Genomic DNA, 144179 nt, shown 5'->3' on the forward strand with positions numbered 1-144179 from the left:
ACTGCGTAGTTTCGCTCGCGGGGGAATAGTTTCCGGCTGAGATATATTACTGGATGGTCCCCCCCCTCTGCTTCTTGAGACAGGACCACCCCTACGCCGGTCTCCGACGCGTCCGTCTGTAGGATAAACGGTTTGTCAAAGTCCGGGCTGTACAAAACCGGTTCCTGGCACAGGCGGTCCTTAAGGGTCTGGAAGGCCATCTCGCACTCGGCCGTCCAGCGTACTTGCCGGGGGCTATTTTTCGTGAGGAGTTCGGTTAGGGGTGCGGCAATTGAGGCGAATTGCGGAATAAACCGCCGATAATACCCGGCAAGGCCTAGGAACTGCCGCACTTGGCGTTTCGTCGTGGGTGTGGGACAGTCCGCAAGGACTTGTACCTTGCCCACCAGGGGTCTTATTTGTCCTCCACCCACCGTGTAGCCAAGATAGGTGGTCTCCTTCCAGGCGATCCTACATTTCTTCGGGTTGGCGGTCAACCCTGCCTCTCTCAAGGTTCGTAGGACCGCGGCGACCCGGTTGAGATGATCTTCCCAGCAGCGGCTGTAAATTACCACGTCATCCAAGTAGGCGGCCGCATACTCCTGGTGGGGCCGCAAGAGGTGGTCCATCAGCCGCTGGAAGGTCGCGGGGGCACCATGGAGGCCGAAAGGCATTCGATTGAATTGATAAAGGCCTGAGGGGTAGCAAAGGCCGTTTTCTCTTTGGACGCCTCGTCGAGTGGGATCTGCCAATATCCTTTGCTCAGGTCCAGGGTGGTGATAAATTGGGCTTCCCCAAGCGGCCCAGGAGTTCGTCCACCCTGGGCATTGGATAGGCATCAAAACGCGAGATGGAGTTTACCCGACGGAAGTCTATGCAAAATCAGCGGGTGCCGTCCGGTTTGGGGACCAGCACCACCGGACTGCGCCATTCACTGCGGAAAGGCTCGATGACCCCCAAGGCCAACATGGCTCGGACCTCTTCTTCTACCTCCTGCCGCATCTGGCATGGCAAAGGCCGGGTGGTTTCCCTGATCGTTTTCCCTGGCTCGGTCAGAATTGTGTGACAGGCCAGGGTCGTATACCCTGGGACTGCCGTGAAGGTTTTTTGGAAAGCCTGCAGGAGACACTTAGTCTGCTTACGCTGCTCTGCCGTGAGCGAGGGGCCTATCGGGGGTTCCTCCACACCCCTCGTCTTGGCCACGTCCGGGCCCAGTTCTGGCTCAGGCGGGCAAGGGTCGATCAGTAGGCCCTCTCGGTCACACCATGGCTTTAGCAGGTTGACGTGGTAGACCTGGAGCTTCTTCCGTCGGTCGGGTTGGCGGATTTCGTAGGTCACGGGTCCCACTTGCCGCACCACCTCATAGGGCCCCTGCCAGCGGGCCAACAGCTTTGACTCGCTGGATGGAAGAAGCAGGAGGACCCGGTCCCCGGGAGCAAACCCCCGGGCCCGTGCCTCTCGGTTATAGTTCCGTCCCTGCTTCGCCTGAGCTACCCGCAAATTCTCCCGGGCCAATGTCCCGGCTTGAGTTAAGTACTCCCGTAGTTGGAGGACGTACTGGAGGAGGCCCTGGGTTGGGGAGGCCGACTCCTCCCATGTTTCCCGCATCAAATCCAGAAATCCGCGGGGTCTTCGCCCGTACAACAGTTCAAAGGGGGAGAACTTGGTCGACGCCTGGGGAACCTCCCGGATGGCCAGCAGCAGAGGCGGTAGGAACTGGTCCCAGTGCCGCAGTTCCCCGGGGGGGAATTTCTTTAGCATGTCCTTAAGGGTGCGGTTAAACCGCTCTACCAGCCCGTCGGTCTGCGGGTGGTATACAGACGTGTGAAGCTGTTTCACCCCCAGGAGTTTGCAGACCTGTTGGAGCAGCCGGGACGTGAAATTAGTGCCCTGATCCGTTAGGATCTCCCTAGGCAATCCTACTTGGGCAAAAATCTTCATCAGTTCCCCCGCAATGGTCCGGGCGGTGATGCTCCGCAGGGGGACGGCCTCGAGGAAGCGGGAGGCATAGTCCACGAGGACGAGGACATATTGGAACCCGGCCGCGCTTCGGGGAAGCGGGCCTATCAGGTCCATGGTGACCCGTTCAAAGGAGGTCTCGACCACCGGCATAGGGACTAAAGGTGCCTTGGGTACCTGCGGCGGGGCGGCCAGTTGACACTCGGGGCAGGAGGTACAATATTGCTTTACCTCTTGGTGGATACCGGGCCAAAAAAACCACGCCAGGAATCGGGCGAGGGTCTTTTCTTGCCCCAGATGCCCGGCGGCGGGCACATCATGGGCCAACTGCATCACGGCCCTCCGATGGCAACGGGGTATCAGCAACTGCGTCAAGGGTTCCGGGGTGCGCGGGTCTCGGTCGATGCGGTAGAGCCGATCCCGATGCAGCTCAAAATGGGGCCACGGCGTGGCCCGATGAGGATCCACTACGGAGCCGTCAACGGCCGCAAGTTGCTCGTAGGCCCGGCTAAGCGTCGGGTCCGAACGCTGGTCGCGGCAAAAGTCCATGTCGAAGCGAGGTTCTGTGGGAGTTGGCCCTGGCGACCCCTTATCTTCTTGGTCCCCTCCTTCGCTCTCCTCACCAGCCTGCTCCGCCTCTGGTGGAGTTCCCCGGGGTTCGGCAGCCAACCCTGGCACTGACCGGAGGATCTCTTCGAAGGTGGGCCAATCTCGTCCCAGAATCACGGCGTAGGCCAGGCTGGGCGCCAGGCCTACTACTACCCGCCGGGTAATGCCCCCCACCGTTAGCCGGGCCCAGGCACTTGGGTAGGGTCGGACATCTCCATGGATGCACTGTAATTGTATTGGCTTAAAACGAGGGTCGGCCGGTGGCCCCAGAGTCTGGCGGACCAGGGTCTGGCCGCACCCTGAGTCAATCAGGGCCCGGGTGGTCTGGTTCTCAACCGTCACCGGGATTGTTAGTTTGGGGGCCTCCGCCTGGCGGGCCCGGCCGTCCCCTGTGTAAACCTGCCCGAAACTGCAATCCATTTTGGGACAGTCCCGTTGTACATGTCCCGCTCTCCCACATCAAAAGCAGGGGCCGAACTCGGGGTGTCCAGTCCGGGGGAGGCTTGTTCTGGTACTTCGTGGGGGACTCCGACGGACCTTGGGCGCTCCCTGGGTGAAGGCCGGGGTAGTCAGCCGGGGAGCTGCTTCCCAGCGTGGAGTCGGGGTTCCCTGTCGGGGTTCGGGCCCGTGGCCTGGGCCTCGTGGGTGGGGCAGGTTCAACGTCTTCTTCTTGTCCCGGGGTCATTCGGGCCCCGAGGTAGGTGGCCGGAAGGTGGGCCCTATAGAGGCTTCAGCAGCCAGGAAGCCTTCCATGAGCGCGACGGCGTCCGCTAAGGTCGTCAGTCGGTGGCGGAGTACCCAGGCCCTGCCCTTGGCCGGCAGGGTGTGAACAAACTGCTCCAACACCACCTGCTCGGTGACCTCCTCCGCCGTCCTGACGTCTGGCTGCCACCACCGGCGGCAGGCCTCCTTCAGGGTCTGGGCCACCATCCGAGGACGGGCTCCCGCCGGGTAGTTATGTCACCTGAATCGCTGCCTAAACGTCTTCGGGCTAATGTCCAAAGCGTCTAGGACTGCAGCCTTCACGCGGTCATAGTCCCGGGCTTCTTCGGTCGCCAGCCCCCGGTAGGCTGTTTGGTCAAATAGGGGGCCAACAAGGTGGCCCACTGGTCTCTTGCCCACCCCGCCACGAGGGCCACCCGTTCAAAAGTGACCAAGAAGGCCTCTGGGTCGTCATCTGGGCCCATCTTGGTCAGGCGCAGGGGGGTCGCCAGACGCGGACCCCCCCCAGTGCCCTCCCCCGCGGGCCATTCGGCGGGGTGGGGGGCGGGCCCGAGGAGGTGCTGCAGCTGGGTCCCAAGCTGCTGCACCAGCTGCTATTGCTGCTCTAGCTGAGCTACCTGCTGCTGCTGCTGGAGCTGGGCCGCGTCACGCTGCCGCTGCTGTTCCAGCTGGGCGGCATGCTGTTGCTGCTGCTGTAGGAGCTGAGCCGTCTGTTGCCGCTCCTGGCTTTCCACCAGCAGCTGGAACAGCCGGTTAGTCTCCATCTTCCTGGCTAAGAGGGGTGGTCCGCCGCCCTCTCACCGGCCCCTTCTCACAGGGGCAAGGGATCGAGTCCCTGGTCAGGTGCCACTTGTAACAGGTGGGTCCGGGGCTCAACCCTCTGAGGGGAGGAGGGGAGCCACACCGGCCCGCTGGTCTCACGGGGGCTCTGTCCTGTCCCTTTAAGGCTAGGTGACAAAGACAGAGTCAGTTGGGGCTCAGGCCTTTTGCTGCAAGGCTGAGCTGCAAATAGTACCAGCAGTCTAGGAAAGGCCCAGGCCCTCGGGTGCAGGGGCTGGGCGGCAAACAGTCTAGGTAAGGAGAGCTCAGGCCTCTTGCAGCAGGCTGAGCAGCAAACAGTACAGGGGCTCAGGCCTCTTGCAGCAGGCTAAGCAGCAAACAGTACAGGGGCTCAGGCCTCTTGCAGCAGGCTAAGCAGCAAACAGTACAGGGGCTCAGGCCTCTTGCAGCAGGCTGAGCAGCAAACAGTACAGGGGCATAGGCGGCAGGTTTGTATAATTTTTGGTGGGGCCCAAAATGGTGGTGCCCCCCCGCTCCCGCCCTGTAAGCCGATATAAAATGAAGCTACAACGCGTCAGTGCCACAAAATTACAAGGGTCAATTAAAAGTGGAAAGTCAGAAGCAGCACTTGCCTACTTCAATATACAGTATTATATTTTGTTGCATCTGTTGTGATGAAGTGGGAATGTTCTTAATATTTTCTCTGAATACTGTGTGGGTGCCTCAGTTTCCCCTGCAAGATGCCAACTGAAGGTGTTGGGGACAAAGATCAGGTGGCCTCCTTGTCCAGAAGAGACACAGAGGCCAGAGGAGGGAGTGTCAGTTTGGAGCTGGCTGGGGAAATTGGGAGAGACCCAGAACTTGGTTCTGGGCTCACAACCCATATAGTTGGACCTGACTGAGTGGTTCTGTTTTCTGTACCAACAAGCTCTGTTTAAACTGTGTTCCCGTCATCTAATAAACCTTCTGTTTTACTGTCTGGCTGAGAGTCACATCTGACTGCAGAGTTGGGGTGCAGCGACCTCTGGTTGCCCCAGGACCAGCCTGGGCAGACTCACTTTGGAAAGTGCATGACGTGGAAGGGCATGCTGAATGCTCCGAGGTCAGACCCAGGAAGGTGTAAGCTTCTTGTCCTGGAGACAGTATGCTGAGAGAGGAGGCTCCCAGAGTCCTGACTGGCTTTGTATGGAGATGTTCCAAAGCATCACAGCATCCCCTTCCACACCGCACTTCCCAGAAGTCCGCACAGGCACTGACACTCCCTCCTCCGGCCTTTGTCTATTTTCCAGGCATTAGGAGGCCACCTGATCTCTCTGTTCTCCAACACCTTCAGTTGGCACCTTGCAGGGGAAACTGATTTGGGAGAAATGAAGTAAAGCTGCCCAAACCGAGCTTGAGCACTCCTGAATTTTGAGGTGTTCAAATCTGGAAGGCAGGTGCTGGGGTGGAGAGGTCTGTGGGCTCCATGGGGGAGCATGGCAGCAACTGTCTGGAGCTGCATGGAGCCAGATACGCTGGTCTGAGTGGCACAGTAAGCAGTTTGGGGGTTGGAGAAGAGGTAGGGAGTTCCGGGGGGCAGTCTAGGGACAAAGAGCAGGGGAGTTGGATGGGGCAGAGGTTCAAGGGGCAGTCAGGGGACAGGCAGCAATTGGATAGGCATGGGAGTCTAAGAGGTTTATCAGGGGACAGGTAGGGGGTGCGGTCCTGGGGGGGGAAGTTGGGTGGGGTCTCAGGAGGGGGCAGTTGGGGACAAGGAGAAGGGAGGCTTAGATAGGGGCTGAGGTCCCAAGGGGCAGTTAGGGGCAGGGGTCTCGGGAGGGGGTAATTGGGGAACAAGGACCAGTGGGGCTTAGATAGGGGGTGGAGGTTCTGGGGGGCAGTTGGGGCAGGGGTCTGGGGAGGGGGCAATCAGCGGACAGAGGCTGGGATTCAAAGGGCTCTGGGCTGCTGGCAGCCGCGGGGATCCCAGAGCCCTTTAAATCCCAGCCCCGGCTGGGAGTCAGAGGACTCTGGGCTGCCTGCAACCGCAGGGAGCCCAGAGCCTTTTAAATCCCAGCCGGGGCCGGGAATCAGAGGGCTCTGGGCTCCCCGCCGCAGCAGGCAGCCCAGAGCCCTCTGAATCCCGGCCGCGGCTGGGATTTTCTGGGCTCTGGGCGGCCTGCAACCGCGGGGAGCGCAGAGCCTTTTAAATCCCAGCCGCAGCCGGGAATCAGAGGGCTCTGGGCTTCCCGCTGCGGCGGGGAGCCCAGAGCCCTTTAAATCCCAGCCGCGGCCGGGAATCAGAGGGCTCTGGGCTGTCTGCTGCGGCGGGCAGCCCAGAGCCTTTTAAATCCCAGCCGCAGCCGGGAATCAGAGGGCTCTGGGCTTCCAGCTGCAGCAGGCAGCCCAGAGCCCTCTGATTCCCGGCCGCGGCTGGGATTTAAAGGGCTCTGGGCTGCCTGCAAACGCGGGGAGCCCAGAGCCTTTTAAATCCCAGCCGCGGCCGGGAATCAGAGGGCTCTGGGCTTCCCGCTGCAGCAGGCAGCCCAGAGCCCACTGATTCCCTGCCGCTGGGATTTAAAGGCTCTGGGCTGCCTGCAATCGCGGGAGCCCAGAGCCTTTAAATCCCAGCCGCAGCCGGGAATCAGAGGGCTCTGGGCTTCCGCTGCAGCAGGCAGCCCAGAGCCCTCTGATTCCCGGCCGCGGCTGGGATTTAAAGGGCTCTGGGCTGCCTGCAACGCGGGAGCCCAGAGCCTTTTAAATCCCAGCCGCAGCCGGGAATCAGAGGGCGCTGGGCTTCCCGCTGCAGCAGGCAGCCCAGAGCCCTCTGATTCCCGGCTGCGGCGGGGATTTAAAGGGCTCTGGGCAGCCCTGGCGGCGGCGGGGGGCGCTCTAAGCAGGGGAGAAAAAACATTGGTGGGGCAGACCCCTGCTTGGGATTTATTCATGGGGCTAAAGCCCCAGAGCCCCATATAAGTCGGCGCCTATGTACAGGGGCTCAGGCCTCTTGCAGCAGGCTAAGCAGCAAACAGTACAGGGGCTCAGGCCTCTTGCAGCAGGCTAAGCAGCAAACAGTACAGGGGCTCAGGCCTCTTGCAGCAGGCTAAGCAGCAAACAGTACAGGGGCTCAGGCCTCTTGCAGCAGGCTAAGCAGCAAACAGTACAGGGGCTCAGGCCTCTTGCAGCAGGCTGAGCAGTCTGGTGAGGGGGATAACTGCCACCCATGAGTGGGGTGGCAGGGGGGACACAGGCCCACCCACTCCACTGTGTCCCGGCCCGGGGCCCTAGGCAGCGGTCGTTGCCGTTGACGGTCAGTGGGGATCCTGACCGCAAGACACTGACATGGGCTCTATCTGGTCAGCAGCCTGACTGAGGTCGGCTGCCCCCGGGCCACTTCCAATATCCCCCTCTGGTCCTACCTGGTCCACGGCGTCTGGTCCCGGGAAGTCCCACTGCATGGGTTCCTCAACCCCCGGACTGGGGGGTAGATCTGGTAGGTCCTCGGGGAAGTCCGGCCAACTCTGCTTAGGGGGTTCCTCAGGGTAGCAGCACGGTGGTGGGGAGGTTCCTAGTGGCTCCTCGTCATAGGTGGCGCGGGGAAGCTCCGGCAGGTCTTCCCAGTAGCGGGTCAGGGGTATCTCCGGCCAGTCCGGGCAAGGGCTCTGGGCTCCAGTGGCTTCCCTGTCAGGAGCTCCCTCAGGCAGGTCTGCTCCCCGTGGTGGCTGGGGCCTGACTGAGCTGGATGGGCTGGCTTTTATCCTTCCGGGTCGCCGCCTGACCCTTTGAGAGGTGGGCTTACCACTCTGTAACCCCGCCTCTTCCTGTGTCCGGGGCTCAACCCTCTCCGGGGAGGAGGGGAGCCACACCGGCCCGCTACAGGGCAGGTGGGGCCATCAGCCTTGTAGCGGTCCTGAGTCAAACAGACAAGGCTGCATAAATCAGCAAGGAAGCCCTGCTGGTGCAGGTCTGTCCCGCAATATTCTTGACTGTACATAGCTGGCAGGAGGACAGCACTGCTGCAGATACCAAAGTCAATTAACAATGGATCCTGATGAGCAGTTTCTGTAGCAGGGAGTGATGGACCAGGTTTTCCTCCACTGGGGGATACTAAAAGCTGATTTCCTCTTGATCATCTGGACAAGAAGCTTATCATTCTTCGGCACATGGCAACGAGAAATGTTTGCATTGCTAAGGGACTCCTATATTGCCTTTCCATCAGCCAGGACCTGACAAGCTCCGGAGAGACTGTTTTAATGCTCAACATCGCCCCTGCTGGCCCAGGCAGGTATAGTTCTCAACTCTATTGTAGACATCCAGTCCCATTAAGCTCAGTCTGGTCTCTGTTAATCACTCAAACCAGGGTACTTACTTCCATTCCAATTTTGCAGGCCTCTTGTTGACAGAATTTCAGGTTGAGTACCTTAAAACCACTTCTAACCTTAGCATCCCTGCCAATCTCTGCTCTATCTTTCTAAGAGGACACTTATTAGTGGCCTCGCGTATCTCTTAATCACTTTTTAACCTTTGGCAGGTCTTTAGTTCTCACCAAAAATAGACTAGTTTGGCTTTTTTGTCATTAACATGATTCTATTTAGAATTCTGAGTTTTCCCACACATTAAATCAGAGGTGAATTAGTATCTATTTCACCCCCAAAATCTCAACTACCTTTTTGGATTATGCTGATTTCTGTTCCAGAAAAAATCATGCTATTGTCCAGATCTTAATCCCCGGAGGCTGGAGTGTATTAAAGAAGTGGAAATTCTGACAGTTTGCACACATGCTTGTTTATACAAAGAGTTGAGTCATGGCCAAACATTCATGTATTAAAGTAATGACTTTATCTGAAAAAAAACAATCTGTACCTTTTCCTAAAAGGTGTAGCAGGAAAGCTCTCTGCCGTCTGAATTTACAACATTGGTAATTGCTTCCTTCTGATTACTTTTTGAAACACTAGAATGCATTTTGTAACGTATGCGAGCTGGTCATTGGTATGCAGTACACCTTAGATAAATAGTTACAGAAACACTGAACAGTTCTTATTATGTTTGAAGATTCAGAATTTAGGATATCTGCTTTTTGCAGAACCTTTTAAAAATATGGAAACAGAAAGTTACCTGTTCTCAGTATTATGTTACTGTCCAGGACAGCTTCAGAGCGGAGCGTAGGCCCCACCTGCTGGTGCCATGGTAACCCCTAACTAAGGTGTCCCACTTTTGGAAAATGTGCTGAGGGGAAGCGGCTGCTTCCCCTGCACCCCACTAGCTATGCTACTGACTGTCCTTGAAGCTTTCATTCCAGTCACTCCAGGTTATCATCATATTGTGTTCTAGGGATCCATGATCTGTGCTTTTCCAACAGCTGTCTTCTGCATAACAAAGTGGAATGGGAACCCGCAAGCTATACTTCATGTCAACTCACTAACAAAGACAAGCCCTTTGGTTATTTAGATTGTATTTCTGGCTCTGTCAGTGACTTGTTTTGTGACAAATAGAAAATCACTGCACCTCCTGGCCTCAGTTTCCCCAATTCAAAAATGAAGTGGCATCCCTGTGAAGTAGGTATTGCATAATGAATCCTGGCTGAGTGCTTTGAGACTTGGGGTAGAATTGTTAAATATTGTTGTGATTTATAAAACTAAGTAATTTAGAACTCTTCCGTTGCTTTGAGAAGTCATTGCACAAGAAACTTGCTAGGTAGATAACATACAGAGTAAACATTTTCTTTCACAAGAATAACTAAAACTTTTTTCTTGTTTCAGTTTATTTCCCCCCCTTGCAGTCCTCAAAGCAATTGATTTTTTTTTAATCTGAAAGATCAGCTATTCAAAAGTACTCAGCATTTAGCAGCTCTGATTAACAATTGGACTTTTACTGGCTGACAGGGCACTCCCAAGGTTGGAGATGTATTTGGGATATATTAAATTTGTCCTTGCAGTGCAAAAGCATATTAATATTTATCCACCAGGATACAGAATCTAAAGCTTGCCTTATATTTGGTCAACATAAATGGCTCTTGTGGTAGGGGGTGACAGTATCCAGACACTCCCCAGCCTCTGGACAGTAATCAGAATTGGAATCTGTAACCAAAACAATGAGCACAAAACGCCTTCTGTTCCATCTGGGTTGCCTGAACCTATTTCAGGTTCTTGACTTGGATGCTAGAAAAAGCCACTTTTCTGGTGCTGTAAGTACTTATTCATTTCCAAGTTCAATTGAACTTTTTGTTTATTATATTATTGAAGATCGCCCCATCCAGGGGGCAGAAAAGAACTGCCCTGGCTTTGGTCACACCCCCCCCCAACAACCGAGAGTGAAATTAACAAGGATGCCAGAAATAGCCCTGAATCCAGTGGTTCAGACTGTGGAGTGAACAGTTACCTTTAAACTGTTCTTATGCAGGCAGCAGGCTACCTGGGGAGGCTTCTCCCTCAGCCAGTCCCCCTGCTCCCTGCTACAAGCTAGAGGGGAGTCCCTTCAGCCCCTGCTGAGTGCGGGGGTTGGGGGAATGTGGAGCCTAGCGTGTTGGGCAGCCTGGCTGGAGGAGGAGAAGGGAGGACAAGGAGAAAAATGTGACAGTGAGTTTTCAGTTTTTCAGGCTTATTCCAATAGTAAAGTTTTATTACAGACAGTACTGGTAGTAGTAATAGTAGCTTTATTTTCTATATCTGAGGGTACGTCCATACTACCCGCCCGGATCGGCGGGTACCAATCGACTTCTCGGAGTTCGATAGACCGCGTCTCATCTAGATGCGATCTATCGAACTCCGAACGTGCTCCCGTCGACTCCGGAACTCCACCACCGCGAACGGCGGTGGCGGAGTCAACGGGGGAGCCGCGGACGTCTATTCCACGCCGTGAGGATGGGTAAGTAGTTCGAACTAAGGTAGTTCGACTTCAGCTACGCTATTCGCATAGCTGAAGTTGCGTACCTTAGTTCGACCCCCCCGCCCCCAGTGTAGACCAGGCCTAAGTCATGCAATGGGAGGGATCCATGAAGTATGTAGGAGAGGTTGGTTGCTTGTGTTTGGACTGTACGGGTAAGAAATGTAACTTACTTCCACCCTGGCCCTGCCCCTTCTGGGGGGGTGGAGGCAGAGTGGGACCCGTACCAGTAAGAGCTGTATTTTACTTTCACCCCTATTTAGACCATCACTGACAGGTGTTCATGACTGGAGATTTTTAAGAATATGTTAGATAGATTCCACAACCTCCCTAGGTAATTTGTTCCAGTGCATAATTACCCTTATGGTTCATAAGTTTTTCCTCATGTTTAACCTAAATCTCCCTTGTTGCAATTTAAGCCCATTATTTCTTGTCCTATCCTCAGTGGTTAAGGAGAACAATTTATCACCCTCCTCTTTATAACAATCTTTGACATACTTGAAGATTGGTATCATGTCCCTCCTCAGTCTTCTCTTCTCCAGATTAAACAAACCCAATTTTTTCAATCTTTCCTGAGAGATCATATTTTCTAGACTTTTAATCATTTTTGTTGCTATCCTCTGGAGTTTCTCCAATTTGTCCACCTCTTTCCCAGAACTGGACACAATACTCCAGCTGAGGCCTTATCCGTGCAGAGTAGAGTGGAAGAATTACTTCTTGTGTCTTGCTTACAATACTCCTGCTAAGACAGCCCAGAATGATATTCACTTTTTTTATGGTGATATTACATTATTTGACTCATTTAGTTTGTGATTCACTATAACCCCCAGATCCTTTTCTGCAATACTCCCTCCTAGACAGTCATTTTTCATTTTGTATTTGTGCAACTGATTGTTCCTTCTTAAGCACAGTAGTTTGCATTTGCCTTTATTGAATTTCATCCTATATATTTCAGACCATTTCTCCAGTTGGTCAAGATCATTTTGAATTCTAACCCTGTCCTCAGAAGCACTTGCAACCCCTCCCAGCTTGGTATTGTCTGCAAACTTTGTAAGTGTACTTTCTATGCCATTATCCAAATCATTGATGAAGATATTGAATAGAACCGGACCCAGGACAGATCCCTGTGGTACCCCACTGAATATGGCCTTCCATCTTGATTGCGAACCATTGATAACTACTCTCTGAGTACACTTTTTCAACTAGTTGTGCAGCCACCTTCTAGTAGGTTTGTCTCTATATTTCTCTAATTTGTTTATAAGAAGTTCATGTGAAACAATATCAAAAACCTTACTAAAGTCGAGATATATCACATCTGCTGCTTCCCCCCATCCACAAGGCTTGTTAGCCTGTGAAAGGCAGATATTAGGTTGGGTTGACATGATTTGTGCTTGACAAATCCATGTTGACTGTTACTTATCACCTCAGTCTGTAAGCACCAAGAAGGAAATGATCGTTTCATTATTTGCTCTCTTATCTGTCTGAGTACCAAAGTTAAACTGACTGGTCTATAATTCCCTGGGTCTTCCTTACCTCCCTTCTTATAGATGGGCAAATATAACACCTTTTTCCAGGCCCCTGGGGTCTCTCCCATGCTCCACGAGTTCTCAAAGAGAGCCACTAATGGCTCAGAGATCTCTTTGGCCAGTTCCTTAAGTATTCCAGGCTGAATTTCATCAGGTCCTGCCTACTTGAAGACATCTAGCTTGTCTACGTAGTGCTTAACTTGTTTATTTCCTGTTTGAGCCTTAGATCCTACCCCACTTACACTCATGTTCATATGGTAGATGTCTGGCCATCACCCCAACTCTTTTGGTGAAGACTGAAACAAAGAAGGCATTTAATAAAGGCTAAGATTTTATCACGGTTATTTTCAATAAAAATCATGGACAGGTCAATGGTAAGGCTGTGAGTCTGTCATGGAGGACACAGATTCCATGACTTTCTGGGACCACTGTGACTTCTGCAGCTGGCAGGTGCGATTGATCCCAGGGCCGCCTGAGCTGTTCGGGCAGCCCTGGGCCAGTTGCACTGCCTACCCCCCAACAGTGGCAGTCCCAAGCTTCCCTCCACCAGCAGCAGTGCAGTGGTCCTGGGCCGGTGGGGCCACCCCCTGCCAGCAGCAGTAGCGACAGTCCCATGTCGCCCCCTACAAGTAGGAGCAGCGACAATCCCATGTTGCCCCCTGCCAGCAGCAACAGAGATGGTCCCATGCTTCCCCCCCACCAGCAGCAGCAGTCCCTGCCGCCCCCCAACCAGCAGCAGCAGGTCCCATGCCGCCCCCCTGCCAGCAGCAGCAGCAGGTCCCATGCTGCCCCCTGCCAGCAGCAGCAGCAGGTCCCATGCCGCCCCCCCACTAGCAGCAGCAGCAACAGTCCCATGCCGCCCCCCCAGCAGCAGCAACGGTCCCATGCCGCCCCCCCCCAGCAGCAGCAGCAGCAACGGTCCCATGCCACCCCACCCTCCCCCGCCAGCAGCAGCAGGTCCCATGCCACCCCCTGCCAGCAGCAGCAGTACATATACCACCACCTAGCTGTGAAGGCAGAGTGGAGAGCAGCAGCTACTGGCCAAGCACCCAGCTCTGAAAGCAGCCCCACAACAGCAGCAGCACAGACGTAAGGGTGGCAAAGTGATATTGTAAATATCATTGTTCACAGCAGACTTAGCGCCCTGTTGCCACCCTAGAAAAACAAGGCCAACAGAGAGATGATCTCTTAGCAAACAGTCATCCAATTTACTCTTCAAATTTATTTAAAGTTTCATGTGTCATATTTCAAAAAGTATTATGTAAAAGATCAAGCATGTTAATATTGTCTTTCATGGGCAACTCTGGTTTCTCTTTTCAGGGAAATGCAACTGTCTGTGTCATACAGGAGGGTTGAGGCTCAGCAGTTACACCAAGGAAAAATGCAAATTGCATTTACTTATGCTTATTGATCATCAAATTCTTTAGTACCCAATGTGTTTATCACACTTCCAGTGTTTCTCAAGGAGTCAGGATGCACTTGTTTTTAAGATACGTTCAAGAGGCTAGTCCTGACTCCCTGCTATTTGAATGGATTGATCCAAAAGAGACAAGTTTAGAATATCAAAAGCAGGTGCTTAAAGTGATAGTTCAAACCTCTTAGGCTACATCTGCCCTTGGAGCTGGGGCAGTCATTCCCAGCTCACCTAGACATACTTGCGCTAGTTCACATTAAGCGAGCATGCGAAAACTAGTAGTGTAGCTCACAGGCTCCACCCCCGCTCCACCCTGAGGCCCCGCCCTCACTCTGCCCCTTCCCCCAAAGCCCCGCCTTCACTCCACCACTTCGTGCCCCGCCCCATCCCCTAGGCCCCACCCTAATTCCATCCCCTCCCCTGAGGCTCCACCCTTGCCCCGCTTCTTCCTGCCCCCATTCTGCCCAGATCAGCTGATCGGCCCAATCAGCTGTGTCTGCTGGGGCTGAGCACTCACTATTTTTTTTCCCCCTGGGTGCTCCAGCCCCAGACGGAGTTGGCGCCTACTGTATAGCTGCTGCACCACAGGAAGTGGTGAGCCAACAGCTTGGGCCTAGCCACCCTGAAGCTATGTCTACACTACCACTTATGTCGGTATCACTTCTGTAGCTCAGGGATGTAAGTAAATTACACCAAGCTAAGTGCCAGTGTGGACAGTGCCAACATAGCTACTGCTGCTCATTAGGGGTGGATTAATCACATTGATGGGAGAGCAGCTGCACCACTGTAAGCTCTCTAGTGTAGCCATAACCTCAGTACAAACCTGCCCGGACCCCCTGGGGACGCACGCAGGGTGACCACCTTGTGCTGCTTCTCACCGCGGCTCCACTAGTATTGCTAGCATGCTTGCTCAATGAGAGCTAGCGCAAGAATGCCTACTCAAGCTGGGATTCACACATCCAGCTCCTAGCGTAGACATGGGCCAAGGCCAATTTGCTTGGGCTTATAAAGGAGAGCATGCATATAGCATTAGTTAAAACCTAAAATATGGTGACTTGATGGCTCACCAGAGAGTGTAGGCACAGGAAGATCGCCACCACTTATTGTGTTGAAGAACACAAGGGGAAATACAAGCTTTGAAATGGAATCTCACCACTTCTTATCCTGTTAACGGTGCAATGGGGGAAGGGTCCTTTCCACATGGCTGGTCAGGGCAGCCGTCACGCTGGGGATTCTGCACCTTCTTCTTGGGTTTAGTCAACTCTTGGCCTTGTGACCCTGGATGAGGGGAAAGTCTTTCCTATGCAGGGGTTCAGTAAGATCTGGGATCCCACATGATGACCTCAGTTTTATATGCCCTGATTTCAGAGCTTGCGGGGAGAGGTGGGGAAAGAGAGGAAGAGACATGGTCTGATTTCTATTGGCTATTTGCCAGCTGAGCGCTCAGATTTCAGTTCTGTTTCTCTGCTGCTTCTGTCACTTTCCAAGAGATGATGCTGGTGTAGAACAAATTTCTTCACTCGTTTTGGTATTGGAGGATTTTTATGTTTGGTTCATTTCAGGGACTGTATTTCACCATTAGCTCACATTAGTAATTGGAATTTCCCCCTTTTAAAGCAATTTCTTTTAATAATGCATCATTATGCTCTTGGTTATATTTTGCAACATTCCTTCTGCCAGACAATTCCTATTACTTCTAAAGTGCAGCAAGTATTCACAGTGAAGACCAACAAATCCCTTATAATCTTCTAAATCTAATGGCCATGCTTCATCCATTCTTTGATTGTACATAAGCATTTCACATTATTTAGGCCTTGCAAAAGAACAAGAGACACTCTCCATATAGAGAGAGATGTAGATCAGACCTCACAAGGCAAACAAATGTATAGTTTTCTATAGGTTAGCATTTCTTGGGACAACAGGCAGTTTACCTTATTTGACCTTCAATCTCACAAGTTGTATCTTGTTGATTTGACTCACAGCTTCCCTGCCCATCACTTGATCCACTCACAGTGTGTAATGCGCCGCTTTGCGTAGGAAAACAGGGCATAACCTGGCTTGGTAACTTTTTGGACTGCCTGTTGGCTAGATTGGGAAGGAGAAAGAGGTTTTATCCATATGCAAATTATGAGATTCTTGCTTAGATGATTAACAATACTCACATTTAGTCATTTTCGTTTCTATTCTTGGGGGTGGAATTCTTGACTGTAGCGGATCTGTGGATCCTTAGACAAAATGTCTCACATGATATGAAATATTTCCTACTTGTCTTTACTTTCTAGGTGGAGCCTATTTTGTAATCAACAGAGGCATCCGCTTTTCTGATTTTTGAGGGCCAGGAGGAGTGAATAGTTATTAATCATTCAAAGCGTATCTGTTCCCCATACCTCTCCCAGAAGGTAAACAGGTCTGCAAACCCCTGAGGTGAAGTCTTGGAGCTGAACAAGTCCAAACAGTATTAACCATGTACTCACAGTGCGCCCTTCTGATCACAAACCTTAAATATTTCCTCTAGCCTGGAGGTCCAGCTGTGTGAAAATAAGCATTCTACAAATCAAGGGCAGAACACCTGTCTCCAAGTTCCAGGAAAGGGAAAACAGAAGAAAGGGAACAATCCTGAATTTCAGTTTCTTGAGGAACTTGAACAAGTTCCTCAAGTCCAGAACCCACCTCTTTCTAGAGAATCAGGAACTAACAAAAATAAAATCATTTCCCTCTGTGTTAAGAACTTCTTCTGTAGCTCCCAAGTCTGGAAGAGACAGCACCTTCTGAAGTAAAGCAGCCTTGTGAGTTAGGTCCCTGAATAGGGACAGCGAAGGTGGTGAGAGTAAGTAAGGGAATTGAACTGGATGATATATCCACCTTTCATAGTGCTGAGCACCCATTTATCTGATGTTATATTGGCCCAAGCACTGTGAAAAAGGGACAGACAATTCCCAAAAGGGGGTATTGTGTCTTGAAGAATTGTCATGGCTGGTACGCTGTCCTTGATAAAAACCTCAGCATGACTGCTTCGTTGATGTAGGTGTTTGGTGAGAGGATTCCACAGCCAATGCAGCTGAAGACCAGTGTCTCAGGGGTTTACACCTATGCTTACAAGAGTCCTGGAGTCTAGGCTGATAGTATGAAGATCTGAATTGTGACTAAGGTTTGAACTGCTTTCTCTTTGGTGTGGGAGTATAAACCCCCCCAGAGTCTTCCGATGTGTGCATAGCATTGTGCGTCTTTTCAGATGGCAATTTTAATCCTCCAGAAGGCAAGTTCTCAATCATGCTTTGCAGCTCTTTTGGGATCTCCAAGGCCTGATGCCATGAGGAGGAACTCACAGATATTACTGTGGCTGATTAACATGAAGCAGTGTCTGAGAAGTCTATGGCTGCTTGAAGAGTTGTTCTTGTAGAAAGATGACCCTCAGCCACTACAGCCATACATTGATCTTTGTACTCCTCTGACAGCTTATCTGCCAACAGAAATGCATGCCCCATTAATAAATATATTAATATTGATAATCTGTGACCCTCATTTGTAGGCTCCCAATAGTGTAAGCCTTCCTGCCTTATAGGTCAAGTCTCTTATGGGACTTGTCTTTTGGGGTAGACTGGGACTGAGATTGTCTTGACTGCCTTTTAGCTTCTGTGACTTTCTGAAGAGGATGAGTAAAACAAAAACAAAACCCTGCATTCCTGCTGAAGCACTTGATAGCACCTCTCAGCATGCTTAGCTATAGGAGGTATGGATACTGAGGTCTACCAGAGTGGTCAAGAAGAGGTCAAGAAGGGGTTCATTAATTGGAAGAGTGACTTTTCCTGGAGATGGAGCCTGTGAAATATTCAAACATTTATGCAGATTGTGTGGAATGACTTCTACCTTGATACTTAAAGATACAGCCACTCTCTGCACTAAATCTTGGAAAACCTTCAAATTCTCAGCTAGGTGAGGTGAGGAGGACTCAGGGTAATAGCTTCATCTGGGGAAGATATGGCTATACAAGGAGGTTGCTCCATGACATCCTTCCTTCTATCCTGTCATTCAGTGACCTCTACAAGTGGCAATGGATCTTGAGGCAGATGGAGTGGCTCTTTCCTGATGAAGCGGTGATAGGCAATGGAGATTTGTTCCTTGAGTGAGAGGCTGATGGAGATCTAGTGCTTCTAGAACCAGCCCAGAGGGCCCAATATGGCCAAGATGAGTAGTCGGATCTCTGCACTGTCCATGGTGGTAGACACCAAAATGGAATGTCCTTAGGCAATATTCCTGCCTAACACCACGGGTCCTTGCAGCATGTCATATCTTCAATGAATAACAGACTGAACAAAATGATCTGCTAGTGAAGATGGTCTGCTATCCCCCAAGTTCAAAGAAATGTAACTTTCCTCAGGGCAGGGTGGAGCAGTTCAGGGCCACCTGCGGGGCACAAGAAGTAATTTGCCCAAGCCCCCCCATTTGAGAGGAACCCCAAATGGAGTGGATTTGCAATCTGGCAGTTGGGGTCGCAGCAGCACTCAGGTATGGCCTGGCTGCCCCTCCATCTATGGAGGGGTGGACAGGCCAAACCGAAGTGACACTTGCATCCCGCTTTAGCCCCTTGTAATGTCATGGCTGTCTGCAAGGGAACCCATCAGCCTTGCAAGGCCTGTGAGTTCAGCCAGGCTTTTCACTGGTGTCTGTCTCTGATATGGGATAGGTTGCGTGGAAGTTTTAGGCCAGGGGAAGGATGAGAAGGTTTTTCACTCCTTGGGAGTACTTGCCATCCGACTATACTCAGCGAACGAATCATTGTCACCATACACAGAACTAATTAAGGATGGACCTCATTTTAATCCAGAGATGGCTCTAACTCGAAAACAAGCTGTTGGGCTGGATGCAGAACTGTGTGGGTGGGATGCTGTAGCCTGGGTTATGCAGGAGGCCAGACTAGATCATAACAGCCCTTTTGGTTTTAACATCTATGAATCACTGAAACACTGTCATAAGAATGGCCGTACTGAGTCAGACCAAAGGTCCATCCAGCCCAGTATCCTGTCTGCTGACAGTGGTCAATGCCAGGTGCCCCAGAGGGAGTGAACCTAACAGGTAATGATCAAGTGATCTCTCTCCTGCCATCCATCACCACCCTCTGACAAACAGAGGCTAGGGACACCATTCCTTACCCATCCTGGCTAATAGCCATTAATGGACTTAACCTCCATGAATTTATCTAGTTCTCTTTTAAACCTTGTTATAGTCCTAGCCTTCACAACCTCCTCAGGCAAGGACTTCCACAAGTTGACTATGCGCTGTGTGACGAAGAACTTCCTTTTATTTGTTTTAAACCTGCTGTCCATTAATTTCATTTGGTGACCCCTAGTTCTTATATTATGGGAACAAGTAAATAACTTTTCCTTATTCACTTTCTCCACACCACTCATGATTTTATATACCGCTATCATATCCCACCCTTTGTCTCCTCTTTTCCAAGATGAAGAGTCCTAGCCTCTTTAATCTCTCCTCATATGGGACCTGTTCCAAACCCCTAATCATTTTAGTAGCCCTTTTCTGAACCTTTTCTAATGCCTGTATATCTTTTTTGAGATGAGACCAGTCATGAATTAAATCAAATTCTAGCATGAAATTTAGAATTAAGATTCCACCAGCCTCTTAATTCTTTCTCTTCTGCCTGCCTGTTGGCCACCTCTAGGCCAGCAACACGTTACTCAAACTCAACCTTCATGGGTTACAGAGTCCACTGTTCCCTCTTCAATCCACATACTAATCCCACTCCCCAGCCATAAAACCAGCTGTATCAATATCTCATGCCTTGCACTCCACATAGCAGCTGGAATCCTGACTCCTCCCCACAGCCCATGCTGCTCTGGCCTAGAGATCAGAACATTTCACATCATGCTCTCCACATAGGCTCACACTCTCCTCCTTGTCACCCCAGAGGTAGCTGCACTTCAGCTGTGAGTGACATGCTTTGAGCCGCACTCTGCGCTCTTCCGGCCAATGGGGCTAAAGAGACGTGAGCTGATTATTTAACTAATATGATTTCTTGGACGCAGGCCTGTGGGGCTTGGGCCAGCGCTACAGTTGTTGACTGAGTTTCTGCCTGCATTCTACGGAACTGAGGCTGGCTGATAGAGGGAATCGACTGGACATGGTGAAGATAACACCTGCCTTCTCCAGTCAGGGGTTTTGCCCACCTTCACTGAAGCAAGTTCATAACGTCGAGCTCTTATGAGACCTTTGACTACTCCTGGACGTCCAGGTCACTTGCAGCAGCAGCTGTTCAACAGCTAGGAAGCCTGCTCCTCTCTGATATGGGGAGCTCACCAATAATCCAGGTCTTTTTCTCTTCCAGATTAAATCCAGGCAACATGCTCTCTCTCAGGCTACACTTGAAGACCACCCTTCAGCTGACATAGGTAGGGCCCTACCAAATTCATGGCCATGAAAAATGTATTACAGACCATGAAGTCTGATATCCACCGTGGAATCTGGCTAGTGTAGGGGAGGGGCAGGGCTGGGGGCTCTGTGTGCTGGGCTCCAGATACTAGTCCCGGATAGGTTGGGGAGGGATGTCCTGGACAGGCTGCAGGAAACTCCATGGCTGCTGGCTGGAAGCCCAGCTCTGAAGGCAGCTCTGCTGCCAGCAGCAGCAGAGAAGTGGGGGTGGTAATACCTTGACCCCCCCTACAATAGCTTTGCAACCCTCCCATGGCCCCCTTTTGGGTTGGGATCCCCACAGTTACAACACTGTGAAGTTTCAGATTTAAATATCTGAAATAATGAAATTTACTATTTTTAAGATCCTACGACCATGAAATTGACCAATGTGGATCCTGAATTTGGTAGGACCCTACACTTAGGAAGTGGTTGCCTGCTCCTGCTAATCTGTAGCAGCCATTTCAATGGCTTCTCTCACATGCTGGGCCTTCTACTGCTGGTATTATGTGGTATCTCACTGATGAGCAGCGTTATCCCTCAGTAAAACTTATTAGGAATGGAAACTATGTCCAAAAATATGGTAACAGAACTCCCTGCTACTCTCTGGCTGAAGCCTGCGCCTGCCCTATGTTGGGCTCCTTTGTTTCTGCTCCCCAGCTGGCAGCAGGTCCCAGGAACCAAAGTCTGCCTGCAGTGTGAGCACAAGGTGTGGTATCTCTAATGCTACCCTCCACCACAATTGAGTTCCTGAAGACAGTCATCCTCCCTCTCATCTGGCCAGCACAAGGACAAAGGCAAAGCAGCTCTGACCTCCTGTCATAAACAGATAGTTAAGGGTTAAGGTCTCTTTTACCTGTAAAGGGTTAACAAGCTCAGTAACCTGACGGACACCTGACCAGAGGACCAATCAAGGGACAAGATAATTTCAAATCTCTGTGGAGGGAAGTCTTTGTCTGTGTTCTTTGTTTGGGTGTTGTTCTCTCTTTGGATCTAAGAGGGGCCAGACGTATATCCAGGCTCTCCAAGTTCCCTGAAGTATTTTCTTCTATTCAGTATAGTGAGTATTAGAAAGGCAGATTAGTCTTATAATTAATTTCTGTATTTGCAAATGTGTGTTTGCTGGAGAAATCTCTTTATTTCTGTTTGCTGTTACTTTGATTATTCTGAGAAAGGACGGGGGGGAGTCCCTCTTGGTTTATAAGTTAGACCCTGTAATATTTTTCATTCTGGTGTTACAGAGATAGTGTACTTTCTTTCTTTCTTTTAATAAAATCTTTTCTTTTTAGAACCTGATTGATTTCTTCCCTTGTTTGGAATCTCAGGGGAAGAGGAGGAGGGAAAGGGAATCCCTCTTTGTTTGATTCAAGGAATTTGAATCAAGGTGATCTCTCCCAACGGCTAAGGGAGGGGGAGGTGGGGGAATGGGCTATTTCCCTTCGTGTTAAGATCCAAGGAGTTTGAATCTGTGTTCCCCAGGGAAAGTTTTGGGGGAACAGGGAGTGTGCTAGACACTGGAATTTCTAGCTGGTGGCAGCGTACCAGATCTAAACTAGGATTTAAGTTTAGAGGAGTCCATGCAGGTCCCCATCTTGTGGACGCTAAAGTTCAAAGTGGGGAATAAACCTATGACATGGTAGGCAGCGGTGGGAGATTTTTTTTTAGAAACCAAAGCAAGAGAGATTTTGTTTTCCTTTTTGGCTGTTTGGAAAAAGAGCTTGGGGCAGAGGTATTAGGTTTTTCTAACAAAGCTTTGTTAGAAAGAGATTCCCACTGAGAGAGCATTAGCAAGTTTGAGAGAGACAGGACAAACCAGTTTTTCTGGTCCTTTCTCAGCCAGCAACCACAGCAAAAAAAAAAAAACATTTGCAAATGAAAAGTTTTCTTTTCTTTTTATTCAGTCGGGAATAGAAAGGTTAGGAAACTGTAAACCAAGCAACCTGAGCTAAAGCAACACAGTCAATTCACTGACTGCAGAGGGGTGTGGCCAGCACCAGAAAGCACAAACATGAGTACCAGTGAAACACTTGACAAACTCAAACTGGCTAGGCTGGAAGCCACAGAGAAAGACAAAGACCATCAGAGACTGATGGAACTAATTAATGCAGAAATGGCCAGGGAAGAAGCTGCCCACAAGAGGGAGATGGAGAAACAACAAGCCGGAGAGGCTGACCACAAGAGAGAAATGGAGAAGCAAGAGGCCGAACACAGGAGACAAATAGAGATAAAAGACAAAGAGCTGGAAATACAGAAGCAGGCTCTGGAATTAGAAAAGGCTAAGCAGAATGTTCCAACCAACCCTAACAACCCTTCTCCAGGCACTGTTTCCCATCCCAGGAAATTTCCCACCTACAAGGCAAGTGATGACACTGAGGTCTTCTTGGAAAATTTTGAAAGGACCTGCCATGGGTATAGCATCCCTGAAGACCAGTACATGATAGAGCTGAGGCCACAGCTCAGTGGACCCTTAGCAGAGGTGGCAGCTGAAATGCCTAAGGAAAACATGAACAATTATAAACTGTTTCAAACAAAGGCCAGAATCAGAATGGGGCTAACACCTGAGCATGCCCGTCAGCAGTTCAGAGCCCTAAAGTGGAAACCAGATGTGTCATTCCCCAGACACGCCTACTACATTAGAAAGAATTGGGATGCATGGATATCAGGACTAACGATTCAATCTCTAGAAGACCTGGCCCACCTGATGCAAATGGAACAGTTCTTAGATGGGGTTCCTGAGGAAATAGAACGGTACATCCTAGATGGAAAGCCCAAAGATGTAACAAAGGCAGGGGAAATTGGAGGCAGATGGATGGAAATAGCAGAAAAGAAAAAAGCTACTATCAAGGGGAGTGAATATAACAAGGGGCCACCCAAGACCCCAACTACAACCCAAGGAAAGCCCCAGACTACCTACAGTCCCACCTCACCAGTCTCCAGCAACCCACCTCGGCCCAGTGACCCGTCAGCTGGGCGATGTTTTAAATGTAATGAACTAGGGCATATAAAGGCCAACTGCCCCAAGAACCCCAATCGAGTACAGTCCATTACACCACAATCACGCCAAGGATCCCCAGGCCCAGATATCTCTCAAATACCCCCGGAGCACAGGGAAACCTTGAGAGTGGGTGGGAAGAAGGTTACCGTGTGGAGACACACCGGGGCACACGTTTCAGTTATCCACCAGTCCTTAGTGGACCCAAAATTCATCAACCCAGAGGTCCAAATCACAATTTCCCCATTCATATCAAAATCTGTAACCTTGCCTACAGCTGAATTGCCTGTCCAGTACAAGGGCTGGTCAGGAAGGTGGACTTTTGCTGTCTATGACAATTATCCCATCCCCATGCTACTGGGGCAAGACTTGGCCAACCATGTGAAGCTGGCCAAGAGGTGGGGAGTGGTCACCCGCAGCCAGGCCAAGCAAGCTTCCACTCCCAGCCCTGTTCCTGAGCCGTCCACCAGGGCCCCGTCTGTGTTACCAGAGTCCCAGACAGAGGTGGTGGAACCGGACCCCATACCAACAACTGAAACAGCCATAGTACATCCAGTCCCAGAACCGGAACTGGAAACGCAACCAGCAGCAGAACCATTGCCAGCACTGATGCCAGCGCTTGCAAACCCGTTTCCAACCCCATCGCCAGAGGGCACCAGCGGGCCTGAACTGGCAGAAGCAGCAGACAACCCTACCCAAGAGGCCCAACCAGAGCCTGAAATATCACCTAGTGCACCAGTGGAGAGCGGTTCACAGTCAACGGAAACAACCTCATCACCTACATCGCTTCCAGAGGGACCAAACCCAAGTCCACAGTTTATGGAGGAACTAGTGTCTCCAGCCTCAAGGGAACAGTTCCAGACTGAGCAGGAAGCAGATGACAGCCTTAAGAAAGCTTGGGCGGTGGCACAGAGCACCCCACTGCCTCTCAGCTCTTCTAACCGGTCCCAGTTTGTTGTAGAACAAGGACTTTTATACAAGGAGATTCTTTCTGGTGGACACCAGGAAGGCTGGCATCCTCAAAAACAGTTGGTAGTTCCAACTAAGTACCGGGAAAAGCTCTTAAGCTTGGCCCATGATCATCCCAGTGGTCATTCTGGGGTGAACAGAACCAAAGACAGGTTGGGGAAGTCTTTCCACTGGGAGGGGATGGGCAAGGACATTGCCAATTATGTCCGGTCTTGTGAGGTACGCCAAAAGGTAGGAAAGCCCCAAGACCAGGTCAAGGCCCCTCTCCAGCCACTCCCCATAATTGAGGTCCCATTTCAGCAAGTAGCTGTGGATATTATGGGTCCTTTCCCAAAGAAGACCCCCCAGAGGAAAGCAGTACATACTGACTTTCGTGGACTTTGCTACCAGGTGGCCGGAAGCAGTGGCTCTAGGCAACACCAGGGTTACCACTGTGTGCCAGGCCTTAACAGACATTTTTGCCAGGGTAGGTTGGCCCTCTGACATTCTTACAGATTCGGGAACAAATTTCCTGTTAGGGACCATGAAAAACCTGTGGGAAGCTCATGGGGTGAATCACTTGGTTGCCACCCCGTACCACCACCAAACCAATGGCCTGGTGGAGAGGTTTAATGGAACTTTGGGGGCCATGATATGTAAATTTGTGAATGAACACTCCAATGATTGGGATCTAGTGTTGCAGCAGTTGCTGTTTGCCTACAGGGCTGTACCACATCCCAGTTTAGGGTTCTCACCATTCAAGCTTGTGTATGGCCACGAGATTAAGGGGCCATTACAGTTGGTGAAGCAGCAATGGGAGGGGTTTATGCCTTCTCCAGGAACTAACATTCTGGACTTTGTAAGCAACCTGCAAAGCACCCTCCGACACTCTTTAGCCCTTGCTAAAGAAAACCTAAAGGATGTTCAAACAGAGCAAAAGGCCTGGTATGGTAGACATACCAGAGAGCGTTCCTTCAAGGTAGGAGATCAGGTTATGGTCTTGAAGGCGCAACAGGCCCATAAGATGGAAGTGTCATGGGAAGGGCCATTCACGGTCCAAGAGCGCCTGGGAGCTGTTAACTACCTCATAGCATTTCCTAATTCCTCCTTAAAGCCTAAGGTGTACCATGTTAACTCTCTAAAGCCCTTTTATTCCAGAGACTTACAGGTTTGTCAGTTTACAGCCCAGGGAGGAGATGACGCTGAGTGGCCTGAAGGTGTCTACTACGAAGGAAAAAGTAATGGTGGTGTGAAAGAGGTGAACCTCTCCACAACCCTGGAACGTCTACAGTGGCAACAGATCAAGGAGCTGTGCGCTCGCTTCACCCCCTTGTTCTCAGCCACCCCAGGACGGACTGAACGAGCATACCACTCCATTGACACAGGTAATGCTCACCCAATTAGAACACCACCCTACCGGGTGTCTCCTCATGCCCAAGTTGCTATAAAACGGGAGATCCAAAACATGCTAGAGATGGGTATAATCCGCCCTTCTACCAGTGCATGGGCATCTCCAGTGGTTCTAGTTCCCAAACCAGATGGGGAAATACGCTTTTGCGTGGACTACTGTAAGCTGAATGCTGTAACTCGTCCCGACAACTATCCAATGCCACGCACCGATGAGCTATTGGAGAAATTGGGACGTGCCCAGTTCATCTCTACAATAGATTTAACCAAGGGGTACTGGCAAGTACCACTAGATGAACCCGCTAAAAAAAGTCAGCCTTCATCACCCATGCAGGGGTGCATGAATTTAATGTGCTTCCGTTCAGACTGCGAAATGCACCCGCCACCTTCCAAAGGCTGGTAGATGGTAGATGATCTACTAGCAGGATTGGGAGAATATGCAGTTGCCTACCTCGATGATGTGGCCATTTTTTCTGATTCATGGCCCGAACACCTAGAACACCTGGAAACTGTCTTTGAGCACATCAGGCAGGCAGGACTAACTGTTAAGGCCAAAAAGTGTCAAATAGGCCAAAACAGAGTGACTTACCTAGGACACCAGGTGGGTCGAGGAACCATAAACCCCCTACAGGCCAAGGTGGAGGCTATCCAAAAGTGGCCTGTCCCAAGGTCAAAGAAACAGGTCCAATCCTTCTTAGGCTTGGCCGGGTATTACAGGCGATTTGTACCACACTACAGCCAAATCGCTGCCCCACTAACTGACTTAACCAAAAAGACCCAGCCGAATGCAGTTAAGTGGACTGATGAGTGTCAGAAAGCCTTCACCCAGCTTAAGGCGACGCTCATGTCTGACCCTGTGCTAAGGGCTCCGGACTTTGACAAACCCTTCCTAGTAACCACCGATGCATCTGAGCGTGGTGTAGGAGCAGTTCTAATGCAGGAAGGACCGGATCACAACTTCCATCCTGTCGTGTTTCTCAGCAAGAAACTGTCTGAGAGGGAAAGCCACTGGTCCATCAGTGAAAAAGAATGCTACGCCATTGTGTATGCCCTGGAAAAGCTACGCCCATACGTTTGGGGACGGCGGTTCCAGCTACAAACCGACCATGCTGCGCTAAAGTGGCTCCATACTGCCAAGGGAAACAACAAAAAACTGCTTCGATTATGACACCTCCTCTATGCTGGAGTAGGTGGGGGCCCCCGGAGCCTGCTACAGCAGCTTTGAGGAGTGCAGTGTCTGGTGCCCCTGTTGTGATGGGCCATAGCAACAGCACAGAATCCTGAGGCATAAGAATACCCTGGCCAATCCTGTGCCCATCCTGAAACATCTAATGGGGTTGGCTGCAAGGAAGAAAGTGTGGGGCAGAGCAGGCAGAACTGAGCCTGTGGCTCCCATAGAGGGTCTCTTGTACCAAGAGAATTCTCAGATAGGGCCTTCCGGCCCTTTTGTACTGGTAGCATGGGGTGAATTTCTGGGTAACTTCAGGGAAGGAGTCAGCAGGCAGCCCTGCTTGGTGGCTGGTGCTTCTCTCAGCCCTGCCCATTCTCCAGCGGAAAGACCCTACAATAAACATCACCCATGGAGCAGAAACACTTCCATTAAACCTTGCCAAAAAATGTTTTTCAAACATCCCAGGCCAGGTCTTCCCAATCCCCGGAGCAGAGATGGGAAGTGTTTGCTGCTGCTGCATTCCTGCCCAAACATTCCCCGACACCATCTCTTTGATGGCATTCTCGTTACTATTTTATGACACTACCTTAATTATTACACATATTTCAGTAACTGGTTTATTAGCATTAGAGGGGTTATTACTTATTGTATCTGTTTTGACAATCATTGGTTAAAATTCTTAGCTATTTATGACTATTTTCCCCATGTTTTTATTATTCATTCCAAGAGCAGCAATTGAGAGAGACTGACCCAAGTTAGCCAGCAGGGGTTAAGGCACTCACGTGGCACGTGGGAGAAGGAGTGTCTTGCACTCATGTTTTGAGCAGAAATTGCATGCTGGACTGTGGTAGTTTTGTCAGAACAGATATAGTCCTAGGAATGGGTTCGCTTTCGACAAATTGGCATTTTCAGCTAAACAGGTTTTTTTCTGGAAAATTCCTGACTAGAGTTAGTAAGCCGGACTCAAGCAAACACTATGAGTTTCAATATGGTCAGACGTAAACATGTACATCATGCAACAAGGACTGCAGGCCTTGCTTACAGAACGGGTGGAGGGTCTCTACTCAGCAACTCTGGAAAGGACTGGGGGGTGCCACAGATCCAGTCATTGCTACAGGCGCCTCCTCCTGGACACTGTGGGATTAACTCCTTCCAGGTGCTGCACCCTCCTTTGGCAGTCTTTCCACCAGTCATCCTCGCTCTCACCCTGCAGCCCCTCTCACGCCAAGAGCTGCAGCTTCCTCTTCATGACTCGGCCCTCCAGCCAGAGTACTATGGTCCTCCTTTTCCCAGCTATCAAAGTCTTTCAGGGCAAACTGTCCCAGGCTCTCTTCTGCCTGGTCTCTGCCACTTCTCCCCGGCTGGTAGGGGAGCCCAGGCCTGTCCTCTGCTCTGGGGTCCAGCTCAGGGACCGTCTGATCAGCAGCCACTATCCTATGCCTTACTGCTTTTCCCCGAGCCTGTCATGCCCACCCCCCGGCTTTACCAGCCCAGACTCACCCGTCCCAGCGAATAACTGTCCACTACCCTTCATAGTCCCAGCACATTCACCCGGGAGTGACAGCCAGCTACTTCCCTGCAGCCCCTGGCTGCTCTCACTCCTGGGCTATGTACAGGTCCCTCCTGGTCCCATCCAGTTGAGCCTTCATCTCTAATTAGCCCTTGCTCCCTGGCTTCTCCTCCAGGTGCAGCCTAGATGCTTAATTGGTCCACCTGGCCACCTTAACCCTTAAGGCCCTGTGTGGGGTGGACACCCATCACAGAGATCCTGGGGGTGATCAGTTGAACATGAGCTCCCAGTGTGACGCTGAGTTAGAAAGACCTGAAGGGTGGTTGGGGCCACTCCCTTTTTCATGACCTTGGGACCCTGCAGAACCTGGTGGGGCAGAGAGTGGCTCTGGTGCATGCTGCTCTCCAGAAGCTCGGGGTGGGGGAGGGGAGAATGGCTCCACTGGACCCTGCCCTGTGGAGGTTTTCAGAAGCTCGCGAGGGTGGCCTCATGGGGTGCAGCAGTGGTAGGTATGTCTGGGGGGGTAACAGGAGCAGCAGGTCAGAATAGTTGCTGCAGCAGATGAGTGTCAGCTTCCTGCAGCTCAGGACCACTGCAGAGTCCTCCTGAACCAGGGAGGAGCAGCAGCTGAGGAAGGGAGAGTCTCCTCCAGGCTGGCCATTGAGGGATCCGAGAGCTCAGCACAGTTTCAGTCCAACACTTGTGTTCGGTCTGGGTGTTAGGCTGCGCCCCTTCCTGGGGTATTGGGGCATAAGGGTGTCATGTGTGCATGCAATTTCCATTGTGGGTGGAGCTTGTATTGCAGGTGGAGCCTGGGAGAACCTCACCACCTTTTTTTTTTTTTTTTTTTGTAATTAGACCCTTGCTCCCAGCCCTCTGCTCAGTTCACTAGTCCTATGCCCCTCCCCAAAGCACAGCAGGGGCAGGAGCTCTGGGGAACTCACATGACCCTGCAGTGGGCTGCTTAAGGCCCATAAAATCCAGATCAGATTCCAGGACTGTACGGAGTCTGCACTATGATCCAGCTGCATCAGCGGGTTTTAATAATTACATAATCTGTCCGTCCCACCCCCATCCCCCGCCCCTACACACACATCCACAAACTAGCAATCCTGGCTGAGGCCAACAGAACAAAACAAAAATGAGGAGGATCCATTTCAAGCCATTTTGGAGCAATGATGAGCCAAAGCACAGACAGGAAACTTCAAAACATGAACATTTTGTGAATCCTAAATTCCATCCAGGACTTTGTCCAATTGGCCTTAAACTTTCCAACAAAATTCTACCCTAGCATTAGCTCCTGCGTGTGAACCGCCCAATGGCCAGGTTAGTTTTGATGAAGTTAGAGTGGTGGCTGTCCAAACAGGGTTCATAATAGCAAGCAACTTACCTCCTTAGCTATGGGGAGACTAGCATTCCTCCAGAGTAAAGTTTGGAAAGTACTAGCTCTGCCAGACGTGCTGGGGCCTGCCAAATCTAGCTGATGTCCAGTTGAAACGTGAACGTGATGGTACCGCATCAAGGCTCTTCCCAAAACAGCTCTTCCTCTCATGAGTATCCCCTTTCCTAGCATTGTTTTGGAGGTGACCCCATTCTGCTAAGCATATGCGCAATGTGCATCATGACCAGGATTCATCACCAATTAGCTTCCTCAGCCCACGCCAGGTACGAACACTGAGCCATACCCCCTGGTGACCTCACTGAACTGACAGATCCAGCCCTTTTGCTCCTGCCACGTGCTTGCCTCAGATACCCAGCATTAGAGATAGTGCTGACAAAGCAGTGCTAAAAACCAAATGAGTTAAATCGCCATACAGCCAACGCCTGCAGGGAAGGACGTCATGAAGCTCTGAAGGTTACCGGCTCCTGAGTGACCGGAGTGAGTGAGGAGGTGGCAGTTTGGGTGGTCGGGGTCAGTGGCATGTGCTGCTCGGTGAACAGACTAAGAACAGCGACCTAAGTGCTTAGCTCACCTGAGTTACCTCCCTGTGTGCCTGGCTGCTGCTCTGGATCTTTAAACCCCTCAGAATGATGCTGAGCCTTTCTAACAGCACAGTATAATCTCCTATAGAAAGAATTCCTAACCCTCCAATCCCAGCTCCCTTTGTGCGGCAGCCCCCTGCTAGGATGAGAGTTACAGCATGTGGAGATCAGGTTAGCCCACAATCGGAAGAGGTCTGGAGGTGCCACTTGCACAGATCTCCCCTACCCTATGTGGAGCTGGTGAATGGGGTTGGCTACCTCCATAGCAGCTCTCTCTTATAAGTGTGATGTTCTCATTATAATCGTGCATAAGGCCATAACTGACCTGCTGGCCATAGAGTAGGGGCAGCTGTGAACTCTGCACTCTTCTCCACTGGCTTCAGTCATCATTTGCTGGATCACTATGTTTAAGGATAAGAAGATAACAAAGGCTCATCCTAGGAAAAGTGCCAAGACTCTCAGTTATCCAATACTGACAACTGGGCAGTTGGGCTTGTGATATGGACTAAAATCTGCAACCCCCTTTTAGCTCCTTTGGGCACACCCAACGGAGGCACTCCCTAGGCCAATGGGGCATGCCCAACTACTGAGATGGGGAATGGGATTGCACAGGGATACAGCTGGCCCAAACCTTCCTTAGGAAGGAGTGCGGGATGGGACGAGAACATGGTCCCCAGCCACAAATCCCATCAGGAACCACCACCAAGTACTCTGAGAAACATACAGCAGGCAGTGAGACAGGACCATTTCCATCATTTATTGTGAAAGCTCAGTACTGGTCCAAGAAACAGACCTCAGGCCATTAGGCAGATTTCTTGCTAACAGAATAAAAACAACTGGAAACACGAAGTAGGAGATGGAAATAACAGGCCGTTTTGCTATTTGCGACGCAGTGATCTTGTACCCCACAGCACAAATCATTGCCCTGTGCTTGTGATATGGATTAAAATCTGTAACCCCCTTTTAGCTCCTTTGGGCACACCCAACGGAGGCACTCCCTAGGCAAATGGGGCATGCCCAGCTCTGACAGAAGCAATTGCAGTGGCACAAATCCAAGCTGCTGAACATCCAATCACAAGCTGAGCTCCTACCATTGAACATATCCCATCTTTTCCTGTGTTACTCAGAATTTAAGAACAAAACATTTTTCATGAATTATTATTTCATCAAAGTGGCTAAACCCCTCTAGTGACTGGCCTCTGCCCCTACCCCAGGCAGATCAGCCCAGCCCCTGGCTTAAAGCTTTCCATTCTCATTGTGCAAGGACAGTATGCATGGGGCTGGTGCAGTGGATGGGTAAGCATTGCAGACTTCACCTCTTCAGTACAACCTCCTGTGCTAAAAGACCCCCAATAAACCCATGGAAACTCTTGCGAAGCCACCTTTCCCTCCCCAATGCTCACTTTTTCACTGGGAGAAAAGGGGGCTGCCCAACCCATCTTTGTATCCTGTGTTGCAAAATCTGGATCTGTAATTCTCCACTGGTGCAGATCCACTAGTGCTAGCAGCAGCAGAAGCTGTAAGTGTAGACTTTTTGCACTACCATGGAACCTAATCCTGCTGGTGGTAAGAATGTCCAAGAGTGTCTGCTCTGCAGCCTCCACATTCCTCCCACAGGTGGAGATGTCTAGGTGGAGAAAGATGGAGTAGCCATGGCCATGGTGATGGAGTAGCCATGGCTGGTTTCTCTTGCAAGTGCTTTGTGACTGCTGGAGCCTGAACGGCGTGTGTCTTGTTAAATGCTCAAACCACTGAGCTATACCTCTGCCCCTCCCCCCAAAATAAAAAAAATCATAGAATATCAGGCTTGGAAGGGACCTCAGGAGGTCATCTAGTCCAACCCCCTGCTCAAAGGAGGACAAATCCCCAGGCAGATTTTTTTTACCACATTTTGCCAAGTGACCCCCTCAAGGATTGAACTCACAACCCTAGGTTTAGCAGGCCATTGCTCAAACCACTGAGCTAGCCCACCTCCCTTTTTACAACATGAATGTCAAAGAACATCCCACAAAGATGAAATGCCCAGACTTCATTCCACATTTGTAAAGTCCTGACAGACAGAGTATTCAAGTATTAGTATTCCATAACTCTGCTATGCCGGGGATTGTACACAGGTCTGACCACACCGAACAGGCCCAACACCCGCTTAGAACAAATCTTGGCCCAGGATAGTATTGTCTCAGCCTTGAATAGAGGCCCAGACAAACTATTCTGCACAATTTTCATTGCCATTAACAGGAGTCAAGTGTGTGAGACTCTCATTCAGTGCTTCAGCATGTACAAATCCCGGCTGTGACATAGGGTGGTTCTTCAATGCAAGTGGGCAGGGTGAAGCCCTTTGTCTGATACACAACTAGAGAGATCCCCGGTTTTCAGAATGTCTAGTCTATTTTTTTTTTTTAATAATTGGAGATATACCAATCTCCTAGAACTGGAAGGGACCTTGAAAGGTCATTGAGTCCAGCCCCCTGCCTTCACTAGCAGGACCAATTTTTGCCCCAGATCCCTAAGTGGCCTCCTCAAGGATTGAACTCACAACCCTAGGTTTAGCAGGCCAATGCTCAAACCACTGAGCTATCCCTCCCCCCTATTAGAGAAGAGGTGAATACCAACAGGTCCTCTCCAGGAGAAAAGTTCTCCTCTCAGGATCCTCAGTGAGCTGCATTCGTAGGGGAAGAAGACTGAGCCAAGATCTCCTGTACGGATCTGAGGGGAGGATTCTGGTCCAAATTTGGTTCCCAAATAGTGGTTCCCCGTTTAAGCAGCTATAAGGCTGTAAATATCCTTAACCAATAATCCCTTTTCCTTCAATGCACTGTCTGCACAACAGGTGACCGTAACTTTATTCCCCAAACACTATATACTACTTATAAACTTATCATTACAGTTCCCATCTCTCTAGCGAGCTCATTCTTCATCTTTAAGCCAGGCAGTATAATAGGGGAGGAGTGCAGTGCCATGCTTCAGGGATTCTGGTCACTGGGGTCACACTTCAGCATAACTTTCACCCCCAAGCCCTTCTTGGTTGTCTCAAAGGCCTCCAGCGCTTTTTCCAAAGGGAAGCGGTGTGTAACCAAAGGCTTGATGTCCACTTTCTTGGATGCAAGCATAGCAATCGCCATGGGCCACCTGGAAGGGAACACAAACAGCAAAAGATAAGGGTAGCCCTCTAGGTCTACGGAATTTGTATATTGACCAGCAGATCTGCGTAATTGCACAAGAACCATCCAGACATGAGGCAGCATTCTTACAACACTCAGAAACAGGACATGACAGGTCTGCAGGGGCCTTCCTCAGTTATTGCTAAACAGGCGAGAAGCGATTTCTTTAGAGCCCAGTTCCACATGTCACTCCCATAAAATCATGCAAAAGGCTTCAGGACAGAGCTCTCAAGCAGAGTGCAAAGCCTGCTCCTGATTAGCAGGGACTGTATGGGCCAGGGCAGGTCCATGGCTCTGTCCCTGTCCCCACCTTCCACATTGGCAGGCAGAGCAGGCCAGGCTCAGAAGGTAGCACACACACTGCACCTGTTCAGGGGTGGAGCAGGGAGAACTCCAGGAGCTCCATGAAGCACAGTGCCTCTCGGAGCTCCTGCTGGAGCAAGGGACCTCAACTGAGCCTTCTGCTTGCAGCTCTTTTACATCCTATGATTCTCTGCCTGCTATAAACCACCACCATAGTCTTTCTGTTTGGAAGCACTGAACTTGCATTGGCCAAGGGTTTATGAGGTTTTGTGTATAAGGTAATGACTCCAAAGTGAGTATAGTAATACCAAGCCAACGGTTATGCACGCTGTTCACATGGGACAGCCAGCTGTGGTCTGCTCCAGCAGAATAAGTGACGAGCATTGGGAGGTACTGTGTATTCAAATCATAGCAAAATGAAGTTTGAAAAAAATATCAGTGCTGCGCTCTGCTCCTTTATCGCTCTGCCTCCTTGGTTACGCATGTTGGTTACTAGGTAAAATCGAGACCTCTGGCATCTCTATTGTGTTTTTAGCTCAAATGGTTCACTTAGAGTTCAATGCATTTAAGGAGCCAGTGGTGTGTATCCACAGATAACTGCTTGTGTGCGTGCCAATACTGCCCCCTTTAGGGGTAAGAGGAGCACAGAAATTCAGAGCAGCTTCCACAGGTTGTATTGCACTTGTATTGGCTTACAGTTCAATCTCCGCCTGGGCAAAAGCTAGAATTCGACAGAGAGATGATGGGAGCTAACAAAACCAACACAGAAACAAACCTTCCAATTAAACAGCTCCCCAGGGAAGCCTGGCTGTAGCTAAGAATAAAGAATAGGAAAATCTCTGGAGATCAGTCCCTACTAAAGAAAAGGATGGACTTGAAGAGACAAATTGCCGCACAAAACTAAACCCAGCTCTGCCACACCAGTGAGACCAAAGTTATAGCCTGCTCCAGAGACAGGGTAAAGCACAGCTCAGTCCCATCTGCGCTGTGAGACTGACCTACATCCATCAACATGGCTGTTTCTACAGCATAGACCAGGGGTGGGCAAACTTTTTGGCATAAGGGCCACCATTGGGGTTGCACAACTGCATGGAGGGCTGGGTAGGAAAGGCTGTGCCTCCCCAAACGGCCTGGCCCCCTTCCACTTCCTGCCCCCTGACTGCCCTCCTCAGAACCCCCAACCCATCCAACCCCTGCTGCTCCTTGTCCCCTGACCATCCCCTCCCTGGACCCCCGCCCTCATCCAACCTCCCTGTTCCCTGTCCCCTGATTGCCCCAACCCCTATCCACACTCCTGCCCCCTGGCAGCCCCCCCAGGACTCCCAGCCCCTATCCAACCGCCCTCTGCTCCTCGTCCCCTGACCACCCCCTCGCGGGACCCACCGACCCTAACTGCCCCCTGGGATCCCACGTCCTTATCCAACCCCCCCTGCTCCCTGTCCCCTGTCTGCCCTCCCGACCCCTATCCACATCTCTGCCCCCTGACAGGCCCCCTGAGACTCCCACTCCCAGCCCTCCCTGTTCCCCATCCCCTGACCACCACCCCGCGCAGAACCTCCGCCCCATCCAGCTGCCCCCTCCTCCCTGACTGCCTCCCAGGATCCCCCGCTCCCTTACCCAACCCACTCACCGCCCCCGCTCCCTGCCCCTTTACCAGCAGCAGGAGCTTGCAGCTGTGACACCCAACCAGAGCCAGCTGCACTCCCCATGCTGCCCAGCAGGAGCGGCGGGCCAGAGCACGGCCCACATGGTGGCATGGCTGCGGGCAAGGGGGAACAGCGGGGGAGGGGCTGGGGACTAGGTTCCCCGGCCAGGAGCTCAGGGGCCAGGCAGGACGGGTCCTGCGGACTGGATGTGGCCCATGGGCCATAGTTTGCCCACATCTGGCATAGACAGAACGTAAAACTGCATAGATGAGGTCTAAATCTGTGTCTTTATTCAGCCATTCTTTCAGAATTAAATTGCCATAAATCACATGACAATTCCATGAACAAACCCCTCGAGATCAGAGCTGGGAAACTACAGCCTAGACTAAGTGCAAAATCACCAAACTAGCAAGACTGGATCAAGCTTGTTATAGGTAAGGGCCTACCAAATTCACCGCCATGAAAAATGCATCATGGACCATGAAAGCTGATCTCCCTGGTGAAATCTGGCTATTGTAGGGGAGATCAGATTTCACACAGCTGGGCGGCCAGGGAGCAGTAGCTGCTGACCGGGAGCTGAGCTCTGAAGGCAGTGTCACCCCCAGCAGCAGTGCAGAAATGGGGTGTGTGTGTGTCAGGACTGGCCTTACACATGGGTGAGTGGGCAACCACCCAAGGCCTTGTGGTCAGGGGAGTGCCATGGTCAGGGGGGTGCCATGGTCACCCCCTCCCACACACACACGGAGTCAGTCCAAGGCCCCTTTAACTCCCAAGCACTGGGTGTGGAGCCAGGAAGGGACAAGCCTGAGGGCACCCCAGTTGGGGGCTCTTACTGTCTGCTGGGCTCCAGCTGCTAGTCCCGGATAGGTTGGGGATGGACAGGACTTCCTTTTCCTCTGCACGGGCTGCTCCTGAGGCCATGTCAGACCCATCTGTGGGAACGTCCCCTGGCTACAGGAAGCTCCACATCTGCTGTCTGGTAGTCCAGCTCTGAAGGCAGGGTGACATGTATGGTATTGCCACCCTTACTTCTGCACTGCTGCTGGTGGTGGTGCTGCCTTCAGAGCTGGGCACCTGGCCAGCAGCTGCCCTCCAGCTGCCCAGCTCTGAAGACAGTGGCACAGAAGTAAGGGTGGCAATATCATGATCTCCCAGCAATAGCCTTGCAAGCCCCCTCCCCACCACCTCTTTTTGGGTTAGGACCCCCAGGGTTACAATATCGTGAAATTTCTGATTTAAATATCTGAAACCATGAAATTTATTATTTTTAAAATCCTATGACTGTGAAATTAACCAAAATGGACCACGAATTTGGTAAGGCCCTAGTTATAGGACACAAACAAGTAGGATCTTATTTTCACCCTCTAGATCTGCAGGATTGGTTGTTAAATCCAGGTTCATAACTCACTGCCACAAGAGGTCAAAACACACGTATGACAGGATTTTCAGAGGGTTTGATAATTTTGCAGCCAATAATGAGATTTGTGTCTATCTGTGTGAAGGCAGAGCTCTCAAACTTCTTCCCAGCACAGACCATATCTCATTACAGAGATTGTCTCATGGACACCTCCCACCCATCCTCCATTGCCCACGCCCCATTTCCTCACCACCACTCCATCTCCCCACCTACTCACCCAACTTCTGGCCATCATCTACTCACCCCCATATGCTCACTCATCCCCTATCTCCCAGTGCTCAGTTCCCCACCCATCCCCTATCCATCCCGCATTGCCCACCTCCCCACGGATCCCTTGGCCACCACCTCCTCACTGATTCTCTATCGCCCAGCTCCTACTCCTCATGCATTGGCCACTTCCTCATCCATCTCCCAGCCCCAACCTCGCCACACAACCCTCTCCTCACCGATTCCTTATCATCCAGCTCCCACCTCATCCCCCATCTGCTGGCCCCCACCTATCCTCCAGTCCCACCTCCAACTCCTTACCCATCTCTTGGCCCCCATCTTTCCACCCAACCCCCATTGTCTATTCCCCGACCGCACCCATTGCCTGGCTCCCACCGCCTCACCTATCCCCACCATTCCTGTGTTGAAATGGGAGCAGGTTTGCACTGCACACATTTACCAGTTTCCCTAAAATGTTGCAGTGTCACTTGGAAAGCCAGCCAGTCTCCAAGACGTGTGACGCGGGAGGAGTGGGGCTGATGGTCTGACAGGGACCCCGCTCTGCCACAGGGACATTTACATTGTCCTGAGAAGGAGTGATTAGAAGGGGAACATTACAGGGTCTTCAATTTCCTCCTTCCTTGAGGAGGAATTAATTTCTTCAGACAATGGAGTAGTCTGTTGGCATGCCAGTGCACCCTGACCAATACTCACGTATTGCAGTAGCGAAATATCCCCTTGATATCCACCTCCCGCACAGCAGCATTCACGATGGGGACATGGACCATCTCCGGTCCCAGCCCTACCAGAACCAGGGTGCCGCCCGAGCGAGTGGCCTGAGAAGGAATAACAGAAACAAAATAAATGCAAATGCTGCCTGCCCATGGAAGGTGGCAAGCTCCTGCGTATATAGCGAAAATGGACATTGCTGCCAGGCTTCTGAGCAGGCTATAAAAGGAATTGATACCCTAAAGCAGTGATTCTCAAACTTTTTTGATCATGTCCCCGCTTCTGTGTGTCTGTAGTCATTTACACCCTCCTACCCCCCAATCCCGTTTCCCCCCAGTGCATATACCCAGGCAGAGTGGAGAACAGCGGTTGCTTGCTGGGTGCCCAGTGTGGAGAACAGCGGTTGCTTGCTGGGTGCCCAGCTCTGAAGGCACCGCCCTGCCAGCAGCAGCACAGAAGTAAGGGTGACAATGTGAAAAGTGGTATTTGTCAATATCATTTTTCACAGCAGACTTAGTGCCCCATTGCCACCCTTACTTCTGCGCTGCTGCTGCCACCCCAGGGCTGACAGACAGAACCCCGCTGCCTCCAAGTAAAGGATTGGGGAAGTGGGTGGAAGGAGAGACCTGAGCCTGGGCTGCCTCCCGGTGAAAGTTGGGCCAAGGGAGAAGAGCCTGAACCTAAGTGGTGCATCTCTGGCTGGGCTGTCCCCTTTCTCCCCACTTCCTGGGTGTGTACAGCCTTTCTTTATGAGCCCACTCACCAGGGGCTGACAGCCACAGCTCTTAAAAAAAAAGAGCACAGAGTTCACATCTCCCTTGACACATTCCCACGCCTCCCTTGGAAGGCCTACCCCACAGCTTGAGAACCACTGCCCTAAAGCATGTACAGGCTTGTACCTGGGGCAGCGGGCCCATCCTGCAGTCCACACTGCCACAGCTACAGTCTCTCTTTAGCACACTAGCTTGATGACAGCTCGCGCGAGTATGCCTCCTTCAGATGGGAAGCACACTCCCAGCTCCAAGTGTAGACATACCCATAGGTGCTTTTGACATTTCAGACAGTTTCCAATAAAACCACCCAGATCCTCTTCCCCATCATCCTGTGCACAGAGCTGTCCCATTCTCCTACCCTTCTAAGTCCCAAGGTGACACTCCGCAGCTCTTTGTCAACACACAAGGAGGGGACAGAGAGTGGCCAGGACAGAGGGAGCAGTGAGTGGGCTGTGGAGAAGCACATTGCTCCCCCTCACGCCCTGCAGAGCTTACCAGGAAAAGACAATACACTGTGTGGAGCTGAATTGTTTTTTCTACTGAGCTCCATGTATGGGTCCTAAGGACCTCTGGCAAGGGAGCCCCTGCTAGTTCAGGGAGAAAGGCACTGGGGCAGAGCCTAAGGGTAAGGTGAACAGGTGCAACCTGCACAGCACTGATATAATTACCTCTACACTGGGGCCTTCTACTGGGCTGCTCCACTAGAGGCTGAAACACCCGTGTAGACAAGGCCTAAGAAACAAACTGTCTCAATTACTCTTATTAATTATTTGTGTAACAGTAGCATCTAGAGGCCCCAAACAAGAGCGGGGCTCCATTGCAAGAGACAGTCCCTGCCCCAGAAATGAGAATCTAAACAGACAAGCTGGACAGAAAGGGAAACAGGCAGGGTTCAAGGCCACAAAGCACTGCAGTGTCAGGAGTGGGATTAGAGCTCAGCCCTTTTGAGCCACAGTCCACTGCCCTGCCATAACACTATGCTGTCAAAACAGTAAAGTTGATAATAAAATAATTTCACGCAGGAGTGCTCAGAATGTCTAATAATAACCTGAACATCTATTGATGTATTTATTATGCCTGAAACTGTGCTGCATACCAGGGCATTAGTTTGGATCTCTAAATAACACTCTCAGTTGCTCCATAGCACATACAACTTACTGATGTTCTCAATGGGCCTTCAATAACCCATCTGGGCTATATTCCTGGCTCTTGGCACCTGACCCAAGAAGGATCAATTCTCTTTCAAGTCTGGGAATAACAAGTTTTCTGAAGAAAACACTGCTTAGTCACAAGTGCTGTTATGTGCACAGGCATACGTGACTGCTGACAGGTTCCACAGTGCTCCAGACCACAGCAGAAAAGTGACATTGTTCCCCTTCGCCCAGCGGAGGTTCCCAGGAAAAGATGAAGTTACCAAACCAGAGTGCGAATCAGTGTCCAATCTCAGATATGAGGCTAGGTCACACTCCCCCACACATTTTGCACACAAAGTGCAAGAGACACCAAAATCCCACTGTTACTGTTGTTACTAGGCTGCAGAGTTGGAGATACTGGGGCTCTGCCAAATGACCCCTGTGATCTGCTATTCTCACAAGGCCAGTGCACAATGAGGGGGATGGGTCAAGGAATGTGCTCCCCCTTTACAGCCCATACAAACACCAGACCGCTGCAGTGCCTGACACTACAAGACTCCAGGGCAGGACTGGCACAGCAGCAGGTGTAGCAGCAGCTGTAGCAGGGGAATTCTGCCTCCCTGAGCTGTAGCTGGGGCACAACTGCTCTGTAGTGCCCCTAACACTGAGCTGTGCTACATGACACAGTTGAGCCCTGAGGTTGTTATTGAAGCTGCATAGGACAGGCCTCAATATCTCCCTCACTGTGAAATTAGCCACAAGGCCACTGTGTGTCTGTTGTTTCCTGGGGGCTGGTGTTTCAGTCATGCCAGCAGAGGTTTGGTTGGGTTCTCTTGCAGCGCTCCTGATACAGAAGCTATCTGTACTGCAGCTTGTTTCAGAATCCCAGTGCTTCTGGGCACTACTTCCTCTCGGCTTCACTTATCTCGGTTAGTCACAGAAAACTTATGCAAATAGGTCTTTATTTAACTTAGCAGTTGCCAAGACCCTGATTGCAAAATCAGTGGAGTCAGTGTAAACAATGGCAATGTTTTCTGTAGTAAATATAGACTCATAGTACATTAATATTACATCAGAGGGAGAGCTCATGTGATCATCTAGTCAGGACAGCATGGAAATGTAGGGCTGGAAGGGACCTCAAGAGGTCATTCTGTCCAGCCCCCTGCACTTGGGCAGGACCAAGTAAACCTAGGCTGTCCTACTGGTTCTTAAAAACTTCCAATCATGGGGATTCCACAAACTCCCTTGGAAGCCTGTTCCAGAGCTTAACTACCCTTAGAGTTAGAAAGTTTTTCCTAATATGTAACCTAAATCTCCCTTGCTGTAGACTAAGCTGATTACTTCTTGCCCTGCCTTCAGAGGACATGGAGAGCAATTGATCACAGTCCTCTTTATAATAGCTCTTAACATATCTGAAGACCATTATTGGGTCCCTCCTCAGTCTTTTCTCAAGACTAAACATGTCCAGTTTTTATAACTTTCCCTCATACGTTAGGTTTTCTAAATGTTTTATAATTTTCTTGTTCTCTGGACTCTCTCCAGTTTGTCCACATCTTTCCTGAAGTGCAGCACCCAGAACTGGACACAATACTCCAGCTGAGGCCTCACCAGTGCCGAGCAGAGCAGAACAATTCCATCCCATGTATTACAAATGACACTCCTGTTAATACACCCTAAAATGATAGCCTTTTTTGCAACTTCATCACATTGCTGGCTCATAATTTGTGATCTACTCTACCCCCGGCTCCTGTTCAGCAGTGCTACCACCTAGCCAATTATCCCCCATGTTGTAGTGGTGCATTTGATTTTTCCTTCCTAAGTACAGTACTTTGCACTTGCCTTTATTGAATTTCATCTTGTTGATTTCAGACCAATTCTCCTATTTGTCAAGTCTGTTTTGAATTCTAAGCCTGTCCTTCAAATTACTTGCCACCCATCCCTGCTTGGAGTCATCTACAAATTTTATAAGCATGGTCTCTGCTCCATTATTCAAGTCATTAATGAAAATATTGATGAGTACCAGACTCAGGACTAACCTCTGCACAACCACACTAGATAGGCCTCCCAGTTTGACAGCAAACCATAGAATCTTAGAATATCAGGATTGGAAGGGACCTCAGGAGGTCATCTAGTCCAACCCCCTGCTCAAAGCAGGACCAATCCCCATTGCTAACTACTTTTTGAGCAATATTTCAACCATTTGTACTCCCACTTTTATAGTAATTTCATCTAGACCATATTTCCTTAGTTTGGCTATGAGAATGTAATGTGGGACTGTGTCAAAAGTACGGCTGTCAAGTGATTAAAAATTAATTGTAATAAATCGCGCAATTAAAAAAAATCAATCGCGATTAATCACACTGTTGAACAATAGAATACCATTTATTTAAATATTTTTGAATGTTTTCTACATTTTCAAATATATTGATTTTAATAACAACACAATGCAAAGTGTATAGTGCTGACTTTATATTTAAGTATTTGCACTGTAAAAAAACAAAAGAAATTGTATTTTTCAATTAACCGAATACAAGTACTGTAGGGCAATCTCTTTATCATCAAAGTTGAATTCACAGATGTAGAATTATGTATTAAAAAACCTGCATTCAAAAATAAAACAATGTAAAATTTTAGAGCCTGCAAGTCCACTCAGTCCTATTTGTTGCTCAGCCAATCACTCAGACAAACAAGTTTCTTTACATTTGCAGGTGATAATGCTACCCGCTTCTTGTTTATGTCACCTGAAAGTGAGAACAGGAATTCTCATGGCACTGTTGTAGCCAGCATCACAAGATATTTATGTGCCAGATGCACTAAAGATTCATATGCACCTTCATGCTTCAACCACCATTGCTGATGACGGGTTCTGCTTGTGTTTTGTCAAATCTGCAAATCAACTACTACATGACCCCAGGAGGAGGGACTGAAGCTTGAGCCCACCCAAGCCCCACCACCCCAGGTTGGGGGCCAAAGCCAAAAGGTTTCAGCCCAGACAGAGGGCCTGTAATCTGAGCCCCAGCACCCAGGGTTGAAGTCCTTGGGCTTTGGCTTCAGCCCTGGGCAGAGGGGCTCGGGCTTCGGCTTCAGTCCCAGTCCTCAGAAAGTCTAAGCCAGCCCTGGTGACCCCATTAAAATGGGGTCGCGACCCACTTTTGTGTCCCAACCCACAGTTTGAGAACCACTGCACTACAGTACTTGTATGAGGTGAACTGAAAAATACTATTTCTTTTGTTTATCATTTTAACAGGGCAAATATTTGTAATAAAAAATAATATACACTTTGATTTCAATTACAACACAGAATACAATATATATGAAAATGTAGAAAAACATCCAAAATAGTTAATACGTTTCAATTGGTGTTCTATTGTTTAACAGTGCGATTAAAACTGCGATTTTTTTTTAGTTAATTGCGTGAGTTAACTGCCATTAATTGACAGCCCTAGTCAAAAGCATTACTAAAATCAAGATATCTCAGATCTACTGCTTCCCCGTAGCATTAGGTGAGTAACCCTGTCAAAGAAGGAAATTAGATTGGTTTGGCATGATTAGTTCTTGACAAATCCATGCTGGCTATGACTTATAACCAGAAGACATCTGGTCGATGATCAGTCCCATAACTGTAGGCAGAAATACTAGCATTGCTATGGCAATCTCATGGATAGCAATGAGAATCCTGCACAAAGACTGAGGGGAAGATGGGACCAGTGCTTGAGAGCCTAGAGATGGAAAAGGCCCATCAAATCAGAGCTGTTCCCTAGAATACATTACCCTGTGTTCTGTCTGCACCATTCTACATCCTAGCAGAATGCACAGTAGGGGGTATGGCCCGGTGATTCAGCCTGCATTTTCACTTACTTGGCTTCATTTCAGTGCTCCTAGTTCTTACTACAACTAGTCTTCCAACAGCGCTGCTAGGGTACAAAGGGTACATGAAGCAAGTTGCCCAGAAAAGCTCACAAGGCAAACAATGCATACATACACAGGCCAAGGGACAGTGTGAACAGTGGAGAACCCAATAGTCCTGGGAAAGGTGGGTCTGAAAATGAAATCTGGGGTAAGAGAGAAGAAGAAGGTGCTTGGTGGACAAAATCTGGGAGACAATTCCAGGCTCGGGAGGAGTGGGGGCAAGTCATGAGTGGGAGGAGACACAGGAAGCAGTGAGGAGCGTATATGAAAGATGAAGAGGGGACATATGACAAATTGGGGAATGCTAACAGATAATGGCGTGGGGAGATGAAGAGCCATTGAAGGAGATACTGTAGAAGTCAGCAAGGCAGGAGGAGGATGGGAAAACACAACATCAGTCAAGGATAGGAAAACACAACAGTTCTGCCAATCACCATTACCCACAGGAGACCACGGCCAATTGGGAGCCAACACAACACATTCCCTTGGGCTGACGCAACCCTCTCTCTCTTGCATGCTGCGTGCTGCTAGCTGCAAGGGAAGTGGAGCAGCTCGCCTCAATCAATGGCCAACATTGACATCTACAAACAAGAGAGGTGAAGGAGCAAGGAGAGGACACAATGCATAGAGAACTCAGCACCCTCTCTACGCCACACCTCAGCACAGAGTACTGCATAGTAAGCCAGAGACCTTTCCTGGAAATACAAATCAGGGCCTATGTAGCCAGAGAGTCTAGGGGCCCAACTAGGGACGTCCTAAAAGGACCCAGTTCTCAGAAATTATTGAGCACCTGCCCTGTGAAATTCAGGCTTCTTTGAAGTCAGGCACCCAAAAATCATAGCTGCTTTGGAATATTTAGGCCAAGGTCCACTGCACAGAGGAAAAGAGCATTCCCAGTCCCTGATAGCATGGGGAGAGCATGCCTACCCCATGGCACAGAACTCAGCTCTCCTGGAGGGGAGCAGAGCAATATTATTATTTCTGCATATGCACACTCGACTAAGTTCTGCCTTGAGATACACGCACACAAGTTAGAGGGAAGTAAATGCTATCTACCACTAAGTCTGATTAAGGTGGCACAGAGGACTGACAGCTCCATTGCAAGCCTTGGCTCTGACACAGATCCACCACAAGGTAAATTAAGCCAAGTGGCCTCAGGGACACTATGGTGGGTGCAACCCTCCGTCTGCCTGAACAAGTGGCTGCGCGCCAGCAAAGGACTGAAATCTCCATTGTCATGCAGTGACTGCCCTGCTGGTAGAGGAGTCTGGCCAGTAAAATGGGTTTCCTCACACAGTTTCACCTCTCATTTTATTTTTAGCCATTCGAATGACCAACCTGAAAAGAGAGAAGTAAATGCCGGCAATGATCTTGGATAGGGGAAGGAAGAACTCACGTAAATGCCAGTTTGAATGCTGGCCTCTGCCCCGGAGCACTCCATGGTTATGTCAGGCATGGAGTTAAGCAAACCTTGCACCATGCAGGCCATGTCCTTTGGGGTCTCTTTCTTTATCTGAATGGTGAAATCTGCCCCGATCTCTTTGGCTTTTTCCAGGCGGGAGGTGGATAAATCTGGGGAAGGAAGAAATAAATCACAGAACTGCAGCTGGCTGAAAAACATCATGCAAGAAAAGATGTCACACAGAGAGGCCCTGCAGCAAGCATGCCCAGTGGGGCATGGACACACTGTATGCACACAATGCAGGCACATTGGGTGGAAAAGTCTGGTTCCCCTTCAGAACTCCCCCAGCCTGATGGTGCATGGACGGGGTAGGAGATCAGCTCTTCTCTCTGGGCTGGTGGGGAAAGATATGCAACAAGCAACTTAAAGGCACAAGAGATGCCAACAGGATTCTGGGCACAGGGAAAGTTGCCTCTTTCAAAGATGCTGAGGTCTTAATATTCTGAAGCCCACAGACAAGTCATTCTGACCAGGGCATGTAGCAGGCACCTGACGACAATGAGGTTCTCTACAGATGTAACATTATCACCATGGTTATTCATGATTTGTACCAAATTAGTAAACTGCCTAGAAGTCCCGGCCCCTCTATGCTGGCTGATGTACAACTATGGATAAAAGAGGGAGTCCTTGCTCCAAATTGCTTAAAATCAACATACAAAGACAAGAGACAGTTGGCAGAGAGGGTAAGCAGATGGGAGAGAGCATAAGAATGGCCATACTTTATCAGATCAAAGGTCCAATTAGCCCAGTATCCTGTCTTCCGACAGTGGCCAATGCCAGGTGCCCCAGAGGGAATGAACAGAACAGAGCAATTATGGAGTGATCCATCCCATCACCCATTCCCAGCTTCTGGCAAACAGAGGCTAGAGACACCATCCCTGCCCATCCTGGCTAATAGCCATTGATGGACCTCTCCTCCATGAACTTATCAAGTTCTTTTTTGAAACCTGTTATAGTCTTGGGCTTCACAACATCCTCTGGCAAGGAGTTTGGGTTGACAGGGCATTGTGTGAAGAAATCCCTCCTTTTGTTTGTTTTAAACCTGCTGCCTATAAATTTCATTTGGTGACGCCTAGTTCATGTGTTATGAGAAGGGGTAAATAACACTTTCTTATTTACATAAGGAGCATAAAGTAACAGTGAGAAAATTATGAAGACGTGTAATACACAGTGATCACAGTCTACCAGCTGCCTAACCATAACTCGCCTTGCTGGTGAATTCAATACCACCACTTTGGCAGCAAATGCATGGAGACCAGAGCATTGCTAGGAGTCTGGCATTAAGGCCTATTGGAATTCTTCTTAACTAGAGGGGTCTTTCCCTTTGAGGCCAGCACACTGTAACACAGTTGAGAAACAGGTGGTGGGGAGGGAAGTCCACAGAGCTGCTAGGGAAGTTTCCAAATTTCTTGTAAGGGTTCCCTTTAGCTTCATGTTCTCTGGGTCTTTGGGAAAGAAATCTGCTCTGGAAAGGAGGACAGTATCCATGGTGAAGGATACCACTGCATGGCTACCAGATGCAGGACTGTGGTGACACTTTTGGGTTCCCATATGTAATAAATCATTGTGGGCTATTTGCTAAGGTGCAGCTTATGACCGTGGACATTCTCTCTGCACATGAAGTCCGGCAGCCAAGCCTGGGGGGAGGAAAGGAGGGAAATCCCTCTTCCTGATTTTGCTGTGACACCAGTTTTATGGTTGGATTCCAAGCATCCACCTCCATGAGGATGTGGAAAGGAAATCGGGGAGAGGCCACCTGTATGCCCTAGATCAGGGGTCTCAAACATGCGGCCCGCGGAGCTCTTCCCTGCGGCCCGCGGACCTCCCCAGGGCCGCCCAGAGGGGGGGGCAAAGGGGGCAATTTGCCCCGGGCCCCGGGCTCCGCAGGGGCCCCCAAGAGAAAAGCGGAGGCTCCCGCCTCCGCCCCTCTCCTGGAGCCTCGGCGCATGAAGTGCCGAGCCCCTGAGCCCCTGAGCCCCGGCCCGCTCAGAGCCGCGTGGGGAGGGGGCGGGGCTGGGAGCTCTGGGCTGAGCGCTGCGCTCGGCGTGGAGCTCACAGCCCCGCCCCCTCACCACGCGGCTCGGATCGGGGCGGGGCTCAGGCCTCACCGGAGACGCGCCGGGTAAGGGGGAGCGGGAGCCGCCGGGCCGGGCCTGGGTGGGAAGCGGGACCCGCCGGGCCGGCGCCGGGCTGGGCCGTGGGGAAGGAAGCGAGACCCGCCGGGCCGGGCGAGGAAGCGGACCCGCCGGGCCAGGCCGGGAAGGGAAGCGGACCCGCCGGGCCGGGCTGGGGGAAGGAAGCGAGACCCGCCGGGCCGGGCTGGGGGTGGGGAGGGAAGCGGGACCTGCCGGGCCGGGCCGGGGAAGGGAAGCGGACCCGCCGGGTGGGGAAAGAGGACCCGCCGCCGCCGGCGCAGCCCGGTCTTGGCGGCGGGGGCCCTTCCGTTCGGGACCCGCCGCCTAAGTGCCCCAAAGACCCCGCTGCAGGTCTTGAGGGCGCATGAGGACTAGTGCATTGGCGAGGCCGCATCACTGACACGCCCCTTGCTGCCCCTGGCCCCACCCCAATCCACCCTTCCATGAGGCCCGCCCCTGCCCGGGTCTTCGGCGCGGGAGGCCCTTCCGTTCGGGACCCGCCGCCAAAGTGCCCCGAAGACCTGCGGCGGGGGGGGGGGGGGTCTTTGGGGCACTTAGGCGGCGGGTCCCGGAACGGAAGGGGCCCCCCGCCGCCGAAGACCCCGGGCAGAGGCGGGGCCTCATGGAAGGGGTGGATTGGGGGTGGGGCCAGGGGCAGCAAGGGGGCGTGTCAGTGATGCGGCCCTCGGGCCAATGCACTAGTCCTCATGCGGCCCTCGGGGTCATTTGAGTTTGAGACCCCTGCCATAGATTGTCCCCTTCCCTTCTTTAGCATTATTTTTATTGGGCCATTGCACAGTTGCTGGGTGATGTTTGCTCTTTTCAGCCCTCTAGGGACAAAGACAGCCTTTTGAAAGGGCAGGTGTACCTCCCCATCAAGGAGAGGACAGGCCTGGGGGATATCCCCATCAAAATCCTTGGCCTCATCACAAGAGCAGGAGAGCTGGGGAAAGACTCTGAAGCAGAGGGACAATGACCCATTTAATAACCGGTGCAGGATCTGACAGCACTTAGAGGTCCATTCCTTATTGAAGGGGGAGCAGCTAGGAGACTTGGGTGCCTGGCTCCCTCCACCTGCAAGTACCAGTCATAAGAACGGCCATACTGGGTCAGACCAATGGCTCATTTATTCCAGTATCCTGTCTTTCAACAAGTGGCCAGTGCTAGATGCTTCAGAGGGAATGAACAGAATGGGGCAATTATTGAGTGATCCATCCCCTGTCATCCAGTCCCAGCTTCTGGCAGTCAGAGGCTAGGGACACCCAGAGCGTAGTTGAATTCCTGATCAAACTGGCTAACAGCCACTGACGGACCTATCCTCCATGAACTTATCTAATTCTTTTTTGAACCCAGCTATACTTTTGGCTTTCACAACATCCCCTGGGAACGAATTCAACAGGTTGACTGTGCATTGTTTGAAGAAGTACTTCCTTTTGTTTGTTTTAAACCTGCTATTAATCTCATTGTGTGAGCCCTAGTTCTGGTGTTACATGAAGGGGTAAATAACAATTCCTTATTCACTTTCTCCACACCAGTCATGATTTTATAGACCTCTACCATATTCCCCCTTAGCCATCTCTTTTCCTAGCTGAACAGTCCCCAGTCTTTTTAATCTCTCCTCATACAGAAGCAGTTCCATACTTATCATAAATTTTTGTAACCTTTGCTGTAATTTTTCCAATTCTTATACAGCTTTTCTGAGATTGGGCAAGCAGAAATGCATTGCATGGGTCTGCGTCATTTATTCTACCTTTCAGCTATTTATGTCCTGCTATAGACGCAATAGGAAAATATCTCCACAAACAGATCAATTTGAAATGTGCTATGCAGATAAAGAGTTTTATAGGCAAATATTTTACAAGTATGACTAAAACAAAATATTCCACCGGGAAGTGCAGTAAAAATGTCTGGGCAAATAATGGTTGGAGAGGCGTTCCTCCTAATGCCAACATGAAAAGTATTTTTCTGAAGGCAGACAGCCTCCTAAAGTTCAAAGACGGGTGATCTCGTTCCTCATCACAGATAATGTGGGAAATATTTGAACAAGACTGCCCCATAGTGGGCATTTCTGCTGTCTGAGTAACAGCATCTCTGATGCAGGTGGCTTGGGAAGGACCAAATGTCAGGGACAATTACAGAGGCCTCGGTGATAGCTTCACCATTTGATGGAACTTAGTGGATGACCAATCAACATTTGTCACAATATGCACAGATTTTATTTCTATAGCACCTCAAGGATGCCAAAGCACTTTGTAAATTATATGGAGAACAATCAGTCCATCCCCCAAACACAGTCACCTCTGGAGGGTGGAGGCTGATCAGCAGAGCACAGCAAAATACTACAATAATTCAGATCAGAACCAATACTATACCAAATGAGATGCAGGAGGATTTAGAGAGGAGAATGTAATTACCTGACTTGGAATTTGGCACAAACTCCAAGGTTAGCACCACTACTCTTGAAGAACGTGTCTTTAATGAGCAGGTGGAACATCAGTTTTATGCCTCAATGCTCATGAACATGCATACTCCTAGCTGTGAAGGGTGCAGTTGCATCCTCCTAGTAGTTTCCATGTGGGCTCTGGCCTGGGAAACATTTCAGTAAACCTGTGCTAATTAAGCACAGTCCTATTTATATCTGCTTTTACTGGTCATTAAGATGCAGAAGGAAAAACTGGACAGAGAACAGGTCTGCTGAAGACACCTACATGCCTCATACAGACACCAGGTGATGATCTTCACATGGGTACCTAGCATAGCTTTGTCCTCCCACCTGGCACTTCTGCTGCTAATTTGCACAGTGACCTGCCACACAGGAAGAGCAGCCGTTTTTGGATATGTGAGACCAAGGCAGCATTTTAAGGGTTAAAAGAAGATCTTACCAGTGATTACTACCTGGGCAGCACCCATCGTCTTGGCGACGAGCAAGCAGACTAGCCCAATGGGTCCTGGAACAACAGGAAAGGAAAAGGAGATGTCAGAATGCAGGAAAATCACGATCACTGTGAAGAGAGTGTAAAGCTCGCTGTGTTGGGGGTATAGCTCCAGGGAGGACTGACACTGGGATTATGGCAGATATCATGATCTGCTGCAGTGCACTGAGAATGGCAGCGGGCATGGCTGTTATTGCTCCAGCTTTGGGGCTGGCTGTGAGGAGAATACTGCTAGATTCCTAGGTATCTTGTTACCACCCAAACTGCCTGTTTAGCCACAACATGCACTTCAAATCCATTTTGGAGCAGGGGTGGCCAAAGTGTGGCCAAGGAGTGCACTGCTGCCCGAGGCCACTCTCGGCCTCAATACAGAGATGTGGGCCATGGAGACTGGAGTTGTCAACACACAATGCTCCATCCTGAACCTAGAGACCAGGCTGGTCACTCTGTTGCATTTCTCTGTGACAGAGCACTCATGACAGGTGGGAAGCACAAGGCACGAGGTGGATTATTCCATACCAGCCCCACAGATTAAGACTTTGGATCCCAGAGTGACTCCGCCTCTTCGGCAGGCATGGATTCCCACAGAGAGTGGTTCAATGAGGGCCCCTTCTTCAAAGGTGATGTTATCTGGAAGCCTGCAAGAACCAGAGACACAGGAAAGTCACAACAGGGGCTTTTTAATGGTTGTGGAGTGAAGCTAACATTTTACAATCCACAGGACCACATCTGCAAAGATTAATGTCTAAACTGTGCTGGCAAAATGCCCTTATAATTGGAATAAAACACAGACCTGAGCACTGCATAAGGGGCTACTATGCAACTAAGTACCCATCAGACTCTGCAATCTCTCTTTTGGCAGGCACAATTTAGGCACCCACCCTAGAAAACATGATGCTTGTTGTTTGCTGCAGTGATTCATGAGAATGTTCAACAATGTGCTGTGGGGAAGAGGTGTGCCCTGCCTTCATGGATGGGTACGGGGGAGAAGGCTTCTGCACCTTCAACTTCTATCATTGTTCTATTCCCGGAGGAGAGGGAGAATGTGCTGCAGATCATCCACTCTTCAGGTTAATAAGGGAAGTGTTCCCCCAGGTGACTCCTGTCAGACCCATGAAATGCTATAGCTTGTAGAGGTGGCCACTTCAGCTCACAAAGCAAAGGGACATAAGATCAGACATCCCCCTGTTCATTACCCCATCATACTCTATTGCTGGTCACTGACATGCGGGAAGTGTTTCAACCGGTGGGTTGGCCTGATATTCATACAAATGTGTGGTATATACAAAGAGTTTAACACTTGGTAACTAGGTCCTAGCACTCACTCTCCCAAGAAGAATTGAAGGCCTTGGCTCTCCATAGTCAGTGGAGTAACTAACACCTGGTGCAAAGAGGGAGTCAAACGCTCCCAAACCACAGTGGCAGTGTCTTGTATGCAGTTGGAACAGGAGTAAAGGATGACAAAAGGCACATGGCAGGAGGGAGACAGACAGTATGGTTCTGCTATAAGACAGACACTTCTGAGCTGCTGCAAGAGAGTTGAGCCTCAGCTCCCTGGGGCTCAATGCAGCCTTCTAGAAATTTACCAGGCAAACGGAACCTCTCACAAAACAGGCACTGGAAACTGTATTTGAAAGGAAAGTGTTCCATAAAATCGGGTAATGGAGGGCAGTGACAGCTGACAAGGCCCCTCCTTTGAGACAGCAGAGGAGCAGCCTGAAGTCAGAGGGGCAGATTCTGATCTCAACTGGGTAGCATAAAGCCAGAGAAACTCTGCTGACTCCCACCACAGCTCTGTAAATCATTTTTACTTCAGGGGCCTAAATATAGATTCGGAGGGGTAATTCTGGGCACCTAAGCTTAAAAGTTTTAGCCAAAGCACTTTTCATTCAAGTACAAATCAAAGTTCCCTTCCTTTACAAGAGGAGAGCTGCCCCATGAATCAAAACAGTGACTTTCCAGGAAACAATGACAGATCAAACAGAAGGAAATTGTCCTAACAGAGCAGAAATACTGTCACAATCAGCTAAACTCTTCTGACAGTGAAGAATATCCCTAAGCAACAGCATGGTCTAGTCGGGGCTACCAGTATCTCCAAAGGCTGTTTAGGACCCCAGTTTGAAGGAGCCCTCCTCTGCCAGACAGCAGCAGTGCACTCTAGTGGACAGTGAGTGGGAGGGACAAACCTTTTCAGATTAATTGGATCTCAAATTCCAGTGCTGACATTTCATTAGGTACCAGATTCAAACCCAGATGAGAAATGGCCTTTATGTTTGTTAACAGGAAAATGTCTAGTTTATTGCAGCAGAGATTTCTGAAGAAAAATCAATAAACCTGTGCTAAAGCAGATTACACTCTATTGCTTTATGGACCTAATCCTGCAGGATCCTTGAGCAACTGATTTTTGGGGGAATTTTGCCTGAGTAAGGATTTGGGTCTCTGATAAAACTACCCCAGTGCTTTATCAGCGCAAGCACTGGTGCTAAGCTGCATACTGACGTGGTACTTTGTGGGCCGGGTTTCAGAACAGAAGCAGCCCAGGACTGTGCACAAGGGTGTACATGTCGATAATTTGTCTGAGCAGTTACTAGTGGGGGAGGGAGTTCACTAATCTATCTTTTTAAGGATTCTATATTGCTGCCCATTACCAGGGTATCTACTCAATTCCCAGGAAAATCTGATTGATGAAACAAGATCCTTAGTGGCCTTTGTGGAGTCCTCAGCCCTTTCCAGTGGGAGCTGTGCTTGGGGTATGGAGTGATGATAGCGACACGAGAAAACATCACTCTTGTCTCAGGGGCACAACCAGTTACATGTGCGCACACACACACACAATCAGTCCATCATCCAGTCTCACATTTTGAAAACCAAGTCTATAACTTCCTGGGTGAATGATTCTTGCCCATCTGCCAGGAGCCATGTGGTTACATTAATAAATGCTTTCAAAGTGCTTGGATATACTCACATGGAAGGTGCTATTGAAAGGCAAAGTGTGATTTTTATTATAACCTGAAAAAAAGGAACCAAGCCAGATACTTGTCCCCTCCCTGCACAGAGCAGGGTACTGAGAATCTGTTGGGGCTCTGCCGCTGGCCCACAGGGTCAATGTGTTCTTCAATTAATCCATCTAAAAAGAGGGATTATCATACTTAGCTACCTTGCAAAGAGGCTTCATTCATGAATGTTTGCAAAATACTCCAAGGCCCTCCAGTAAGAGCACAAAATCCTGTCACTATGAGACAATGATTCCAACGCAGAAGGTCCATTTCTGACAACCCAGCAAACATCAGGGATGCTATTTCTAGAGCATGCACAGGCACAAATGAAAGAGGAATGTTAGTCCCTAGCATTAGTGCACTTCTGGATTTACGGGTTTGTTCTTTCTTCAGTGTACATGGAACTCCCTGTTCCATACAGGCCTCAAAAGGGGAGCAAACTCCATAGATTAAATATCTACATGGCACTGCCGACCGAGTATTTCCAGGGGTGGATATGCTGGACCCAGTTCATCCCTGGCATGACTCTACTGAAGTCAGAGCAGTTATGCAGGGATGAATTTGGGCTGCTAGGTTTTCTAATGCTCCAATTCAGCAAGTACTTCAGCACATGTTTAACATTAAGCTTGTGCTTAAGTCCCATTGCAATCAAGCAATACGGATGCTCATATGCTTAAATGTTTTGCTGAATCGGAGCCCAAGTAAGTTTCTCTGACAACCAGGATGTGACCTTTGGCATCAGTGGGGTCAAAATTATCTTCAGTGTTGCATGAAGGCTGGATTAGCAGGGGTACTGGCTGCCTGGGACAATCAGGACCAGCCTAGGTCTTCTCAGTTAATAACTGAGCAAATCGTATTGCAGGTTTAGCAGTTCTTGCAGTGCTTTCTACAGGGCAGCAACAGGGCTGGCTCTCCTTGAGTTTCCAACAGCAGAACCCAAAAATCCATCAGGCCTTACCTTGCCTTGTAGAAATGAGAGCAAGAAGAGAGAGGATTAAGAAAAGGAAATTCTTTGGGGTTAAAGCAGTGATAAAGTCACAGGAAATCTGCAGGAAGGAAACGTCTAACTACTTCCTGTCATAAAGTTCTCAGATATCATAGTGAAAAGTGGAGATAAAAACAAAGATAAACAAACACATAAATAAATAATCCCTAGATCTTCTAGAGTATTTGCATCCTTAGCTCTCAAAGTGCATTACAGAGGAGGCCAGTACAAAGGAGGTCAGATTAAGTTCTAGATCACATTCCCAAACACTTGGCAACCAGGCCTCAATCTGAACCCCACCCATGCCAGGGGCATCTCGGGAAATAACAAGAAGCGCTTCATGTAACTAGATTACTATCCCCATTGTGCAGATGGCTGAGGGAGAGAGGGAGGAGCCATATGGCTAACCCCACACAGAGGGAGTGTGTGACTGACTTGTAGCAAAAGTTGGCATTGTGTGCATAATATCGGCACAGGTTTCCATCATCGGGAGGTGTCGCACAGAAGAAGATAGTTGGAGACAGGTTGTAGCGTCCGATTTTGCAGAATTCATCGAAGTCTCGCGGAGCACCAGGCTCAATGGCCACTCGATCGCCTGAGTGAGTGAAAGGAGGGTGGGGTGAGACAAGGAGTGTGTGGGCACAGCACCATGTGGAGATCTGAATGATCAAGACAGATGCCAAGGAAGGGAGAGATCTACCCTGTTCTGTAAACACCCACTGAAAGACAAAGACTTCCTTTGATACACTTGAATCTATTTCCCTAATGCCATGCTACGGAGACTCATCACCCAGCCCCAGGGACCCAGCCATACACACTGTTCATCATTACAGAAGGAAATATAATATGCAAGAGACAGACAGACACTAAGAGGATGCCGGATCAGTCACGTGCAGCACTACCTACATCTTCCCCTCAGTCTAATCACTGTAAATTGGCTGATTTCCTATTCCCATCAAAAAGCTAGCGTTTGTTACAGAGTACCATTGAGTGGTATCTGAGATCTCCCGCATTATGAACTAAACGGAATCACCATGCAGGATCTGTTGGCAAACGTTGGATTTTAATGGCAATCACTGTACTTGCTCTCCAGACTGACAGTTATGATGGAGAGGGAGGCTGGGCTCCTGGTAAAGACCTGGAAGTGCATGTAGGAGTCAGGAGATCAGTATCCAAAATACATCCAAATAGAGCACAAAATGCCCTTACTCCCATGTGGCAGAGCTCCACATTGCCTGATCAATCCTCAGACAGCTCAGAGTGGCAAAGGGGCAGTTGTTCACCTGCTCCACAGTCAGGTTTTCCAGAGCTGCACAAGGGAGTATAAGAAACTCATAAAACATTCAAAATGCTTCTAGCCCTTTTCACTCAGCACCAGAAAGCCAATCATTGGGCAAATCCCTCAGTGAGGCTGTGGTCAGCTCTCTAGCTCAGAGGTCCCCCTCAGAATGTCCAGGCAGATGAAGGGCCCTTTGGTCATCACTATTGTTTATTAATTACAGAGTGGCATCAGCGTAAGCAGCACTGCATAGAACACAGAGAAAGATTTAGTTCCTGCCCTACAGATCTAACTCTGGGGCCAAACTCTGTTCTGTGTTATACCTATTTAAATCTGGAGTCACTCTAATGAAGCTAACAGTTACCCTAGATTTACAGTGGTGTAAACGAGAAATAATGCACCACATTTCTTAGTAAGCCAGCACCTAACCATCAATGCCAGATGTCCTCAATTTCTGGAACATGTACACACAGCAAAAGGAAGTTATTATATTGAGTTAAATGGCTCAATAAAAGGATTCACAAGCAGCAAGAGTGACTCAGATGCATGGTCTACAAAGGCTTTATGGTCACGCCTGGATTGCACGTTCAACATGTATCCTTTAAAAACACAACAGCGTACGTGCAATATTCAAATCATATTAGCATTCTCCAAAAGGTCAAAGCAAGTGATTCCTAAGAAGTGCCATGAAGTCAGATGTCCAAAGTGAGTGATGGATGGCAGTGAGCCTTGTCGTTTGTGTGGGGACAGTTTTGGCCAAATCACAACAAATCTCAATTTGCCCAATGTACTGTGCAGTAAAGCAGGGACAGGAGACAAAACCCAGGAGGAGCTGTTTTTATTGTAACATCTCACTCTAGGTTTGATTTTTCAATAAAAGAGAGCCAGATTTGGCTTGGAAGAGCTGGTGGTTGGTTAGGAGGATTTGTGCAAGGGGTGAAGAGAGCAGTGAACCAACAGATAAAGGACAACAGCTGTGTTTTAGGTAGATATTGGGGCAAATCATAAAACTGGGACCCAGCTCTGGCTCCTGAACCCCGAGTCCAGTGGTGCTGGGACCTGCACACCAGTTTTAACCCAATATAAAGGCAGAGTCATTTATGAAATTCAAATCCAAGTTAAGATGTTCATCTAAGGCCCTTTTCTGGCCCCCATTATCATAGTACCCTGCATCTCACAATCTTTAATGTACTGATTTTCCCAACACCCCTGGGAGATAAGGTGGTGCTATTATCCCCACTTTACAAAAGGGGAACAGAGGCAAAAGGAGATTAAGTGACTTGCCCAAGGTCACCCAAGAAGTCTAGCGTAGCAGGGGACTGAGCCCAGGAGTGCCGAGTTCCAGGTTGGCACTCACATCTCTGGACCATCTTCGTCCTCTTTTTATCATTCCCAAACTGAAGGTTTTGACTTAGGCTTCTCTGGTTTGCAGGAATCCTAATGTTTCATCAATGCACAATGAACATTTAATATTTCCTAGCAGGCCAGCCTCTCAACCTCATCACAACAGAGAAAGTACATATCAGGCAACCATCCACAAGGAAGCTGCTCACCTGGTTTCAGATGGGTTACTGATGACCCCACTTTGATGACGATTCCGGATGCCTCATGCCCGAGCACCATGGGTTTCTTTACGATAAAGTCCCCAATTCTACCATTCTGCCAGTAGTGGACATCAGACCCACAGATCCCAACTGAATGCATCCTCAGCAGCACCTCTGGCAAAGAAAGAAAGAGTCATAAACCAGAGACCAACTGCATGAGAACAGAATTAGGCCAATGCTGAGAGCACTTTTGAAAATCTCATTCTAATGTTTATCACTAGAAAATACACTAGTGAACAATCCTGCACTAGCCCCGGGGGTGGACTAGACAAGTTTCAATAGGTTTTCAATCATCTTTTTCCCTCTATTTCTTTACCTCCCTAATCCATTCACCATCATTTACTAAAATGTTTCATAGTAACACATTTGCAATTACATCCTATAGGATAGTCGACATTTATGAGATACTTACTGAAATCTGAACATTCTACATAAGAACCTAAAACTTCCAAGAGATTAAAATAAAATACATATCTTGTAAATGAAGGCAAATGTAATCTAAGAAGAGAGCTCAAGTCTGGGTGCCAAATGGGACCTTTGATTAAATATGCTTTACAGAACTTCTGGCTACTTGAACAATTTTCAGATAGAATGGTGTACTATGCATTTGAACGCAGCAATAAAGCATATATACTTCAGGGTTAGGGTAATCAGATTATCAAGATGAAACTATGTTTAGTGTTTCCAATCACATGATAAGCAGCCTGCGGCATCAAAATCTCAATGGAATTTCCATTTTACAAGCTTGTTATCTGAATGAGGCCAGAATGGAGTTTCTAGCTAATTTTTCCTTCTCTAGTTTCTATGAGCCCAATCCTGAGAAGTGCAGATCGTTTCCAACTCCCATCAGCACCCCTTTGTGATATCGTTCTTTCAGAGGAAGGTAATATGAAACACACAAACACTGCTGGTTATTCAGATGTTATTAAAATAACCTAGTCTCTCGCCCAACTTTATTTACACCTTCTTCCTTCTCAGTGCAAGTCCCATTAGGGTGACCAGATGTCCCGATTTTATAGGGACAGTCCCGATTTTTGGGTCTTTTTCGTATATAGGCTCCTATTACCCCCCACCCCCTGTCCTGATTTTTCACACTTGCTGTCTGGGCACCCTAAGTCCCATCCACTTACACTTCAGCAGAGTGGATGCAGGTAGGTCTTAAAGGAAGAGAACTAATTTTCCAGAACTTATGCATCATTTCTCAATAGGACCCTCAGGATTGTGTCTTTCATAAGTTGTTATTGTTCCCAGATCTTGTTAAGCTAAAACATAGGGAGAGGGCATTAGCTAATGCCACATACATTTCAGATTTCACCACCATCCCCTTTCAAATGGATGCAATACTTGACCTGCTCCACCTACATGCTCCTTTTTGGGCAATGTTATCTGTTATCATAGACACTATAGTTGGTTTGCAGGGGGAGATCAGCAAAGGGTAAATAGAGAATTTAAAAAGAAATTACACTTATAAAGAAAACCACAAGGTAGAAGGCAGGCAGTCACCCTAGAGACCTACCATTGGGACCTGGTTCTGGGACTGGGCGATTTTCCTATAGGGAAACAAACAAAAAGCATTCAGTTTGCATGAAAATTTGGGGCTGCTTTCTGAGAAATCCCTAGAATCTTCTCCAGTACATAAGTAATTAAAGTAGTGGGATCACGTCTTATACACCAAACTTCCCTAGAATGGAACAGGACTTGTGGTTTCAGCACCTTATCCCATGATCTGAAAACAAACTCATCCTCTGAAACCAAAGTGGCTTTTGAACCAGATATTCACAGTAAAGCAATAACTTATAAAGACAGTCAGGATTAAATATCCCTTTCTAAATGCCCATTCTCATGCCCTTGTCTTGTAATGCTATTATTGCTGGAATAGCTGTTCCTTGAGATTTTTATATGAACGAGGCATTATAAAACTTGAATCATTGACCAATCACAGGGAAAACACGTGGAAGGGGAAAGTACCACAAAAATTCCATGTGGCTGAGGGCAAAAACACCATCTTTCCCCTCCTCACAACTGGAATTAATGGGAGCATGAAAGAAGCAGGGTACAGTGGCTATTTAACAGTGTGGAGCCTGAGGATCCCAGGAAAATGAGCATTACACAGCTACTTTGTCATACATAGAAGGGCTCAGCTACAACCCGGGGTCACATTTCACACCAATAAAAGGTAATCTATATGTTTGCAGGACTTTTACCTCTTCTGTCTATATTTACATACTTACGTGGTTCCCCAACATTGTGGTATCTGAGCTCCTCCCAAGTATTCAAAGAAAAAAGAATAAGTCCTTAGGATTTCACTACACAAGGAGGTTAAACAAAATGTCCAAGTACAAAAATAAACACTGTGCTTTCAAACCCCTATAACTGTCTCTGTTCACAGGATTGGGGAGCTAGTGTATAATGGGGAGGAAAAGTGGATTTCTGAGTTCTTGAAAGATTTGCTGCAAAGTTTCTTCCCAACTTTAAAAATGAAAGAGGGGTGGTTGCCTCTGTCTTTTCAAGATTACTGGAACCAGCCCAACTCCCAGTTGAAAGACTCCCATCGACTGCAATGGAAACGGAATTGATCCTTCGCTGGGACTAACGTAAACACCGTATAATCCGTTTGCTTAGAAGTTATTTCGTTATCAAAGTCATACATTGTGTCTTAACCTAATCACTCCCACACATAAACCCGGGCGTTGGACCTTTGCACGCAGATATTCTTTCCTAAAAGAATTTACAATTTAAAAAACTCATGAACACTAAACTCAATATTTGACATCACTATCACAGTAGGAAAGCAAACATGAAAGTGAAGAGAATTATGTTGTGTTCGATTTTATTTCACCTCACTATGTTTATCTTTTGCTGCACCTTTCTCCAAAGACGATTTAAATGTTTAGTCAATAAGCAAATTTTACTTTGGATTGAAGAAGTGGATGGTCTTGTTATGATGGTCCACAGAGCATCAGCTACAGCAGTCATGTAGAGATTACCACAACAGAGCATCAGAGACACCAGATTTACCACCCATTTTAGGGAAATATTGTAGTATCTCTGATATCTCTGTGAGGCAAATGCTGACTTTTTTAGTGGAGCCACGGCACTACACTTCAATATAGAGTCTCAATCCCAGCAGTGCTTTTGAACCCACCCTGCTGTCTTTGCTTTCCTTGACTATTTAATAGTGTAGGCCAGGGCATAAAGCTCGGGAAAGCATGAGATTTGATTAGTGTGATTTAATGACTGTAACGTCAAATAAACATGGTGGGCCTGATGCTCATTTACACCGAGGTTCCTTAAAACAGTCAGAGTGATTTAAAAGTGAGTAAGTGTAAATGTGAATCAGGTCCAGTGTGCGTGAGGACAGGGAAGTGGGTGGGGGGGGCAGGGTGAAGATTCAAGGAGAGTGATGGTTGGACCGAAAGAGTCTGTCTTTCACTCCTTAAAGGTATCTCGTTGTACAATACTGCAGCTAGACAAATAGTTACAAAGCATGTATCCTATTGAGAAGTTAATGGTAGAACGGTAAGTGAGGTGTCATTTGATTCATAAAAATCTATAGAATCATAATTTCAATGGTGCCACCTTCTGAGGAGTGGCAGGGGAACACACTGCCTCCCAGCTCCAGGTCCTCTGGTTCGTGGAAATTTTGATAACACAATGTTGTCCTAAGTGGGTCAAGAGAGTTGTCATCTGAGAGGCCTTTCTCCCATGAAAACAATGATGGTAGTAGCAAACACGACAAACTTAGAACAATTATGTAGAAGTATATATACGAAAAAATATTTTAAAATCATTTTTTTAAATTATACTTTAACACGCCCATGTCAAACGTGCAGCTATCACAAAGCTAAATTGTGGCCCTCCACTGACAGTACTATGTTACCAGTTAATGCTCAGAAATATGATACCTGATTTTTTTTGTTATGTGAAAGATTACTATAAATGGAAGGAGTGCTTCCAGTTGTGCCATCATCAGCAAAAAAAGAGAAGTGGTTCAGTGGTACTGATTATCAGTTTTATTGTGCCAAAAGAGTTGTAATGAGGCACTGGTTAAGACATCAGCATCCAGACAGAAGCTACTGGAATCCATTCACAAATGGCATACACATATTAACATAACATAATTAATTACAATCCCAAAGTAATTTATTACAAAATCCTCATTTTTACTTTGGTCTTGATTATTTTTAGGCACAGTGAGGAGACAAAGAGTTCCAACTAGCAGTGAATCTTTGGAGAATACCATCATGGAGGACCTGGTTAAACACAATGCTCAGTGGCACCTTCCAAGCTATAAGTGCACCCATAAACTGAATTTGGTATGTTTGGAGAGGAAGTACGTTGAGCATCAGGAAAAGTTGAAGATGCCAGGACAAATGACAGCTGTGGGTGAGACTTGCCTTACAGTATTTCCCATGGAATACATTTCAAGAAGAACATCTGCTTCTTCTGCAGTAAGCCGGAAGCCCAAAGGCATCCACTAAGCACAGTTTCAACATGAAAAACAGGTGAGAAACTGTATGAAGCAGTCATTGTTAGCAAGAATGTTGCATGGAAAGTAAATTAAAGGGGGTACACTGACCCAAAAGATGCCTATGCATATGACATTGTGTATCACATCAAGTGCTACACCAAGAACATAGGTAACATGTTGCATCAAAAGGTCAAAGCAACAGAAACAAATAATGATACTATTACTACTGCAAACTACGGGTACATCTTCACTACCCGCCGTATCGGCGGGTAGCAATCGATTTCTCGGGGATCGATATATCGCGTCTCATCTAGACGCGATATATCGATCCCCGAACGCGCTCATGTCGACTCCGTAACTCCACCAACACGAACGGCGGTAGCGGAGTCGACATGGGGAGCCGCGGACGTCGATCCCGCGCCGTGAGGACTGTAAGTAATTTGATATCAGATACTTCGACTTCAGCTACGTTATTCATGTAGCTGAAGTTGTGTATCTTATATCGATTTTCCCCCATAGTGTAGACCTGCCCTACGTGACTAAGCTGGATTTCATAAAATGCCTTGCAGAGACTCTAATGCAGTGGTCCTCAACCTTTTCGTATGGTGGGCACCAGACGAAGGACCACTGCAGTGGTGGAGCACCCGCCGAAATGCCGCCGAATTTCGGCGGCATTTCGGCAGCGACGTCTCTCGATGACGCCACTTGCCATCAACAAGTGATGTCATTGAGAGGCGTCCCCGCTGAAATTCGGGAGCGATGCCTCTTGATGACATCACTTGATGGCAAGCATCATCATCGAGAGGCATCCCCGCCGAAATTCGGGGGCGACCCCTCTCAATGACATCACTGGTTGGCGACAAGCGTCGTCATCGAGAGGCGCCCCCGCCGAAATGCCACTGAAATTCGGCAGCATTACGGCGGGTGCTCTCCCGGGGGCCAGGACGTGGGCGCATTAAGATGCCCCCGCGGGTGCCAGGGCGCCCACGGGCACTGCGTTGGGCACCATTGCTCTAATGGATGAGAAAGTGATGGCAATGGCTGATACAGAGACTAAGTACGGAGAGAATATGTGCTTTGAACGGGATTGAAGAGGAACAAATGCTTGGCAGACAGGCTCTTAAAGCACTTACTAAAGATGAACTGTAGGATATGGACAAAGTTTTTAGTAATCCTATCTACAGAAATGAATCACAGGGCATATCGTTAAAATCTGCAAAAGACATGGTGCTACCAAAAGTGGAAGAAAGCACTGATGTCAACAGTTCAACAGATGTGAACACTGTTTGCAGCCACTAAATTTTTACAGAAAAGCATTTTGTATTGCAGCACATGGGAATTTCAGGGGTCCATAGCTGATGCCAAACCTGAAGAAATAATACCATGTGACCAGTACTACTTCTTTAAATGGTGCATTGGTGGTCACAGTGACATCAGCACCAGATTTTTCCTGACAATCCAGAACTCCATCAAACTTTAAATGAAACATTAAGCTTGGGTGGGATGACCTCCCCCAAAGAAACCAAACACCATCTAGACTCATTAGGTGCTGTTAAATGCCAAGAAAGGGCAATTTTAAAGCTACAGGATAAACTTACTCACACTGGCAAACCATTCTCCTATGATGGACCAGAGCTCATTAATATCATGACAAAAGCAGTCTTCAGTGATGAGACAGCTAAAGATGTCAGCTGAATGGATCCTTCGGGTCATGACTTGTATCAAGCCTTCAAAACCCAAAGAATTATCCAAGGCTCCATCAATCAATGGGCTCCAATCAAGAAGCATTCCTCAAATGCAAAGACGACAGTCAAAGTGAAGGTGGCAGGAACTATTACAGAGCTAACCACAAGTCATCACTTGTTTGTTTCCTGATTGTGTCCAGATCCCAGTGTCATGTTGACCTACATGAGACTTTGGAAAGCAGGAGTTCTCTGAGGTATCATAACTGATGTCTGAATGTGATGGAGCAAATGCATGTGTGCTAGGTGAAAAACAAACTTATGCACATCTTGCATGGTCTTCTTAAGCCAGCACCTATTGATGTGACTGGTATCTTATCCCAGCAGAGGTCTTTCAGAGTAGCAATCACAGATAGTATGGCTGAGGTACAAGCTCTCGACAAACCAGAAACTGTCAATACCTGCCAAGATTTGGCCTACAGAGAAAATGCTGGACCTATAACGAAGTCCACCTCATGTCTGACACGTATATGTAGGCATCTATTACAAATATTACCAAAAAGAATAGACTCCATGGTATTGCACCTGTCCAATACAAAATCACTGACTCCACAAACATTTCCAATATCACAATGAAGATGCTACTGTCCCATACTTGCAGAAAGCATGAGTTAACCACATACTGCAGGAAAAACATTACAGCATGCAAAGAACTGCTCAAAGAATTTCATTGTCACATGGCATAATGAAACTTCTGCCTCGCACTTTTCAGTGGAGTTTCTTTGTAATTCTGAAGACTTCTGCAAATTCTGTTTCTGTTCCTGCTGCTGGAGAACAGAATCACTGTATATCCCTCAGAGATGTGTTCCTATCTCCTAGACCATTAAAAGATGCCACACTGCCAGGTTTTCACACCCTTTCAGGATGGAAGACACAATTTTCTTTCTGGAAGGCATTTGATTCAGCCTCTGAAGACTCTCTCGCACTGAAGGTGCTTGGAATGGCTGAGACAGTCATTGATGAGATCATAAATGCACTGGAGGTGTTCATATGTCAAGTTTACTATTTGAGATCAACATTACAACACTTGCAGAGCTACATTGGTGGCTGTTTTCCAAGGATCAGAGAAATGGAGAAAATTTGCCATGAAGAGGTTCATTTTTTTACCTGCTACCGAGAAGATAAAACCATCAAGCAAAGGAATGGCTCCAGGATGATTGAGCACATCCAAAAGTATCCTCTCCTATCAAGCATGAATGGGTTTTTCCAGTTACACATGAAATACAATGCATTCTCAAATCAATCCTAATCAAATGGTCACGTGCATAGACCAGACGCTCACCACCATGCAAATGGTTGGTCAGCAGCCTGCCTTGTATGGTGATGTGTGAGTGTGGCGCAGATGAGGATCAGTATGTGTTACAATGTAATTTAAAATGTTTTGATTTTTAAACATTTTCTTGAATATACATCTTCATAAGTTGGGCTGGTTCCAGTAATCTTTGTCCCACTCAGGACACAGCCAGAGTGAACTGGAAGCTTTTAAAGAAAGCCTTTTTTGAGTTATCCACATGTATAGAAAGCATCTAATAAATGTGTAAATTGGTGAAACACAATTTTTACAACCTCAGCTTTTTTTCAGAAAAGTTGTGTGTGAAAATAGGAGCTTGCAATATGTATAAAAGATAACGAAGCTCACAATACTGGAAGTGGAGTATCTAAGAGCATCCTAAAAAAAACATGCACCCATTTGTTCATTAGGGAGCTCAAAGAAGAACGACAAGAATGATCTTGAGTCTGGAAAAACTCTCATACGGAGAAAGATTGAAGAGATTGGGACTGTTATCTTAGAGAGGAGACAAATAAGAGGGGACATGATAATGAGTGTGATAAAGGGAATTTTTAATTAAATTAAAAACTGACAAAATTAAAATTGATAAAAGCATGTAAATACTATACAAATACAACATATACATATTATTTATTATTTGTATTACCATAGCACCTAGGAGTCCCAGTAGTGGATCAGGACCCCATTGTGCAAGAGATTGTACAAAGAAAAAACAGACTCTGCAACTCACTGCCACAGGAAGTCATTAAGGTAAAGAACTTAATGAGATTCAAAAAGGGATTGGACACGTATATGAATAATAAGCCTATCCAGTTATTACAGTTAATGCTAACTAATACTGTGAAAGGAATATTAAACCCCTTGTCTCAGGGCTTAAGCCAATCTCTAAGTATTAGAAATTATGAGGTGATCCAAAGTGGGCACCACTTCGCCTTAGTCAGAGTCAGGATACTGGGCTAGATGGACCTTGAGTGTGATCTAGTATGGCAATTCCTATGTTTCTATTTAGAAAACTGTACATTATGTGTGTATGAGATGCACATTATTATAAGTGTTGCTTTTTAATACTGTTTTGGCAGATGTTACCGCTATCTCAAATGTGGCTGTGAGCCACACACTGTATGTAACACTGCTTATGCTTTGTTTGAGCTGCACTGGAGCAATAAAAAGAAACTGAGCCACAACAGGTGACCAAAGTCCATATTTAATCACAAGCACCTGCCAGATCAGAACTATTTTCTGTGGCTACCTCACTGCTTATCAAAGTTCATTAAGACATAAGCCTTGATTTTCAGAAGTGGCCTCTTATTTGGCATCTTTCAAATCTGCAAATGCAAATACCTGTACACACAACAGATGTCTAACTACCTGACTGCAGCCAGAAAGTTGGGGTCCAGATTGAAGCACTAATGAAAATCAGGCCGATAGTGTGCAAGTTTGGGTCAGCGTTGGCACTCTGTTATTCCTAGCTGTTAGCCATGTTCACATGAGCTGTTAAAATGTACACCATGAAATGTTGTTTATCTTTTCTCTTGCTTCCCAGCAGCACCTTCTGGCACAGGAATATGTACTGACCTGTATGGCTTCCACAGCCCTCCGCACCACACACCATCAAATGCAATACAAACAGTATGTTAGCAATGTTCTTCTTTGCCAGAACCTGTATGACAGGGATGCCCACGCTTTGCCAGCGGAGGCTCATGCTAGCAACTTGCTGGATCCTGAGGACTGCACAGAATTTGGATAAAACAGAGAAGACTGCAAGGCTAGTTTGTCACTCTGCAGTCTAGTGTGGTGAAACTTCTCCAGCGTCATTTCCCTGCCATCTCTTGTCTGATATCTTCCCCTCCTTTGGGAGTGCCCCTACCTTGCCAAATAGAGCTTCAGCAGTGCCAACCCCTGTCTCCCCAGCTAACCCACTGAGCCCTACAATCCTCACTCCCTGCCAAACTCAGAGGCAAAGGGAGCTTCCATTCCACTCCTGGCTTGCGAGGGCCCTAAGTCCTCTGAATTGTGAGGAGGTACAAAACAGCCTTGCCAAAGACCAGAAAGATTCCAAACCTTCCTTCATTTAATTCATGTAGGTCATTTGATACTGTATTACATGAAGTCACTGCGTAAATTAATGCCAACTGGCCTGGACAGAAATAGTCATGTGCATTCAAAACAGGTTGAAGGACAGAAACAACAGGCAACAATTAACAGCAATGGACATAGTTGGAGTAGATCTGGGTTAGACTGAGTCTTATTAAACAGCATCATCAATGATCTGACACCTTATTAGATGTAATATGCAAAAACCCTGAAGAAAGCAATATAAACAATTGGGGAGCTGGAGGAAAAATAAAAAAGAGTTAACTGCTTAGCTAAGCAATGACTGGGAAGAGGGGAAGGGGAGACGTGTTAAGAGTGCACTGATATTTGAGGGAAAGGAATTATTTAGTGTGTTACAGGGGGTCTAAGTAGAAAGAATAGGATGAAATTAACTAAAGATGAATTTAAGCCAGAAGCTTCTTGCCAGAAAGATGTATTAGATGTGAAAACATTTCCATAGGTAAGAGCTGGGAGCCTCACCATGTGGAACACAGAAATCCAAATTGGCAAAAACACCAGAAATGCCCTGTAGGGAATAACCCTGCCCTGGCCCTGAGAGGATGGACTGGGGAGACCTGACACGTCTATGATTAAGGCAGTGTCCTGGGCTGGCTGAACAACAGCGGGCTGCAAACTCACAGAAACTCCCTGAGTGCCCACCCCCGAACCCCAAGAGCTGTGACCCCCCACCCCCGAACCCCAAGAGCTGTGACCCCCCCAACACCCTCCGAGGGCTGGGATCCCCTCCCCCCAGCCGCCTCTCGCTGTGCGGGGCGGGGCGGCCGTACCAGGCGCAGGTCCCCGGCGCGATGCACCACCACCGACAGGTTCTCGGCGTGTTGTTCCGCCATCCTCCCTCAGCCACCCGGGGCGGGGCCGCTCGCGGCGCTTCCTCCTCAGCAACGGCCGCTGCCCGCGCGCAGGTGCACAGGCCGCCGGGGGGCGCGCGGCGGGGAGGCCGGGGGTGAGCGGCAGTCGGCGCCTCGGTCGCTTTGTGCTGCTCCTGGGCTGCAGCCGCTGCGCCCGTCTGCGGCCAGAGGGACTTTCGCCGGGTCCAAGGGCCGGCGGCTGGCAGGACCCGGGCGCGGGGGAGTGGCCGGGTCTCATAGTCCAAATCGCAGCCAGCCTGGCTGGTCAGCACTGCCTGGGGGGCGCGAGGGAGGGGCCCTGCCCCCAGGGAGCCGCGCAAGGCCTGGGAGTGGCTGGGCCCCAGCGCAGGGCCTTGAAGGGCTGGGCCCCAGCGCAAGGCCTTGAAGGGGGGGCAGGCCTGGGGCCTTGTGGGGGAGAGGGCAGCTATTCAAGCTTCTCTTCCTTGTCCCAGTGTGTGATCCCTCCCTCCCCCCAGGCCACGTTGTGGAGGAAGAATCTGAGTGCTCTGGCACATGGATAGGAATACATTTTAATAACCAAAACTGAGTGAAAAAAAGTGGTACCAGGTGGAGGGCAGTAGCCCGGTAAGAAGGCCACCGGGTAACCACATGCTGTCATTCGGCCCCCCCTCACAGAACCAGAAAGGTGCTGGAACCACTGTCTGTTCTGAAGTTGCACAGATGATGGAAATTATACATGTAATGCAAATAGGTGGAGAGCTACACACAGCTACTGAAAAACCTGCCTGAACTAAGCTGTAACAGCCCCTTCCAAGCAGTGCAGCTGTGTGTTACCGATTACAAATATCTGGAACTGCAGATTGCCAAAGTGAAGAGAATAAAAATAGTGCATTGGCCTATATAATATGAAGCCATGTTAGAAAAAATGTAATGGTTGTGAAAACATAGTCCAAACTAACTTTTAATACTGTGCCACCTGTGCAGTAAAATGTTATGTGTTATTATTAGCCTGTTGTTATTACTGTAGTAGGAGTATCTTTATATAGTATTTCCATATAGTCTAAGAAAAAATGGGACTAAAAAAGGTCTGTCATGTGCCACGGTAGAGAGATGGAATCTTTTACTGCTGGAAACATTTCAAATCAGTTTTTGTTTTGTTTTTATAGGGAACCTTATTTCATAGGTTCTGTGTTACAATCTAAATGTTTTTAAAATCAGAATGGATTTTTAACATCATTTCCCCTTTTCTTTACCAAGAAACGTATAGCAAGGCCCTATTTCTACTTGTTACAAGGCCCTATTTCTACTTGTTACAAAAGGAGCTTCATCATTACACGTACATCATTATTGCACAGGCCTGGAGTTGCCTGTTAAGATCAAACAGTTGCTGTTATTTTAAACAGTGTATCGTTAACACAAATTCAGAGCTACAAAAGTTTAACATTTCTGTTGACATGCTTACTTCCTCATTTAGTTTAATAACAGATTTTTTTCCCTTTCAATCCTAAAAACTGCTGTTCAGAACTAGCAATGAACCAGCCAATATGGTAAATGGCTATAAAGAACTATTGAAATCTCAATGGCTTAAACAAGAACCATGAAGAACCCCACCCATGCTATCAAGAACTACTTTTTCTTGGTACCCGTTAAGAGCTGGATATTGGGTTACATGTCTGAGAAGAGTATGTTTTCAAGTTGAAATGGGTTAAGTAAGTAAGTCTACATGTGGAACAAACACATAAGATCATTCATGATGAGTTTCTTACAGCATTTATGTTGACGTCTGTTAAACCGTCAGTGGGCAAAAACCTGAACCAGTAACTTTGATGATAAAACACATCTAAAGCACACCTGTATAGTAGTTTTTTTTAATGTATTTAATATATTCAGATATTTACACATTTCTGAAACAAAATACAATAAAAGTGCAAAAATAAGCTAAACAGTAAATATTCTGCTATGAAAATGGAAATTCATTTGCACAGTGAATCATCCAAACTGGAACATCAAGCAGTACATGAATGATCCACACAGATCAGTTGATCTTAGAAGCCATCTGTGGTTCTATAAGTGTTTAGCATGTGAATGTAGTTGGTGGAGAGGCCTTAGTTGGAATCTGGATACAGAATAATTTCCCACTTCAGAAAAACAAGCACTGAGATTCAGTGAAAACTGTGTACATTTTGAGGAGTCCTTCACCATACTATCTGGTTTTATGCCAAACTTGTGCACATGTGAAGTGTATTCAGGTAACTTAACTGAGCGAATGATAAATGGGCTGAAAACTGTTAACATCAGTTTCAGTGACATTCTCTAGGGAAACTAGTAAGCAGTCAATTATAGTGTCAGCTAGCTAGTTGTTCTAGAGATACTTCATGTCTTCAGCATTACTGTAAATGTTCTGTACATGAACACTCATGGGTGGACAACCTGTTGAGGATTTCCACAGAATTGATATAGCTTTTTTGTTGTTTTGGGAGACCATGATGACGGCGGTGCTCTGGGATCAAACTTGTCCAGTTGAAAGGAAGACAAACCTTTCCCCTTGGGAACACGTTTACCTCGACTTGTCCCCTTTTCATATTTTCCTCCTTTGATGTTTCTCTTCGCAGCATCAATTCTGATTTCACTCATCAGAGGGGAATCCGATGCTGCCAATGTGTGGAGTTCATCCTTTTGTCATGTTTTTTTCCTTCCAGGTTTGCTTTTTCTTGCATTCATCCTGAGTTTTTTCAGAGCATATGCTGCCTTTTTTGCATTTAGACTTTTACCTTTGGACTTTCATGCTGCCAATATGTGGCAACATGTTTGAGAACTGTTGCAGGAACATGTTTCAACTGGGAATAATTTAACCACATACTCCTTTGCGCATAATCCTCTGATTGAGAAGCAGCTGGACTGTGATTGTAGAAATACACAGTTAGATCTTCCATGGTCTTTGATTTGTGATCATCTCTTTTGATCCAAACCCATGTTCTGTGTTACACTACCCCATTTATAAAGGACACAATCTTGTCTACAGGCACATAATCAGCTGGGAATTCAATATGATCTGGATTTCACTGTTTGCATGCTTGGGTAAGAGATGCAGGAAGTAGAAAGTCAACACCATTTTGTCCATGTTCACTTCCTTCAGCTTAGTTAGCCTACTCAGTGCAGAATTCAGACTTTGATTGTTTTTTGTAATTCCACTGGTTTACCTATCTTTCTTCCAATAGCCATCTGCCAGTCTTTGACACACTGACCTTTCTGAGTTTCTGATCAAAATGGCTGAGAAAGGATGCACAGCATTTTACCTTTAGTTTTTCCAACATCTCCCCAAATTCCTCTTCATTCTCGTAGTTTAATAGCTGAAGAACACTGTCGTCATAAACTTTCCTGCCAGCTTTCCCTCCTTTCTGAGCTAAACACTGAATTTCACATTTTATTATATGATTCCAGCAAATCGCTTGTGTATAACTCAGCATTTCCTATAGCTTATACAATAGCTGCTTCTCTGTCTCTTACCGTTGAACTGCTGCTGACATGGTGTTGCCGTCAGTGTACCACTCATGGTCTGCATTTGGGAGTGGCTGATCTTTTAAGTCTGCACGGCTGGAGTATTGGGCATCTATGATTTCTAAACAGTCATGTTCCTGCTCCTCTGTTTCTGGCAACATAGTGGCTGGGTTAAGGGAGGGGCAGGTTTGCAGGGAAACCTCAGGATTTTCTAGGAGTTTAGCCTGGTACCGAGCTACCCGAGCCTGGGTGAGCCAGAGACCACCCTTAGTGTCCAGCAGGGCTTGGACCATGTGAGGGGTATACACCTGCACAGTTCCCCCCAAAGTCAGTTTCTCCGCTTCACCAAGCACTAGGGCAGTTGCTGCGACCGCTCGCAAGCATGCTGGCCACCCCTTAGCAACTTGATCCAGTTGTTTAGAGAAATATGCCACAGGACGTCTCCAGGTTCCTAATAATTGAGTAAGTACTCCCAGGGCTATTCCTTTTCTTTCATGCACATACAGTTGAAACGGCTTAGAAAGGTCAGGCAGACCGAGGGCTGGAGCTTCCATTAGTTTTCTCTTTAACACTTTAAATGCCTTGTCAGCTTCTGAGGACCAGTGAAAGGGGTCGTGGTCTGCTCCCTTAACACATTCATACAAAGGTTTAACCCACAATCCGAACTCTGGGATCCATATTCTGCAGAAGCCTGCCATGCCCAGAAAAGCCCTAAGCCGTTTACGATTGCTGGGGACAGGGATTTGACAAATTGCTTCCTTTCTTTCATTTGAAAGCTGTCTCTCTCCCTGCCGTATGTGAAACCCTAAGTACTGTACTTCTAAGAGGGCAATTTGAGCCTTGCTCCGAGCCACCCGATATCCTCGGAGTCCAACAAAATTCAAGAGGCTCACAGTAGCCTTAAGGCAAGGAGTCAGACCCACAGCAGCAATTAATAAATCATCTACATACTGCAGGAGGAGGATTTTGTCCGCATTATCCCATTCTTCCAAATCTCTAGCCAGAGCCTGGCTGAAAAGGGTAGGGGAGTTTTTAAATCCCTGAGGTAACACAGTCCAGCAAAGCTGTTTCTTAACTCTTTTCCCATCCTCCCACTCAAAGGAGAAAATCTCCTGAGATTGAGTATCAACCGGAATTGTGAAGAAAGCATCTTTTAAGTCCAGAACCGAAAAGTGGGTGTACTGCCCCCCTATAGATGCCAAGAGTGTATACGGGTTTGGAACAAGGGGGTGCAGAGTCTTAACCCGCTCATTAACCGCCCTCAGGTCCTGGACCAACCGATAGGTGCCATTGGGCTTTCGAACAGGCAGGATGGGGGTGTTCCAGGCTGACTGACATTCTCGCAGTACCCCGTACTTCAAAAACCGATCTATAGTTTCCTGCAGCCCTTCTCTGGCTTCCCTTTTGATCGGGTACTGCTTGATCCGCACTGGACCTTTTCCTGGCAGGAGCTGAACCTTAATGGGGGTATGATGGGCTGCCTTTCCTGGGACCCCCGATGCCCATACTAGAGGAAAAACCTGGTCCTCCCACTGGCTCCACTCTGGGGCTTGCATGGCTGAGGGCTCAACTGCAAGAGTCATTATCCAGGCATTCTCTGGGGGTAGGGTGAGAGTGATTTCATCTTGGGTGAAATGCAGGGTTGCACCTAAGCGACAAAGCAGATCCCGTCCTAGTAGAGGCGTTGGACAGTCAGGGAGGTAAACCAGCTTGTGGGAGAGAGTTCTGTCTCCCAAAGCACATTCTGCTGGGGCATACACTGGACACTTGGTTCCTCTCCCTGTAGCACCGACCACAGTGAGGGAATCTGCCACAGGCAGCTGAAGGGGTTGATTTACAGCGGTTCGAGCTGCTCCAGAGTCTATTAAAAAGTCTATTTCTGAATTTCCCACCCGCATTTTTACTCGGGGTTCCGGGGGCAGGATAGTCCGTCTCCCCTGACACCCCTAGTCTTGATTCTCTGCTGCCATCATAGGAATATCTTCCCTCTCGGGGCACTCATTTTTCCAGTGTCCCTCCTTTCGGCATATGGCACACTGATTGCGACCCAAACGCCTTTCCTGTGGGCCAGGGCGCCCACGTCCACGGCCTCTCATTCCCCGGCCCCTTCCACCTCCTTCCTGAAACTTTCTTCTGCCACCAGCCTGTACTGCTGCAACCATCATCTTCACTTGCCTCTTTTCCTTCTCTCCCTCTCTAAGGCTATAAGCCCTATTTGCAGTTTCCAAAATCTGAGCCATAGACATTCCCATTAAATCCTCCTTTTTCTGCAATTTCCTTTTAATGTCAGGGGCCGCACGGCTGGTAAAGATACCTTTTATAATTGCCTCAGTTGCCTCAGCATCAGGGTCTGCATTAGTGTGTTGCCGAATGGCATCCCGAATACGCTGCAGGAAAGCTACCGGACTTTCCTTAGGCTCCTGTATGAGCTCATAAGGCTTGGCCCAATTGTTATGGCGAACAGCTGAGTGTCGAAGTCCGTGCAAAAGCAGCTCCTTGTACACAGTGAGGCGGGTCTGACCATTAGGATCATTAGGATTCCACCTAGGATCTGCTGTGGGGACCATGTCGGCAGGAATGGGGACATTAAGCGGATCCCGATCATGCCTCTGCTGTGCCTCCTCCCTTGCCTTGGCTATAACCTGATTCCTCTCCACTTCAGACAACAGGGTCCTCATAAGGATATTACAGTCATCCCAGTCAGGCTTGTGACTGGCAAAACATCCCTCAAAAACCGAAATAAACTTGCTGGGGTTCGTTGAAAATTCCCCTGCCTGTACCTTAAAGGCTGCTAGGTCCACCGGATTAAAAGGCACATGCGTGTAGACCTGCATAGTAGTGGCCTGGCGCCCCTCCGCTCCATGTCGGGCTACCACAGTCTCAGTAATCAACGGATAAAGTCCCACTGAGGGGGAAATCCCCGGAGCACAGAGTACCTGTTCTTTATATGGTGGGGGTGTAGGAGCCGAAGGGGACACCGACTCTGCCATTACAACCAGGGAGGGGTTCGGGGAACTAACACCAGTGACTACCGAACCTGTCGGAGTCAAATTACACTTCAACAAGAGATCTGACTTATCTCTTAACATCATAAACAACTGTACATACATAAATTCATTCCACTTATTCATTCGCTGACAAAACAAAGCTAATTGAAGGATCGTGCTATAATTAAGTGATCCCTCCGGTGGCCACCTCTCCTGGCCCTCTAGCTGGTACTGAGGCCAGTCTACTGTACAGAATCTTTTCAATTTACTTTTAGTCAATGGATCTTTTTCAAACACTTTCCAATTCATCAGAATGCATTCTAAGGGTGTACACCGTGCCCTGCCTGTACTCTGTTCCTGCCCCATACCTATGGGAAGACACTGGGCGTCCCCAGGTCTTAACAGGCAAACAAAAGGTTAACAGCACTGGACTGTTCCTACCTTATCCACGGGACCGGTTCCCCACCGTCACCCGCAGCTGCTTCTCCACTATTTGAGCGTGTTGCACCGTAATACCCTCCGGGGTCGACCACACTGCGTCTTCGCCGAGGCCCCCGATGAAATCACCGGTGCGCGCTGGGCGTCGGTCGTCGCCGCAATCCGTCGACCTCCAGGAGGGGTCCGGGCAAGGCTAGATTTTAGCCTCGAGCCCACCCAGGGACGCCAAGACTGTTGCCGACCTAAAAGGCCTGAGGCAGCAAACAGTGGTTCTTGCCCGGTGTATCTCGCTCCAATAGACACACCAAGGTGGAGAAGCAGTTAAATGTTTATTCGAGTTCTCAAATAACAGGATGCTCGGAGACACACACACATCTCAAATCGAGCAACCCCAGACATAAGCTGTGTGTCTCTTCTTATACAGAAGTCCAGCTAGGTATCCCTATTACCCCCCACTATCTACTCCCCCCTCCTATCCTATAAGTCCCCTCCCATATAATAGACACATTGTATAGCTAAGGATTACATTAAACAGGTTAAATCATTCTTGACAACAAGCAATTCATTTTCTTAGTAACTTTTCAGGGCTGTTAGGTTGGTTTACTTCTGAATTTATTACCGTTCCTCCCCCCCTCCTCCTCCTCCTAAACCAGAGACGAGTGGCCTCTTTTTACTATCTGCTGGTGCCAGTTACACTGATAAGAAGCTTTTACACATTCCATTCTCACTTCTAACCTAGGAGTTCAACTGAAGTTTAACATGGAGGGACTTTGGACAAGCACAAAATAACTTTGGCTCATTCAGGCCTAGTATAGATGCCTGATGCCACCAACAATGGGATATGCATTTTGCTAGAAATGGAAAGAACTTCTCATGCACATGTGTTGTCAGCTTGTCATGAATCAGTGCGGTCATAGGAATTGCTGCATTTTCTTCAAAAAAGGCATGTTGAAATGTTAAGAGGGAGACATAAAAGTCCCTTATCTGAAATTTTGTGTCATGTGAAAGAAGAGTAGTTGGCTTCAACCTCCTCAAAAAGCCTGATAATTTCTGGAAGAGCCAAAGTTACAGAGATTGCAGGGACCAGCAAGTACTGACACACACATCCTTTCAGGCTCTCATGAAGCTCAAGCCTTATACACAGCATGTAAATCATTGTGACTGATTTTTGTTGTGTATTTTTGGGCAGCATCACTGTCATATGGGTAGATGAAGCATTAGGTTGTGTTGTTTGTCACTGGTAAATTTTAGACAGGCATGTTTCTATTCTGTATCTTTGAACAGTTCAGAGGCATTGTACAAGCATATCTCAAGGAATATTTCCTCTTATACCCATGGGGCACACATACTTTGTGTTTCAATGCTTCCATCAAGAATTTCATATCCATATCTGTGAAACATAACTTCATCTGTATTGATCAGTCTTCAAAAATATGTCTTCTTCTCCAGAGGATCCCCACACTTGGCAGAAGATGTTTCCCTTTGTGGATCCATTTGTATTGATTGCGCCTCCACTCATCTTTTCTATTCTTTTGTCCTTCATCAATATATATGAACAGCTGTACATTTTTTGGTTTAGAAGCTGCGAGAGTTGATATTTTTTCTTTTATAGGATTTCTTAAAATATCCAGTCCTGCTTATGGTGAAAATGGTCCCAATTTATTCATATAAACGTGTGGTTCTCAACCTTTCCAGACTACTGTACCCCTTTCAGGAGTCTAATTTGTCTTGTGTACCCCAAGTTTCACCTCACTTAATCAGACAAAAATAAAAAATGTCATAGTCCCACTATTACTGAAAAATTGCTCACTTTCTCATTTTTACCATATAATTATAAATTCATTGGAATATAAATATTGTACTTACATTTCAGTGTATAGCAGGGGTCAGCAACCTTTCAGAAGCAGTGTGCCGAGTCTTCATTTATTCACTCTAATTTAAGGTTTCGCGTGCCAGTAATACATTTTAACGTTTTTAGAAGGTCTCTTTCTATAAGTTTATAATATATAACTAAACTATTATTGTATGCAAAGTAAATAAGGTTTTTAAAATGTTTAAGAAGCTTCCTTTAAAATTAAATTAAAATGCAGAGCCCTCCCGGATTGGTGGCCAGGACACGGGCAGTGTGAGTGCCACTGAAAATCAGCTCACGTGTTGCCTTTGGCATGCGTGCTATAGGTTGCCTACCCCTGGTGTATAGTATATAGAACAGTATAAACAAGTCATTGTATGAAATTTTAGTTTGTGCCGACTTTGCTAGTGCTTGTTATGTAGCTGTCATGGAGTTGCGGGAGACAAGGCCCTGCACCCCTGGCTTCCTGCAATTCACTATGACTCTCAGCCAGCAGTAAAACAGAAGGTTTATTTAGATGACAGGAACACAGTCCAAGACAGGTCTTGCAGGTACAGACAACAGGACCCGCTCAGTCAGATCCATCTTGGGGAGCCCCGGGAGGCCAGGAGGTCTGTCAGGCCTCCCCTCCATTTTCCCAGTCAGCTCCAAACTGACACTTTCCAGCCTCTCTTCTGCCTTTGTCCCTTTCACGGGCCAGGAGGTCACCTGATCTCTTTGTTCTCCAACACCTTCAGTTGGCACCTTTGTAGAGGAGGGGCCCGGCCATTAGTTGCCAGGAGACAGAGTGTCAGACATTCTCTGTGCAGACAGTATCACAGGGGCCCTCTTAGGGTCTGCAACAACACCCTGTTCCCCCCACCTAGATACCTAAGAAATTCATAGGGGAAACAGAGGCACCCACGCAGCACTCAGGGAAAACATTAAGAACATTCCCACTTCATCACAGTAGCCAGTTGTAAAACTAGGCAAAACTCTAGATGAGTTGAAAGACCTCTGTGTACTCCTGGTACCACTGGTTGAGAACCACTGTGTTGCCGGCACAGAGGCCCAAGGACAGCAACAGTGGTTCGTTGCCCGGTGTGCTTCGCTCCAATAAACACACCAAGGTGGAGAAGCAGACAAAGTTTATTTGAGCCCAAATAAGGTGCAAGGGAGACATAACAATCTCAAATCCTGCACACTGATACAAGCCGTTTTTCCCTTCTTATACATGATTTCAGCTAAGCATTCCCATTACCCCCCACACTTCTCCCCCTTACCCCCTCCCGTCTATTTTTCTATAGCAAATACATCATGCAAGTAGCAATTACACTAAGCAGGTTAAATCATACTTGGCAAAAACCACTTTAGCTCGTTAGTAACTCTTCTGTGAACAGTTATCTTGTTTTACTTCTTTGAGCAAGCAGGCCTCATTATTACCTTCTGGTACAGGTGTTGTAACTGATAACCATTCTTTGTTCCCGGCCTGTTAGGTCAATTAAAGTTCAAACATAAACATGGAAGCGCTTTGGTCAGACATGGAGTGACTTTAGTTCATTCAGGCCTAATACAGATGCCTGATGACACCAACAATTCCCCCCTTTGAGAATACTCAACAAACTTTTGGCTGAGTTTTCGCATACTTTGAGGCCAAAAAGCAATTAAGCTCTAGGGAGCTGGGGTTATTAATGAGGGGGTATTCAGTTCCACATGCATCTTCCCCATGGACCCAGCAGGATTTGGTATGTGGGAGCCCACACCCACCCTAACCGGTCCAAATGCTTGGAAGGAGTACTGTGAATGTCCACACTTCCACCCAGAAAGTGTCCAAGTATGTCTTCATGACCACAGATCAATGGTACTCCTGACGTGTCTGTAAGGGCAGTGGGCCAAGTTTGGTGCTCAAGATCACTCCGAATGGCCATCAGCTGGTCATTCAGGAAATCCTGAATTTCTAAACATACTAGATCCCACTGCAATGCTTTCCCAGCCTCAGTGATATTTAATACCATTTCTGTCAGTAACTTCTGGGTCATAGAACTAAGGGTGGAAATGACATGTAACTCACCAACTCCAGCCTGTACTTAGGATAGCTGAGCTTCAGAAATAAGGCTAGTGGCCCTTTCTAGTTGGCCCAATTTCTTATCATGTTCTTGGCCTTTAAGAATATTCCAAATGGCTGCTACACTATTGGCCCCAGCCCACAGGGATCTGCTCAATTTCCTTTTGTTTTTCAGAGGAAATAACCCAGGTTCTCTGTTGTGCTAATCTAATGGCAGCCCCGTGTGAGCAATTTGGGTATGTAGAAGCGATCTGAAAACTGGATAAGGGCAATGTCATTTAAAATCCAGTTAGGGAGGGCAATACATGCTGAAGGATTTATCCAAAACACAGGGTGCAGCCTGTAGAATAAACCCCAAAATCCAATCAATACCACATTCCCAAGCATGGGTCCCACAAGTTTCTTCCTGCCAGTGTACAATTCCTTGGTTTTTTTTCACCAGGGTCAGTTCTCAATGTCCTTTTTAGTCAGGAATTCCTGGACTTTGGCAATGTCAGTGGAGTGAGTGTTCTATCTTCTTTCCCGAAACAGTTGTGGTTCAGCACCCTACAGGGGAGATTACCAGGACATCACCCTGTAATGGTTTTGCTTTTTCTAGAAAAGTTCAAAGGCACAGTAGATTTGTCAGTGGACAAGGGAGAGGTTACGAGCACGTCACGTTGTCCTTTTTCCTGCTGTCCAGAAGGCACAGTGGAGCTAGAAGGAGAAATAGGCTAATCATTAGTAGGAGAATTCTCCTGAGGTGGAGGGGTATTTTTGCAGTGAGAATCCTGGGTCCAGGCAGTCAGTCTTTGGCACTTCACAGCAGTGTCGGTAGTCAGCAGGACTCAATAAGGGCCTTTCCAGCATGGAGCCAAAGCAGTCTTTCGCTGGTGGACCTTTACATTGATCCAGTTTCCTGGTTCCAAGGAGTAGCAGGGCTGCTAGGGTCTTCGGATAGTGCATCTTTACCTGTGAGAAAAAAACCTAACACACTTCATTAGTGCCTGGCAGATCTCATAGCCGCGTGGGCAAATTTAAGTCCCCCACCTTTTCCTGGTTGTTAGCCAAGTCTTAGCTGTGAGCAGTGTCCTTGAATGGGGCTGGCGCCTTATCCTTAGACTGAGCATGTTAGCTAATTTATTTTCCTCAGTTAACTCGTTCTTTTTCCTTTTTTTTCTTCTTAACCTACAAAGGAAACTTTTACTTTTTACTTATACACCTTTTGTTAACAATGAACACATACACATTGCCATTACACAGTACATTGGTCTTATTAGTTAATGTATGCCACATATACCCTTCTACTAAATTAACGTTATTACAGAGCTTTGGAACAACAAGCCAGGTCAAACACACCCACTTTGATGAGTTTATTCAATACAACCTCTAGTCCAATAGCCTCCCACCATCCCCAGCCCTCTGGCTAAAAATCTAAGATAGCCAGAAGGATCCCATGTACAATATGGGGAGTGGGTTAACTTTTCATGTCCTTGCTTCCAAAGACTGTTAGTATACAAATTTTAATAACAATTTTCAATTAAAAGATTTGGCCAGTGAAGTTTCTTTCTCTTACTTAAGAAAATGTACTAGACTTTAGTATATCACATTTTTCCTGATGTAGTCAAACACTTTGTATTCTAAGTTAAACAAAACAAGTATCTACATTCCAATCCAACCCTTCCGCTTGATTTCAAACCAGACCATCCCATGAAAATATTAAACACAACAATTCTGGCCACGAGACAAACACCACAAGACAGAACATAGAACACAAAACATAATTTTTACTGTGCCAATAAATCATGGTATGTTGAATGCTGTTCAGCTGGCATCAGTTTTTTCTGATTATCTGAAAGACAAGAACAGAGATCTACCCCTTCAGGGCAGTCAATCATTGCTAAAAATATACAAATACCCTTGTTGATTTCAGGCAAAACAGGGGAATTACCCCATATTTTCTTGTATGTGTTTCATAGGCAGCCCAGGTTTCAGTGGCTTCTACCTTATCAGTTAGATAATTTGCATTAACACAGATGCTTTCTGGCTTGCTTTTTACTTTTAACTCCTGCTTTTAAACACTTAAAGAAAACATCACCACTTATAGTGCCTTAAAGCCTAATAAAATTTCTATTACATAGCACTGTATACATTTGTTAGCTAATTCAACTAAATGATTCATAGCCCAATGATTACAATTTAATAATTTCTTTGCCTGAATTTATTTACAAACATTTCAGACACCAAGAACTTTTCTCTTTAGCATTTTTACAAGGTTCAACTGCTGTTCCCTCCAGCAACTACAGAGTTAACTTTTCACTCTGCCTTAAATCACTTACTTGTTTTCCAACAGCCACTTTTATTAACTCAAATCACCACTTTAAGTATCCTCTTGGGTGTTTGAAATCCCCATGCTTACACTTACTTACTTCTTTCTTCCACTACACCCTCAAAAGTTTCCAACCTATTTTCCAGTCTCTCTTTCTGTTGCCTGCCCGCCTGGGCCCGATCCTGCTTTTCTCGCTGAACCGTCCCTTCCATGGGTACCAACTTATTCCACTACCAGTTTAGCTAGGAGGGTGGGCTTCTCAACTAGCCCCCACCCTTCTGGTCTTTTTCCTAAAACATTTTTACTCACAAGACTACCCGAGTCCTCCCTTTTCTCCAACTACTTTATTGCCCAGTCCCGCTACGACTGGGGGTAGATCCACATGCCACCCTTCTCGGTCAACCAGGGTGGAGAGATGAATGCTAAACCCCTCTCCAGTTCTCAGACTTACTGCGGCTGAGAGTGGGCACACCTTTAATTATGCAATCCTCAACATATAACACCAACAGTACCAAACAAAGCAAACATAAAATAACAAGGGTAAAACAGATAGATGGTGTAAATTCTGCAGGGTTTCCCCATTCTCTATTGCTCACCCAACTGTGACAAATTTCTGTTACCAATCAATCCCTCATGTCAGGTGATCAGGCTGACACTGCAGGATGTTGGGGGAAGATAAAACACACCATATAACCGAATTTTAAAGCTTCATTAAAAATAATAAAACAACAATGGAGAGTGCTGGGAACGCTCCCACATCACTCAGGAAAAACATGAATGCCCCAAGCCTTAAGCCACTTTAATACTCACACATGTCCAGACTGGCCACGTCTGTGTATAACGTTCGGAGAAGGGGAATAGGTGGACGGGATATTATCCTGTATACAGTTTGTCCAGAATTTCCAACATGCTTCCGCTCTTGGGAGGGCTGTTCTTTTACACCCTGGAATCTCCTGCGGCGTCTCTTTCAGAGATTCCAGTTCAGGTCAGCTGCCTGTGGCTTCTCCAGTGTCACCAAGCCACACCGGCTTTGGGGTTGCAAAGACTGTTGGATCTCACTGAACAGTTAAGCTTTGCAAATGCAATCTCAGTTCTGTAACTTGTATTGCCTTTGGTTTGCCTCTGTCTCTATTTTTTCACAGCCAGCTGGGGCCGAAAGCAGTTTTTCTTTGCACTTAGCATAGTCTGCGCTGATTCTTGACCTTGAGCACAAAGCAACTTTCCCTTTATCTCTGGGCCAAGCTGAATTTCAAATTAACCCGTTCCTAGACAAATTGCTCACACTGTGTCAGAGGCTTTTCTTTGGTGATTAAAAGCTCCTCTGAGATATATGATCTTATCTAGATTGAAGGTACCTTCTAATGGGCATTGTTTAGATGGATTTTCATGCGTGTAAAGATTTCAATTTTCTAAATACCTGCAGGTTTTAGGACCATAATGTACGTACATGTAATATGCTGGGGTACCCTTAGGGGGTGAGGTGGAATGTTTAGACTGTCCCTCCCCCATTTTCCACTTACACACACAGAGAGGGTGCCCTGTCCGCGCTAGCGGCACATAAACTAAGGATCTCTCCCTACAGGGCACTCACACAGGAGAGACTAACGAGGATGACCACGACTCTCCTACACCTCCCTTCAGCAAAGAGCGTCGGCTAGTCTCTGGGAGACGGCGCCGCTTACTCTGATTGCGTCCAGTGAGATGATCAGACTGTCAGTAGCCCACACAGAAAGGAGAGGGGAGGGAAGATGGGTTCACACACTCCTAGACCCAGGCAGCTTCCTCGCCGGACTATGCCAGGCCGAGTCAGCCCACCGTGGGTCGGATCTCCTACAGATCCACTAGTTACCGGGCTTGCGTTAGAGTAGTCCTGGTCACGAGCTTTCGCTTCACAGGGTACTCTGGGCGTCTTCCGGTAACAGTCACTCACACTGGTGTACACACACACACACACACACACACCAAGGCCATTATTTCCTATTACCACGATGCATCTTATCTTGCTGCACAGTCAATAAGTTCAGATTGCGTGAGCCCAACAGAGACAGACGTCCCCACGGACAGTTCTCCTCCCAGTGCAGCTCTGGGGCATATGATGGGGGATTTTTACAAGAGCTCTCCATACAAACAGCTTCAGAAGCTACCCGTTCACTGACAAAACAGGAGTAATTGAAAGATCGTGTTGTAATTAAGTGATCCTTCCAGTGGCCACCTTTCCTGGCTCTCTAGCTGATATTGAGGCCAGTCAACTGTACAGAACCTTTTCAGTTTGCTTTTAGTCAATGGATCTGATTCAAACACTTTCCAATTCATCAGAATGCATTCTAAGGGTGTACACCGTGCCCTGCCTATACTCTGTTCCTGCCCCATACCTATGGGAAGACACTGGGCATCTCCAGATCTTAACAGGCAAACAAAAGGTTAACAGCACTGGACTGTTCCTACCTTATCCACGGGACCAGTTCCTCACCGTCGCCCACAACAGCTTCTCCACTACTCGAGCGCGTTGCACAGTTGTGTCTTCCAAGGTCGGCCTGACGCGTCTCTGCCGAGGCCCCCGGTAAAGGCACCGGTGCGCGCTGGGCGTCGGCTGTGACCATCGTCCGCCGCCATTGGAGGAGTCCGGGCAAGGCACAATTTTGCCTCGAGCCCACCCAGGGACGCCAAAACTGTTGCCGGCACAGAGGCCCGAGGACAGCAACAGCTGTTCTTTGCCCGGTGTGCTTCGCTCCAATAAATACACCAAGGTGGAGAAGCAGACAAAGTTTATTTGAGCCCAAATAAGGTGCAAGGGAGACATAGCAATCTCAAATCCTGCACACTGATACAAGCCGTTTTCCCCTTCTTATACATGATTTCAGCTAAGCATTCCCATTACCCCCCACACTCCTCCCCCTAACCCCCTCCCGTCTATTTTTCTATAGCAAATACATCATGCAAGTAGCAATTACACTAAGCAGGTTAAATCATGCTTGGCAAAAACCACTTTAGCTCGTTAGTAACTCTTCTGTGAACAGTTATCTTGTTTTACTTCTTTGAGCAAGCAGGCCTCATTATAGCAGGCCTCATTATTACCTTCTGGTACAGATGTTGTAACTGATAACCATTCTTTGTTGCCGGCCTGTTAGGTCAATTAAAGTTCAAACATAAACATGGAAGCGCTTTGGTCAGACATGGAGTGACTTTAGTTCATTCAGGCCTAATACAGATGCCTGATGACACCAACAACTGTAAACTAAACTACACTTAGTGGAGAAAATAAAAGACTGACCAATCTATTATATTCTTGCAGGTTTTATTAAACCTTCCTCAAACTTTGCACAAATCATGCTTTACAGTTGTCAAGAGGCATGTGACCAGAGTTGGAAGACTGAAGTAGAATAATTTCTTGCATTTAAGCAACACTCAGTTCCAGCTCAACAACGGCAAGAATAGCTAGCAATTTAGGGGCCTATTCTCAACCTACTTACACAATACATAGTTGTACGCAAAGGGAATTTCCAACCTTGTAAGCAGCTCCATTCATTCTCAACATCAGTTGAGAGCTGTGTGCAGGGGGTAATGTCAGGGTTCTGCACTGAGAGGAATTGAGGTTAAAAGATTTAGTTTAGCAAGAAAGCAAGTATTCACCCCCTGGAACGCTCGCTATCCTGCTCGCTGCCAGGGGAGCAGGAGGGTGAGGGGTCCTGAGGGAGGAAAAGCATATAGCTAGCACTGGTGAGTTGAGGGGAGCTGAGGGTCCCTGTGGGAGGGGGGCCATGGGTAGCACTGGGTGAGTGGAGGGGAGCTGAGGGTCCCTGAGGGAGGGCTGTGGGGGAGCAGCAGTAACCCCTATATTTAGGTTGCCTAACACTTTTCTTTGTAAAAATACTTCAGGCCTTTATTTGAAGATCTCTAGCACCTCCATGATTTAAAGCAGGACTGTGTCATTTGCTAGGGTGGGATAGTGCTTAGATCAGAGAGGTGTGGTTTACAGGTCCCATGTAAATTCCTGTAGATTTGGCTGAGTTATGAACCACACCATTTCTCATTTGCATTGTGCTCACTACAGTTTGCTTGCTCTCTGAGCAAATATTTATTAGCCTTGTGCATGCACCTCGTTAGTATGCAACACAGAGACAAAATAGATCTTCCATCTCAGAAGATCACACGTTCAAGTTTCACTCCTACTAATTGGTCTTAATATCACCCTTATCATTGAGCAAGTGTTCATACCCCATAGAGCAATTACACAAGCTGGACACAGAGCCTCAGCTTCTAATATAGCAGCCCAAGCTGTCAGCCACCCAGCCCTACTGTCTCTGAGGAAACGTCTGCCAAATTTAAGTACATGGCTATGTTGTCTGTAAAACAGGGCTATACCTGTGTAGCGTTGCAGCCCAGTGTCAATGTGACTGCACTACAGAGGATAGCAGTCTAGTGATAAAAATTGTTATGCTAAATCCTTTAACTCTAATAGTAGAGGTTTGTGGTGCTGTGCTCTAGGTTCAGAGTTCATCCTGCTACTCCTGGGAAGGGAAAGTGTTACAGGTGAGCATATCACAATTGATTTTTCTTTTAAAAAATACATAGGAAAATACATATTCAAAACCACATTAAAAGAATGTTACTAAAATTGCAAGGTCAGGCACTCACAAGTTAGTGAATGCCAGAATTAAAGTCGTACCTGCACCCTTACTTCAGCCCCCTTGTATGTGTGCATTATGGTACGGTCTTTAATTACATAAGCACACACTGTTTTATTCACAGGACTTTCCTTCTAAGGATTTGAACTTCAGGCTTGCTCCCCTGAGTAAGGATTTACAGGATTCAGCCCATCAGTTGCTATCTGGTAGGTGTAGATCTTTGTATACCGATATCTTAAGTATTTTGTGCTAAAGGCTTCTCTGAGCTCCAGTAGTGTATCAGGTGCACAATTTGGCCTTTTCAGTAGAAGTCTGGATTGTTTACCAGCCTGGCAAAAGGTGCTGATTTAGCAGGAACTTGGCAGTTTTCAGTGTTATGCTCAAGGGGTAACCAGACGTTTTCAAATATGGCTGAGTAAATATTCCTAACATATTAAATTAACAAGCAAAAAATAAAACAAACAAAGCAAGAGTTTTAAAAGGAACTCTTAAAAGGAATCTTTCTGTTTCCGGGCATAAGCTAATCACTAATTAATGGGAGCAGGAAGAAACTTTCCTTGGGGGAAGGTTATTCCATCACTTCCTACTAGAGAGTTCTTACATCTTCCTCTGGCCAATGTCAGATGGAGGATACTGGACTAGATGGACCATGGGTCTGACCCAGTCTGGCAATTCCTGTGTTCCTGAGAAAAGTTTGAAGTTAGCCCAGTGCAAATAGACTGAATAGTTCTTCAAAAATTCAAAATGTTCCTTTCCCACATTAAAAAAATGTTAACATTTTCAAAGTAACCCAAAGTTTTCCCCAAGCATGAGAAATTTCAGCTCCAAGGGAGCGTCTGTGAAACTGATTTACAAGAAAAATGGTGTTCACACTGAAATGGGTCTTTCACCTTAAGTGCAGCATCGTTACCAGAATGTGCTAATTCATAAAAATGTAAGGAGACAATTCCAGTTATAAAGGAGGGAGAGAGTGAGCTCTGCCTCTCAGCAATCAGAAAACATTCTTGCCCCAGTATTAGGGCATGTCTACACTGGCAAAGTTACAGAGCTGCTCAGAGAGCGCAGAAGAAAAACTGCTGTTGTGTGTTCACACTGACAGCTGCCTGTGCAACAGCATGTTCACACTTGCGGCACTTGCAGCGGTATTCGGAGTGGTGCACTCTGGGCAGCTATCCCACAGAGCACCTCTTCCTCTTCTGCTGCTAAGAGCTGTGGGAAGGTGGAGGGGATCGTGGTGTATCCTGGGGCATCCTTGGTCCTGTCCCAATGCCCCATGATGCATTGCTTCACATCCCAGAAATCCCTGTGCTTTTGTCTGCATTTGGTGCCATCTTTCAACGGTTTGTGGAAGAGGCACACTGCCTCTTCCATCTGCAGGAATGGATCCCAAACTGGTGACCATACTGCTGCTTGTTCTGACCAACATGTCATGTCCTTAAACTACAAAGAGAAGAGTAGTGTGACATTGATCTCACCACACGTGGTAGCTACAACACGAGATTGCTTGTGGCATTCACGGAGGTGCTGACCACAGTGGAACGCTGAGCTGTGCTCAGGCGATAGGGGAGATGCATATTCTGAGTCTGCCCCATTCCCATCTTGCTTCTAAGGGTATGTCTACACTACCAGAGTAGTTTGATTCTACTTAAATCGAATTTGTGGAACCGATATTACAAAGTCAAACGTGTGTATCCACACTAAGGACAGTAATTCAACTTTGTGAGTCCACACTAACGGGGCAAGCATCGACATTGGAAGCGGTGCACTGTGGGCAGCTATCCCACAGTTTCCGCAGTCCCTGCTGCCCATTGGAATTCTGGGTCGAGCCCCCAGTGCCTGCTGGGGGAAAAAATGTGTCGAGGGTGGTTTTGGGTAACTGTCATCATTCAACCGTCACTCCCGCCCTCCCTCCCTGAAAGCGCCGGCGGGCAATCAGTTCGCACACTTTTCTAGTAAGTGACAGCGCGGATGCCACAGCACTGCGAGCATGGAGCCCGCTGCGATCATCGCTGCAGTTATGGCCATTGTCAACTCCTCGCACCTTATCGTCCACCTTTTTCACAGTCAGATGCTGAGAAATCGGGCGAGGAGGCTACGGCAGCGTGGTGAGGACATGAAGTCTGAGAGTGGCACAGACCTCTCACAAAGCACGGGACCCCACGCCGTGGACATCATGGTGGCAATGGGTCATGTTCATGCTGTGGAACGGCGATTCTGGACCCGGGAAACAAGCACAGACTGGTGGGACCGCATAGTGCTGCAGGTCTGGGATGAATCACAGTGGCTGCAAAACTTTAGGATGCGTAAGGGAACTTTCCTTGAACTGTGTGAGTTGCTGTCCCCTGCCCTGAAGCGCAAGGACACCCGGATGCGAGCAGCCCTGACTGTGCAGAAGCAAGTGGCCATAGCCCTCTGGAAACTTGCAACGCCAGACAGCTACCGGTCAGTAGCGAACCACTTCGGCATGGGCAAATCTACCGTGGTGTTGCTGTGATGCAAGTAGCCAACGCAATCGTTGAGCTACTGCCCTCAAAGGTAGTGACCCTGGGAAACATTCAGGTCATCATAGATGGCTTCGCTGCGATGGGATTCCCAAACTGTGGTGGGGCTATAGATGGAACTCACATCCCTATCCTGGGACCAGACCACCAGGCCAGCCAGTATATTAACCAAAAAGGCTACTTTTCAATGGTGCTGCAAGCACTGGTGGACCATAGGGGACGTGTCATAAGTAGTTAGCTAAGGGTTAAGTTCTACCTGTAAAGGGTTAACACAGACCTGGTGAAACACCTGACCAAAGGACCAATCAGGGAAGAGAATTTGAAAATCCCAGAGAGCGGGAACTTGGGTCTCTGTGTTCTTTTGTTCTGTGTTCTTAGCCGTCTGGAACTACACCAGCCCAGACGCTTAATCAAGTCTGCTCATCTTTCTGAACTAATTTCTTCTATTCAAGCTAGTGAGTATTAGAAGTACTGGGTAATTTAATATAAGAATCCTGTGTCTGCAATTCTGTGTGTTTGTATTGATTATTCGTAATTTTGCCTGTATTGTTTGTACTGAGGAAAAGGGAGAAATTTCTCCAGGGATTAATAAGATTAGACCCTATGAATGTCTATCTTGGATTCATAGAGATTGTGTGTTTTTTTCCTTTTTTATTCTTTTAATAAACTCTTTTAGGTTCAGGACTTGGTTACGTTCCTTACATGTGGATTCAGGGGAATGAAGCTAGGCGTCACTCTGTGGAGACAAGGGTTGTCTCCAAGCAGAGAAAGCAGGGAAGGGAGAGGGAAGTGAAAGGAATCTTTCTCCCTCTGTGATTTGATCTGTGCTTCCCCAGGAAAGTCTCTGGAAGGAGGAGGGGGGGGGAACAGAGGGGTGTCTCGATTCACCGAATCAATCGAGTGGTGGCAGCAAGAAGGAAACCTACCCTAAGGGTTAGGGTGGGGGGAGAATACATGCGGGTCCCCATCTTTGAACCCACAAGCTCAAAGTGGGGGTGAGACCCTATGACAGGACGTTTTACCAAAATCAACATCGGGTGGCCGGGCAAGGTTCATGACGCACGTGTTTTCAGGAACTCTGGTCTGTTTAGACGCCTGCAGGAAGGTATTTTGTTCCCGGACCACAAAATAACTGTTGGGGATGTGGAGATGCCTATAGTGATCCTCGGGGACCCAGCCTACCCGCTAATGCCCTGGCTCATGAAGCCCTATACAGGCGCCATGGACAGTGACAAAGATCTCTTCAACTACCGGCTGAGCAAGTGCAGAATGGTGGTGGAGTGTGCTTTCGGACGTCTCAAGGGGAGATGGAGGAGCTTACTGACTTGCTCGGATCTCAGCGAAACCAATATCCCCATTGCTATTGCAGCTTGCTGTGTGCTCCACAATCTCTGTGAGAGCAAGGGGGAGACCTTTATGGCGGGATGGGAGGTTGAGGCAAATAGCCTGGCTGCTGATTACGCCCAGCCAGACAGCCGTGTGATTAGAAGAGCCCAGCGGGAAGCGCTGTGCATCCGGGAGGCTTTGAAAGCTAGGTTCCTCAGTGAGCAGGGTAACCTGTGACTATTAAGTTTGTTCCCCCCCTTCCAACACACATTTAAAAATAAAATACATGGAACTTTGTTAATTAACACCGTTTCCTTTATTACTGATTTCGCGGTAAAGGGTTGAAACTGGGACGCAGACTGTGGTGGGTAGGGTGTGTAGTGATGTAAAGACCGCTTCTAAACTTGAGGAATGACCCCCTTCAAACACAGTCTCCTCTAAAAGAACATGACGGAAACAGTAATTAACAGAAAAGTATTTTTTATTATCAACTAGACAGTTAGGGGATGAAACTGGGATGGGGGCTTGGGTGAGGCGGGAAGGAAAGGACTTATCAAAATTTTGGGAATGAGAGCCTTCTTGTACTTGAGCACTCTGCAGGGGTGGAGTGACAGTTTTCATGGCCCCTGCCACCCCTCCTTCTTGGTACTTTGGGTGAGGGGGGTATGGGACTTTGTGGCGGGGGAGGGCGGTTAGAGATAGACTGCAGTGGGGCTCTGTCCTCCTGCCTCCGGTCCTGCAGAACATCCACAAGGCACCGGAGCGTGTCCGTTTGCTCCCTCATTAGTCCAAGCAGCATTTGAGTCGCCTGCTGGTTTTCCTGCCGCCACCTGTCCTCCCGTTCGCTGTGTGAGCGCTGGTACTGCGACATGTTCTCCCTCCACTGGGTCTGCTGGGCCACCTCGGCTCAGGAGCAGCCCATAAGTTCTGAGAACATCTCGTCCCGTGTCCTTTTCTTTCACTGCCTAATCTGCGCCAGCCTCTGTGAGGGGGATGCCGGAGTAGGTCGGGAGACAGTCGCAGCTGTGTGATAGCAAAAAGGGAGTGAATTCCTTACAAAGATACATTTTTGCGAACAATGAACATAGTCTAGTCTGTCTCTGTGAACAAGACCATGCTCAGCACCTATCTCATGCGCACTCAGGACAAGTTCGAATTTTCGGCCTTCTCATTCAGTGCCTGGGGTCTTGCAGTGGAGATCAGACAAGCGGGGCAGGACAGCAGAATTCGTGTAGCAGGCAGACATGGTAAGCCGTAGACTTTTGGCTGCTTAAAACTTAATTTATAGCAGTGCCCTCCTTTCACGGTCAAAGCAATGCTCCTAGCGTTGGCCAGTTCCTGCTGTCGGCAATCCGGAAAGCATGAACTCTGCCCCTGTCCCACCCCCTCGCGACTGTCCCCGGGAAAGATCCCTGTATGCTGCCCCTGTCCCGCCTATAACGCGTGGCTGTAAATCACAGGTTACAGTTATGTAAAGGAACAGGCAAGCAGTCCCAATACTAACATTCCCCTAATTCAAAGCAGACCACCATGAGCGAAATCACCCTGATGCGGATCAGTGACACAGATAAAGACCGCATGCTGCGTGAAAGCCAGCAAAAACCAGGGCCCTATGCCGCCATGCTCTGCGAGGCAATGATACCCGAGTACCTGATGATAGCCTGGCGCGGAAAAGTGTGCTACCACGGAGGACACAATAAGGCCGCTCTCCCCAGGAACCTCATGCAGAGGCTTTTCAATTACCTCCAGGAGAGCTTTGTGGAGATCTCCCAGAAGGATTTCTGTTCTATCCCCGTACATATTGACCTTCTTTTCCATTGTTAATATTCCTGTTCTGTTCAAAATAAATGTTTACATGTTTAAAGCACTTACCGACTGATCCTTCCCCTGATTCAGGGTCTGGGTTAACGGCTGGGGAGGGTTGGTAGGGGATCTCCGTGAGGGTGATGAAGAGATCCTGGCTGTCGGGGAAATCAGCGTTGTAAGCGCTGTCAACTGCCTCATCCTCCTCATCTCCTTCCTCATCTTCCCCGTCCGCGAACATCTCTGAGGAACCGTCCGTCGACACTATCCCATCCTCAGAGTCCACGGTCAGTGGTGGGGTAGTGGTGGTGGCCACACCTAGAATGGAATGCAGTGCCTCGTAGAAGCGGCATGTCTGGGGCTGGGATCCGGAGCGTCCGTTTGCCGCTTTGGTCTTCTGGTAGCCTTGTCTCAGGTCCTTGATTTTCACGTGGCACTGCATTGCATCCCGGCTGTATCCTCTCTCTGTAATGGCTTTGGAGATCTTCTCGTAGATCTTCGCATTCCGTTTTTTGGAGCGCAGCTCTGAAAGCACAGACTCATCACCCCACACAGCGATCAGATCCAAGACTTCCCGATCAGTCCATGCTGGGGCCCTCTTTCTATTCTGAGATTGCATGGACACCTCTGCTGGAGAGCTCTGCATCGTTGCCAGTGCTGCTGAGCTCGCCACGATGTCCAAACAGGAAATGAGATTCAAACTGGCCAGACAGGAAAAGGAATTCAAATTTTCCCGGGGCTTTTCCTGTGTGGCTGGTCAGAGCATCCGAGCCTGGACTGCTGTCCAGAGCGTCAACAGAGTGGTGCACTGTGGGATAGCTCCTGGAGCTATTAGCGTCGAATTCCATCCACACCTACCCTAATTCGACGTGGCCATGTCGAATTTAGCGCTACTCCCCTCGTCAGGGAGGAGTACAGAAATCGAACTAAAGAGACCTGTATGTCAAACTAAATAGCTTCGTTGTGTGGATGCGTGCAGGGTTAATTCGATTTAACGCTGCTAAATTCAACATAACCTCCTAGTGTAGACCAGGCCTAAGTAAATAACAGAAAAGGATGCTTCTCCATAGTTATGCAAGTATTGGTGGATCACTGGGGACATTTCACTGGTATTAATGTTGGCTAGTCTGGCATGATGCGTGAGGTTTGCATTTTTAGGAACCCAGAACTTTTTCAAAAGATGCATGCAGGAATATTTTCACCAAACCAGCACATCCACGTTGACAGGGTTGCAATGCAAATTGTGATTCTTGGGGACCAGGCCTATCCATTGCTTCCCCATCTAATGAAGCCTGCACCGGGCACCTGGACAGCAGCAAGGCAAGATGTAACTATTGTCTGAGCAGGCACAAGGTGGCTGTTAAATGTGCGAACCCAAGCTGCGAATCCAAGCTATGGACTCAAGCTACGTTCAGGACTGGTAACTATCCAGCAACTGCAGAACATTTGATGTGTGTGTAGGTACTAGCTAAAGGTTATAAATCAAATTGTGTTCTCATAATAAATGTGGCATATTGCCTTGTCCCCTGAAAAGATCCTGTGTAGTTTTATCAGCATAACGCATATTCATGTGAGGCATTTTAGGGTCTGCACACTCCCAGCAGCCAGAATCATCAACATGGATCCTGATCTAGTGGAAGAACTTCCCCAGCTCACGCTGTCAGTCCTGTTTCATGAATCAGGCATCTATGAAAACCTGGTGGATGTTTCAGCAGCAGTATTTGACTACTGAAGGTACCTCTTGCAGAGTGGGGGTGGTACTGACATGGCAGTTGCTGATGCTGCTCATTCCTGTTGCCATAACCAAACATTCCCCATATGCAGACTGGTGCTTCTGTAGCAGGGACACAAGCACAGACTTGTGGGACCACATTGTTATGCAGACCTGGGATGACGAGCAGTGGCTCCAGAACATTCTTATGAAGAAGCAGCCATTCCTGGAGGTTTGTGATCAGATTGCCCCAACCTTCCAGTATCAGGATCAGGGCACATGCACAAGGGAGCCCTCTCCCTGCACCATGGTCCCTCTGTGCTTTACTTTGCAATGTAGACATGCCTCCCACAGGTAACCAGAGTTAGACTATTTTGGACTAGGGTGGAGATGGGTTCTAAAGCTGAGGCCCCTTCTTGGTGATTCCACCAACAGGACACCAGCTCAAGCACCTAATAATGATCAACCTTTATTTTTATAAGTAGGACCTATAATACAGCAGCTTCTTTGCCGCTCGCTGGTTTCTGTTGTTTTACCGAGCCCTTTCCCTCTGGTTGTGTGCACACTGATGCATAAAGTGTTTCTTTGTAAGAACTGAGCTCACAAGAATATAAAGTTATCCAACATTTATAACAGCATAGCCCTTACAGGGAGATGAGAGACATGTGCCTCCATATCTGAGGGCTTGGCTACACTTGCAGATGTGCAGCGCTGGGAGTTACAGCTGTGTTCGTACAGCTGTATAGGGAAAGCGATGGTGTGTGGCCACACTGACAGCTACCAGCGCTGCAGTGTGGCCACATTTGCAGCATTTGCAGCGCTGCTGGGAGTGGTGCATTATGGGCAGCTATCCCAGCATTCAAGTGGCTGCAACGTGCTTTTCAAAAGAGGGGGGTGGGGTGGAGTGTGACAGGGAGCGTGGGGGAGACAGAGAGAGTGGATTTTTGGAGCCGACACTGTGTGTCAGCTCCCTGCCTTGCAAGTTCTAAGGACTGGAAGATACACAGCACGAACCTTCAATCATTTTAAAACTTTCGACCCCTTCCCCCACCCCTCTCTTATTCACTAAATGCAAATAGCTTTCAGACCACATAAGCAGCTGTTTCAAAATGGACCCCTCCTCCCCCCGCTTCTCTCCTCAAGCAAATTATCTCTCTCCTCAAGCAAACACTAGCAAACACTAGCTGTGCACATTCCAAAGGAATTCTCCTGCCTGCCTCTGCTCCAGCAAACAGGAGCTGTGTTTGTTGTTTAGATAAGCAGCTCCGGGAGCCCAGAAAGCAGCTCCAGGAGCCCGGAGTTCACAACAAAACAAAGAATGTTATCTGGTACTTAAAGCATTTTGGGAAGGTTCCGGAGGTCAGTTACAGTGTAGTAAGATTAATCACTGTTTACACTTGCTCCCCAGCGCTGCATCACCAGCGCTGCACTCGTTATACCTGAGGCAGATCAGGTGTACGGCCAGCGCTGCAGCCAGGGAGATGCAGCGCTGGATGTGCCTTGCAGGTGTGGACAGTTACCAAGTTGCAGTGCTGTAAACCCACCACCAGCGCTGCAACTCTCCAGTGTAGCCAAGCCCCTAGTGAACAGGGCACAACGTGGACTTGTCTACACTTAACATGCTACAGCTGCACAGCTGCGCTGCTGTAGCACTTCAATGTAGACACTGATAGGAGGGGTTCTCCTGTCAATGTAGGTAATGTACCTCCCTTGGAGGCGGTAGCTAGGTTGATAGAAGAACCTTCTAGTGCAGGCCTGCACAACTTGTAAAGTAGCGAGGGCCATATTACTCCAAAGAAAACAGCGGAGGGCCGAACCCCCTCGGCCCCGCCGAACCCTCACCCCCAGCGCCACAGAACCCCCCCGCAGCACCACCCAGCCCCTGAAACACAACACCCCCTCAGCGCCGCCCGCCTCACGAAAACAACTCCCCCAGCGCTGCCGAAACACCCCCGCAGCACCGCCCGCCCCGCGGAAACAAACCTTCCTTCCCTAGCGCCGCCCCGCCAAAACAGTGGTATTGAACCTTGGTAATATGTTATAGCGGGCCCCTAAGGTAGTATAATTAAGCTAAAAGAAAACTGTCTTTTTGCTAGAAGTAGAATAAGATCTTCCCCCCACATTGTAATCAATTGCCCTGTTGAATGAATGAGGTGTGAATGAGGAAGGTGTGGAAGGCAGCACCTCCAGGCAGCTGCAACCCTTGGAGAGGGGATGGGAGCCAGACCAGATCAGTAGAACAGGTCAGCCACCGACTCACCACTCGCCTCCTCAGCTCCCCTCTCCCGCCGCCGACTCACCCGCCCCCCGGCCACTGCCCACCCGCTCACCTCCTCAGCCGCCGGCTCACCTGCCCCCCCCCACTGCCCACCCAGTTGCCTCCTCAGCCCTCCCCCCCCAGCTTGCCTACCCCTGCCACTGCCCGCCTGCTCGCCTCCTCAGCTACCTCCTCCCCCGCCACTGCTCACCTGCCCCCCCGACACTGCCTGCCCGCTCGCCTCCTCAGCCCCCCGGCTCGCCTTCTCACCCCCTGCCACTGCCCGCCTGCTTGCTTCCTCAGCCCCCCGCCCCTCTGCTGCCGGCTCACCTGCCCCACCGCCACTGCCTGCCCACCTAATCACCCCCTGCCACTGCCCGCCCGCTCGTCTCCTCAGCCCCCCTCCCTCACCCGCTGCTTGCCTACTCTCCCCCCGCAGGCCGCACAGTGAGCCCACACGGGCCACATGCGGCCTGGGCTGCATGTTGTGCAGGCCTGATCTAGTGCTTTCTACACGGGGACTTAGGTTGGCTTAACTACATGGCTCAGGTGTGTGGATTTCATACCTCTGACCGACATTGTTAAAGCACCCCAATTTTCTAGTGTAGACCAGGTTTTAGTGTTACACTGGCAGGGCAGATGCCAGCTCTTGCCCAGGCTGTAGGTGTTAGCTAAGAACTGACAAACTCATAGCCGGAGACCAGAGGAGGTCACCAGTCTGTAAGTGTTGCTCAAAATAAGTATTAGTCTAATTAAAAGTATTTAGTGTTTAGACTCTATGAAATGCTTGTAAGTTGCATCTTTTTGGCTGTTTGAACTCTGAAGGGCCAGAGACTCTAAACTGAAGCCAGAGATCCCCTGGGGCTGTCTCCTGGGTCTGCCCTGTAAGACACTTTGAATCAACAGCTCACTACAACTCTGTCACTCTTAGGATTTAGATTGCAACTCATTTGTGTGTGTATGTTTGCTTGCTTTAACCTGTAAATGACTCTCTTATTCCTTTTTTCTAGTTTTAGGTTGCTTATTACAGGATTGGCTACAGGCATTGTCTTTGGTGTAAGATCTAGATTACCAGTTGATCTGGGATAAGTGACTGGTCTCTTGGGACTGGAAGCAATCTGACTGTGGTGTGATTTTTGGTGTAAGTGACCATTTATCACTAAGTCCAGTTTGCCTGGGTGACAAGATAGACTGGAGAGTCTAAGGGAACTGTCTGACTCCATGGTAAGACTGTTACAGTGACCCAGGAGTTCACATTTGTTACTGGGTTGGTGAAATCTAATTATAGAACACACCACCAGTTTGCGGTGTCTGCCCTGTTTTTGACAGGTAGGCACTCATGGTCGTGAGCCACTCCAGACAGCCTGAGACTTAGACTCTGGCTTCCCTTTTCACTGTTAGCTATGTCCTGTTATGGACTCTAACTGCTCTGAATCAAGGTTTTCGTTCATCAGCAGTTGGCTGCTCCACTCTTCCCAACCCACATTTTCCAGTTAAATCGCACATGAAACACATTGATTGCTCCAACCCCAGTCTACCATTTTTGAACAGCGCAGGACAAGCTGAACAGATGTGCCCACTCATGTTTGTACCTGGTTTGAAAATATGTGTGTATTCCTGGGTTTTGCATATGTAAATACAGCAGCTATCAAGATTTTAAAATCTGGCCTTGAATTCAGAAGAACTCGGTCATTGGAGAAATTAAAGGTCATGCAAACAAATTCTGAACAAGAATCATTGAAGTGATGTGTTACTCAGAATCCAAGATTTCACCATTGGCCTAGAGTCTCACTTCCTTATTTGTGACTGTACATTTTTAAAGGCTTCACACTTTGGATGACTTAATATCACAATCTGATAGGCCTGTAAGATATTCTTCCTTGGAACAATGATGGACTAGAATAAATAATTTTAAACTTCCTTAAGAGAGATTTACTTGATGTTACTGCATCACAGGCTTGTGAGTAATACCAAAGCAATTCCATGTTTTCTATTGAATTGGAGACCACTCCCAGCAGCAGCTCTTATTTACTTCTTTATTTATAGGACTTGGATTTGAGCTCCAATCAATCCCTCAGTTTTTAAAAGAATCTGAGGGCATGTGCTGCCTTCCACTGAACAATAATGGGATGGGGAGGTTGCGCAGAGTGGAAAGGTGGCTATGCAGCAGAGTTGCCCCTCCTCTCTCCCTCCTGTGCATGCTGAAGCTCAGCTCCACCTGGGCCTGGGGAATGCATGGCAGGGGAGAGGTGAGTCTAGGGCTAAGTGCAGCATGTTCTTCTCAGACAGCAGAGTTCACAATATAATTTGCTTCATAAGTTACTTTTGCCTGGAGCATCTGCAGAGGTAAAGACGAGGGTCATTTGGCTAGTGCTGTGGGAGTGATGGGCAGAGTACATACAGACCATTTCCCTGAGCTTTTTCCTATACCCTATCTCCTAGGTTTCCTTCCTTTCCTCTCCAATATCCCTCACTGCAGCCCCCTTCTGCTGCCAGCTGCCTGGCTTTGTCCCAGCCCCACCTGCTCCATCTTCATTCAGGGGTTACTTAGGCAACCTAATTCCTCTCAGCTGGGACCTATCGGGTTAATTGGCCCCTTCTCAGCCTCAGTATCCCCTTCTAGGCTAGTGTGGGGTGAATCACGAGCTCGAATCTTGGCCATTTGCTCAAACTTCCACCCCTCAGCTTACTGGCCATGCTGTTGCCTACACCTACCACAAAAGGAGTGCCCCGCAAAATGCAGGCAATGATTGGGCTCAATGCTCCTCCTTAGCACAGCTCAGTGTAGGAAAGGTTCTTGGTATGTACATCACAGAAACAATGCAGAGACAAGGCTCAAGGGAGGGAAGAAACATAAGAGAGATGAAGCCAACCTGAGAGGAATGAGAGAAAGTTTCCTCACTGCTGCTTGTATCCATCAACATATGTATCCATCTCTCCATCTCATGCATTTGCATCCATCACCATGATACCCAGCCCCCACCTACTCAATTAAAAAGTGATCATCATTCCAAAGGGTCGTACTCATTGCTTAGACACCAACCTGACAGTGTCTTGTCATCAATAGATAGTTTCCCCTTTGGGCTGGGCAGTTTTTCCAGTCTTTGTGGCCTTGTGGGGTAGCTTCCGTGAGGAGGGGAAATAAACAAGAATCATGTATTTCTTTGTTCAAAGTCCTGTTTCCTAGGACACAGGAGAAACAAACAACATCACACAGTTTCCTTGCTCACTATTTCCGGCGCCCCCTGGAGTTCTGTCATTACTCATTCTCAGGGCCACAACAACTGCTTCTCTCCCTTTGTGCTGGCTTTCTCCTCTCACACCAGGGCCGCCCAAGGGGGGGGGGCAAGTGGGACAATTTGCCCCAGGCCCCACAGGGGCCCCCATGAGAGTTTTTTGGGGCCCCTGGAGCGGGGTCCTTCACTCTCTCCGGGGGGCCCGGAAAACTCTTGCGGGGTTGAGCTTCTTCCGCTCCGGGTCTTCAGCGGCAATTTGGCAGTGGGGGGTCCTTCCGCTCAGGGACCCACTGCCGAAGTGCCCCAAAGACCAGTGGCGGGGGGGTCCTTCCACCCCGGGACCCGCCTCTGAAGTGCCGGGTCTTTGGCGGCAATTTGGTGGCAGGGGCCCCCCGCCACCAAAGACCCCAGGCCCCCTGAATCCTCTGGGCGGCCCTGTCTCACACACAGACAACTTGACCAGCAATTCCTTAGCCCTTGCATTTGCAACCAGTCCCTGGGAAACCCCACTTATTCTCAGGGATTAGTTCTTGCTCAGGCCTTGTCATGTGGCCCAGTGTTTTGTGTGGTGGCTTCTGTCATTTTCAGCTATCACTCTTTAAAAGGGGCTTTATATCTCCTTTCTTTAGCCTGCAGGAAGAGTGCTTCGAAGAACATCCATTAGCTCTAACCAGGCCTGTGATTGTCCAATGATCAAAGATCCATTAGATGGCAGCTATGATCACTTTCCAGCGTATCACTAGACACCACTGATTTTGTTGGGTAGTTCTTCCTTGTCCAGTTTACAAGGGAAGCACAGGAAGCCATAGCTGCTGGTTCCTGTTGCAGATGCTTGGGCAAATAAGTGGCCTAAAGGGTAAAACGTTGGAAATTATCCTACAAAGCCCCTGTGATCCAGCCATAACAGCCAGGTCAGGGGCCAGTCCTTCTCCATGGGGGAGAATGGACTTTAAGGGCCTGGTTTTGAGAGGTCCTGGGTACCCGCAGCTCTCCTGTTGACTCCATTTTGGATTGTGGATTCACAGCACTTATGAAACTCAGTCTCTGCCTCCCCCCGTTTTCTTATGATGACTTGATCTCTTTGGACATGATCCAATTCCCATTTAAATTAGGGGAAAGTCCTCCATTGGATTCAATGGGCCCTTAGAGAAGAACTGCTGTCTCTAGTCTATGAAAGGAGTACCTCTCAGGCTAGGTGGAATTTACTGCCCCCATCAGCAGCATAAAGTGTCTAGGTACCTTCCAGCAATAAAGTCAAGATTGTGTTTGCTAGAAGAGAATTCACCACCCTTATTAAGAGTGACACTGAATATTTGCATACCTTCTTCCTGCAGGGAATGACCTTGACACAACATGTGCCTCCGCCCTAGTGCTGCCTCTCCAAGTGGAATGTCACACCAACATGAAGCACTCGGAATCTCTCTGCTAGCTCTTTAGCAGTGATTCAAAGTATCCCGTATTAAGTAGTCTTGGAAGGATTAGATGTTTATTGGTAATTGTCAGTAAACATCGATTTCACCATACACAAAGAAAACGATGTAAAAATATTTCCATCCATAAAACTTGAAATGAACAGATAGGCAAAGTAACAAAAATGCTTTTTGAGAACTTCTTAGATTTGATTTAATGATATTTCCTTTGTATATTTTGACATGTGATATTGACAGTTTGTGTTTTATTGGCTATGGAGTGTTAACTTTTTGAATCTCGATATTTACTGGCATAACTGAATTATTGTCTAATCCCTCATAACTTCCTGCAACTGACCATTTATATCAGACAAAAATGAATTTAAAAGCTTAAAAATGAACATCAATATTATCCATTGAAACTATTTAAAAAATATTGAATTCTGCCAAGCCTACTGTTAGGAGAGGGAATCGACCTGCCCCAAATGACACCAGTTTAAAATGCTATTTTACTAATTTTATTGCTTTATTTTACTTTTTACTCTACAAGATGAAGCAGCCAGATCTCCTTCAGCCGCTGCTATGCAAAACCATGTTCCCATGTTTACACTGCTCTGGGTACGTGTCAGAAACAGAAACTCTGAGCCAAACTCTGCCTACAGTCACACCAGTCTTATCACTAGTGAGGAGTGCTTTAAAATTGTTTCTGTGCACATAAGAAATTGGGAGCACAGCTAGCAGTAGCTCAAAGTCTAACTTCTAACATTTGTACCTACAGTTCATTGCGAACACAAAAATTTTGACTCAATTTTATGAAGGCACAAAATTGCACTCAAGAAAGTTTTAATAGAAGGGTACAGCTTGCTCAGGAAGGACAGGCAGGGAAAAAAGGGAGGAAGTGTTGCCTTATATATAAAAAATGTATATACTTGGACTGAAGTTGAGATGGAAATAGGAGACAGACTTATTGAAAGTCTCTGAGTAAGAATATAAGGGGTAAAAAACAAAGGTGATGTCACAGTAGGATCTACTACAGACCACCTAACCAGGAAGAAGAGGTGGAAGAGGCTTTATAAACAACTAACAAAATCGTCCAAAGCACAGGACTTGGTGGTGATGGGGGACTTCAGCTACCCAGATATCTGTTGGGAAAATAAAACAGCAGGGCACAGATTATCCAAGTTCTTGGAATGTACTAGAGACAAATTTTTATTTCAGAAGGCGGAGAAAGCTACTAGGGGAGAGGCTGTTCTAGATTTGATTTTGATAAATAGGGAGGAATTGGTTGAGAATTTGAAAGTAGAAGGCAGCTTAGGTGAAAGTGATCATGAAATGATAGAGTTAATGATTCTAAGGAATGGTAAGAGGGAACACAGCACAATAAAGATAATGAATTTCAAGAAGGCAGGCTTTAGTAAACTCAGGGAATTGTTAGGTAAGATCCCCTGGGAGGCAAGTCTTAGGGCTAGTCTACACTGGCAATGCTAAAGTGCTGCAGCAGCAATGCTTTAACGTGGCTTGTGTAGTCACAGCAGAGCACTGGGAAACAGCTTCCCCATCACTCTAAAAAAACCACCTCCCACCACTGGTGCACTGCTTACACTGGCGCTTTACAGCACTGAAACTTGCTCTGCTCAGGGGGGTGTTTTTTCACACCCCTGAGCGAGAAAGTTGCAGCGCTGTAAAGTGCCAGTGTAGACAAGCCCTAAGTTCAAGAGAGTTGGCAGTTTTTCAAAGAGATGTTATTAAGGGCACAAGAGCAAATTATCTCACAGTGTTGGAAAGATAGGAAGTATGGCAAGAGACCACCCTGGCTTAACCAGAAGATCTTCAATGATCTGAAACTCAGAAAGAGTCCTACAAAAGTGAAAACTAGGTCAAATTACAAAGGATGAATATAAACAAATAACATAAGACTGTAGAGACAAAATTAGAAAGGCCAAGGCACAAAATGAGATTAAACTAGCTAGAGATATAAAGGGTAACAAGAAAACATTCTACAAATACATTAGAAGCAAGAGGAGGACCAAGGACAGGGTAGGCCCGTTAATCAATGAGGGGGAAAAACAATAACAGAAAATGTGGAAATGGCAGAAGTGCTAAATTACTTTTTTGTTTCAGTTTTCACCAAAAAGTTTAGTAGCAATTGGACATCCAACGTAATACTGATGAAAATGAGGTAGGATCAGAGGCTAAATAGGGAAAGAACAAGTTAAACATTACTTAGACAAGTTAGATGTCTTCAAGTCACCAGGGCCTGATGAAATACATCCTAGAATATTCAAGGAGCTGACTGAGTTGATATCTGAGCCATTAGCAATTATCTCCAAAAAGTCATGGAAGACAGGAGAGAGTTCAGAGGACCGGAAAAGGAAAAATATAGTGCCAATCTATAAAAGAGGAATAAGAAAAACCTGGGGAATTACAGACCAGTCAGCTTAACTTCAGTACCCGGAAAGATAATGGAGCAAATAATTAAGTATCAGAGGGGTAGCCGTGTTAGTCTGGATCTGTAAAAGCAACAAAGAATCCTGTGGCACCTTATAGACTAACAGACGTTTTGCAGCATGAGCTTTCGTGGGTGAATACCCACTTCTTCGGATGCAAGGATTCTTTGTTGCTTTTACAAATAATTAAGCAATCAGTTTGCAAACACCATGAAGATAATAAGGTGATAAGTAACAGTCAGCACGGATTTGTCAAGAACAAATTGTTTCAAACCAACCTAATAGCTTTCTTTAACAAGGTAACAAGCAGTAGGTGTGGTATATCTTGACTTTAGTAAGGCTTTTGATATGGTGTTGCATGACCCTCTCATAAACAAACTAGGGAAATATAACCTAGATGGAGCTACCTGGTGGGTGCATACCTGGTTGGAAAACTATTCCCAGAGAGTAGTTATCAGTAGTTCGCAATCAAGCTGGAAGGGCATATCAAGTGAGGTCCCGCAGGGATCAGTTCTGGGTCCAGTTCTGTTCAATACCTTCATCAATGTTTTAGATAATGGCAGAGAAAGTACAGTTTTAAAGTTTGCAGATGATACCAAGTTGGGAGGGGTTGCAAGTGCTTTGGAGGATAGGATTAAAATTCAAAATGATCTTGACCAACTGGAGAAATGGTCTGAAGTAAATAGGATGAAATTCAGTGAGGATGAATGCAAAGTACTCCATTTAAGAAGGAGCAATCAGTTTCACACACACAAAATGGGAAATGTGTGGGTATGGCCTTGGGGGAAGGAGTGTAGTGGGGGAGGGGCCTGAGGCAGAGCCGGGGCTTGAGCACCCCCTGGCACAATGGAAAGTCAGCATCTCTGCCCACTGCCCCATTGTTAGAAGGCTAATTTCTCATAGGCATCATGGCAGCTGTGTGTCTTAAGAATGGATTTCAATGAGGAGTGGACAGCGGTCTTGCAGACCTGCTTAGGGGACAGCATTTCCTGTGTGAGGGGCGGGATGAATGAAAGTGTGAAGCCAGCTATGAGAGAAGCAGATGAAGAGGGCACTGAGGCTGGCATCCCAGGCAGAGCAGCTGGGACATGGTAAGAGACACAGGTGGATAGGGGGTGGGATTGGGCAACGAGAGGGTTTGCAAAGATTCAAGGACCTGCCATTCCCATCTGCGTGTCTGGTGGTTCCTAAGCCATTTCGCTAAGTGCACTTCCTGAAGAAGGGCTAGGTCTAACATTAACAGCCCCAGGCTAGAGGAATTTGTTGGGTTTATTTTCATTTCGTGGTATGATCAAATACCAGTAACAGAAAAACATTCCATAAAAGGCAAAGCAAACTACTAAACACCAGTCAGAGAGCCAGAAATCAGGCTCCCTTATCACAAAAGGAAACACAGGGAGGCAAAAAACATCACACACATCAAACCAGCAGCTAAGCTATAAAAGCTCAAGGGGAAGAATGCTGTTCTAACACAAGGCAGAACCACTGAACCAGCTCCCCATCCCCACTGAAGACAAGTTTGCAAAAGTCTAATAAATGTTATTTCCACTATTCCTTGTGAAGCCAAGTGCCCAGCTATCAAGAGTCCAGCTGAGTCCAGAGCTTAGAGGGGGAGAGAAAAAAAACTGATTAAACCTCCAGAGTAACCTAAAATAGTGATTCTACACCTAAAAATGTCAGGACTTTGAGTCCCCTCCTTGGCCTTTCAGGGCTAGATGTGAGCACTGGATCCTGTGGGACTGAGAATCTCCCCACCCTGGTGGGATAAAGCCCCCAATCTAGCTCTATACGGTGTTGAGAGTTCAGACACTTGTATGGTCAGAAAAGCAGGTATTGGCTCACAGCTGAGTCTTGCCAATCCTGGCTTTCAGGCAGGTGTAACTGGGGGGAAGATAATGCCATCGGGAGTTTAACTCCTGGTAGAGCTACTCAAGCCAGACAAGTCAAAGGGTGGGTCCCAGATGAAAAGCAGCCCACTGGTCCTCTGGGTTGGGGATAGGCCAATCAACCAATCCTTGTAAAAATGTCAAGGTAGCCATTCTGGCCCACACCATGCCAAAGTAATGTATCTGTCTTGGCAGAAATGGCAAATCATGGTAAAAGCCACAATTCTGAGAAAGTCTTTACAGAAGGTAAAACAAACGATGAGTGTAGATTTCTGGAGCATTAGAACAATGGCTGTAACAACAAAAACTGCACAGAAGCAAAATAAATGGACAAATCTGATCTCAAAAACCTTGGAATAAGTGAAAGTTGATGGCCAGGAGCCGGAAAAAAGCAATTTAAAAATGAAAACAAAGCCATAATATATTTGGAGAGGCAAAATGGTTTCCTCTCAGAGGGAGGAAATAGCATTAATTATGACTTTCAAAGCAGAATATTCACTCCTAGACTGGGAGCCATTAACAGCTGATTGTGCCAAGCCAGGTTTCAAACAAATACAAGAAAATGATAATTCTACGTTACACACCAACAAATAACTATTATGATGAGACCAAAGATCATTCCTACAATCGTCTGCAAATGCTGATTGACAACATTCCCTGCTTAGTAATGGGGGACTTCAATTTCCAGGTTGGGGATGACAGCAATGGAGTGGAGAAAGCACAGCCTTGGTTCCCAAACTCTGAATGATGAAAGACTGGTAGATAGGAATCAAGGCTCATAACCAGTGGAACACCATTCCCACACAAAGATATACATGAAGAAAGTTGGAATTCCTCAGATGGAGTCACCAGGAATTAGATTGACCATCTATGTATTAGAAGGACATTTAGATCAGCTCTGCAGGACATATGAGCGGACAGAGGAGCTTGATGTCGGAAGTGACCCTAATTTATGTGTGGCAAGAATGAAGATCAAACTCAAGAAAAACAAAGCTGAAAACAATTATGAGCCAAATCAGCTGGGAGGAAGAATTAATCAGAAATATGTCAATGATAATTGGAAATGATTTAAGAACACCTTCCTAGGTGTGCCTAAAGAGCCACGGTCCCAGAATTAAGGAAGAAGGCCAAACTGGTTTAAAAAAACCCAACCTGGTTTAGAGGCAAAGTGAAGGCAGCTATAAAAAATATAAATATATAAATAAATAAATATAATAATTGGAAGAAAGGAGAAGTTGATTATCATAATGGTTCCTTCTGGCCTTGGAATCTATGAATCTAATGAAACCCCCAGCAACTCCCTCCTCAAACATTACATTGGAAGACAAGGAGTGAGTTAATCTGTATACCTGGACAGTAATGTGCAAGGCAGTGGGTATGTCCAGAAGGAAATGCCACGCATTAGCCAGCTGCATTCACTGCTTTAAACTACTTTTGGTCATTGAAAAATCTACAACTTAAAAACCAAATGATGAACCTTCAACTGAAATGTTACCTCTATCTTAATATATGGATGTGAAAGCTGGAATCCATCAAAGGGACAGCCGCCCAAATGCCCACGAAAGCTGATACCTTCAACAAATACTAGATATTAAATAGAATGTATTTTAACAAACTCTGAGATTCAATAATCTCCTCACTCTAAAGTTATCCAGAAAAGCAGGTGGAAATCTCTGGCACACATGTTTCAGAGGGAAGTCAGAGAGTCTGCCATTGGCCAGCTGGAGGAACCCACAAAAGCAGCTGTCCAAAAGAATCTGTCCATTGACCACTACTCAGAAGAACTTACTATTATAGGACACGTAAAGAGTGGCCCAGGATAGATGGGGATGGGGGAGCCTAGTTTGTGCCCCAAGTGATGTCTGACAGTGGGGGATGGATCAGAGAGATTTCAGAACTCTTGTAGGGGGAACTGGGAACCTGTTCCAAGCCTGAGGGTGAAATCAAGAGTGGGAGGAGATGAAGGGAGCAGCAAGGAGAAGGCTGGGGGGAATGTTGGGAGTAAGAGGGATGCGGAGAGCAGCAATGGCGGCGGGGTGAGGTATGGAGGGTGAGGATGTTGAGTATGAGGTGGGAAAAGGCAGGTGCCTATGAGGGAAACTCAGTGTGTGTATGTGTGTGTGTGGGGGGGGTGGGGGTGATGTGGTCATAGCGGCAGGAGAAGAGGGGGTTTTAGCATGCTAGATCAACAGGAGGGGAAAAGGCGATGATCTTCCCCAAGCGTGATCCATGAGACTGTGCAGAATGCTTGTAGATAAGAGGTGGGAAGGGCCATTTCAAAGGAGGCTGCTGCTGGGAACACACTGTAGGGATTGATCCTGTGTGTTGGGGTGAATGGGATTGACAGGATTCCTAGAGAGCCGGGTGTTTGGGACTATCTTGCTGACTCCTGGGCAGCTGGTTCACTCACCTGGACTGCTCTTAAAGGGCTAGGAACCCTACCCCCAGCTGCTAGCCTGCCTCCCATCCCCCAGCCCACACAAGCTGTTGAAAACACTCTGAGGTAAAATGCCTAGATCACTATTTCTAACAGTGATTCTTTTGGAAGATGGATGTTTTCCCTTTTTCTCTCCGTGCAGCCTGGCTCCAATCCCTGGGCCTTGGCTCCGAGAGTGGAGTTAAAGTGGCCCTGCTTGCCAGCCTGCACTTCTGGCTTCCCCCACTCTCTGACTGCAAACTGGATGCCACCTCTGGCTCCCTGACCTCCTGTTGCCTGGTCCCATCAAGATTATTTTTGCTACCACCATAATTTGAAAAGCAACTGGGATTCTGGAACGTAATCCTGCGGCTGGGGGAATGCTGCAGCATTGCAGAATGCACAGGGCTCTGTTCTGGCCCATTCCCATCACATTCCACCCTAGTGCTGCCTGCTGCAGCACAGTCCTTTGCTGCTGCGGGATTAATGTGAGTGATCAGCCTCCTCCCACTCTCAAGCTGCCCTCCCTGGATTGATGGTATTGTCCGATTTCCTCTCAGTTGCCTTCCCTGCAGGCTGATTGTGCCAAGGTCTCTGAGCCCTGGCTCTGAGGGTTTATTTCCCAGTCCTTTCCTGTGCATACAGGGGGCTGGGCTGAGCTTGGCTGCTTGGGGCCATCCCAAGTCCAGCTGCCATAATTAGTAAGTGAGAAGCTTTTACAGAGCTTGATGCCACAACAGGGGCACTATTTTAGATTGGAGAAGGGGGCAAACTTTAACCGTGATTCCAGGAACTACTTAGGCACCTGAAAACTCTAGGTTTTTTGTCACATAACTTAGAAATTACCAATGGGAGCACTGTATCTAATTCCTATTTAAAGAAAGAAAAAAATACAAACACCAGTTAAACCCATATTTTAAGTTTATATGTAAATTTAGAAAAATCAGGAGATAATACAGCAAGATATTCCCTATCCCAAACCTTGAGGTATCATAAGAATGGCCATATTAGTTAGATCAATGGTCCATCTAGCCCAGGGGTTGGCAACCTTTCAGAAGTGGTGTGCCGAGTCTTCATTCACTCTAATTTAAGGTTTCGCATGCCAGTGATACATTTTAACGTTTTTAGAAGGTCTCTTTCTATAAGTCTATAATATATAACTAAACTATTGTTGTATGTAAAGTAAATAAGGATTTTAAAACGTTTAAGAAGCTTCATTTAAAATTAAATTAAAATGCAGAGTCCCCCGGACCAGTGGCCAGGATCCGGGCAGTGTGAGTGCCAATGAAAATCAGCTTGTGTGCCGCCTTCGGCACGCGTGCCATAGGTTGCCTACCTCTGATCTAGCCCAATATTCTGTCTTCTGTTGGTAGCCAATGCCAGGTGCTTCACAGAGAATGAAAAGAACAGGTAATCATCAAGTGATCCATCCCCTGTAGCCCATTCCCAGTTTCTGGCAAACAGAGGCTAGGGACACTGACACACTCAGAACATGGGGTTGCATCTCTGCCCATCCTGGCCAAAAGTCATTTATGGATACTCCATGAACTGATCTAGTTCTTTTTTTAACCCTATTATAATTTTGGCCTTCACAACATCTCCTGGCAACGAGTTCCACAGGTTGACTCTGTGTTGTGTGAAGAAATACTTCCTTTTGTTTGTTTTAAATCTGCTGCCTATTAATTTCATTGGTTGATCCCTGGTTCTGGTATTATGAGAAGAAGTAAATAACACTTCCTTATTTACTTTCTCCACACCATTCATGATTTTATAGACCTCAATCATATCCTCCCTTAGTCGTTTCTTTTCCAAGCTGTACAGTCCCAGTCTTTTTCATCTTTCCTCATACAGAAGCCGTTCCATACCCCTAATCATTTTTGTTGCCTTTTTCTGTACCTTTTCTAATTCCAATATATATTTTTTTGAGATGGGGCAACCAGATCTGCACACAGTATTCAAGATATGGGTGTACTAGGATTTATACAGAGGCAATATAATATTTTCTGTCTTGTTATCTCTCGCTTTCCTAATGGTTCCTAACATTTTAGCTTTTCAGACTGCCACTGCACATTCATAGAATCATAGAATCATAGAATTCAAGATCAGAAGGGACCATTATGATCATCTAGTCTGACCTCCTGCAAGATGCAGGCTAATTGACCTATTGACTAAGCCGTTATCCTATCATACCATCCTCCATAAACTTATCTAGCTTAATCTTAAAGTCATGGAGGTCCTTCATTAGCACTGAGCTGAAATAATTCTTCTCCTTCCTGGTATTTATCCTCTGATATATTTAAAGAGTGTAATCATATCTCCTCTTCCTTTTTTTTTAAGGAAAAAACAAAACGCTCTCTCAAGTCTCCTTCATCATACGAAAGTTCCATTCCTCGGATCATTCTATTGAATTCATCCTTCTTAAACATGGGAGACCAAACTGCACACAATACTCCAAATGAGGTCTCGGACTAGCACCTCCTTATCCCTACTAGAATATACCTCCTATGCAACCCCAAGAGACCATTAGCCATTGCCTACTCATAGTCATCCTGCGATCAACCAGGACTCCTAGGAATTTCATCCTGTTACTAATACTCCAGTTTACAAGGTCATCTAAATCTCCTGGAGAATATCCCGATTTATCAGCCCACTCCTACTCTTGGTTCCCAGGTCAGCATAAATAGATTGAATAAATCGGACCCAAAAACGAGCCTTGAGGGAACTCCACTGGTAAACCCCTCCAACCGGACAGTTTCCCTTCAATACTACCCTCTGCAGTCTCCCTTTAATCCCCCTCTTATCACACTTCTTTTTCATTTTCCCCATCTGAAATCCAGATATATTAGATTGTCTAAAAATCTGTTACTTTCTCAAGAAGAAGATCAAGTTGGTTTGGCACGATCTACCTTTAAAAAATCCTGTTCTTTTATTTTTCCATGACTTTGCATACTACAGATGTTAGACTAACAGGCCTATAAATCCCGGTCACTTTTTTTTTTTTCTTGAATATAGGAACTACATAGCTAATCTCCATATCTTCATTCCCATCGGTCCTCTATCACTATTCCTCAGATATTGTGCCATTCCAAGATTATATCATACACCCTAGTCTCAGATGCACTATTGATTATCCTCCCATTTATTTTGCCCAAACAGACTCTGTATTGTCCATTGCAGTGCTAGTTATCTCATACATTTCACCTCATTATTGATATACAGTGGCAGATGTTTTCAGAAAACTATCCGCAATGACTCCAATATCTTTCTTGAGTAGCAACAGCTAAGTTAGGTTCCATCATTTTACATGTATGGCTGGGATTATGTTTTCCAATGCGCATTACTTTGCATTTACTTTCCTGTATCAGTTTTGAAGTCTTAATACAAGAACTAATAACTTTAACCGGTAAATCAAATTCATGCATAACATTTGCTCAATATCATTGTCCTTACAAACAGACTCCAATGAGAAACTGCAGAACTAGAACTAATTTGCAAATTGGACACCATTAAATTAGGCTTGAATAAAGACTTGGAGTGGATGGGTCATTACACAAACTAAAAACTATTTCCCCATGCTAATTTTTCCCCTACTTACTCACACCTTCTTGTCAACTGTTTGAAATGGGCCATCCTAATTATCACCACAAAAGTTTTTTTTCTCCTGCTGATAATAGCCCACCTTAATTGATTAGTCTCATTAGAGTTGGTATGGCAACCCCCATTTTTTCATGTTCTCTGTATCTATCTATCTATCTACTGTATTTTCCACTGCATGCATCTGATGATGTGGGTTTTAGCCCACGAAAACTTATGCCCAAATAAATTTGTTAGTCTCTAAGGTGTCAAAAGTACTCCTTGTTCTTTTTGTCCTTACAATGTCACACCAATCACCTCAAAAACCCACATTCTTTTTAATTTTAATTTATATTACCTTTTGGAAAATTATAAGCCGCAAATATACACACTCAATTTTTATATCTCATTTCTCATTAAAAAGTTTTGAAGTCTAAAGTAGTTGAGTTTCCCCTCAAATATTCTTCTAAAACATGGAATAACTAACAAATTAGAGAAGAAATTCATTTTGGCACTATCTGTGATGTTATATGATTAAAATATGAGCATGTAGATCATTGTTGCTACCACAGTTGTATAATTGCAACAAATCTTGTACAAAATATGACACGAAAGGTGTCAATGGAAAAGTTATGATTTGCTGAATACGATTATCCTATTTGTATGCATGCATCATTTTTGTATCTGAAATTATGAATATTGAATATGTACCTGTATTTAAAATGTTTTTGCTCCTGTGGAAACACCCACAAGGCAGTTTAAATCCAGTCTAGCCAGTGCATTCTGAATGGAGTATTCAAGTGATGGTCCATGTCAGGGTTCCTTCCCCACTCTGAACTTTAGGGTACAGATGTGGGGACCCGCATGAAAGACCCCCTAAGCTTATTTATCAGTTTAGGTTACCAGTAAGCTGTCACCACCAAGCATGTTCCAAATCTTAGGGGAGAGCCACTTGGAACTCTGCCTTCCCCCAAATATTTCCCAAGTCCCTAACCCCTCCTCTTCTGGGCAGATTTGAGACTAATTCCTCCCCCCAAGATTTGAAAGTATCTTGTTCCCTTATTGGCCCTTTGGGTCAGGTGTCAGCCAGGTTACCTGAGCTTCTTAACCCTTTACAGGTAAAAGGATTTTGGGGCCTCTGGCCAGGAGGGATTTTATAGAATTGTACACAGGAGGGTTGTTACCCTTCCCTTTATAGTTATGACCCCATCAACAAACACAGTGGGCCATGGAAGAAGCCTGTTCACACTTAATGGATTTTCATGTGTACATTCTAGCTAGAATATGGGTAATGGCCCCTGCCATGACTTATCAAAGCATGCAAGGGCATGTGACTAGATCATGTGGTACTGAGCTCCATCTTGTGTGCCTGTATTTTTCTACAAACTGTACTGAGGCCTTTGTTTGAGACAATGAGTTTCCCTCCACATGACAGAAGCTATCAAAGGTCCTGGAAGCATCTCCATGTTGCCTCTTTCCTGCTCTGATCTCTGGACTATGGACTTAGACTAATGGGAGCATTCTAACCAAGGGACTGAGGATCTTCCAATTATTTGGAAGCACCCAGAGACTTAACAAGCCAGCAGCTAATGCCATCACCTTTCGATATTAAAGGATTAAATATAAATATATGGAGATATACCTATTTCATAGAGCTGGAAGGGACCCTGAAAGGTCATTGAGTCCAGCCCCCTGCCTTCACTAGCAGGGCCAAGTACTGATTTTGCCGGAGATCTCTAAGTGGTCCCCTACAAGGATTGAACTCACACCCCTGCTCAAATCACTGAGCTAGCCCTTTCCCCCCCAATATGATAAACATGCCCCCTGAAATGAGGCAGTTCCTACAGGGGCTCCCCCCAATCCCTTGCTCTCCTAGAATATCAGGGTTGGAAGGGACCTCAGAAGGTCATCTAGTCCAACCCCCTGGGCTAATCCCCAACTAAATCATCCAGGTACCTAAATGGCCCCCTTAAGGATTGAACTCACAACCCTGGGTTTAGCAGGCCAATGCTCAAACCACTGAGCTATCCCTGCCTTCCTGCTGCTGCTGCTGCTGCCCCGCCCCTCCCCCCAAACTGTGTGATTATTTGGTAAGATCTGAGTTATATATTGACCTGGGTATGTGGCTGGTCCTTTGGGATCAGGAGGACCCTTTGGTTGGTGAAATTGGTTTTAAATAACCACTCATTAAGTTTAGTGTCTGGGTGTTGAATCCAGGACTGGACTGCCCAAGGAGTCTTTATTTCTGACTTCTTGTTAGCCAGTGTGGTGAGACAGACGTTTACTTTTGTTGCTGGTTTGGTATATTTCATGGAAGAATAACCACCAGTTTTGGGGTGGGTCTGCCCCTTTTCCAAGCAGCTTGTCCTGAATTTGGTATTCTCAGTTGTGACCCACTGAGGCATGGTGACATTAGCCTAAAAAAAAGAAAAGACAAAACGCTTTTAAAGTGATGATTGGAAAGAAAATGTTACAGTAGATAGGAAACCCATGTTGGCCAATCTGCTGTAAGACACCTAAGGACATATTTACAGTAGATAAAAATGTTATCACTTTTTCTAGTCGCAACGTGTTTTCTTTTCTTATTAAGTAACTCAGTAAATAGAAATAAAGTCTTAAACATTGTAATCTATTTGTATGCATGCATCATTTTTGTATCTGAAATTATGAATATTGAATATGTACCTGTATTTAAAATGTTTTTGCTCCTGTGGAAACACCCACAAGGCAGTTTAAATCCAGTCTAGCCAATGCAATAATGCTGATATTTCTCCAGCACAAAGGAAAACACATGCCAGTTTGAGCTATTCAAGGTGTAAAGATTCAAAACACCAAAACAAATTTAAAAATTGAACTTGCATTTACAAATGACTGATCTAAAAATCTGTTTTAGCCTCCGGAAACTGTTCAGTTTTAGAATGTAATATAGAAATCCTGAGTGTGTATCTACAGTGACCCAACTGGATGATTCTTAACTGTGCCTTAATGAAAATGTAATATGACACTATATGTTTTCAATGTTAAGAAAATTTTCCCTCTAAAACAATGTCATTTTCAAGTGCATACTTCTATATTAAGGAGGTTAGTAAAGAGATCTGTTCTAAGGCTGTAATAACCTGGTAGGATTAAGAGCACTTCAGGAATTATTTTAAAAAAAAAGCCCCAGGTGTCCATAGACTAATTCAAGAAAGGAAACATTTTTATTTCCTGATTGAGAAGCAGAGGTATATACATTAAAACTTCTTCTGATTTCCATCAAGATGTCGCCTGATCTTTAGATTATGTATTAATTATATTGATTACTTAAGAATCCTCAGTTACCATTTTGAGGGTTGCCAGGTTCTTGCCCCAAGACCAGGCCCAGTATTATTCAAATTATTCTATAGTGGGAATCCTGATGTGCACAGTTGCAACACTCACACTATAGGAACTCTTTTATGTTTACAAATATAGTTTATTAATACATTTAGCACAGTCACAAACACCCCAACTCAGTAAAGTAGATAGAGATACTACAGAATGTACATCTGCACATCCATATACTCATACCACCCCTTGTAGAACAACCTGAAATGTTAGTCATCATCTTCCTCATCACCATCACCTTCCGCATCATCACCAGTGGCCATCATTCTGGCACCTCCCAAGGACTACATCTCTCTCTCCTACTGCCCCTAGACTGGGATGCCACTTTTATAATATGTTACGCTCACACCACTGTGGTTGATGCATGTTCAGTAGGGGATTTTTCCCCTTTTCCTTATTTGAATTTCCTCACCTTACTAATGTTGGAGTGTCTCTTTCCTATAGGTTAGTATATCAATTATCTCAACTTATTATCATATACATCCATTCGTTACCATGGCCCTTTTGTAGCTAGGTATCACATTTGTTATTTTTATCCTAGCCGGTTATTTCAGTTCTTTCCAAGTTCCAAGTTGTACTGTACCTGTTACGTTTAAAAGGGTATGAATTTAGGAAAGCCCCTATGCCAACCTGCTTTAACGTATCCTCTATGCTAAAAGTCACAGCCATACATGGACCTTATGCTTTAGTTCATCACCATCTATCTAGGTGAAAGGTCTGAAACGTATGTATGCTAGCCTTGTCTTAGCTCAACATACAGGATGTGGCCTGTAGATCAATTGTGTGACAGCCAAAATATACTCTAATATAAAACTAACAATCTAGTATAATAAAACAAATAATCGAACCCATAAGGAACTAAGAAACGGATAAGAAAAGAAAATAGGCAAGCAAGCAGGCTGGCCTTAGATATATATCATGTATCTGTTATTGCCAGGACACTTCTGTGGTTGACTCATGTATCTGTGGTCAGAACTTTCTCTTAAACTCTATTTTTAGCTCCCCAAATACTTGGGGTGTTCTGCTGAGCCGTTTATCTGTGCAAAGCGTATCTGTTCAAAGTTAATAGGTCTCAAGCCTTATGCTAACTTGCTGAAACTAATGTTTTACAGGATACAGGCCTGTAGGTTTCTTGCATTACTGCTAAATATAATGCAAAGCAGTAAATATAATAAACGCAAGCTAGCCCACTGGGCTACAGTTGCAGTGAATATAATAGAGGCAAACTAGCCCATTGGGGTGCAGGAGCTAGGTGACAAGGAGCTATTTACCCATGTGAAGTACTTTGAGTTCCTCTCTGGTCCCTGGGCTGCTAGCGCTGCTGCTGGTTACAGGGGGGTTTCTAATTGGGCGCACAGGCTCTCAGCCACCAGAGGGGGCATTTGGGAACCTCATTAAGGCCTTGTCTGCACTACAGAGTTTTGTCGACAAAAGTTATGCTGCTTTAATTAAACCGCTGTTGCATGTCCAAACTATGCTCCTTGTGTTGGAAGAGCACATCTACACCAGCAGCTCTTGCATTGACCCAGAGAGCAGCGCACTGTGGGTAGCTATCTCACTGTGCAACTGGCTGTAGGGTGCTTTGGGAAGGGGTTGCAATGCCTCATGGGGCAGCGGCATGTGAGGCAGATTTCTCAGTCCCATTGTTCCACGGGCATCCTACTAGATTGCCAGCCACTTTGCAACTGAAGTGTGTGTTTGGGGGGGTAGGGTGGGAGGGGTGAGTGTGTGACAGGGAGTGTGAATGTGTGTGTGGCGGGGGGGAAAGACAGAGACAGAGTGTATGGCCATGCTGTCTCTTTAAGTTCAGACAGAAGCCTGAGCCACCAATCCTTCCTAAATGGTGCCCCCATAGGGTGACCAGATGTCCCGATTTTATAGGGACAGTCCCAATTTTTTGGGTCTTTTTCTTATATAGGCTTCTATTAGCCCCGTCTCGATTTTTCACATTTGCTGTCTGGTCACCTTATGCCCCAATGCTTGTGTAATGTAAGCATAGGTGGCAGGTTTGTATAATTTTTGGTGGTGCCCAAAATGGTGGTGCCCGCCCCCGCCCTGTAAGCCAATATAAAATGAAGCTACAACGCGTCGGCACCACAAGATTACAAGGGTCAATTAAAAGTGGAAAGTCAGAAGCAGCACTTGCCTGCTTCAATATACGGTATTATATTTTGTTGCACCTGTTGTGACAAAGTGGGAATGTTCTTAATGTTTTCTCTGAATACTGTGTGGGTGCCTCAGTTTCCCCTGCAAGGTGCCAACCGAAGGTGTTGGGGACAAAGAGATCAGGTGGCCTCCTTGACCAGAAGAGAGACAAAGGCCAGAGGAGGGAGTTTGGAGCTGGCTGGGGAAATGGGGAGAGGCCCAGATCTTGGGTCTAGGCTCCCCACCCTCCAAGATGGACCTGACTGAGGCCTGGTCCACACTAGGACTTTAATTTGAATTTAGCAGCGTTAATTCGAATTAAACGTGCACCCGTCCACACCAGGAAGCCATTTAATTCGACATAGAGGGCTCTTAAGTTCGAATTCTGTACTCCTCCCCGACGAGGGGAGTAGCGCTAAATTCGACATGGCTATGTCGAATTAGGCTAGGTGTGGACGGAAATCGACCTTAGTAGCTCCGGGAGCTATCCCACACTGCACCACTCTGTTGACGCTCTGGACAGCAGTCCGAGCTCGGATGCTCTGACCAGCCACACAGGAAATGCCCCGGGAAAATTTGAATTCCTTTTCCTGTCTGGCCAGTTTGAATCTCATTTCCTGGTTGGACATTGGGGCGAGCTCAGCAGCACTGGCAACGATGCAGAGCTCTCCAGCAAAGGAGTCCAGGCAATCTCAGAATAGAAAGAGGGCCCCAGCATGGACTGACCGGGAAGTCTTGGATCTGATTGCTGTGTGGGGCGATGAGTCTGTGCTTTCGGAGCTGCACTCCAACAAACGGAATGCAAAGACATACGAGAAGGTCTCCAAAGCCATGGCACTAAGAGGATACAGCCGGGATGCAATGCAGTGCCGCGTGAAAGTCAAGGACCTGAGACAAGGCTACCAGAAAATCAAAGCGGCAAATGGATGCTCCGGAGCCCAGCCCCAGACATGCCGGTTCTACGAGGCATGTCTGGTGGGTCTGCCACAACTGCCCCACCAGTGTCCGTGGACTCTGACGATGGGATAGTGTCGACGGGCAGTTCCTCAGCAATGTTCGCGGACGGGGAAGATGAGGAAGGGTTTGAGGAGGACAAGGCAGGCGACAGAGCTTACAGCGCTGATTTCCCCGACAGCCAGGATCTCTTCATCACCCTCACTGAGATCCCCTACCAACCCTCCCCAGCCGTTACCACAGACCCTGAATCAGGAGAAGGATCAATCGGTAAGTGATTAAAACATGTTAACATTTATTTTTTAACAAAACAGGAATATAAGCTAGGCAAAAAGAAGGTCTATATATAGGGGGACGGAACAGGCATCTTATTCGGAGATCTCCAGGAAGCTGTCCTGGAGGTAATCGAAAAGCCTCCGCAGGAGGTTCCTGGGGAGAGCTGGCTTATTGGGTGCTCCGTGGTAGCACACTTTTCCGCTCCAGGCTCTCATCTGGTACTCCGGGACCATTGCCTTCACGAGCATGGCAGCAAAGGCCCCTGGTTTGTGCTGGCTTTTATGCAGCATGTGCTCTCTGTCTGCCTCACTGACCCTCCTCAGGGTGATCTCGCGCGCAGACTCCTGCATTTAAGTAGAGTGATTTGTGTACTATTAGTACTGGTAGTGCTTCACTGTTCCTTTGCACAACAAGAAGCGTCACTTCACAGCCACGTGGTGGAGGCTGCAGAGTGGCAGCATACAGGGATCTTTCCCAGGGAAGAGCTGCGAGGGGGTGGAACAGGGGCAGAGTTTATGCTTTCAGGATTGCCTGCAGCAAGAGGACAGAGCTATACATTCACTTTTAAGCAGCCAAAAGTCTTTGGCTTACCATGCCTGGCTGCTCCACGGATTCTGCTGTCCTGCCCCGCTTCTCTGATCTGCAGTGCGATACCCCAGGCAATGAAAGCAAATTCAGAAAAATCAAACTTTCCCTGAGTGAGTTTGCATGAGATAGGTGCTGTGCATGGTCTTGTTAACAGACACGGATTAGACTATGTTCCTTGTTCGCAAACATGTATCTTTGTAAGGAATTCACTCCCTTTTTCCCATCACACAGCTGCAACTGTATCCCGACCTGCTCCAGCATGCCCCTCACAGAGGCTGGCGCAGATTAGGCGGCGCAAGAAAAGGACACGGGACGAGATGTTTGCTGAACTTATGGGCTGCTCCCGAGCCAAGGCGGACCAGCAGAGCCAGTGGAGGGAGAACCTCACTCAGCAGCAGCGCTCACACAGCGAACGGGAAGACAGATGGCGGCAGGAAGACCAGCAGGCAACTCAAACGCTGCTTGGACTAATGAGGGAGCAAACGGACACGCTCAGGCGCCTTGTCGATGTTCTGCAGGACCGCAGGCAGGAGGACAGAGCCCCCCTAAACTGTATCTGCAACCGCCCTCCCCCGCCACAAAGTCCAATACCCCCCTCACCCAAAATAACCAGAAGGAGGGGCGCGAGGGGCCGTGAAAACTGTCACTGCACCCCAGCAGAGAGCTCAATTACCCAAAAGCTCTCAGTCCATACATTTTGAAAAGTCCCTACCTTTCTGGCTCACCCAAGCCCAAATCCCAGTTTCATCCCCCAATTGTGTTGTTGAGTATTAAAAGTAGTTTGCTGTTAATTACTGTTTCCGCCATGTTTCTTTGCAGAAGACTTTGTGTGAAGGGGCGGGGGGTTTGTAATTGCGTAGGACATTCACCATTACCAGGGTACAGACATGGGGGCAGGATCAACAGCAGGTCACACACAGAGTGCAGTCACTAGGCACCCTGGTCAGTCTGTGAGGTGTTTTTAATGTTTTGTTCATAGGCGGCATGTGCCCTGCTCAAGGTATATTTGGAGGTGGGTCTCTGTCTGCTGCCCCAGGGTCCTAGCGCCTGCCATCCACAAATGGCAAGGCAGGCTGCCCTTACCCTGCCCTTCCACCACAGCCCTGAGCCTCTACAGTGCCCCAAACCCTCAGCCCCAGCCAGAGCCCTCATCCCCCTACACCTCCTCCCCCTTCCCACACACCCCTCACCCCTTACTACGCCCCCACCCCCAGCCCAGAGCCTGCACCCAAACTCCATCCCAAACCCTGCACCCCTCACCCCTTCCTGCACACCCACCTGTAACCGTCCTCCCCCCAGAGATCGCTGTAGGAGCAGTAGCTTATCATTCCTGGAGTCTAGAAGCTGTCTCTACATCACTGCACACCCTACCCACCACAGTCTGCGTCCCTGTTTCAACCCTTTAACGCGAAGTCATTAGTAAAGACAAGGTTGTTAATTAAAAATGCTCCATTACCTTTATTTTTACACGGGTGTTGGAAGGGGGGAAATGTGGTGAACGGGGTATGTAAGCATAGAAAAAAGTCAACAGTAAGTGAAACAGGGGCAGGTTCAGCTTCTCTGTAAAGAAACAGAACTGTCACAGGTTACCCTGCTCGCTGAGGAACCTAGCTTTCAAAGCCTCCCGGATGCACACCGCTTCCCGCTGGGCTCTTCTAATTGCACGGGTGTCTGGCTGAGCATAATCAGCAGCCAGGCGATTTGCCTCAACCTCCCATCCCGCCATAAAGGTCTCCCCCTTGCTCTCACAGAGATTGTGGAGCACACAGCAAGCTGCAATAGCAATGGGGATATTGGTTTCGCTGAGATCTGAGCGAGTCAGTAAGCTCCTCCATCTCCCCTTCAGACGTCCGAAAGCACACTCCACCACCATTCTGCACTTGCTCAGCCGGTAGTTGAAGAGTTCCTTGTCAGTGTGTCCAAGGCGCCAGTATAGGGCTTCATGAGCCAAGGCATTAGCGGGTAGGCTGGGTCCCCGAGGATCACTGTAGGCATCTGCACATCCCCAACATTTATTTTGTAGTCCGGGAAGAAACTACCTTCCTGCAGGCATTTAAACAGACCAGAGTTCCTGAACACACGCGCGTCATGAACCTTGCCCGGCCACCCAACGTTGATGTTGGTAAAGCATCCCATGTGGTCCACCAGTGCTTGCAGCACCATTGAAAAGTAGCCCTTTCGGTTAATATACTGGCTGGCCTGGTGGGCCGGTCCCAGGATAGGGATGTGAGCCCCACTGCAGTTTGGGAATCCCATCGCGGCGAAGCCATCTATGACGACCTGGATGTTTCCCAGGGTCACTACCTTTGAGAGCAGGAGCTCCACGATTGCGTTGGCAACTTGCATCACAGCATCCCCCACGGTAGATTTGCCCACGCCAAAGTGGTTCGCTACTGACCGGTAGCTGTCTGGCGTTGCAAGTTTCCAGAGGGCTATGGCCACTCGCTTCTGCACAGTCAGGGTTGCTCGCATCCTGGTATCCTGGCGCTTCAGGGCAGGGGACAGCAAGTCACACAGTTCAAGGAAAGTGCCCTTACGCATCCTGAAGTTTCGCAGCCACTGTGATTCATCCCAGACCTGTAGCACTATGCGGTCCCACCAGTCCATGCTTGTTTCCCGGGCCCAGAATCGCCGTCCCATAGCATGAACATGACCCATTGCCACCATGATGTCCACGGCGCGGCGTACCGTGCTTTGTGAGAGGTCTGAGCCACTCTCTGACTTCATGACTTCGGCAGCGGGCCCTTCAGACCTGGAGTGAAGGACCTGCCGCCGAACTGCCACCAAAAGACCCGGTAGGGAACCACCCGGTGAGTACAAGCCCCACATGCCTCTCCTCTCCCATCCCATCTGACCCCCATCCACGTCCTACCCCTGACTGCCCCACGCCCTACCCAACTCGCCCCACTCCCTGTCCCCTGACCACCCTGACCCCATCCACCACCACCCCGACAGACCCCTGGAATTCCCATACCTACCCAACCCCCCCATTTCCTGTTCCTGACTGCCCCCCCAGAACTCCCTCTCCCTCCAATTGCTCCCTGCCCCTTATCCAACCCCTCCTCCCAGCCCCGGCCTGGCCCCCTTACCATGCTGCTCAGGGCAGCATGTATCGATACCACGCGGCCCATTGGAGCTCGCAGCCCCACCCCCTTACCATGCCGCTCAAAGTGGCAGGAGGCGTGCTGAGGCTCTGCGAGGGGGGAGGAAGGCGGGGGAGGGGCCGGGGGAGCCTCCCCAGCCGGGAGCTCAGACAGGACAGTCCCGGGGCCCACATAGTTTGCCCACCCCTTTACAACTGGTTCTAAACTGGCTTCTAAATTTAACAACCGGTTCCCGCAAACTGGTGCGAATTGGCTCCAGCTCACCACTGGTTGGGGGTCGAGCCCCCCAGGAATCCTGGGCCCAGCCTTGTTGGGGTTATGAGGACTCTGCCACACAGGAGAGTGAAAGGGGAGAGTCCTCAAGGGCAGGGAGGCCTCTGGGTAAAGGAAGTGGGAGCGAGGACTCAGATCCTTTCACTAGCCCATTTCACGGGGGTAGTGCAGAAGCCAGGAAAGTTCCCCACAATAGTGGGACCGTTCTCCCGCTTACAGTAACAAGTCTCACTATGCACTAGAGGCTGCAAAGCTTTGCCCAGGTCTGATGCTTACTTTGTCAGCTCCTGCCCAGGGAAGATAAGAGAATTATCACATGGCTGTTATCTGCCCCATGTGACTCTGGTGATTATGCTCCACTCTCCCTTAGGGAAACAGCTGGGGCAGCAGTACAATATCTGAACTCATTAACACCTCAGGTGTAAATAAAGCAGGGGAAAGCCCTCCTCTGACTGTGCTTGACCTCTTTTCCCCACCTCCAGTAGCACAAGGGGCAGGATCCAGGGGAGAAGTCACCCTCTGCCCAGGGCCAGCACTCTCCTGCTAGTGCACAGATTGGAACCACAAGCGACCTGTGGAGCAAATGGCCCCCACTCTGGGGGAATCAAGGACCTGGGGGTGGGGAAGAGAAGTTTGGTGACATTTTAGAGACTGATATTTTCTGACATCAGCACCCTTGGGGGTCAACTGCAGTTTGTTACACACCTTGCAGATTGGGCAGCACCTTGTCGGCCCACCACTGGCCTCCCTGCTCGGGGGGAGCAGGCTGTGTGTGTATCCTGCAGCACCCCATAGCTGACACAGTGTATGCCCCCTGGTTGGCATGTTGTGTGGGGGAGCACTGACTCTGCCCATTGCTCACCACCCCACCACTCCCCACCCATCTGTGCAGGGGGCGATCATAGTCTGCAGAGGCTGCTTCCCTCCCCTTCTCCCTGGGATGGGGGTAGCTGGCCTGTGCAGGTGAGGGCAGGGCCTGATCTGGCCCTTAGAGTCTTCAGCCCCTTGTGTTTCTAATAAACTAGCTTTTTTGCCTTGCTACTGTTTGTGTGTGTGTTTGCATGCATGATGTGTGCATGTGTGCACATGTTCATGTATGCATGTATATGTACATGCATCTGTGTACACAGGTGTGTGTACATGTGTGTGGTGTTTTACTGGGTGGTTAAGGTTTTGCACAAATTGTACTGTGTGTAGTAGGGGAGGCTAGTTTTTGCACAACCTGTTACAGGTTAGGGAAACGCTGGTGATCTGCTGCTTCTGTTTTTGTCACTGTTGGCATTTTTAATTCCCTGGACAGGCCCCTCAAGCCTGCGTAACCACTCTCTCCAGCTGTGGTCCTTTTCCCACCGATGCCAATGGCAAACTCCCCTTGAATCCAAAGGGGCAGGATCATGCCATCTATGTTTATGTGCTGATACATGTAAATAAATCTATACATGAAAATAAATCTATGTGCTGATACATATAAATAAATCACCGCCAGCAGGTCATGCAGTCCATGCAATTAGTTTTACAGCATGTGATCCATGTGTGTATCACTCGCCTTTGGCTGCATCACCTGCCTTCTGCTCACTAAGGCTTCATGGGACATGACTGACTGGAGAAATCAGTCCTCCTCCTCATCTTGTAGCTCTCAGGCTTGTTGGAACACAAGTCAGCCTTCCCACCGTGCCATGGTGCGGTGTCAAGGGAAAGGGGATAGGGAGAACTCTGGGGCTGGCTCCTCCCCACCACACTCAGCCCAGCTGGCACTTTGCCAGCAGCAGGGAGGCACGTACACAGATCTGCTGGCTGCCATGTGAATGCCTTTTCAATCCACCGTGACTCTTTTGTCTGCAGTGCATGAGTAATTTAAATTGAGGCTCCTCATTCCACTGAGCATTGCCCAACCAATTGGTAACAGGGCAGAGCCCTTGGTGGGGTTGTTATTGGTTCAACTTCCCCTTTCGTTTCTGCAGTAGTTCTTTACTAAAGGTGTTGCCCTCAGTTGTTTCAGCATCTGAAAGGCGCTGATTAGGTCTTCAAAGCACAGTGATTGCTTTGCTCAACGCTTCCCAGCATGCCAGGCTTCTCTAAACAGAAAAGTGATGCCAGTATTAGCTAAGGTATGAATTTACACCTAGCTAGTTATACCAGGATAACCCACTGCTATTCCTTTCCATGGGTTAGCTTAGGTCACTTAAATAGGGGTTTAAGCTCAAGAGAAAAAAAATCCCACTTCCACCAAAATGAGGGTCCTCACAGGGGTTATGCCAGCATGGCCATAGCCGTCTGACTCTACCAGGATAACTGGGGACACTTTCCTATCTCCACAAGCCCTTACACCCTGGTGACAGCTAGATAACGAGGAGACCCTGGGCCCAAAGCAGTCTCTGAGTTCTGCGCTCTTCATCTAGCCTTGTCTAGGGCTGGCCTTGTCTAGGGGTGGGGAGGCAGAGCAAACCCTCCTGGGCCCTCCCCTGCCAACCCCAGATTATTCTCCTTGGGAATGGGACTCTTCCCCTGTATAGTGGGGTGGTTACCTGCTCCAGCCCTGGGAGGGTTAAAACCAGCCCTGGGAGAGGGCGAGAAGAATGGCCCAGGCTGAGTGGGAAGGGGGCTCAGCTGGGGCCACGCCCCAATTAGGGCCCAGCTGGCCCTATAAAGGCTTGAGCCAGGATCTCAAGCAGACACTCTCGCTCTGCCTTTAGAGGGAGAAGGGCCTGGCTGCGGGGGAATGTACCTGGGTACTTAAGGTGGAGCAGGACTGGGGGAAGGCAAGAGGAGCTGGGGAGCTCTGGCCTGGAAATCCCCCAGGCTGCAGGCCTAGGGTAAGGCCGACTCGGTACTGGGGTTGCAAAGGGCAGCCCACGGGTAGGCAGAGGCAGCAGGTCCAAACCCCTTTGCCTGTGGTGAGTGGCTGATACACTGCAGTCTGCCCCAGGGAATGGGGGCTAAGTGATGACTGGCAGTAGCCAAGACTGAGGTGAAGTGGGGATAGTGGGTAGGAGTTCCCCTGGGAGGGAGAGACTCTGAGACTGAGGGGTTCTGCAAGGGGGCAGAAACCCAGTGAAGGGGCACCAGGTCCTGGGAGGGACATGGGGGCCAGAGTGAGGTAAGGTGGATCACTGGCCTGCAGAGGGCGCTCTGGAGCTGGGATGAGCTAATTCCCACAGATGATCAGCAGGAGGCGCCGCAGGGGTGAGTCCACATGCTTACACCCCTCCTGTTGGGAGATGGTTCCTGTCAGTCAGAGCTCCCTGCTGGGAAGATTTTCCTGACATTCAGCGACATTTACCTTTTCCTAATTTCATCCTGTAACCCCGCTTTACACTGCATCCCCATCAGCCTCTTAGCAAATTCCTCTCCTCCTTTGGCGTTCCCCCCACCGATACTTAAGGACCATTCCTTGTCCCTCCTCAGGCACTGGCTACGGCCTTGTCTATAGTTACAGGTTGTCCTGCTCTCACCACACCAGCATAGTCCCAGCAGCACAACTCCCCTAGTGTGGCTGCAGTGATGTCAGTATAAAGTTTATTCCAGGACAGCAGATACCTGTCAGGGAAGGGGAATGAGCTCTCCTGGGATCATGCACCTCTATTCCAGGAAAACTGTGTCCACACCAGGGCCTGTACTGGTATAACTGTATCAATAAAAAAATAGCACCTCCAGGTGACCAAGCTATAATGGGACAATCTGGGTATAGATCACGTCCAAGCAAACCATTTATATTTCACTATTTAAATCTCTCCTAATAAACACCCGAACAGGATCATTTTGTTGCCATTTAGCAGCTCCGACTCATAGTGGTTTGTTCTGCTGCCATGGTATGTTGCTACCTCACATCTAATATACTATTAGTCCCGCCCAGGCTCTTCTGGTATCCTGCTTTCTAAGCATCTCTCTCCTATTCCCTGCCAACGAGTTGGGTCATTCTACAGAGTTGTTTGCATTTGTCCTGCTTCAATTTCTATTTTTTCCTTGACCAAAGGCCTGATCATTATCTTCTGGGGCAGACCGCCTCTGCCCTCAAAAGCATTTCCAGCGTCACCCAATTTAGTATCTCCCATGAATGTAACCAATGCTGCTCACTCTACCTACCAGATATTACACCTCCTCCCAACTCAGTACCTTGCAGTTTAGAACAGTGGGCTGTGAGTGTCAGTTTCATTCTGATCAGCTGTACTGAAAACAGGCCTCTTGCAGATGACACACTTTTTAGCCACCAAGTATTTCCAAGCAGTTTATTACAGCTTGCCGTGTTTCATCTGCTAGCTGTAGGTGTTGGCAGATTGGGAACCAGCACTAACTCCTCTGCTGTTAAAATCGATTTCGGTGTTCCTCCCCCGACGAGGGAATTAGCGCTGGAATCGACCTTTCCGGGCCGAATCTGGGGTAGTATTGTCGCAATTCAATGGTATTGGCCTCCGGGAGCTATCCCACAGTGCTCCATTGTGACTGCTCTCAACTCTGATGCACTGGCCAGCAGGGCCGGCTCTGGCTTTTTGCCACCCCAAGCAAAAAAACACCTGTGGGCCGGCTGGAGCAGCAGGGGGGCGGGAAACAAACAAACCTGCAGCCGCCAAAGCAGCGGAGGGAAACAAACAAACCTGCGGGCGGGCGGCCGGAGCAGCAGGGGGGATGACAAACAAACCTGCGGGCGGGCGGCCGGAGCAGCGGGGGAAGGGACAAATAAACCAGCGACCTGGCTGGAGCAACGGCGGGGCGGGGACAAACAAACCTGCAGCCGGCTGGAGCAGTGGGGGACAAACAAATCTGTGGCCAGCCGGAGCAACGAAGGGGGGGCGGGAACAAAACCTGCGGGCCGGACAGAGCGTGGGTGCAGGGGGACTCCCGGGAGAGAGAGAAGGGGGGCGGCCAGGGCTTCCTTCAGCGGGGCGCTTGCCGTGCCGCCTGCCAGGAGGGCTCCGTGCCACTTCTGTCAGCGGGCAGGGAAGGACGTAGGCTGCCCTGCCGGGCTTGCTACAAACCTGGCACCGCTCCCAGCAGGGCACTCCCCTCCTCTGAGCTGCTGCCCCCTACAGGGCGGCTGGAGCAGCGAACCAAAAAGAAAAAAACTTGCAGGGGCGGCCCAAAGCGGCGAAGCAAAAAAAAAAAAAAAAAAAAAAAAGGATTAGAGGAAGCCGCTCCTTGGAATCTGCCGCCCCAAGCACCAGCTTGCTTGGCTGGTGCCTGGAGCCGGCCCTGCCGGCCAGGTAGACAGGAAAAGGCCCGCAAACTTTTGAATCTCATTTCCTGTTTGGCCAGCGTGGCGATCTGCAGGTGAGTGCAGATCTCATCAGCAGAGGAGACCATCATGGAGTCCCAGAATCGCAAAAGAGCCCCAGCATGGACCGAACGGGAGGTACAGGATCTGATTGCTGTATGAGGAGATGAATCTGTGCTATCAGAACTCCGTTTAAAAAGACGAAATGCTCAAACATTTGAAATAATCTCCAAGGGCATGAAGGACAGAGGCTATAACAGGGACCCGCAGCAGTGCCATGTGAAACTTAAGGAGCTGAGGCAAGACTACCAAAAAACTAGAGAGGCAAACGGCCGCTCTGGGTCAGAGCCCCAGACATGCCGCTTCTATGATGAGCTGCATGCCATTCTAGGTGGTGCAGCCACCACTACCCCACCCCTGTGCTTTGACTCCATCAATGGAGTAGCACACAACAAGGATGCAGGTTTTGGGGATGAGGTAGGTGATGAGGACGAGGTTGAAGATAGCTCACAGCAAGGAAGCAGAGAAACCGTTTTCCCCGACAGCCAGGAACTATTTCTCACCCTGGACCTGGAGTCAGTACCCCCCGAACCCACTCAAGGCTGCCTCCTGGACCCACCAAGTGGAGAAGGGACCTCTGGTGAGTGTACCTTGCAAATATTATACATGGTTTAAAAGCAAGCGTGTTTAATGATTAATTTGCCCTAGCATTTTCGCGGCCAGTACAGCTACTGGAAAAGTCTCTTAATGTGTCTGGGGATAGAACGGAAATCCTCCAGGGACATCTCCATAAAGCTCTCCTGGATGTACTCCCAAAGCCTTTGCAAAAGGTTTCTGGGGAGGGCAGCCTTATTCTGTCCTCCATGGTAGGACACTTCACCACGCCAGGCCAGTAGCATGTAGTCTGGAATCATTGCATAATAAAGCATGGCAGCGTATTGTCCCGGTGTTCGCTGGCATTCAAACAGCATCCGTTCTTTATCTCTCTGTGTTATCCTCAGGAGAGTGATATCATCCTTGGACACTCTGTTGAAATAGGATGATTTTATTAAGGGGACATTCACAGGTTCCCATTCCTGCTGGGCTGTTTGCCTGTGGCTGAACAGAAATGTTCCCCACTGTTAGCCACGCGGTGCAGGAAGGGGTGAAGTGATCATCTCAGAGAATTGGGGATGTGTGTTGGGGGGGGGGGGTTAGTTGGGTTTATGCTGCACTTTAACTCGAAAACCACAGCCCCTCCTCCTTTTAAATGGCCAACCCAATGGCTGCTTGGTATGGGAAATGAGGGCGCTGCTGTTTGAAACCATTCCCACATGTTATGAAAGTTAAAGAAGCCAAAAGACTGTGTCTTACCCTGGCTGCCTGCAAGCCGAATTCTGTTGCCCCTCCCTGCGTGAGTGACCTCTCACACCAAACCAGCATACCCTCAATAAGAAGCAAAATGCGACCTTGTACTGAAAGCACATGTGCTATGTAATGTTAACAGCAAGGTTTACTGTGAAAGTCTACCCATTGTTCTCTAAAATGTGTCTTTTAAACTACCACTCTCCCCTTTTTTCCCTCCACCAGCTGCAAATGTTTCAACACTCACACTATCTTCTTCTTCCCAGAGGCTAGCGAAGATTAGAAGATGAAAAAAACGCACTTGCGATGAAATGTTCTCTGAGCTCATGCAGTTCTCCCACACTGAAAGAGCCCAGCAGAATGCGTGGAGGCAGACGATGTCAGAGTCCAGGAAAGCACAATATGAACGCGAGGACAGGGGCGGGCTGAAGATAATAAGTGGCAGGCTGAAGATGATAGGTGGCGTCAGTTTGGTGACAGAGGGCAAGAGGCCATGCTGAGACTACTGGAGGAACAAACTGATATGCTCTGGTGTATGGTTGAGGTTCAGGAAAGGCAGCTTGAGCACAAACCACCGCTACAGCCCCTGTGTAACCAACCGCCCTCCTCCCCAAGTTCCATAGCCTCCTCACCCAGACGCCCAAGAACGTGGTGGAGAGGCCTCCGGGCACCCAACCATTCCACCCCAGAGGACTGCCCAAGCAACAGAAAGCTGGCATTCAATAAGTTTTAAAGTGCAGTGTGGCCTTGTCCTTCCCTTCTACCCCACCCCACCCGGTGCTTCCCTCCTCCCCCACCCTCCCGGGCTACCTTGGCAGTTATCCCCCTATTTGTGTGATGAATTAATAAAAATGCATGAATATGAAGCAACAATGACTTTATTGCCTCTGCAAGCAGTGATCGAAGCGGAGAGGGGAGGGTGGTTAGCTTACAGGGAAGTAGAGTGAATGGGGCGGGGGGGCTGGGGGCTTCATCAAGGAGAAACAAACAGAACTTTCACACCGTAGCCTGGCCAGTCATGAAACTGGTTTTCAAAGCTTCTCTCATGCACACTTCACCCTCCTGTACTCTTCTAACCGCCCTGGTGTCTGGCTGTGCGTAATCAGTGGCCAGGCAATTTGCCTCAACCTCCCACCCTGCCATAAACGTCTCCCTCTTACACTCACAGATACTGTGGAGCGCACAGCAAGCGGTAATAACAATGGGAATATTGGTTTTGCTGAGGTCTATCCGAGTCAGTAAACTGTGCCAGCGTGCTTTTAAATGTCCAAATGCACATTCTACCACCATTCTGCACTTGTTCAGCCTATAGTTGAACAGCTCCTGACTACTGTCCAGGCTGCCTGTGTACGGCTTCATGAGCCATGGGATTAAGGGGTAGGCTGGGTCCCCAAGGATAACTATAGGCATTTGAACATCCCCAATGGTTATTTTCTGGTCTGGGAAGAAAGTTCCTTGCTGCAACTTTTGAAACAGATCAGAGGTCCTGAAGATGCGAGCGTCATGTATCTTCCCTGGCCATCCCACGTTGATGGTGGTGAAACGTCCCTTGTGATCCACCAGTGCTTGCAGCAGCATTGAAAAGTACCCCTTTTGGTTTATGTACTTGCTGGCTTGGTACTCTGGTGCCAAGAGAGGGATATGGGTTCTGTCTATCGCCCCACCACAGTTAGGGAATCCCATTGCAGCAAAGACATCCACTATGACCTGCATATTTCCCAAAGTCACTACCCTTGAAATCAGTAGCTCTTTGATTGCATTGGCTACTTGGATCACAGCAGCCCCCACAGTAGATTTGCCCACTCCAAATTGATGCTTGACTGACTGGTAGCTGTCTGGGCTTCCACAGGGCTATTACCACTTGCTTGTGAACTGTGAGGGCTGCTCTCATCTTGGTATTCTTGCACTTCAGGGCAGGGGAAAGCAAGTCACAAAGTTCCATGAAAGTGCCCATACGCATGCAAAAGTTTCGCAGCCACTGGGTATCGTCCCAGACATGCAACACTATGCGGTCCCACCAGTCTGTGCTTGTTTCCTCGGCCCAGAATCAGCGTTCCATGGCATGAACCTGCCCCATTAACACCATGATGTCCACATTGCCAGGGCCCATACTTTGAGAGAAGTCTGTGTCCATGTCCTCATTGCTCTCATCACCGCGCTGCCATCACCTCCTCACCTGGTTTTGCTTTTGCAGGTTCTGGTTCTGCATATACTGCAGAACAATGCATGTGGTGTTTACAGTCCTCATAATTGCACCATGCTTGCCATGTTATGGTATCTGTGCTGAAAAAGACACAAAATGATTATCTGCTATTACTCTGATAGAGGGGTGACTGATGACATGGCTTACACAGTTGTCACACAGAATGGCCCCCTCAAGGATTGAACTCACAACTCTGGGTTTAGCAGGCCAATGCTCAAACCACTGAGCTATCCCTCCCCCCAGCTGACCTCACCGACGCCAGCCAGGAGCACACATCTGCCCAGGCGCCTCTGACCAACCTCATCGAGGTTGGCTAAAAGAGCACCCAGAAGACGATGACGATGGCTACCAATCGTAATGCACTGTCTGCTGCCAAAAGGCAATGAGCTGCTGCTGTGTAGCAATGCAGTACCACGTCTGGTAGCACCTAGGAGACATATGGTGATGATGAGCTGAGCAGGCTCCATGCTTGCCGTGGTATGTCGTCTGCACAGGTAACCAAGGAAAAAAGGTGAGAAATGATTTATTGCTGTTGCTTTCACAGGGTGGGTGGAGGGCTGACGACATTTACCCAGAACCACCAGCAAGAATGTTTTTGCCCCATCAGGCATTGAGAGCTCAACCCAAAATTTCAATGGGCAGCAGAGACTGCGGGAACTGTGGGATAGCTACCACAGTGCAATGCTCCAGAAGTTGACACTAGCCTCGGTACTGTGGATGCATTCTGCCAAGTTAATGGTCTTAAGTGGGGACACACACAATCGACTGTATAAAAATCGATTTCTAAAAGATTGATTTCTATAAATTTGACCACATTTCGTAGTGTAGACTGTGGAAGCCAGTAAATAATTAACAAGGTTTTGAAGAGATCTTAATGAATGTTAGTTAGCATGAGTTAGGTTAACTGTGACCTGGGTGTGAGGAGGCAAGATAATGTAAGAGAGAGAGTGAATGTGTTGAAAAAGTATACGACCTTGCAATGCAGCAGTCTTCTTTCTCTTTTTTTAGTGAGAGAGGAGGAAAAAAAATGTATAAACAATATGTATTTGTTGTTTTTACTGTCTGTATTATTGCTAGAAATTGTCTGTAAAAGGTATAAGGCTTGCTGTGTGTGTGTGAGAGAGAGAGACCTGTCTGTCCACTGTGTGTCCCACTCTCTCCTCTCTCTCCCATATTAAATTACTGAATAAATAATAATTTTTTGCTTTTTGCAAACAAAAAAAAAGTGAGAACTGAGACATACCCTGATTTCATCTGAAGAACATGTGTTTTGATGCAGTCAGAGGCTGTCGAGGAACAAAGAATGCAGGCCACACTTACAAAATACAGGAGCATAGTGTGGAAAGCAGGGACACTGAAAAGGCTTCAGAGGTCATGGCAGATAAAAAAAAATGAACATGAGCTCCCAGTGCAATGCTGTAACTAAGAGGGTGAATAGTGAGTGGGAGGAAGTGCACACAGTATTAATGAGAACATGTTTGGAACAGCATGGCTCCAGTGGTGTCCACTCTTCAGAAAGGATGTTGTAAAGCTGGAAAGGGTTCAGAAAAGAGCTACAAGAATGATGGAAGGTTTGGAGAACACAGAGAGACTACAGAAGCTCTGTTTATACTGTTAAGGTGAAGAGGTGATTTGATCACTGTCTGCAAGTACCTACATAGGGAAGAGATGTCTGATACTAGACGGCTCTTTAATTTAACAGAAAAGACAGATCAAGATCCAGTGGTTGGAATTTGAAGTTAGACAAATTCAGACAGAAATGAAGTGCAAATGGTTATATGAGAGTAATTAGCCATTGGAAAAAACTTACCTAGGGACATGATGGAGTCTCCATCACTTGTGGTCTTTAAGCCAAGACTGGAGACCTTTTTAGCTCAGTCAGAAGTTATGGGATTCATACAAGAATTGTTGAGTGAGGTTCTGAGGCCTGTGTTATGCAGCAGGTCAGACAAGATGGTCATAATGGTCCCTTCTGCCCTTAAAAATCTACAAACCTAGGAGTCACACATTCTGTGTAGTGCCCCCCCCAATGCCCCACCCCAGTATATCTGCTGATGGACTTCTCTCCCTAGCTACCACTGGGGTTTTCATTTGTAACTGGGCTGGACTTGGTTTTATCTTTTCCTTTTAACTAGAGGAGAAGATTTTTTTCTTTGCTTTAATCCACTCACAACTAGTTAAGCTGCCTCCTCCCTGGTGTGCGGAACTCCCACCACCCCAGTTCCCCTGCACCCCATCTCACCCCCAAAAAATTGCACCAGGTAGCTCTGTATCCACAGCTAGCCAAGACAAAGCATGGACCATTCCCTCCCATGCAGACACCACCACTCAGTTGGCCTTGCCTTTGACTCATTCCCTTCAGACACTGTGACTTTCAAGGGAGCTGGTGATGAGTTTGGTTTAATCACTAGTTGAGCATGAGGGAGGAGAACTGCAGAAAGGGATCTGGGGGTCAGAGTGGACCACAAGCTAAATATGAGTCAACAGTGTGACACTGTTTCAAAAAAAAAAGCAAACATCATTCTGGGATGTATTAGCAGGAGTGTTGTAAGCAAGACACAAGAAGTTATTCTTCCGCTCTACTCTGCACTGATTAGGCCTTAACTGGAGTGTTGTGTCCAGTTCTGGGTGCCACATTTCAGGAAAGATGTGGACAAATTGGAGAAAGTCCAGAAAAGAGCAACAAAAATAATTAACGGTCTAGATAACATGATCTGTGAGGGAAGACTGAAAAAATTGCATTTGTTTAGTCTGGAAAAGAGAAGACAGAGGGGACACGATAACAGTTTTCAAGTACATAAAAGGCTGTTCCAAGGAGGAGGGAGAAAAATTGTTCTTAACCTCTGAGGATAGGACAAGAAGCAATGGGCTTAAATTGCAACAAGGGCAGTTTAGGTTGGACATTAGGAAAAAACTTCCTAACTGTCAGGGTGGTTAAGCACTGGAATAAATTGCCAAGGGAGGTTGTGGAATCTCCATCATTGGAGATTTTAAAGAGCAGATTAGACAAACACCTGTCGGGGGGATGGTCTAGATAATACTTAGTCCTGCCATGAGTGCAGGTCCTTGAGGTCCCTTCCAGTCCTACTATTCTATGAATTCGGAATTGTTAATTATTTATGTAGCACTAACAGGGGGCTGGACAATCTGCAGGGAGACAATCAGGCCAGGGGAAGGGCATTCAGGGTCACGTGCCCTCCCCCTCCCTAATTGCTTGGTCACATGGTGCGCCTGGCCCCCATCTCTGCAGGGCAGCTGAGCCGGCTAGCTGCAAGCTGTGCTGGGCAGAGAGAGGCAGGAGGAACAGCTGGGAGCTGCAGGGAAGGTGCTTTCTGGGAGGTAGGGAGCGCTGCTTTCTGGGTCAGGGGCTGCTGGGGGTGAGTGCATGATTGGAGCTGTTCCAGGGCTGTGCCCCCTATCAGCAGGCACGGATCATCTCTGGAGCTTGCATTCCAAATAGGCAGAGGCAGAGAGAGGGGAGTGCAAGTGGGTGGCAAAGGGGGACTTGCACTTCTCATAGTTCCATGGGGTTTATGTGAGTTGATTTGTTTCAGTGGGGAGGGGTTTACAGGTCTGCCAGGAGAGGTGGTTTGGAGGAGGATCCAGCATGAGGAGAGGGATGAGGACTGGCAGAGGGAGTCACAGCAATCAGGGGATCTTGGGATGAGTATGGAGATGAGTGTGGGAGAAAGACACGAGAGGGCAGCGAGTGATGGGTCTGGGCAGAGGGCAGGCAGCAGAAAGGTTGACAGCAAAGAGACAGAGGGAGATTCAGGTATGTAGGGCCTTGAATGCCAAAGTGAAGAGCTCATATTTAATGCAGAGGATGATGGGAAGCTTATAAAGGGAGTTGAAGGGAGGGGAGATTGTGTCGCAAGGAGACGGTCGCTGTTTTCTATGTATAATGCAGACAGATGACCACTGTAATAGGGCATTGGCTGCTATCTTGGCTTGGGGCCATCTTCTTTTCAAAGAGTGTGGAGAGGGGCCCAATCCAGAGACTCCTAAAATGATGGAGATGTTGGGCTGGAAGGGAACTCAAGAGGTCATCCAGTCCAGCCCCCTGCACTGAGGTAGGACCAAGTAACCCTAGATCAGCCCTGACAAGTGGCTGTCCTACCAGGTCTTAAAAACCTCGGGGATTGCACAACCTCACTGGGAGGCCTGTTCCAGAGCTTAGCTACTCTTAGAGTTAGAAAGCTTGTCCTGACATCTAACCTAAATCTCCCCTGCTGCAGATTAATCCCATGGCTTCTTGTCCTATCTTCAGTGGACATGGAGAAGAATAGAGCCCCATCCTTTTTACAACAGCCTTGAACATATTAGAAGACCATTATCAGCTCCCCTCTCAGTCTTCTTTTCTCAAAACTAAACATGCCTAATTTTTTTAACCTTTCCTCATAGATCAGGCTGTCTAATGTTTTATCATTTTTGTTGCTCTCCTCTGGACTTTGTCTAGTTTGTCCACATCTTTACTAAAGTGCAGCACCCAGAACAGGACACAGGACTCCAACTGAGGCCTCATCAGTGCTGAGTAGAACAGAACAATTCCTTTGCATGTGTTACATACGACACTGCTATTAATACACCTCAGAATGCTGTTAGCCCTTTTCACAACTGCATCACACTGTTGACTCATACTCTATTTGTGGTCCACTATCACCCCCAGATCCTGTTCAGCAGTACCACCCCATAGTCAGTTATTTCTCATTTTGTAGCTGAGCATTTGATTTGTCCTTACTAACTGTGGTACTTTGCACTCATCTTTATTGGAGCACAGGGCCTTTGGCCTGCGCAGGAGTTCAGGACTGAATGGAGCCTGGGATTCTGTGACGGGGGAATTTCTCCCAGAGGCCCTTGCCCTGTGACTCCCGCAGGGTGTTCCTCAATTTGGAGCTTTGCTAGGCTGCTTCCCTCCATGGGTTCCTCAGCCATGCATGCTGTCCTGATGCCCCTTGACCTGAGAGTGCTCCTGCAGGAGATGCCCAGCAATGGGAGCCCTCCCCAAAATGGTGTCTCCTGGCCTAATGCGGGGAAAAGGGGATAGTAAAAGTCCACTCATCTCAGTGGGCTGGTTCCAGGGGTCTGCCAGCCTCCTTGCCATTGGTCCAGATCATCCCCTGTGATGTTATTGATATAATCTGGGACCATATAGAACATGGTTGCAACCAAGGTCCTGTAGTGGCACCAAATCTTATGTAAAGGGGGTCATATAAGGTGTCTAAGACCAGGTTATGGGTTGCTGGTTATGATTATGGTGTCTATATGTATGTATCATTTTGTAGTTGAAGTTATAAGTATTGGCTCTGTACTGTCTGTATTTCAAATTTGTGCTGTGTTTCTGGGAAACATCCCAGACAAGTGGGTGTTAGCTCTGCCTAGCCTGCTTGATGGCCCATTAAGGACCATCAGCTACACAGTTGACCCATGGAGAGAAGGCAGATACGCCTTGTATCTCAGCAAAGTATGCAGGGACTGGCCCATGTGACTCCAGACTCCATTTTGCTGTAATTTTCCACAGTAAGAACAAAGAGGTTCTTACACCTGGAAAAGCCTATATAAGGCTGATGCCTCATCTCCATCTTGTCTTCAATCCTGCTTCTTACCTCTGGAGGAACTATGCTACAAACTGAAGCTCTGCACAAAGGACTGATGACCCATCCCAGTGAGGGATGTTCTCCAGAGACTTGATTTAAATCTGCAGTTTACTCCATCACTGCTACAAGCCTGAACTAAGAACTTTGCCATTACTATATGTAATTGATTCCATTTAACCAATTCTAGCTCTCATCTCTTTTTCCTTTTATGAATAAACCTTTAGATTTTAGATTCTAAAGGATTGGCAACAGCGTGATTTGTGGGTAAGATCTGATGTGTATATTGACCTGGGTCTGGGGCTTGATTCTTTGGGATCGAGAGAACCATTCTCTTTTACTGGGGTGTTGGTTTTCATAACCATTCATCCCCAGGACGAGTGGCACTGGTGATGATACTGGGAGACTGGAGTGTCTAAGGAAATTGCTTGTGTGACTTGTGGTTAGCCAGTGGGGTGAAACCGAAGTCCTTTTATCTCTGTAAGACAGAGTCCAGCCTTGCAATTGGTAGCAGCTAAAAAGTTAAAAGCTAGTGTTTGTGTTAATGCAAATTACCTGCCTGGCTGGGAAAAGAAAGACTTGCTAATAGCACAGAGAGCTCACCCCATCAGCCAGTAACTCCTGTTAGGCAAAAGCAGATCCAATCCACTGTTGTTCAAACCAAGTTTTACCACTGTGACGATGTGGTTCTCCGGGACCCAACTGAGAGTGCCAATTCAGGACCAATTGCTTAAACAGGGCAGTTACAGCCCTAGGCTGGGGTTTTTCCACCTCTAAGGCAAACCAAACCAGCCAGGCTAACCACAAGTCACACAAGCAATTTCCTTAGACACTCCAGTCTCCCAGTATCATCACCAGTGCCACTCGTCCTGGGGATGAATGGTTATGAAAACCAACACCCCAGTAAAAGAGAATGGTTCTCTCGATCCCAAAGAATCAAGCCCCAGACCCAGGTCAATATACACATCAGATCTTACCCACAAATCATGCTGTTGCCAGTCCTTTAGAATCTAAAGGTTTATTCATAAAAGGAAAAAGAGATGAGAGCTAGAATTGGTTAAATGGAATCAATTACATACAGTAATGGCAAAGTTCTTAGTTCAGGCTTGTAGCAGTGATGGAGTAAACTGCAGATTTAAATGAAGTCTCTGGAGAACATCCCTCACTGGGATGGGACATCAGTCCTTTGTGCAGAGCTTCAGTTTGTAGCAAAGTTCCTGCAGAGGTAAGAAGCAGGATTGAAGACAAGATGGAGATGAGGCATCAGCCTTATATAGGCTTTTCCAGGTGTAAGAACCTCTTTGTTCTTACTGTGGAAAATTACAGCAAAATGGAGTTTGGAGTCACATGGGCAAGTCCCTGCATACTTTGCTGAGTTACAAGGTGTATCTGCCTTCTCTCCATGGGTCAACTGTGTAGCTGATGGTCCTTAATGGGCCATCAAGCAGGCTAGGCAGAGCTAACACCCACTTGTCTGGGATGTTTCCCAGAAACACAGCACAAATTTGAAATACAGACAGTACAGAGCCAATACTTATAACTTCAACTACAAAATGATACATACATATAGACACCATAATCATAACCAGCAACCCATAACCTGGTCTTAGACACCTTATATGACCCCCTTTACATAAGATTTGGTGCCACTACAGGACCTTGGTTGCAACCATGTTCTATATGGTCCCAGATTATATGAATAACATTACATCCCCCCAGCAAACACTGCCCAGTGGATGGGCAGGGGAGCCCTGCAGCACCTGACAGGCAGAGCACAAGCAAAAGGGTTACTATCTGGAGAGAAGCAGAGAGAAAAGTGCCTCCACAGAGCCAGGGCAGTTTCCCTAGCTTAGCCGCAGCTTGCAGGAGAGTGAGCCTCAGAGTCTCTTTACACCCACCTCCCCTGCTATGTACTGGGGTCTGCCATAAACCCATGAAATTAGCAGAAGCAGATGGGGGAACCCTCTCCTCAGCACCCTACTCATAAGGCCTTCCCTCTCAGGGACCCCTGTAACACAGAAGCAATCTGGCACCAGAGCCTGGACACTCTGCTGAAGACTGAAGAGCAGGTATATGGAAAGAATACATCAGGGGTCGGCAACCTCTGGCACGCGGCTCGCCAGGGTAAGCACCCTGGCAGGCCGGGCCAGTTTGTTTATCTGCTGTGTTGGCAGGTTCAGCCGATCGCCGCTCCCACTGGCCGTGGTTCGCCATCCCAGGCCAATGGGGGCGGCGGGAAGCTGCGGTCAGGACGTCCCTCAGCCTGTGGCGCTTCCCACCGCCCCGGGACGGCGAACCGTGGCCAGTGGGAGCCACAGTCCGCCAAATCTGCCGACGCAGCAAGTAAACAAACTGGCCCGGCCCCCCAAGGTGCTTACCCTGGCGAGCTGTGCACCAGAAGTTGCCAACCTCTGGAATACATTTAAGCTGCCACCAAGAATGGGACTGAAACCTAAATGTCACTGCCCACTCTTTGGATAGCTCCTGTGCTAGTGAGGACATGGGTCAGCAGATCCTACACATAGAATATCAGGGTTGGAAGGGCCTCAGGAGGTCATCTAGTCCAACCCCCTGCTCAGAGCAGGGCCAATCCCCAACTAAATCCCCAAATGGCCCCCTCAAGGATTCAACTCACAATCCTGGGTTTATCAGGCCAATGCTCAAACCACTGAACTATCCCTCCGCCATGTGTCCTGCCCAGGTAGCATTTGGAGCCTCGGCTGCTAGTGACACATGTACAGCTCCTGCTGGGCCACAGCGCTGAGTGTTCAAAAATCACAGCTCAGGTCCCCAAAATCTTGAGATTGGCTTTAAAAAATCCTGAGGTTTGTAAAAAGTAATAATTGTAGGGCCAATTTTTGGCCTGCTGGTTTCTGGGCCTTTGTGTCTTTGCTGTTTATTATAATACAAGCCAAGAGTCTCACCTAATCACTTGACTCCACATTCCTCCAGTACAGTGTGGGGCAGGAAGGGATGGGGCAGGGGTGTGAGTCACACCCACAAACCCTGACTGCTAGCCAGCCCTTTGGGAGGAAAGATAGTCCAGTGTTCTAGGGCACTGTCCTAGAACTGTGGGTTCAAGTCCCTGCTCCATCATGGACTTCCTGTATGACTTTGGGCAAATCTTTGTACCTCAGTTCCCCCTCTGTACAATGGGCATAATAGGCATGCCCTGCCTCCCAATGGGGTGGGGAGGAAAATACATTAAAAGATAGTGAAGCACTTTGAGAACTACAATATAAGAAATATTAGGGGGGAGTGGAGAGGAGAGAGAGCACAGGTTAGAGCAGCCCCAGGCTGGGGTCAGCATAGAACCAGCCCTATATTCAGGGAGCCACAGCTGGTGGCCCCTCCCCCAGACTCTTAAGAGAAACCTGTGCCACAACGGCATATAGATAACCAATGGTGTCAGTGACATTGTAATGCCCTGCAATGGGGTCCCTGAGTCACATGCGCAGAGGCATGGAATCCCTTCATTGCACTAGGCACTATCCTAATCTGGCATGACAGCCAAGCCATGCCCTTGTGATTGCTACAGAGACTCATGTGTGCTGAGGGTGTTTTATTCTTCACCAATTTCCCTGTTCATGTCACAATTTCATTTTCATGAAAATCTTTGCTGCAGGTGTGGCCCTCTGTTGTTTTGTTTCTTGACAGAGTCTGAAAGGCGCCAGTTGGGCCTCATTCTTTGTTCAGTGCTTCCTCTATGCCCAGATTGGCTGCAATTGTTCAGCCCTCCCGGAAGCTGTTATTAATCTGATTTTTTGTCCCCCCTGGGGCATAACATTTAGATATATCAGGAGCTTTGCTCTGCAAGCCTGGTCACCTAGCTCTCTTTCTATCAGTTTTATCCTGCCTCCCATCACCTTAGTACGCAGCTCCATTGACTATGACAACTTTTCCAGCGTTCATGGGGAAAACAAGGGTTGGTTTTCTGCAGCAGGTTTCACATAAGGGCTCTGTATATCATCTAGATCAACCTTTTAGGACTCAGGACCCATTTGTAAATGTTTATGGCCTGTCGTGACCCAGTAAATAGTCTGGGGGTGGAGGCCCTGGGGTGGTTTTGGTCAGAACCTGCCCCACAGGACACTGGGTTCTGCCCAGCACTCACCCTCCACCCCCCTCCAGTGGCGGTTCCTGCAGCTGCTGTACTGTGGGGATGGCTGTGCTTGGCTCTCAGCTCCAGGATTGCAGCGCTGCTCAGGTTTGGCCCCGCCCCTCTGACTGGACCAAATTTGTGTGAGTGGAGTTGTGACCTGGCTCATGGGGCTGCAGGGCCACTCACTCAAATTTGGCCTACCCAGGCTCCCGTCGTCATGACGGCTGGGCCAAACCTGGGTGGTGCTGGGATCCCAGAGTTTGCAGTGGCTGGAACAGAGAGGCGAGCCCAGCCAGCCCCTTGAGACAGGAGCTGCCACGTGGCCCTTTGAAACATTCTGGCAGTGGCGACCCAATTTTGGGTCCCAACCCACAGGTTGAGAAACCCTGATCTAAGCCACAGTTCTGCATGCCTCTGGCGAAAGCTTCTAGCCAGAGCTCCCAGCAACTACTGAACATCACTGAGCCTTAAGATTCCCATTTCTCAGGCTTCCCACAACTTCCCAGTCTTTTTGCCTGGCGTATCTGCAGCCTTTGCTTGATAGGATTGCTTCTGCTTGTGAGCATCTAATCCTATGAAAACCCATGAGCAGAGCCTCTGGCTTGCCATCACTCCTTTCCTTTTGCCTTGGTTCATTTGCTTCACTTTGTGAAGAGATCTGTGTGCTCAGGTTGGAAAAACACAACAGCAGCTGATCCCAGTCCCTCTCCTTCCCTTTGGGAACAGCAGCTGTCTGTCTGATCCCAGTCCCTCTCCTTCCCTTTCGGTGTCTCCTCCATTTATTACAGTCTTATTGATACTATCATTCATTTTGTTTTGACTTCGGGGGTTTATCCATTCCCAGTGTTTCCTACTTACGAGAACAAACCCTGTGAACAGGGGCGGCTCCAGGCCCCAGCATGCCAAGCGCGTGCTTGAGGCAGCATGCCGCGGGGGGCGCTCTGCCGGTCGCCGGGAGGGCGGCAGGCGGCTCCGGTGGATCTCCTGCAGGCGTCCCTGCGGAGGGTCCGCTGGTCCCACGGCTTCGGTGGAGCAACCGCAGACACACCTGCGGGAGGTCCACCGGAGCCGCGAGACTGGCGACCAGCAGAGTGCCCCCCGCGGTGTGCCACTGTGCTTGGGGTGGCGAAATGGCTAGAGCCGCCCCTGCCTGTGAATCACCAGCAGATTCATAATGTTGAGCCCATTTCCCTGCCTTTGGGGCCTGGTTGAACAAAGCCCTTAGAGCCAGAATTTCAAAGGGATTTAGGTGCCTAAAGCTGCAGATAGGCACTTTTGAAAGTCCAGGCTCCTAAGCATGTGTAGTAAGTAGCTCTGTGGTCTGAAGATCATAGGGGAAGGAGATCTCTGCTGCCATCTACTGGTGAACCCAAGGAAGGGACAGGTCATTTTGCACACTTGTTACCCATTCTCCCAGTGGAGGCATTTGGGGCAATAGAGAGACAAGGTCAGGGAGGCAATATCTTTTATTGCATTGACTTCTGTGCATGACAGAGACCAATAAAATACATTCCCTCACTCAGCTGGTCTCTCTAGTACCCTGGGGCCGACACAGCTACAACAACACCGCGTACAATATTGGTTAATATTCAGTTACATTTTGGATGTCCTTGTGTTTGACAGCCGGGCAGCATGTCTGCCCTCAGTGAGGAAGGACCATAACCAAACTCAGTCCTGAATGCCAGGGCAGTGGTGTTAGACATACCACAGAGGGGGCGGGAGGTGGGTCCTATTTGTAGGGAGAACAGAAGGGTTGGTGGCATGGCCTCTCTGTTCCAGGGTCCCACTTGCCACTGGATCCCTTCCCCAGCATAATGACAGAGCTGACGTCCCTCTGGCTGCACTGGATGGTGGAGCCTCAGAACCCAGGTCTGGTCACATGGAAAATGCTGGGAGGTCCAATAGAGCTGAGTGAACTCCAGTGAGGGGGGGATCCGTTTGCTCAGCACCCCAGAGCTGACGTGACTGTGGCGAGGTTGGGAGGTGGTGCCCTAGGACTGAACTAGACAGGGGTAGCGGCACTGCCGAGATGGTCTCATGGCTAGAGGCAGTGGGCAGGGAGACACAAGGCAGAAGCCACACAGCCTCACAGAAGCCAAGCGGCACTTGCCCTAGGGGCTGGACCGGGGCCTGCCCAAGCGCTTTCCTGGGCTACGGTACTTCATTAACTAATGACCAAATGATGAGTGGGATGCCCCAGAGAGGGGTAGGGGTGGGAGGTGCCAAATGGACATCTGTGCACTGGACAGTCACACTAGTCGGAGGTGGGGGAAGCTGAGGCAAGGACACTGCCCAAGACTCTGTGGGGGTTAGGATTTACTTACTTATATGGTTAATTCATTGTTGTGTTTTCCCACATTAATGCTGGGTTCCCTTGTCACAGGGCAACTCGGTTGCTCTCCAGGAACCACACTGCCTGGCTAGCCCATGTGATTTCACATTCACAAACACACACCGGGTTGTTTATCTTTCCTCCGTGTAATGCAGGCTTACAGCAAGGGGCAGCTTCCCTGTGGCCCTCACTCCTCATCCCAGGATCACCTTGAGAGTTTCCTTCTGGGCTGCCCCTGGCTTCCTGTTACCTTGTTAGCCTAGTGATTGCTACCCCAGTGCTCGCAGTCCCCCAACAGAACCTGTATAACTGCCTCCAGCTGGGCCTGCAGCCTTCTTCAGGTGCCAGCATTGGCAGTGACCGGGATGCTGCTGACAGGGCCCTGTCACACACTCTCCCCCACCCCCCTCATATTTCACTGGAGGCCTTTTCCTGCCTCTGAAAGAGGTCTTCTTCATGGCCCTACCCTTTTTATGGGGTTGGGAGTCACTGGTGGTTCATGCATCCTTGGGGGTGGCCTTCCATGGACCACCAGGGAGGGTCTCCTGCCTTCTACCCACAAAAAGTATGCTTAGAGGGTGGAGGTTTTCCCCACAGCTCTGCTTCGGCCCATAGGCCATCGCACCAGTCACATCCCACTGACCTTAACTTACTTGGCTCTGGGCTCATATCTAAGTGTCCCTCTAGAGCCACAGCCTTGGGATCCCGCTCTTCCCCTGACTTCCCTTGCCCCCGGTTTGGGACTACTGGGGTTGATTCATTCATGAAGTCTTCCTTGTCAGGGTCCCTCTCCCCTCTTGGGCTTGGTGCTTCACCTGCACCTTGCCCAGGGCTTGTTCCTCCTGGGAGTTGGCAGAGCCTCCGTCCTCCTTCTCCACTAGGTGTGCCTGCCCTGTCACTCCCTGCTCCACTGCCCCCTTCTCACATTTCCCTCCTCCCTCCCCACAAGTCCTCCAGGGGTCACCTCTTTCTGAGCTTGTTACCCTTTGGCCAGGGTTATCACGCACTGGACCTGGAGGACTGCCTGGAGGCTTATACTTTTCATGTAGACCCACCAGCTGGGATCCCTTCCCCCACTTTCTCTCATTTTTACATAAGGGGAAGGGGGTCTAGTCTGTTCCTGACATTACTGAGTCAGGCAATGACTTTACTTCCCTACTCGCTGCCATTTGAACTTCCCTTCTACTTCCAAGGGGATGACTGCCATGGGGTATGCGCTTTCCCCATGCATACAATACATTGTTACTGCCGCCCCTCCTGTCGCTACTGCTGCCTAACCAGGGTGCTCGGGAACATGCTGCTGCTGCATCCATAACACCCCTTGTCCTTCTGCGGCCTAGAATTGTTCTTATGCCAGGTGCCCCTTTTACGCCTGCCCACCCACAGAGCTCTGCAAACCCACAGCCCATGGAGGAGCAGTCTCTCTCTACATGTCCTTCGCCCCTGCACTGGCAACAGACTATTGCACGGGTTTGCCCCGCCCATCACCTTCCTGGGTCTTCACTGCATGAAGTTCTTCAGCCTTCTTCCACCCCGCCCGTGGTCACAGAGGTACGGAGTTCTTTCCCTAGAAAGTCAGCCTCCACAGACTCCTCTGTTAATTTTATCACCACCTCTAATTAGGGTGGCAATCAGGGGCGGCTCTAGACCCCAGCGCGCCAAGCAGGCGCTTGGGGCGGCCGTTTCCCGGGGGGGCGGCATTTGGCTCCGGTTGAGCTCCCGCCGGCATGCCCGCGGCAGGTCCACCGGAGCCCGGAACGAGCGGACCTGCCGCAGGCATGACTGCGGCGGGTCCCGTCTTCCCGCGGCTCCGGTTGAGCTCCCGCAGGCATGACTGCGGCAGGTCCGCTGGTCCCGGGCTCCGGTGGACCTGCTGCAGGCATGCCGGCAGGAGCTCAACCGGAGCCGCGGGAAGAGGGGACCCGCCGCGGGACCGGAGAAGGGCGGCGCAGCGCTCCGCGCTGCTTGGGGCAGCCTACTTTCTAGAGCCGCCCCTGGTGGCAATCCATCCCGAATTGGGCAGGACAGTCTCGAAATGTACATTTCGAGTCCTGGTCTGAATGACTCTGAAACAGCATTTGTCCTGGATTCCCTGTGGCGCTGCTCTGTGCCTGCCTGAGGCTCAGGGGCAGCGCCAGCCTCACCATGGGGCCCCACCCCTGTTCCTTCTCTTCCCCCCGAGGCCCTGGCCAGGCCAAAAGCTGGAGCCAGGCAGTAGTAAGAGCCACTCAGGGAGCCCAGACTACTGTAGGGAGCCCCGGACCCTCCGCCTGCCCTGGACGGTTTATCCTGCAGGGGTGGGGACATGGCCCCATGGCTGCTCTTGGGCATCCCGACACCCCGCTCAGGGCAGGTGGAGGGTCTAGGGCTCCTCACAGTGGCCCGGGCAGGGCAGCTCTTACCCTGCCCGGCTCCGGCTTCCAGCCTGGAATGGCCAGAGTACAGGGCCTCAGGGAGAAGAGGAGGAGTAGGGGCAGGGCCATGGAGGGAGCAGGGCTTCTGCACGTGTGCTGTTTTTGCATTTTGAAGAGGTGGTCACCCTACCTCTGAGTATGGCTAGTGCCTCCAAACCCAGACACTTGTCCTTTTGGGGCAGCTCTGTGTAAACTATTCCAGAACAACAGAGTCCATTAGGGCCTTGACGTCCTGTCTATCCCGCCATCGAGTGGCCCTGTCCAATAATTTCTGTGCCAAGGCCCTGGGACGTATCCCGCTCTCCTATCTGGCTGCCCTGACATTCTGGTGTTTTTTCTCAGCTGACCCTGTCCAAAATAGCAGCTTCCGTGTACCATAGACTTTGGCCTACTGTTTGCTCAGGACCATATAGGCTGCCTGAGCCTCACTGGCCAGATAAGGGGCAAGTCAAAGTGCCCATGCACCCTTGTCCCATCTGGTACTAGTAGTCACCCTCTGAAAGGTTAGTAAAAAGGAACCAGGGCCATTTTACATTGAACCGTGGGCCTGGGACTATTCCCACTCCCCTCACT

General features: G+C 48.2%; 1 protein-coding gene and 1 long non-coding RNA gene across 4 annotated transcripts; one reads left to right on the plus strand and one right to left on the minus strand.

Moving 5' to 3' along the window:
* Window positions 1-31021: 31021 nt before the first annotated feature.
* Window positions 31022-67711, minus strand: SORD (sorbitol dehydrogenase). 3 transcript variants are annotated; one of them, XM_039492209.1, is made up of 9 exons: window positions 67344-67711; window positions 56907-57071; window positions 54510-54669; window positions 50613-50731; window positions 50043-50108; window positions 44960-45135; window positions 39190-39253; window positions 37734-37855; window positions 31022-33414 (listed from the first exon to the last, which is right to left on the minus strand). In XM_039492209.1, exons 1-9 carry the CDS (start codon window positions 67660-67662, stop codon window positions 33316-33318), a joined length of 1290 nt encoding a protein of 429 aa, XP_039348143.1. In that variant the 5' UTR covers window positions 67663-67711; the 3' UTR covers window positions 31022-33315. The 3 variants fall into 3 exon arrangements, with proteins under 3 accessions (XP_039348143.1, XP_039348144.1, XP_039348142.1); XM_039492210.1 differs by lacking the exon at window positions 39190-39253 and adding an exon at window positions 58474-58507 and having other exon boundaries at window positions 67344-67483; XM_039492208.1 differs by lacking the exon at window positions 39190-39253 and having other exon boundaries at window positions 67344-67700.
* LOC120373579 lies at window positions 63349-67140 on the plus strand. Its single transcript, XR_005585597.1, has 3 exons — window positions 63349-63367; window positions 65113-65211; window positions 66005-67140. It is a non-coding gene; the product is annotated as an uncharacterized LOC120373579 (long non-coding RNA).
* Window positions 67712-144179: the final 76468 nt, after the last annotated feature.

The sequence above is a fragment of the Mauremys reevesii genome, linkage group 10, assembly GCF_016161935.1.
Source record: "Mauremys reevesii isolate NIE-2019 linkage group 10, ASM1616193v1, whole genome shotgun sequence".
Classification (NCBI taxonomy): domain Eukaryota; kingdom Metazoa; phylum Chordata; order Testudines; family Geoemydidae; genus Mauremys; species Mauremys reevesii.

What these genes read in the sequence shown, in the direction of transcription:
- SORD (XM_039492208.1), bottom strand. Translation starts at nt 67,662, where the DNA reads ATGAGACCCGGCCACTCCCCCGCGCCCGGGTCCTGCCAGCCGCCGGCC. An exon ending in AATGCCAACTTTTGCTACAA is followed by an intron (nt 50,732 to 54,509) that starts GTCAGTCACACA and finishes TGGTTCTTGCAG; the next exon opens with GCTTCCAGATAACATCACCT. An exon ending in GCATTCAAACTGGCATTTAC is followed by an intron (nt 37,856 to 44,959) that starts GTGAGTTCTTCC and finishes ATTCCTTCTCAG; the next exon opens with GCCACTCGCTCGGGCGGCAC.